Below are 144,179 nucleotides of genomic sequence, written 5' to 3'. Positions count from 1 at the left end.
TCACTAAAAAGCCAAAAACTTAGAACCTGAAACACATGTTCTAAAGGGAATCCAAGTATGGCCCCAAGCCAGTGGAACTGGTTTTCCATGGAAGGTTTCAACACCTGTAAATCATATGTGGTACATTGTATTTTTGTACAAAATATGTTCTGCTCTCTCCACCCCAACCTCAGGAAGATTACACTCATATCCTCGTGTTTCTATAGCCAAGAAGCAGGTCAAGAGAGCTTCTCAGCCCCCAAGGAGAACCAGTTCCCCAAGGTATGTATATGTAGTCAATGGGGAAGATAGAAAAGAAAGGACCTCCCAGAGATGGAACCAAGAGCCATGGAGAATATTGGACTGGGCATCTACTGCAGGGGCAGAACCAGGACTTGCTCAAGGAATATTTTCTAGTGCCATGGGTCAGGGTCCTGGCTAGCATGTTTAGTGGGCTTTCACCATTGTTATGGATGAATCAGTGGCTGCCGTGGACTTCCCACTCACTCCTTTTCCAAAAGGCTCTGCTTATTATGGTTATCCTGTCACTGATTCTTTTTTCGTTCATAATCTCCAGATCAGAAGAAGCCACATGCAGAACGGGGGTAGAGACTAGCACAAGAATTCTGGGGTTTTGAGTCTGATCCTTTGATTGGAGGAGACTTCCATGTTGTCTCCTTTAGGGAGTGACTGAGTGTATTTTGCATGCACAAGAGAAGGAAGAAAATATTTGTGACCAAGATAGAAGACCATGGTAAGATTGTATTATTGTTCAAAATATTTGCTGTCCTTTCCCGTGGTTGAATTACACATTCATGCTCTATTGAAGTCAGTTTCTGTCATGATACATGAGCAGAAGATCCATGCGCCACCACTGAACAGAACTTTTAAGAACCACTGCATGGCTTCGGCCATGCTCTCTTTTTCCTGTGCCATGATCCATCTCCTTAAGGTCTGCTTCACCATCTTGGAAATGGGAGTCAGGGCACAGACCTGCAGCCAACCCATGATGAGCATATACAATAATTTCAAAGTAAATCTCATTGGAAACCAATATGATTTTCTAGTCATAAAATGACAGATACAGGATACACATTATCTGATTAAAGTGAATGTTATCTGATTAAAGATATTTAGGGTCTCAGCGAACTTCCCTCGCCCTTGCATTAAACAGCTGTTTGTCTCTCTAAATTCCTTTTTATTTAAAAATGAAAATATATGAATTTTCCTCTGAGTATACCTTTGACCACAGTGCACAGTTACAAATACACAGTGTTGTCACCACTATTTTCTAAGTATTTTTGAAATTGTACTTTTTTTTTCCTCTTTAGCACAAAAGTTGTTTTTAAATTTTTTGAGTAGGTGGGGCTTTAAATTTTTAACTTCAATGAATTTCTATTTTCTCTGCATTGAAATTCAGAGCCTGTATAAGTTTGGCTTTTTAGAAGTAGTAAAGATCCTCTGATTCATATATTTTATATGTGTTCTATAGTTGCCTAAAGTAATTGTATTTTCTGAAAGGTCTAAAGATTAATGCATATATAACATTAACTCTATTCAATTATAGAATTTATATTGCATGGATCCCATACATCATTATTTACTTTTTACTTGCATTGTCCGTTTAAGGCTGAATGGGTTAAGTTGTTTGGTAAAATAATGTTTTGTATACTATTCCTTGAATTTCCAGAAACTTATCTCTATTTCTGTTGATGCACAGTTTTTCAATAATAATACTTCACACTAGTGATACCTAATATTTATTGGGCACTGAAAAAGTACTAAGGATCTTACATTTTTGTTTCCTGTTATTTATAATTTCTTTTTTATTCCTTTGTTTTCTGCATTTTTCTATATGAACTGGATTCTCTCTCTGTCGCTCCTCTTTTAAGAAAATATTCAACCTGATTTTAATTCAAGTAGAAATTCCCTTTACATTTTTAATTGAGATGTTTCTAATTTAAAATGCAATATTCATATTGAAAAACATGAAATCACCAGGGTCAAGAAAATCCAAGAAGAGGAAACATGGGAGAGGGGACTCACAGCAATTAAGCTTTATTATAATGAAATTATCATTTAGAAATAGCGATAATAATAACAAAAAGCACAATTCACAGAGCACTTTTAACTTGCTCAGCATTTTACATAATTATATTCCCTAATCATCATATCAACCCTCTAGTACCAATATGATTACCTGCAATTTCAGGTGAGGAAACTGAGGCTCAGAAAATTTAGGTAACTTTTTTCAAATCATACACTAGCAAGTGGCTGAGTCAGGATTTGTACCTAAGTCTGATTCATAGACATGTGATTTTAATGTACTGAGCATCTATATTGAATACACTGTTACTGGGGGAAAAATTAAGCAGCTTTGTTTTCCAAGTAGTACATGATTGATTTATCTATCTAAAATGCCTCTAGAAGAAAATGTACAGCATTATAATTCATCTTTATATAAAATGCATGTTTCATAAGAATTATAGACTTTTGTGAATTAGAACGAATACGTTTATAGTGCTCTCCATCATTTGCTAAATATAAACCTTAAACATTCTTTCCTGAATTCTTTATCCAGCATTTTACCACCTGGTGGAACCGTCAGCTCCTGAGTGAATATTCCAAGTTTTCACACGTGTAAGAATACGTTAAAATGTTTGTGCAGTATTCTTGTTGCTCATCCCCCGCCCCACCTGCACACACTTATTTTCCAGAAATACATCTGAATAAAAAAGATGGTTATTTTTTTTCCTTAATTTATTTGGTAAGCTGTTTTTGTACAAAGGTCCCACTTAAAACACATTGCCCCAAATCAATGTCCTCCAAGCTTCCCCCTAATGACTGAACTGCAACCTTATATGCATGTGTGTCTCCATCAACTTGACCTTGTTAACAGGATAAACTAAGAGTCATTCTTCTTGGATTTTGGGTCCAAGGATAATAAATGTGAATCTCTGCCTACTCAACATTTCAGTAGGAAAGAAGGCAAATCCCTTGTATTTTTTCATGTCGTGTTTGAAAAGAGGAAGGCAAATACAAGTCAGTCTGGCTGTATAAAGTACAATTGGTTCAACTTCTCTAAGAGAAACACCTCCCCCCCAAAAAATGTAGCTTAAATACTCTTGGAATTTTTTTAATGTATAATAGTTGGAGCTCTTGTAGCAGCTCTGCTTCATGAAGTTGTCCATGGTGTTCTTCATGTTTGTTCAACCTTCATCCCTAGGTATTGGCTTCATGAGAATGGCTTATGGTCCACATTAATTTCAAGTGGAAAAGAGGGGGAAAAAAAGGACACGTTCTTTCCTCTCAAGACTGCAACATTGAGGCTGCACAAGCCGCACCTTCTCACATCCCATTGGCCAGACCTAGCTGCAAGGGAGGCTGGGAAGGTAGATTGATTTGGAGTGGTCATGTACCACCAGTGGTACGTTGGAAAGCAACTTAGCCTAAGATGAAAAGGGTCCTGGTGATTGGTTCACAACAATGTGAATGTACTTAGCACTACTGAACTGTGCACTTAAAATTGATTAAGATGGTGAATTTTATGTGATGTGTATTTTACCACGATAAAACAAAATAAAACAAAAAACAGTGTCTTAGCCTGGAAGTTAAGAGACATGAATTCCATTTATGCCATAATTAACTCTGTGAACTTGGGTGATTCTAATATTACTGAATCTGAATCTATACAATGAAACTATTTTAGATTTTTTAGGCATAACCCATTTTAACTCTACATTAGCTATTTATCTTAAGTAAAAGTGAATTTACTGGAAAAATGAACAGGAAATTGCACAGTCAGGAGGGACAAGAGAACTGGGTAAAAGAATGACCACTATGTTCACATACCAGATACAGTCTTGTCCACACCACCATCATGATGTTAACTCTGACTGCTCCCTGTGTTCTTGTTGTTCACATTAAAAGTCGTAAGTCATGTATTTCTCCAAAGAAGACATGTGAAAAGATTCCCAACATTGCTAATTATTAGAGAAATGCAAATCAAAACTACAAGGAGGTAACACCTCAGTCAGAGGCAGTCAGAATGGCCATCATCAAAGTCTTCAAATAATAAATCCTGGAGAGGATGGGAGAAAAAGGAGCCCTCCTACACTGTTGGTGGGAATGTAAATTGGTATAGGACTGTAGAAAACAGTATAGAGTTTCCTCAAAAAACTTAAAATAAAGTTGCCATATGATCCAGCAATCCCACTCCTGGGCATATATCCAGAAAAAACTTTAATTCGAAAAGATACATGCACCCCTATGTTCATAGCAGAACTACTTACAATAGCCAAGGTATGGAAGCAGCCTAAATGTCCATTGACAGATGAACAGATAAACAAAATGTGGTACATATATACAATGGAATACTACTCAGCCATAAAAAAGAACAAAATAATGCCATTTGCAGTGACATGGATGGACCTAGAGATTGTCATATTAAGTGAAGTAAGTCAGAAAGAGAAAGACAAATATCGTATGATATCATTTATATGTGGAAGGTAAAATATGGCACAAATGAACATATCTATGAAACAGAAACAAACTCACAGACATAGAGAACAGACTTGTGGTTGCCAAGGGGGAGGGTGGATGGGGGAGAGATGAACTGTGAGTTTGGGACTACCAGATGTAAACTATTATATATAGAATGAATGAATAACAAGGTCCTACTGTATAGCACAGGGAACTATATTCAATATCCTGTGATAAACCATAATGGAAAAGAATATGAAAACCTGAATCACCTTGCTGTACACCAGAAACCAAGCAACACAATGTTGTAAATCAACTATACTTCAATAAAATAAATTTTTAAAAAATTGTAAGTCATGGAAGAGATTGTCCCCACTGGCCCAGCTAGATCTGTCTGCTCAGGACAAGAAGAGGATGCACCTGGCCCCTTTGGGCTCCTCATAGAAAACAGGCAATTCCTTTGACCCATACCACTCACCATGAAGGGAAAGGCACAGGGGGACCAGATGCTTAAGGGTCAAAATACCAATACCCACTCTTTCTTTGTTCTTGAAATTCTCTCTGTGAGCTTCTATCACACCAGGTTCTCCTAGCTTTTCTCCTGCTTCTGAAACATTCTTCCTTCTCTCAGGCTTTTCTTTCTCTCCCTGATTCTGAAAGCTCTGACTTCTTCAAGGCTCTTCTGTTAACCTCTTCTTTTCTTTATCAAGATACCCTCATATCCTTGCTCAATATTTCAACTCCTAATTCTGCCGATGGACCCCACAAATCTCTGTCAACTGTCTGACTTCTCTTGTAGTCCAGATGCACGTATATCACTGTCAACTGGACCTACGACATCTTAACTTCATGATGTCCAGAACCACTTCCTCAGCTTCCTCCCTCATGATCTTCCTCTTTTGGATTGTGTTTTGTTTGGGGGAAAATTATGCTCAGAGACTAAGACTGCCTTTGCCAATATTTTAGTTAACACAGGTTGACTGTGAGAATTGTAAGAATTCCACAAGCCAGTAGCATACAGGATAATGTCTCTTACTTAATAAACCAGTAAAGAAATAACACACTCCAAACCAATGAACCAATGATAGATTAATTACACGATTGCTCCAGGCAGAGGGGAGAGGACAGGAATAAAGTCCAAATTTAACTGAGGTGAAACTTTCCTTGAGTTGGTTCTCCAGAGAGTCAGTTTAGCCAATCAGGAGCTGACGTCCAGCTGCGGGTGAAATTTAAAGTCCCTGTTGCTAAAGCACGTTGCTAGGGAAGAAGGCTCCAGTGGTGGCTGGCAAGATGAGCTTTTCTTCCAGCCACTGCATGGTTCGCACCACTTGTCCACGCAGGAGCTAATGCCCCAAGGTCTTTGGAGAGCTATTTAGATGAGCCAAGAGTCACCTTGTCCAGATCGAACACCCTAGAGAGTTCTCACAATCTCTGGGTGTTTACAGGTTAACGGTCCCCTCCCACACTTGCTTCTTCATATGTTCTTATCCCCAAGCCCCCAGCAGCGGCCCCCAGCAGCTGAGCTCCTGAGTGTTGCTGGGCAATCACAGGTGCCATGAAAGTTGTTTTATATCAAAACAACTTTACAATCAGGGAACCGCTCAGAAAAGGAAGTTTGAGCCACAGCACCTGTGTTACAGACAATCTGGGGATAAAAGGCACTGTGGAAGCCACTAGAAAAAGATGGAAGAAATCAGACTTTCAGGTGAATCTAAACAATGCTTCTGGAAGCCAGAGCAGTCACTGATACGATGATAACACTCTCCCTCTCATTGACCGGAACCAGAAATCAGATAAGAAACCGGGTCGGAAAGAAATTCAGATGAGCAGTATGGGATCAAACATAAAATCATTAGATAACAACTATTCCACACGGAATGAGAGTGGGGACCACAATAGAACACTGGATTGATCTGGGATCTAGGCGAAATGGAGCCATTGAAGGGAACACCCCCGTTACAGAAGATTTAGCATCACTCTCTCTGCTACATCTGGGCTTATAATATATGTACTTTTGGTTTTTGGTGGTGAAAAAAAAAACTTTACAAGTTCATTTTTTGCTATAAACAAATGGATTTGAAGTCATTTCACACTCACTACACCCCAGGTTGCCTACCTTGGTAAATGGCAGTAAAACCCACCTTGCTTCCAAGGCATGGAAATTATGTTAACCTAGCTCTCTTCATGGTTACCCACGTCCAACCAACCACCATGTCTTGTGGATTGAACCTCTGAGATATTTCCTGCACCCTCACTTGCTCTTAACCCACACTGTCAAGCCCTTGTCCTCTTCATAAAGGTGACTGGAGTTGGTGTCCAAATCAAACCAGAGAAACTGACCATTATTGTTACTTATAAAACAGTATGTTTTAGAGCTGCAATCACAACATATGCTTATACTGAAGAAAATTCCCAATAAAAATTAAAATTATTTATTGTATTACATGGCTGTGTTTTAACTTTTTGTGTATTTCTTTTAGCATGGTAACTTCAAAAAATCAGAGCAAAAGTCACATTAGATGTCATAGTTATGTGGATACATTGATTTAATATGTGAAATCAGTTTTAGATTATTACAATTTTTTAATCTTGGAGATATTCCAGCTCCACTGATTGAAACTTCATAACTTATTTGATAGGCTGAATCATATCTGATTGTTTAAAGGAGATTTTTGGAATAGAATTTGACCAACATCATTCAAGTTTTCCCCTGACCATGGCTGTCAGCACTCAGTGTTTTCATTCTTTTATAGAATCCATTGTTTTAAAACTGGAAATATCAAAGGTCAGATTTTTCGTGGCAGCCCTAAGTCTGAAGGAATTATTCTGTGACTTAAATTACTGCCATTTAAAACAAAATTAAAAGATACCGATGCATTTTTTTTTCTATGTGGAGTTAAGAAGGAAGTCATTCTCAGTACAGATAGAACAGTCTATGTTGTCAACAGGCAATGCTTTCATTAAATATCCAAGAAACAGCTATTTCAATGTAAATGCTCCAGATGGCTTCATCACAGCCTTCCCACCCCTCCACACTCTCCCTTGTTACTTATGCAAGTCTTTTTATATAGACACCAATGTGCCCGTTTATCCCCCCAAGGGCTGATGCTTTTTAATAAGTGTAAAGGGGTATTTTTCTGATTTGACTTGGGATCCAGGTGGCAACTGGTGAGAACAACACTCACGCCCAAGGCACCATGAGTCTCAGGTGGCAGCCACTGAAATTCACGGGCATCTTCACTTTGTGACTAGTTGAGAAGGGAAAAATTTAGATGATGATAGAGTCCAGAAAATGCAGAGAGGAGATGGTGCTCTGGAAGAGGTGATGACGCATTTAAGACTTACCCTGCTCTCGGGTCTGGGAGTGGGTTGGTCAGGTGAAGTGTCTGAGAGCTACAATCAGATCTTCATGTACTTTCATGAGGGACTTGGTGAAGCTCTGGGAAGAAGCAAGTCTGCTTCAGGTGTAGGTGACAGCATGGCATGGAGTTCTCCATGGCAATGGCAAGAGCCGTTCTCCCTTCCTTTGCAGTCTGCTATGACACATCAAAGACCAGTAGCTCTGGGAGCACAAAAGACAGACTTTTTCAAGGTGTGAAAGAGTCACACCTTGGCAGGAGTGACATTTGGGAGTGGGTATTTGAGACACAGTTGTCCAGAGCACACTGCCTAGTTTGTCAGCACATACATGGGTATAAATACTTAACTTGACAGTAGCCAATTAGACCAGAAGCTTGCTGTAAATCACTGATGTACCAGTACCTGCCAGGTAAAGATCAGCCCTTTGGGGACTCCCGGAGATACTCAGAGGAGATTTTGAAAGAGGAAGAATGTTCCAGTCTGGGCAGACAGGGCAAGAACAAGAACTTTGGGTTCCTGAAATTTCATTGGCCTCTACAAACCGAGGAGGTCTTGGTTATATTAGCATTACAAAGGGATCCAGTTTTAGTGAAAAGAAATACAAATTTACCTTCGGAATGTCAGCTGCCACCCTGAGAATGGGGGCGGGGATGCTTTTTTTTTTTTTTTAACAAGCAGAAGTAAGCTTAACCATATGATTTAGGGAGCAGTGCTTTGAACTAAGCTATTACTAATAGAGTAGCCTTCAAATAACTTTAGTATGTGAGCGAATAGAATGTTTAATAAAGAACTCTATGTGATGCCAAGAATACATTCTTTCATAATATAGTGGGATTTCATCAATCAATTCTGGCAAGCAGACCGAGTATTGTGTAGAATTTCAGAATCAAAATTAAAGCATTACAGGGCTAAGAAAAACCTGTTCTTTCACTAAGACAGTTCCTTTCCTTGTGAACTATGGTCTAGTGCAGAAATTTTTAATAGTTTTATTTTAGGACATTTAGAAATAACATCAAAAAAAGAGAAACTTTTTGCTCAAAAATTTCCTGGTGTAATTTCTCAACGACATTCTTTTGTTTCCCAACGTGCAGGACTTATGAACAATTTGCTCGGTTCTGTATGTATTTAGGCATAGATTTGCTTAATCCATCACTAGGTTCTAGGGCCCTGGGACACTCCTTCAATATCTACCCCCCAGGCTTCAACACCTTGTTTTGTTCTAAGGTGAAAAGGAGGGCTTCCGTTTATACCAATGACCCAACAGGAGGACATTATGATAGAAAATATATTTGTGGAATTGTCAATAACTGAGAAACTTTGGTGGCAGTGTGGGAATATTTCAGTCAAAATAGTCAAGGAGATTTTGGTTGAAGTTTTATTTCTGGAAACTTATCTATAAATTCTGGTCTGGATTCTATCACAAATTAACTGCATAATGTAATTAATGTCTCTGGGCCTCAGTTTCCTGATAGAGAAATTGATTTAAATAATGTTTTGTAAAGAACAAATTATGGGAAACACAAATCCTATGAGTTGCTGCTTTTCAAAAGGGGCCTATAATCCACACAGGTTTAAAAATATGTCATATCAACAGCCATTTCTCAAGTCTATGTGGCCACCATCAGAAGTCAGCCAACTTATTTAATCATGGAATCCTTTTTCAGGTTACCACCTATTAAAATCCAGATAAAGCACATTAGGAAAGCCTAGATTAAATGATCCATATGCCTGTTTCCAGCTAAGAAAATCCTTTAAAAATAATATTTCTAGACTTCATGAAAATTATTGCTAAATGACAAAATCATAAAACAAAATTATAAGTACGCTAGACTTTAATAAAAGGAAGACATCTTCATTCTTATGGACCAATAGTAAGGAAATGCACAAAATTGATAACAGTCCTATTAAGGTGATAACATTAGGCTTTTATCTTTCAAAATCACTTTTTTTGTCAATATGTTTTTGTAATTAAAAAATAATTTTTGCACAAAAATGAAAATGTTCTCTCTTTTTCTAGGAAATAGTATCATGCTGCTAATGTCATCTGCTAGTGTCATTCTGTTCTTTTTAGGTCATTCTTTGATTATCAATCTTTTGGCTCTTCTTAGTGGGGTGTAGCTACCATAAATAAATGGACATTTCCAGTCACATTTCAGTGACTGTTGCTTCAAGAAGTAGTCATTAGCCTGTGAGAGCAGGAAACAATCGCACACACACTTGTATGTATCCCTTGTGCCTACTCCCTTGGGACGTTTAGCCAAACCATTCAACCACTGTGTGGCTTTGTCCACTGAACTAGAAAAGAACACTCCTGACCTTATCATCATGACCCACATTCATAACCAGTCCTGTCTGTCAAGGCCAAGTTGATTTGTGCATTCACCTGGATGTGCTGATACAATCTCACTGGTTCCTCTCTGCTACTGAACTTTAGATGGAGAAATGGGGTTTAGAATGTTCCTTCAAATAAAACTTGTTGAAAAATGGAAAAAGTTTACATTAGTTAAATTTCTGTTTTCAGTGATGCCAAAAAATTTCTTTGATTGCAGTTTTAGCTGTTCCATGTATTGTCCTTTGGAAGTGTCCTGATATCTATGGTTAAAAATAAATAAAGGAGGGCTATTATCCTAATGAACCAAGCAGAGGTTTTCTTCTCTCAAGGAACAATTCCTCATTGATCTAAATAAAATTCATGTTAAGATAGAAATTAGATTTCAAACATTGGAACCATATAAAGCAAAAGCTAAAAAGTCATACTTATGGCCTTAGTGTCCCGGAAGAGAAATTCTCCCTCTCGTTTCTTTTCATCCTGGTGGTGAGGCCAAATCTGATATTAAGAGGAAGTGCTATCTTTCTTAGTTTTTTCTATTAGGATGGTTCAATCAGTGTCATTGCCATAGGCAATAACTACCTTTGCTTCCAAAACATTCCTCTTCCCCTGCAGTCTTTGGATATTAAGAGCTTTGCCTTCTGCCAGCAGTATCACTGCTGGGAATCTCTCCACCATTTTTTAACTGAACTTGAGCTTGTTTTAGAAATACATGAACAGATCTGATTCATGCTTTCAACCAGCTGACTGCATATGTTTTCATCATACCTGACTCCAAATAGTTGCAGCCAGCTGTCAGATCCTTTTCATATTCCAGGTGGGGCTTGTTGACCAGAGGGTATTGGTTTCTTTATTATTGCAAGATGAGTGGAACCACCTGCAGTTTGAGGGGGTTTTGAGTTGAAAAAAAGAGAAAAGAAAAAAGAGATAGAGAAGAGGAAGGAAGGAAGGAAGGAGAGAAGGAAGGAAGGAAGGAAGGAAGGAAGGAAGGAAGGAAGGAAGGAAGAAAGAAAGAAAGAAAGAAAGAAAGAAAGAAAGAAAGAAAGAAAGAAAGAAAGAAAGAAAGATAGAAAGAAAGAAAGAAAGAAAGAAAGAAAGAAAGAAAGAAAGAAAGAAAGAAAGAAAGAAAGAAAGAAAGAAAGAAAGAAGGAAAGAAAGAAAGAAAGAAGGAAAGAAAGGAAGAAAACCCTAAGGCTGGTAGAAAACAGTAAAGAAAAGTGGTTGTCCATTTGCTTTTTAGTCAACAGTAATAAGATATAATTTACCTATGTTAAAAATCACCCATTTGAAGTAGATCAATTTCAATAAGTTTTGACAAATTTATTTACCTAGGAAGCACAGTTGATAGAACACATCCCTCACCCCTTATGCCCCATTATACTCAATCCCCCAAACCCGCTGCCTCAGGTAACCACTAATCTGTTTTCTGTTACTGTATATTGATTTTTCCTGTTGTAGAATTACATATAAATGGAATCAAACGATATATACTCTTTTGTGTCTGGCTTCTTTCATTCAGTATGTTTTTGCAATTCATTCACCCTGTAGTATATATCAGTAATTCATTCCTTCTTATTTCTGAGTAGTATTCCATAGTACGGATGTGCCACGATTTTTTTTGTCCGTTCACCAATTGACAGCCATTTAGGTTGTTTAAAGCTTAGGACAATTATGAATAAAACAGCTGTGAACATTTGTTCACAAGTCTTTATGTGAATAATGCTTTCATTTCTCTTGGGTGAATATCTAGGAGTGAGATAGCTGGACCATTTGGTACCAGCATTTTTTTTTTTTTTTTTTTTTTTTGCGGTACATGGGCCGCTCACTGCTGTGGCCTCTCCTGTTGCAGAGCGCAGGCTCTGGACACACAGGCTCAGCGGCCATGGCTCACGGGCCCAGCTGCTCCGTGGCATGTGGGATCTTCCTGGACCGGGGCACGAACCTGTGTCCCTGGTATCGGCAGGCGGACTCTCAACCACTGTACCACCAGGGAAGCCCTAGTACCAGCTTGTAAAAAGCCAGCGAAGGCTCTCTAAATCTTTGTTTCTTCTGTTTTACATTATTCACTGAGCTTTCTCAGCTCCCCCAAAAGTGTCTGCCTTCAAAGAACAGGTATAGACTGTCTGAAAAAAAGGAAAAAGGAAGCAAAGCAGAAGTTTATCCCATCAATGTCTTCTGTTCAGATTGTGTCTGACTGTACTGGCCAAGAGAAAGTCCCAGATCACCTCATCTATTTAACACTGCTGTAAATGATCTTGCTTTCTAAAATTTCTTTTTCCAATATTGGATTGCCTGTTTACAGAAATTGGATTTTTATTTGTTCACCTTAGTTCCTGTGGCCTTGCTAAACTCATTTATTATTTCTAGGAGGTTTTTGGTAGATTCCTTGGAATTTTCTACATTCAAATATTATGTTATTTGCAAGCAGGGACAGTTTAATCTCTCTTTTTCTAAATTCTATGGCTTTTATTTCTTTTTCTTGCCTTATTGCAAAAAATAAGGGTGATGAGAAAGGACATCCTTACCTTTTCCTGATAGTAGGGGGAAAGCATTCATCCTTTCAATATTAAGAATGATATTAGTTTTAGATTTTTTGGTAGAGGCCCCTTATCAAATTGTGGAAGTTACTTTCTATTAGTAGTTTGCTAAGAGTAGGATTTTTTCAAAATTTTTCTGCATATTGATAAGACCATGTGGGTTCCCTCTTTACTTTGTTAATGTAGTGGATTGCATTGATTGATTTCCACATTTTGAAGCAGTTTTGCAATCTCTGGATAAACTCTGCTTCTTCATGATACATTATTCTTTCTACATAATGCGGGGCTCAATTTGCTATTTTTTGAGGATTTTTTTGTCTATGTTCTTGGGAGATATTTGTGTGTAGTTTTCTTTTAATGTCTTTGTTTTGTATGAGATAAAGCTAGCTTCATAAATTGAGTTGAGAAGTATCTCCCCCTCTACTATTTTGTGGAAGTGATTGTGTAAATTTAGTATTATTTAATGCTTGGTTGAATTTATCAGTGAAATCACCTGGGCCTGCAGATTTCTTTTTATAATTTTTTTTAAACTCTGAATTCATTTTCTTTAATAATTATAGGACTGTTTATGTTATCTACTTCATCATGGGTGAGCTTTAGCAGTTTGTCAATTTTGAGGAATTGGTCCATTTCACCTTGGTTGTAGGATTTATGTGCACAGAGTTGTTCATAGTATTTCTTTATTATCCTTTTACCTGCTGTGTCTGTAGTGATATCATCTCCTTTATTCCTGATATGGGTAATTTGTGTCTTTTTTTCTTTGTCATTCTTGCTAGACTTAAAAATATTTTATTGATATTTTTAAAGATTCAGGTTTTGGTTTTATTTATTTCATCTATTGCTTTTCTGTTTTGCTTTCTGCTTCTTATTGTTTTCTTCCTTCTACTCAGTTGGGTTCATTTTTCTCTTCTTTTTTTAGTTTCTAAAGGTGGTAACTCAAGCTATTTCTTTCAGACTTTCTTTCTTTTAAAATATAAGCATTTCATGCTATAAATTTCCTTCTAAGCATTGCTTTAGCTGCTTCTACAAGTTTTGACATGTTATATTTGAATTTTTGGTCACTTCATAATATTTTCTAATATCCTTTGCTACTTCCTCATTGACCCATGGATTATTTAGAAGTATATTGTTTAATTTGTTAGTGTTTGGAGATTTTCCTATTATATTTCTGTTAGCTATTTCTAGTTTAATTCTATTACATCTGAAGATATACTTTGTATAATTTTGATTTTCTCAAATTTAGCTCTCCTTAGTTTCTTGCATTGTCATCTAATCAGCAATTTCTATTTGAGTGAAACAAATGTTCTAAATATGGAAATGTTCACTGGAATAGATTAAAATCAGATCAATATGATGCCTCAGTAACATTGGTAAAGATACTTTTCCAGCATATGTTTGTAATGAAAGTGAACTTCTTTTGTATATTTATCATCAGTTGAACAATTTGAAAGAAATATTTCATACATTAGAAGTTTATTGTTTGGGGAGTCATGCGGATAGTGTACTTTGGTTTGTGAATAGAATTTCCATTCCACCCTGCCTGTACCTTATCTATTCCAGCCAGTAGGAAAGGGAACGTCATATTTGGGTAAGATTTTACAAACAGTTAAGCAACCATGAAACATTCTCAGAAATAAAGGTTTGAGATGGGTTTCCTAGAGAGAAATATTTCTCTATGTTATGGTAGTATTTTCCTCATTTCAGGCTTTTCTATTCATGATTTTTTTTTCACAGGTAATAAGATGTCCTGGAAGATATAATGGTATGCAGGGTTGGGGCTTTGATATGCATATTAGTAGCCTCTAATATGGAGTTTTCAAGAACGAAAAAAAAAAATCTTTCTCGAATGTGCCATACTTTCCCTGTTAACAGAATCTCATGTCAGGAGCTGGGGTATCCCAATCCATTGCTCTTAAGTTTCACTGTGAATGACTCTCCTGAAAGCACTCAGAGCGGCATTCCTCTCTGGACCACGTTATGAAGGCCATGGCTGTAATCAATATGTGGTTTATTTATGTTCCCAGGTAAGTAGCTCTCTGGAATATGTTCAAGTTAGCCTGTTCCCCCCCAAACATGTTACTAGTAGTCCTGGAATTTCCTGCTGTGTTTGAAGACACTTTGCCAATAAAATTATGTTAAGAATAACTACCATAGTGATGGAGATTAAACAGACCCAAATGCAACTTAGCACCAGTGAGAGGTGGAAATCAGTGGATAACTACCTCAGCCTTCCCATCACTCAGGGGACAATCCTGAGCTTCATTCTACATGGTTCTTCTGAGTTTCTAATGGGACTCATTCCTAGTTGTTCTCCTTGTTAATCCACTGGTTAACACACACTCCACTGGGTTTTCCCCCTCCCGTGTCTCACTTTGACAGCTCCTTCTCCCAAAATACACTGCTGGAAACCAAGTCTAAGTCCTAGCGTCTGTTTTCGTGGGAATCCAAAATAAAACAGTAGTTATTCAATACATATTTGTTGGATAGATTTTAAAATGTAGTTTCATAAAAAGAAAACATGACAAATAGAACATTAAATAGAGAGAATGCACTAAGACTGCTTCCCTACTTGGCTTTTATTGACATCTGTATGTGTTCTCATCATCGAGGATGGGGAGTTCCAGCTCCCTAGTAGGACTCCAGGAATTTCTCCCTGGCTGGGAGAAGTAGGAGTACCTTGTTATTGTTCCTTAAGTGGCCTCCATGATGCGATTTTGGGGTGTGGAATGGTCTTGTCACCATTGGGCAGTGATGAAATTCTTGACTGTCCTCTTGACCAACTCTGACACCACCCCCCTGGGGAGGCTGGGGCAATTGTTACAGTCTCTTGAGAGTGGAAATCTAGACTCTCCATTCAGCTTTGCTGGCCTGGGTAGGGGTAGGGCACAGTGTTTTCTGTGTTGTATGTCTGGAGTAAGTCAGTTATTGCCTAAAAGTTTTCTGTCTTGCTAGACTGCCCCTTTTCTTTTTCTTTGTCTGGAGAAGGCAGGCTTTTAGGGATTTCTTTGGTTTGTGTCCATTGGCATTTCTGGGTTGCTGGCTTCTTCAACTCCAAGTTTGGGATGTACGAGGCAAAAAAGAAACTTGGGGAACTTGTCACTATGTTGTTCCTTGGATCGTGAGGTCTCTAGCTGATCTGCCTTCCTGCCATCTTTTGAAGTCTTTCAGTGTTTGTTTTATATATAATGTCCAGGGGTTTTAGTTGTACACAGCAGGAGGAATAAGAAAAAGTGTGTCTACTCTATTTTCATGGAAGTGGAAGTCTCAATAACTTTTACAAGTATAAAGAAATCCTGAGACCAAAAGATTTGAGAACTTCTGATTAAATTCAAAGGTTCTTAGGTTTTGGATTTCATGGATACGTAAAACAAAAGAAAATGAATTGGATTTTAAAACGTAGTCTCAATAAGATTGCTTTCTATTCATTGCATGACACCAAGATGGTAAAAATCAAAGACAGTAAAAAAAAGATGGGTCCTCTCATAATTTATCACCATTTTTTTCACCAAAGAGATGTTTTACCACCAAGAAACAAAACATCTCAGAAGTTGCAGTTCTTTAAAATGTATAATATAGCATTATAAAAAATTTTACCTCCATTTTCTTTTTTTTTTTTCATTTTTCTCAACTCCCTCTGGTCCAATGGAAACTCAATTTTACATAAGTACCCATGGAGAGACAAGCATGTGGAAACTCCTGCTCTAGGTTTCGTCTCTGGCAATGGTGATTTTATACTCACACTATCTGGCCCATAGTAAGGAGAGTATAAAATTTTGTTAAATGAAATTCTATTCAGATTTTTTCTGTTGGTTTGCAGAGAAAGGTGTCTTTTCACACTTGATCTGTGAAATCAAGTTGTTTGTTTCATTGTAGGACATTGAACTGCATATATGTAAGTTCTGGGATAAATGTCTAATATAGTGTTGCAATAAGGTTCATGAGGAGCACTGTAATGGCAGGAGCTTGTTGCTGTTTTTGGATAAATGTTTAAGTTTTTCTTTCTTAAATTCCTCCCCATTTTTTCTAACCCATAGGCTGTTGTGACAGGGTTTTTTTTTAGCAATAAATAAATAGATAAATAAATAGGTAAATAAATAAATAAATAAAATATTGGGTCCAGTCCAGACAGATTTGGACCTGAGGCTTCTTTCCTCTAGACACACCGACAGCATTACTCAGTCTCTGCAGGTTTCATGAGCCCAAGAGTTAAGAGGGATGAGGTCAGGGTGTGTTCTCCAGTGGTGAGTAGAACATTTCTCCAAGACCTGGTACCCAACCACCAGATCTATAGAAATATGGGAGCTTTTCTGAAATAGGGGGGGGGTTCTCTATGTAAGCAGAAGTCATTTAAACCCCTGTTGTATTGGTTTCCTTCCACAGAACTCTCTCTAGACAGAATGATTTCCCTAAGGGCCATCAAGCCAAGGGCAGTGCCAACTGAATCTCAGATTCCCAAAGGAAAAGTTAACGGTTGTCAGTGGTGTGGTTTTCTCAGGGTGGAAATAAGACAGGTCTAGCTTTCTGCGGGGCCAGGAAGCACGGACTGCAGGAGAGAGCAAATATTCTCACAGTCTAATACATCTCACAGAGCAGATGGATACGGTAATTAGCACAAAAACAATTTTGCCAAGAATATTAACACTTCTTGAGTTTATCAAGAAGGGGTGAAATTTCTAGTCAATAATTTTCTAAATTTATAGAACAGTTACTGGTGAGTAACAGGGTGTGGCATCTCTGGTCTTGTGTTCTTGTGTAGCCCAATGAGATAATTAGTAGAAGCAAAGAATTAGGTTCTTCATACACATCAAGTGAAATGTGGAATTGAGAAAAAAAGAGTTTTCTAGTTAATATAGCCTCCAACTCTTCTGAAAAACACTAAAACGATTATTTTGTTTTGACACAAGTTGTCCAGAAAGTTGCTTTAATTCCTGACCTTTGTAAACCTAGGCACAGCTTAATGTCCTAGGGCAGAGGGTGAGAAACATTGTCTACAAAGGGCCAGAGAGTAAATATTTTAGGCTTGGGAGCCATGTGGTCTCTTTCCCAACCACTCTAATTCTACTGTTGAGCACAAAAGCAGCCAGAGATAATACATAAAAGAATGGGCCTTGTTATGTTCCAATAAAACTTTATTTACAATACAGGTAGCAGGACAAACTTGACCCACGTATCATAGTTTGCCAAACACTGATCTAGGGCATTGATTCTGTTGTTTGATCCCCTCTGCTATTATATATAAAAATATTTTCTTTATCCAAAACTAGAGCACTTATTAGAAGCCCCAAACTTAAAAATAGGCAGTGTTTCTAGAATGACTAAAAGAGGTCAGTTTGCCATGTGTTTCCTGATTTTCTTTCTACTCATTACATGGAAATATGCAGAAGATATACTTTCCCTTTGAGTAATCTCACTTACCAGCCAAAGTCTTCCTATTTCCTCCCCAACATCTTTACCCTCCTCTTTCTGTGTTCCTCTTCCTTCTCCTAGATCTCCTTTTCTTCCCTTTGGGTTATTTTTTGGCATAGTCCTTCTCCTACTCTTGTTCCACATCTCAACTATACTTTGGTCAAATAGGATTTTGTGGGGCTTCCCTGGTGGCGCAGTGGTTGAGAGTCCGCCTGCCGATGCGGGGAACACGGGTTCGTGCCCCGGTCCGGGAGGATCCCACATGCCGCGGAACGGTCTAAGCCCATGAGCCATGGCCGCTGAGCCTGTGCGTCTGGAGCCTGTGCTCTGCAACGGGAGAGGCCACAACAGTGAGAGGCCCACATACCGCAAAAAAAAAAAAAAGGTATTTTGTGGCATAGCCTGACAACCTACTCAGGAGTTGAGTGTTGAAGCTGTCACCCTTGTGGTAAGTAAGGATAAAACAGTGAATGCCAAGGCAAAAACTACAGCTACTACTGTCTTTATTTGTAGACAATAGTATGGTCTATGTAGAAAATCTGACGGAATCTATTAAAAAGCTATTGAGTTTAGGCTAGGTTGCAGGATAAAAGATCAATATACAAAAAATCAATTGTGTTTCTCTATACCAGGAATAAATAATTGGAAGTCAAAACTTTAAAGAACATCATACGCAATGAAATAAAAAATATAAAATTATTTGGGATAAATCTGACAAATGTGCTAGAACTATACAATGAAAACTATAAACATTGCTGAGAGAAATAAAAGAAGACCTGCATAAATGAAGAGCTGTATCCTGTTTGTGGGTCTAAAGAGTCAATGTTGTTAAAATGCCAATTCTTCCCCAAATGATCTATAGAGCTAAAGCAATTCCAATCGAAATCCAGCATATGATTTTTTGTAGAAATTGACAAACTGAACCTAAAATTCACAGGAAAATGAAAAGACCTGGAATCATCAAATTGACTTTGAAGAAGAATAAAGTTAGAAGATGTAGATTACCTGTAGACTATTGTAGAGCTATAGTAATAGAGACAGTGTGGTCTTGGTGGAAAGTTTGATAGAGCAACAAAACAAAATAGAAAGTCCAGAAGTGACACACACATATATGGCCAACTGATTTTTGACAAAGATGTAAAGGCAATTCAATGGAGAAAGAATAGTCTTTTCAACAAATGGTACTGTTGCAATTGGAAATACATCTTTTAAAAAAAATAAAAAATAGTTTTGCTGCAAAAATTAATACTTTGTATCATATACAAAAATTAACTCAAAATAGATCATGGATTTAAATGTAAATCCTAAAACTACAAAACTTCTAAAAGAAAAGATAGGAGAAAAGTTTTGTGACCTTGTATTAGGCAAATATTACTTACATACAACACTGAAAGGAAGACCTACAAAAGAAAAAATTTGTTAAATTGGACTTCACCAAATTCAAGAACTTCTTTATGTTGTTTAAAGGACACTGTTAAGAGAATGAAAATATAAGCCATAGACTGACAGGAAATACTTGCAAATCATATATCTGACAAATGACTTGCAACCATAATATATAAAGGACCTTCAAAACTCAATAATAAGAAAACAAACAACCCAATAAGAATGGGTAAAAGAACAGACACTTCTTAAAGGAAGATATATGAATACCAAATCATATGAAAAGATATTCAATTAGAGAAATGCAATTCATTACAGAAATGCAATTTACAATCATGATAAGATATCACAACACACCTATGAGAATGTTTAAAATTAAAAACACTGACCATATCATGTGATGACAAGAATGTGAAGCAACAGGAACTCTCATGCACTGCTGTTGGGAATGTAAAACAGTAAAGTCCTTTGGAAAATAGTTTCTCAGTTTCTTATAAAGTTAAACTAATACCTATGATATGAGAAGTTACTTTACTCCTAGGAATTTCCCCAAGAGAAATGAAATATGTCTATACAAGGGTATGCATATAAATGCTCATAGCATCTTTATCCATAACAGTCAAAAACTGGCAACAACCCAAATATCCATCAAATGCTTAACGGATGAACAAACTGTGCTACAGCTGAAAAAGGTTATATTTCACAATAATAAATGGAATGAACATGGATGAATCTTCAAATAATCATGCTTAGTGAAAGAAGCCAGAAAAAAGTGAGTCCATTCTGAATTATCTTATTTGTGTAAAATTCTAGAATAGGCAAGCTGATCTATAGTGACAGAAAGCAAATCGGTGGTTTCATGGGGACAGTGACAGATGAGGATGGGAGGGGTGAGGGGGAGGGAATATTACAAAAGCACACAAGGAAACTACTGGAATGTTGGGTGTGTTATGTTCCCAGTTGTGTATCTGTGTCATATTTGTATTTGACATACATGTCAAAACTTATCAAATTGTACACTTTACATATGTATAGTTTATTGTATATCAATTATACCTCAATAAAGCTGTTACAATTTTAGTAGCCCACTCTAATAAATTGTATAGGCTCTCAGGATACGTATTTCAGTGTGTCAAACATACCTTTCATTTTGTGTTATTTTCTATCCAAATTTTGGATTAATTTTGTTCTCTTTTTTCTTTTTTATCTTATGTCAGTGTAGTATATATGAGAGTCTTAGCAAATTCTTTTTGTAATAAGATGGGGTATAAAAACACACACAAACAAATACAACAATGCCATATTTCAGCAGGACCATGAGATGTTAAAGGCTAACAAATCCTCTGTACAAACATCAATTTAAATAAAATGCACCACCAAGAAACAGACTCACGGACATAGGCGGCTGCAGAGCGGGAGTGGGTTGGGGAAGGGATGGAGTGGGAGGTTGGGTTTAGCAGATATAAGCTTTCATATATAGAAAGGATAAACAACAAGGTCCTACTGTATAGCACAGGGAGCTATATTCAATATCCTATGATAAACCATAAGGGAAAAGAATATATATATATAAAATAATGTGTATATATATGTATATATGTATAACTGAATCACTTTGCTGTAAAGCAGAAATTAACACATTGTAAATCAACTATACTTCAATTAAAAAATATATTAATTAATTTAAAAAACCCACCACCAAGAGGATTGTCCATGGGATACGGGTCTCATTCCATACCATACCCCAACACTTCTTCTAAATGGTCTGATCTCATTCATTCATTTATTTGCTCACAAGTGCATATTTCTTTGAGTAATATAAACAAAAAAATGTTGAATTTACTTGTTCATATATGGCTGACTGTAACTGTAGTTAAAGCATTGCACGAAAAACTGCCGATATTAGGTAGAAAGTTCTCCTGGTGCTAGATGCAGAGTTTCACCTCTATGTTATTTTTTTTCTTAGATGTTCAGTAGAATAATTTATTTTCAGAATCATCTTGACACATTCTGACATTTGAGTGGTTTGATTTTATTTGATGTATTACCCTTTTTTAAAAATAGGATACATGCCAAACGCCTCTATGAACTTCAGTGTTTCTAGCATAGAATTATTAATTAGATTCAGTTCTTCATTTGAAAAATAAGCTTACTGGACTGTATCAATTGGAGTGTGTGTTAATTTAATGTAGTTTGAAATATAGGAATTACCAAATGCAGTTAACTTCGTATGTTATTTCTATTTCTTGGAGCACATGCCCCTATTAAGAGAGTTTTTTTTTCTCCCCAGGCTAAGAAGATTTTTCTGTCCTTTTTAATTTTGCCTTCATGGGCACATTGCAAATACTCTACCTCACTCTGTTTTTCAGGTCCATTTTAGTAAAGCCAATTCTTTGTTTCTCTGCTTCTCACCTGTTTCTGTCTATTTATTTGTGTATAAGATGTCAAAGGAAAATGAAAAGTAACATCTCAAAATACCACCTTGAAAAAGAAAATGCCAACAAATTCTTTTCTGCACCTGAAGCTTTTAATTCTTTAATCCACCATGGAATGTTGCTTAATTACATATTTTACTATGCATAACTGAAAATTATATACTTTAGTTTCAACAGTGATATGAAAGCACGTATTGTTTATAAATAAAGAGCGGCTGGTTTGCCTCTCTGTTTTTGTTACAAATATTTGTGGAATTCTCAAAAGTTCTCTAAAACTGGCTTTTTGAAAATTCTCAGAGAGCTCCGAGGAAAACTTCATTTTAATATTTTCTTTAGAAACCAGAAAATTCATTACTTTGCAAAAGCAAGATGATGTCACGTCATTATGGGCAAAACCCATCGAATGGTTTCGATATTTTCATACGTTTCATCAAAATTTTAACAAGTTTCACAAAGTATTTATTAACGGCAAAATGTTACAATGGTTGAGCTGGGTGATGAATCCTTGCGGGTGCATTATAAATACTATTCTCTCTACTTTTTTGGGTGTATTCGGAAATTCCTATAATAAAATGTATGTTTAAAAAAATCGGTGTATATGGATTTCACAGCAGAGTTTTGGGGTTAATATTTCATACACTTGATTTCAATTACTTAGTGATGGACTTTTTCTTATTAGTAAAATACATTACACTCTATTTCTGACAATATCGAATTGCATTTAATTTTTTCTATATTTTCTGCATTTGAGAAAGCTCTTATTAAGCAGTAAACAGAGATAGAAATTTGTAGATAGAAGACTTGGGTTTGAAACAAATATAGCCACTTAACAGCTGAACAAATCAGTTACCCTATTTGACTTTCCCCTCCCTTGTGACTGCCTTAAGTACTCATAGTGGAACAGAGATGGTGTGGCAGTGCCTTGTAAAACGAAGCATTCTACCAATGTTGTTGCTATTATCATTTTAAGTATATTTGAGGGACATGCTAGGGAGGGGCCTCAGAAGGTAGAAAGCGTTGGTATGAGATCTGGTAGAACAAATATTTGGAAATTAAAATTGGAAACAAAGGTGGAGTAGGTGAAAGAGGCTGTTGGACAGGTTTGTGTGCTGAACAAATGCTTATTTTGTAGCACATTGCCACAGGCTCAGTGAATTAATGCACACACTTAAATAGTTGAACTTTCTCAGCGTTCTCATTTAACAGGTACTGATGGTTCTTCTGTGAGTGAAAAATCAAAGCAGCCCATGGGACATCCTTTCTTTGCGGGGGGGGGGGGCATAAGGGCATGAAAAGAGACTGTCACTGTCATGAAAACTTATTTGAATACCATAAAATGCAAATATTCAATAACAGTAAAAAAAATGCAACTAGGAGTAAAAAAATAATGGGCACCATTTAACTCAGTGCAAAATGTCACTTTAGAGTTTCTCTGTATTTTCTTTGCAAGGCAACAAAAATAATGTACTGCTCTGTTTTTCCTCACCCACCACCTCATCAACTAGTATCAGAGAGAACAGGGCCCTAGTCATGTGCTTTTGATCACAAGAGGGATATTAGCAGTTGAAATAGTTGACAGAAGAAGGTGACTTAATATACAACCTTAATACAGGGCAAGAAACCAAAATGGCATTTTTGTAGAATCATTTTGATAAAATTAAACTTGGAAATACGTATGATCCACATAAGAGGGGTAATGTAAGGAAGGCTTAAAATGTTGTTCATCATTTAAACATGGATTCCAAACTATTTTTACTTAACATGTGGTATTGTTAAGCAGGTAATAGTATACTGGACATATACTTTCTATCACATTTCTTAAATGAGGGTACTTCATATTTCATCAAGTATGTGCACGTTAACAGATGTAATTTAGCCTTTGTCGAAAGACATGCAAGTATTTAGTATTTACATTAAATGGATTGTCTCAGAAATGCTGAATCCATGATATGCTCCCTTAAAAAGTAAGAAGTATTAATTTGTAAGGTTAACTACAGTATCGGTATCTTCTGATATTTTAGATAGGATTAGTATTTTTGGACCTCTATTGGTTTTCACACTATCATGCAAATTCTGGCCTGCTTTAGCACAATAGTCCAATTTCCATTGGCTATATAATAGCGTAGGTATACACATTTTAATTGCTTTTTTTGAAAATATCACCAGGCAGTGCAGAATACCTTTTATTGATAATATCGTGACAGTCAAGGACCTTAATATCAGCCAATGATAACAATATGGAATAGGGCAGAATTGAATAATGGAATGTATGAGATTGTCGTTTTCATTCAATCTTGAACAAATGGAAAATGTTTTCTACTCAAGCTATATATTTTAGATAAGCACAGTTAGATATAGATATCACTAATGCAGAAAAAAACCACTTCTTTTAAGCTCAGAATTCCTTAGGACTAATTGTTAATCAATACACATTTTATATATAATATGTACAGGCTTTGTAACCTAGTGCCACGCAACTAGGGCACACGTATCAGTTACCTTGGTTTTCAAATGTTATGTGTCAACTCTGCATATTATGTGCCAAGGAGATACTATCAACATTATTTTTTGCATAATGTGCAAGTATTATATGGCCACAGAGTGTAATACAAATTAGTGGCAAAGTGCTGAGGGAAGGAATCCATGACAGATTCAGATGCACAAGGTTGAATATTACCCGTAAACTACCTGACTCTGCTAAGGTCTTAACAGCACGAAGCGCTATGTCATGCCCATCTTTTAAAAGTCTCTGAAATACATGGACACAGTGAAGTTTGTTCAAGGAATTTTACCATAGTCTCTGGCAACACTGGGGCTGGTATGAGCAGTATATGACGTTCGGGGAGCCATGTGGAAGGTTACCCCGACAAACCTCTTGCAAAACGTGCCATCTTCCCTGAAAACAATTTTGCTCACTCCATCATGACCGTCATTGTTTATACACGTGTTTTTCGTTTTTTTGGTTTAAAAAGTCATATTAGCAAGATCATGTTGCTTGAGTTAAGGGGCCTAAGTGAGAATTTTATTAGTATTGTCATGTCGATTTCTTATACACACTCAGCAACTCATTGAAAATGTATTTCCAAAGAAGTTAGGAGGTTACTGGGAATGAGAAAATCCTATTTGCAACCCAAATTCTCCTTCTAAATGTTATTAAATCTGTGACACCTTATATTAGGTGTTGTGCTGGTGTAGAAAAAAAAACAAAAAACTACCCTCTGCTCTAGGTTTTCCCTTTAAACTCAGAGAAAAGAAAGAAGATAGGTTGTCTTTCTTTAAGCTTCCTGGCATATTATTCTATTTAATTATTATTTTTAATACACACTATCTACTCTCTATTTTATCTCAAATTTCTTTTGCTTAAATGATTTTCTGAACCCTAGTAATAAGAATATTTAAAAGTTGTTCTCTCATTTAATGAAAAGAATTGAAAACTTTTCCAATATAATTTTAAGTTTACAGCAAACCAGGTGCCTTTAAAGTAGTTCAGCTGTGCTTCAAAAGTAAATAGTAACTTTGAAAGCTGAATTGGGAGTTTTCAGCCATCCCACTTTATTTTCTTAAATTCAGCATTAAAGCAGTCCAGTTGCCCACCGATGGGCTCATCAGGGCTCAGGGAAAAAGATAGGCAGGAAGAGAGTGGGTGATTTTAGAAGCAAAGGAAAACAGACACCTGCTAACAAGTAGGAAATCTTAAAAAGAAGCAAAAGATAATGTGAATGTGAAAAAAAAAAAATAACCAAAAACTGCAACACTGGCCCCAATCCTTTTCATGACCATTAGCACACCTCACTTTATATCTTGGAGTTTACTGAGTTTCATGTTGCAAGAATTTTGAAGTGCGTGTTTCAATTCCAGGCATGTTATTCTTATTTTCTTCACGGAGGTCTTATAGTTATGACATACACAACCAAATAAGCTCAGAGTTATTAAGTTATATTCCATTTACAACTTAAAAAAAAATACATTGCTTACTAAGGAGTTTTTAAACAGAAGGTCCATTTTTTTCCCCTACTTATGTTACTATTAATGGCCTTTAAAAATATTCATACATCAGCTTAAAAAAAGTGTCGCCATGATGGAAGTATTGTGAAGTAAATGCAGATGAATCCATTCTAAGCACCTATCTGCTAGAGACTGAATTGATGTCTTTGTTGGCGAGTCTTTTGACCATCCTCCTATCTCTGTTTAATATATTAACCAAAAACAGGCTATCGTCTTCATTGTTAAACTTAAAAAGTGAGCATGTGTTTGTGATTTAAATATACAGTGTTTCAAGTGACTTTTCAATTGCTCTTTTTCAGATCTGCAAAATATCAAGAAAGTATTAACATGCATTCTAACTTAGAGGGCCGTCTTGGACTCTGTAAGTTACTTCACATAAGCAGACAAACCCTACCATTGTCATACCATACAAACAATTTTAATTGTGTAGTTACAGTCAATAACCACTCCTAATCAGAACATTTCTGCATAAAGAAAATTGTGATACACTTATAAAAACAGCCAGCTGTAACAAAATAGCTGGTGTTTTCATAGCCATAAACTCATAAAAAAGAAATAACACCTTTATACAGAAATTTTATACAGATGTAGCTTTAAAATTGATTGTAAACCAAAGGAAGACACATTGCAAACATCAATTATTTTCACATTAATTGCATAATTTTCTAAGGTGATCTATTAGTTTTATTTACCTAAGCTTATTTGCATGATAGTAAAAATTGCATACAACAATAAGAGTGAAGCTTATAGTATGAATTGCTTGGATAACATAGAGCACTTTTTATAGGCAACTGTGTAAAGCACATTTTATCTATTTAAAACTTTTAAGACACTTTGTTTTACTGCCCATCAAAATACATTTATAAATAGAAAAGAATCAGTATGGTAACAAGAGAAGCAATTTTACATTTAACGGAAACTTCCAAAAAATTAATTACAACATGATGCTGCAGGATCTACAAATAAATAATGAGGACTAAACTGTGTTTCACATTTTCTTTTCATTTTTTAAAAAATCATGTAACAATGAGAATGAAAAAAAAATTACAGTGAACTTTTATTTCCAAAATAAAAACAAATTTGAATTACGGCAGTGCCATATAATACAAGGCATTTGTTGGCATATGTCATCTTTAAACTGCATTCCACAGTCTATAGTTCTTTTGTAACATACAATAGAGTAACAAACTCTTTTTTTCTTTTTTTTTTTTAAACGAGGGGCGAGTTTCCAAAGATCAGTGTGAAGTGTTACAGAAATAATTAAAGGAAGGAAATAATAATCACAGAAGTTATAATGCTTGTTTGAGGCTCCAGAATAATAATTAAAAAAAAAAAATCACTGGTATCATGCTTACGGAGTACACACCTGGGTGTGTTCCGTGAACACAAATTTTCATTTTTAATACCAAACAATCCGATGCTTCACCTGGGGCTGCCAAGCAGTTTGTAAAAGAGAGCAAAACGCTTAGTGCAGTCTGTATCATCCTTTCTCGACTTTCCTGTTTGTGCAAGTTTCTGAAGATTCATTGGCCAAACAATGGACAACAAGGTTTGCTGAGCGAGTACAGGGTGGACCTTCCGTGTCGTTAGTCAATTTCACTGGTGCTGATGGAGGAAAAGAAGACTTTCATCTCAGTCTTTGACGTCGGCGTTAATGTCTGTGTTCCCTTCCACCGCCAGCTCGTCTTCTAGTTTCACCGAGAAAAGGGTGTTGGCATTTTTGTCTTGGACACTCTCCTCCAAATCCTTAAGCAACTCCTCTTCCTTGTACTCGGCCACGTCCACCTCCAGGCCCGAGTTGTCCTTCAGCTTGCCGTGATGTTTGAGATAGTACCGCTGGTTCTGAAAGAATTTGATGATGGTGTACTTGGGCAGGTCCAGCTGAGCGGACAGAGTCTGGATGGCCTCCTCGTCCGGGTACAGGCCCACGTCCTGAATGAAACTCTGCAGGATGCCCAGCGCCTCCACCGAGATCTTGGTCCGTGGCCGCACCTTCTGCCGGCTCTCGTCCTCCGCCTCGGCGGGCGCGGCCACGGTGGGCTGCCGCGGGGGTAGCCGGGGCCCGGCCGGAGGCTGCTGCACCTGCGCCTGCGCGGGGGGCGGCGCCGGCTGCGGCTGCGCCTGCGGCTGCTGCAGGAAAGAAACAAGCACAGGGTCAGCGGCGTTCTTGGCCACTGCGCATGCGGCCTCCCAACGAGCGAGCACATGGTCAGGGATCCCACATGCACCTGGCCTGGACCGGGACGGGGACAGGGATCCTGGGCGGAAAGGCAAGCCAGCTAAATGGTCCACAGTACTAGGAAGAAAATCAAAATGATCACCAGAAAGGGTGGAATTAAGAGGGCTTGGGGGGGCTCCTGGGCTTCCTCATCAGAGGTTAGGCTAGCTCACGGTGGCCGGAACTCGGCGCTCTGAAAATGTGAGCCATAAACTTCACCAGAAGGATACGCATCAGAGGCGAAGACAGCAAAGCAAATTATGATATCAATAATTGACAAAGATTTTAAATGAAGATTGGGAAGTAAGGATTTCAAAGGCATTTTCGAAAGGTGAGCTGTGGAGACGTGGGGAAGGAAATGAGTGTTTTGTCCCATTTCATTGGATGGGTAAAACGTTGAGCAAGCATACGCATACAAAGTCTTATTTTCGTTGCAAATAAAATGGGTAAGCCTCTGGTCTTCTGCAGCACAGCCCTTGTGAATCCAAAGGGTTTTTGAGATTCTCACGTGTGAATGTCCTACTAGGCAGTTTCAATCTAACAGACACACAGATTTCTTACAAAATTGCACTGGGCTGACACTGCAAGTTTTTTTCTTACCAACAAATAAAGGTTCCATCCATCCCACAATGGCTAGCAAATTGTTTTATCTATACTAAACTCATATGTGATTAGGATTTAAATTTAGTGTATACACTTTTTCATAATTAGTATCTGTATATGTGCTGTAATTTCCATACACAATCATACATAACAAACGTGTGACACATGCACATAATATATACACTCCATATCCAAGATTCTTAGCAAAGCAAATCAACCCGAGGAAGCCCCAAATTCTAGAACATTTGTACTGTGCCCTAGGCATTTCCTTAATCCTCCTAAGAAGCAATTTTATTAAAAACAATTTACATTTTCAAACAAGTACTATTTTTTTAACTTAACACATATCTTTTTTGTTTTTGTTTTTGCTAAACAGTAAGTTTTTCAGGCTTTCACGATTATTTTAGTGCTTGATATCCTAAGGGATTCTCTTTTTCAATTTAACTTTTATAGTCAAAGGTTTTTTTCCCTTAGTGGATGCATAACGCTATTATTGTGTACATATGTGTATGTGTGTGTATTCCTCCCCTTCCCGCGGCCCCTCCCCCCCAATAGCAATACCAAGAAATAATATACAGGTGATTCAACAAAGAGAGCATAGAATTTTAGGACTATGGAAGGCAATGGCATTCTCCCTGAAAGGGGAAAGCTAAAAGCGTCCCCTTAGATTTAACACAAATAATTTGTACAGCTCAAGTTCAATTTCAACACACTTCCTAAGCAACGGAGGCCAACAACGACCTGGACCCAGAGCTTCCCAATCTGAATTCACTGGGGATGAATTTAGTGGATCCACTCAGTGGATGAGTGGAGACAGGTCGCGGGATGTGACAAGCTGAGCCCGAGGCTGACTCTGCCGGCACAGGGATCTTCGGCCAATGCCACGGTTAGCACGGCCTTTGCAAGGTTGAGCATCCTGACCAAGAGAGCAGGTCTTGGCACCACCCTCTCTGTGTGTCCCTCTCTTGCTGGCATAGGTTAACTTGTGCCTGGCTCACCTGCGGAGCAGCACTGCGCCACGGTGCAGGGGTTGGCAGGCCTGGCAAGAAAACGCCTCTAGACTCTCCTTTCCCAGGGGTCTTGGGAGAGGGGCTCTAAAGGAAAGACAGACAAACGTGACTCACCCCTAACCTGTGCTCCCTAAGGCTGTGAGGATAGAGCTACAAAGTGAAGGCAGGGCCAGGGAGTCAGAAGCCAGAAGCCAATTTTGTTTCCCTCCCCTCCTCTCTTTTGGACAGAATCCAAGGTATACAGTTGTGATCCAATTAACTTCCTGGACAGAAACAGCAGTCATGCCTTTCCTCGGGGACAGTATTGGTACTCATTAAAAAAGAGGTGGCGTTCTAAAAATTCTGATTTTTTCAAAAGCGACAACAAAATTCTTGAGCTCTCACACAACAAAACCACCCAATTCTAACAAAGACAGACTTGCCAAATAAGTGTAGAAGGGGGTTCCATCGCTTTGGGGGAGGGGAGATGAAAGGAGAGGAACACAATACACATGTTGGAAAACGTGTGTTCGTTTTCCTTTTCTCCCCCTGAGTGAGATGGCAGTGTATTGTTATCTCTTGCTCAGAAGCCTATGTTTAGACTGGTGGAAAGAAGAGAAATGCTCGTTTCCCTGCTAAGTTTAAACCTCTATTTACTGAGTGTTATATTGAATTGGCCAAGGTAAACGAACCTGAATCTGCTCTGCGGGCACGTGGATGATGTGGGGCGGCCGGTCGCCATGGTGATGCACCGCGTTGCTCTCCTGTTCATAAATGGCATCACGTTCAGGCTGAGGGAGACTGAGGAACCTTCGGATCATGGAGAGGTTCTCCCACAGGGTCCTGTTTTCTGGAGAAGGATCTTCTTTCCAGCGTAATAGCTCACACAGCCACCCCTTAGAGACAAGGGCATAACAGGTCAGTTCAGGCTGATGGCAGGGGGAGGTGAAGGGGGGTCGGCTGACATTTTCCATTAGGAGCTAAAAAGGAAGGACCCTGTGAAGTTAACTTTTTTCACAAGCTAAAAACACTCCAGGACTTTCCCTGGTGGCACAGTGGTTAAGAATCCGCCTGCCAATGCAGGGGACACGGGTTAGAGCCCTGGAAGATCTCACATGCCGCGGAGCAACTAAGCCCGTGCGCCACGACTACTGAAGCCCGCGCACCTAGAGCCCGTGCTCCACAAGAGAAGCCACCGTGATGAGAAGCCCGAGCACCGCAACAAAGAGTACCCGGCTCGCCGCAACTAGAGAAAGCCCACGTGCAGCAACGAAGACCCAACGCAAATAAAAATAATTAATAAAAATAAAATAAAATACAAACACCCCAATCTGTTAAAAAAATTTTTTTTTAACCTGTTCAGAGAGAATAGCCGTGGCTATCGCAGAAGCGGGCTCTGTTTCTAATACACGTTCAGATTTGCATCTTAAAGGAGGGTCCTATTTTTCAGACTCCAAGGGCAAGACCCATTTACCATGGAGTCTGCAGAATGTGTCAGAGGAGAAAAGCAAGGCTGAGTGTGCTTCCTGTCTGATGAGTGGCCATCTGAGGTTCTGAAGGTATTTAAGAAGGGCTAGGACAGGCTTTTAGAATAATTTTGTTTTCTAAAAGGACTCCCTAAGTTTATAATTTTTGTATTAGAAAGGCAACTCTGTGTGAACATGTGTGTGTGTGAGTGTGTAGGAAAGAGAGAGAACGGACGTGTGCAGTTATGTGAGCAAGAATGTCGTCCAAGGTAAGGCACTCTATTTAGAAAGAGCATTAGAAGAATTCTCCAAGACAGAACTTTCCAGAAAGACACCTCGGAGTCCTGCCTGCTGCTATGTACACACATGGTTCATCAAGTGAGCATTTTAATAGAATTCCTGGGCTAAGAGACAAGGAAATGCCCAACGAATGCCAAAACCTGAACCTCTCTGATGCCTCCTAAGGCCCAGTTTCTGATCCTCAGATTCTCAAGAACCGAGTGGTCCAAGAGAGTATGCTGTCTCACATTCTCATGTCTCACATTCTCTAATCATCATCTCAAACCTTCTTTATCTTGGCCGCCATGATGGACACTAAGCAATGGGGTGGATTGCAATGGGGTGGACAGAAAGAGGGAAGAGGTCCCACCCACACCCCCTTCACCAGCCAAGGCAACCAGCCCCAGCTGCCGTGCTGCCTGTTGTCGGCCTACAACCATACTCTTTTCTGGACAAATGTCTTGGAGCCATCACTCCTGGAGATGCCCGGATGCTTACTCCACCCCTCACTAGCCCCTTCACCCTGGGGTGGCCAGTGACTGGCTGACCCACCCTCTTGCCCCACAGTGATGACTCATTCTACCCTTTAGAGATGGCCAGAGATGGCCCTCCCCAACCTTCTTATTGCCTTTCCCCATCAATACGGACTTTACCTGAGACCACATTCTTTCCTGACCCCTTCCACTTTCTTGTCCTCCTGAATGCTGGCCGGGTCCCTCACCACCAAATCATGAGTCCCTGATTCCTTACCTTAGCCTCTGTTTTAGGGAACTCGACCTAAGACAAAGGGGTTTCTTGGAAATTCTAAGTAAATTAGTTGGATGGGAATAGAAAGAGTACAGTTTAGTAGCTGATTTTTAGAACTGGCCAAAGGGAGTTGCTTTTTTGTTGTTGTTACTTCTGGGTGACATCAGAAAATGGTGTGACTTTCCTTTCCTTCTCAAACTGAACCACTGGAGAAATTCTCTTCTAACTGTGGGAAGAAGCAAGGCCTATTCTCCCTTAAATGGCCTATTTGAAACATTTTAAAAGGAAAGATGGAGACTGATAACACTAGCTTCCCAAGGCACACCTACCACCCAGTCAAGGGTGACAGCTGCTAACCCTCATGACATCTACTAGCCTTAACCCTAACTAAGAGGCCTTTGATTCTCCATTCAACACGCTGTTTAATTAAACAAATAATTAACCTACAGACCGTCATGTAATCATGCACTCATTTGATGCTACTGAATGCATAATTCCAGGCTAAGAGAACAGACAGTAAACTGAAGATTTACCTGAAAGAATATTAGCTCAATAAAAAATAAAAGTAATTGTGATGACAGTGTCACTGAACGTGCTTCTCTTCTAACCATGGCACTTCTATGCTTCTTTCTGGAATCATATGGTGACATGTCACATTTTAGCTCTATTTATGTGAATAGAACATTAACTACAAAACTGTATTTGAGTATTTGAAATATTTGAGACCCACTTGCATATGGTGCCCCAGAGATATTTATTTAGCTCTTACTGACAAATATTTGCTCTCTCGATTCAGCCATGAAAATATTTTATATTTTCCTACATCTAAGCTATTTCTTTACACTTTACCTCTATGTTTTGATGCAGGGCAGGTTTTAGATCTGTCTTCCTGAAGGCTTGAATATTAACTATGGTTAAGATCACCCCCCCCAACCCCTGTCTCCATTCTTCAGCTATGGCAATTGACAGGCCGCCATGCCTAAACACAGCAAATTGCTACAATTTTATTTACCATTCAAGAGATGTTAGAAGGTTCATCAAGAACAGAACAGTTTTTTTTTTCCTTTACTTAGCTAGAATTATACTATTGCAATAAGTACTTAACATTGAGCATGTCTTTTTTTTTTTTTTTTAGCAATAAATGCTTGTAACTAAAAATTGCTAAAAGTTAAATTAAGAACGATTCATGTAAGAAAATCTTCTCAGAGAAAGCTGAAGAACTCCAATAATTTCTCGAATCCTTTTAGAAACTTTTAAAAGTAACACAGAGATCAGTTAGCACTTGCATATATGTGAACAAAAAACAAACATGTGGATCACAGATGTTCTTTGGAAAAGAAAATCATTAGTTCTTTTAAAACGGCTAATAATGATAGTTAATTCCTAAACAATCACACTCATGCTGGTTTCACAAATATTTCAGAAAAAGAGCCCTGACTCATTCAACAAATATTTTGCTCTTATTGTCACTTCTTTGTCTCTATACTTATGAGACGGATTCTTATTTTTATTAATTGCGCATGACTAACATAACATTTCCAGTAGTTTGCTATTAACCTCTGCCCTTAAATAATACTTCTAATTCCTTATCTAAAAATAATGTGATGAATTATAAATCTGAAGCATGTCTCCGCTAGCCTTTCAAGAGACGTGATGATTTTAAGAGACTGAAATCAGATGCTTCTTAGAAAAATATTTAACGGTGCATGCAGCTGGGAACTGTTAGTTCTACAAGGGTATTCCAAAAAATAAAAATGGGGGGAGGAGCGGTGTGCTGTGCGTCGCCCTCAACAAATAACGGAAAACAGATATTCTGACAGGCTAGTTCTTTGTCAGCAGAGAAATCAACTGGCTCACTCCCAATTCACACTGGCAAAAAGAAGATCAATTTATTATGATACCATTTAAACACGTCGGAATATTCTGACGCCCTCAAATCCTATCGATCGAGACTCTAATAATGATGACAGTAATCTGATCTATGTTTTGCAGAAAGTGACGAAAAAAACCAAATGCTTTCCAATTCCCCAATACCTTTTCCTAGGTCGCTTCTCCATAAGCCATATTGTTAGGGCAAATAAAGACAACGATATGTCAGAATACTGGTAATATGTAACAAATAAAAATAATGATTTCCCTATGTACTAGATTGGTTTTTTTAAATGATACATGCATAGATTTACTGGGTGGAGGAGGTGAATAAGGTGCTGCACTTTGTTGCAAAATGTGAACATAATTACCTTTTAAGCCAGGTCTCTGGGACTTAAAATATCATAAGACCCTAGGCGGGGGTAGGGAATTGCTCTGACAATTAAAATTAGATCACAACTGTTCTGAACAGTAGAAAAGACAGGAGACTAACAGCCTTAAAATAATAAGAATGATCTATTCTCAGAAAACTAAAATGGCACAAGGAACAACCTAAACTTTAAATGTAGTAAATTTGCCAAGCAACATTACGCTGAATATAAAGAGGGCAAAATATAAACAGTAGCCACATGTAAATAAATAAGTAAAACTTTCAGGATGTTCCTACTTTTCAAACTGACAAAGTTTAATTTGACACCTTCTGTTCTAAACCCTTTGTTTCTATTCAAAATCACGCCTTGAGCTGTTGCTATCAATCACAGCACTTCCCCTATTACTTAAAAAAACTGGCATGGACCCTGAACAAGCTGAAAATGCCATGCAGATGAATTCTGAGATAATATGTTCAAACCTGTTATATACAACACAAATCCTGTAAAGTTATGTATTGTAAACCTACATTTATTGAGAACTAAAAGTCTTGAATCCATCTGCCACAAAGGAAATACTGTTATGTACTTTATAGGAACCAAGAACCATCTGTAAATGTCTTGCCACTGTAAGCAAGAAAATGGTAAAGATGTTAAACCTCAGACTGTATGAAATCACTAACATTCTTTGGACTGGTTTTGGTTAGGGAATCTATGAAAGACATGGAAGATCAGAGGGGGAGAAAAAGGAAAAGAGAAAATGCAGAACGACTGCCAAACCAGTACTGAAAAAAAGCAAAACAAACTCAATGACAACACAATGGCAATTTATCATGGTCCATGAAACACATGACTGTATGCTCATTTTAAAGGAAAAATTAGCAGTTCTAAACTCAATATTCTAATGATGTGCTTTACCGACAGAATCTTGTTGTACCACATTGAAATAAAAATCCTGGCACCTTCATCTCTCAGCTGCTTAATTTCCACCCAAACTCAATCTCTGATTTCCACTCCACTCTTTTTAGAACAGTTAATTCAAGTCAATTTGCTGCTTCTATCATTTTAACAGATAAGGGGTGCACAGTGATTTTTAACTGAGTCAGGAAAGCAACCTCGTTTCACGAATGAATTTATTGTACCTAGGAAGCCTCACACACATAAGAGGAGAACCCTTACAAGGCCTGGTCTGTGACAGAGCTGGGAGCACGTAACACAACTAGTTTTCCAGGGGAAAAGAGACTTCAGTGTTCTTTGAGAGAAAAAACAGAGTCACTTAATACAATATACAGATATGTATATATGATTGTTACGTACATATACATTTTAAACCCAAGAGCTACAAAAAGAGAAAGAAAAATGACAAATAATTCTCCCTGCAACTAAGAAGGAAAAAACATTAAAAAAAAAAACAAACCAGAATGGGTAATTTGAGTTCTAAAAAGCGAAACATTTCAGAGTCTGTATTTATTCTCCCACCCCTTACCCTCATCTTTCATGTGTTATTTGCAGAAGTATTTTGTTCCAATCTCTGGGGCATATAGTATAATAATATATGATATTAAAAGAAATCAATCTGAATAGGGAGGTATTTGATACAAACATTCTAGTGGAAAGCATGAATTACAGTTTAGCAAGTAGTAGGAATAGGATTAAGTACATAATCCATTAAATAGTACTTCTCACACAAAAAAATTTCAGTATTGTAGACTAAACTACTACACCAGGCATTTTGAATGAGTACATTTTCAACAACGACTAACTAGAGAGCTAGCAATTTATCATTCAGCAAATAATTTTCTACTTTTAAAAGAATCTGTTACTTATGCTAATGAAGACAGTTTTCAATTTGCCCACAAACATGCTAAGAGAGGGCAATTTTTTTTTTTTAAATTTACAAAGTTATCTGTGCTCATGGGTAATTTCATATCAATGTTCTATAAGCTGGGGTGGGGGGGGAAATGGGTTCTAACTGTCAGAACTACTGAATCTTTTACCCCAACATAAAGGTTGAAAGATATCACAAAAGATGCAAAGTGACTAATGATGTTTTAAACCACCCCTTGAATGTTCCAGAAGGGTTCCATTTCCACCCTTTTTGTATTTTATATACACTCTGCCTCAAATATAGTATTAAAACATATTACTTCTTCCATGACCCTAATGCAGAGACACACAAGGCCTGATGGGGGTACAATCCCACTTCCGGGTGTGAGGTCTGCATCCTTCCTTCACACACCAACTTGAAACCTTTTTTTTCAAGAACAATCCTAACACTTTGAACAGTGAGAAACAAAACAGCGGCAAAGCACTACTGAAAGCATTTTCAATTATTTACTAGGTTAAAAGGGTGAAATGATACTTTAAATACATCAGATTTCATCGTCTGGGCCATTTTTTGGTGGCAAAGTGGTATTGATCTTTCCAAATGCTGAAAATTAACTATTTTCCAGAAGGTCATTATTTGATTAAAGGCATTAAAGTTGAGGGCAAAGAAGCGATGCACTTTTTTCTCCCCATTCAAATCATCATATAATTTAATAAAAACCATCCCATCATGTCCTGTAATAAAAACGCTTATCTTAAGATATTGTTCTTTACCTAACATATTAACCTTTAAATGTTATGAAGTTCTTGAGGAGAAAAACCTTTGCTAAAGCAGATTATTCTATAACATAATGAGAGGTCCCCACCATTAACATTAATAAAGATACATGTTCTCTATGGAATTAGCAGGAAATACATGGATCTTCCTTCCCAGTTTACTAATATCTACTTTGTGTAAAGAGAATTCCAGCAGGCACTACAAGTAACTTTCTCCTGCTAACATTGGTTGGATTCAAGAAAACATGGGAAATAAATTTGAACAGAGGCGCAGCAATAAATGCATCTGCCATTCAAAAAGTAGCACATTATACTCACTTTATTCAAAGATGGGCTTTAAAAAGAAACCTACTTAAATGGAACATATGTATACGGGTGTGTATTCTCAAATATATTTTATTTTCAAGGTGTGGTTTCTGATGCTTGTATTTTTGCTGGGGGGAAAAAACCCCATTCATACTAGTTTTTTAAATTATTACTATTTTAAATGTCTAAACTGTTACTGTTTTAAACTCTCTCCAGACTCTATAGTTTATTTAAGGGACTCAATATCTTAGCCAAAAATCCGCGGGTTTCCATACTGCGGTAGTAATAGGAAATAAAATGGCTGCCCATAAATTTCCCACTTGAGTAAATTTTTGCCACTTTGTCTTTAAGAGGTTAAGCGCATCTAGCAGAGTTTCTGGAGGTTTGGCATTTGCGAAAAGAAATGTTTCTACAATCTAGGGGACGCTCACATTAAAAGTCAGTGAATTTAGAAGGAATATTCAGAACCACTGGTAAATGATTTTTAGTTTTCAATTTTGCTTAAAATTTAACCAAGCCAAAAAAAAAAAAAAAAGACATCATTTGTTTTCTGTGGTTTGATTGTTCACCTCTTTTTTACCTTCTCAAAGCCACTGACTTGAGGGAACACGTAAATATGGTGTTTTGTTTCTTTTCCTATAGATTGTTTGGTGCGTAACAAGATTATCAGATGGCCAGGGTAGATAAAAACATAAAGATGGTTCTCACTTAAGACTGTCAGGAAAGTTTTAAAGAATATTTTCAAGAAGAATCTGAGGAGAAAAAGGAGGACTGAAGATAAAACTATGAAATTCTAGACAACATATTAAACTAGCTGGCAAGAAGATAATCTCTTAATTCGACTGAAACAGAGAATTTCCAAAGAAAGCCTTCATTTTACTTTAAAAAAAGTATATTTGGAAGATATCTAATTTAAAGATTATTTTTTCATAGGCTTCAAAGCTGCTTTCAGGATGGTTTCTTCGAAGTTTAAATGAAACAAATAAAAATCTGGCTTACCTGTCTGATACTTGAATACAGACTTTGAAAAAGAATGTTTTTCCCTCTCAATCCAGGATGTATTTTTGACATTACATAAGTTTCAGTGATATGGTTTGGCTCTTGTTTAACATTTATACTCTCTGTCTTAAAAATCTTAAGGGAGGGGAGGGGTAAATTAGGAGTTTGAGATTAACATGGACACACTACTATATACAAAATAGATAACCAACAAGGACCTACTGTATTGCACAGGGAACTATACTTAGTATCTTGTAATAACCTATAATGGAAACAAATCTGAAAAAAGAATAGATATATTGATATTAAACTGAACACTCTGCTGTACACTTGAAACACAACATTGTAAATTAACTATACTTCAGTTTAAAAAAATCCAAAAAAATAAAATACCGCATCTGTTTGTTTAAAAAAAAAATCTTAAGTTCTTATTCTCTCCTCATTCTTCATAGCAAGGTGTCATTAAAAGACAGAAAACACCATATCCCTAAGGTTCATGCTGTAATACTTGCATCAATTTTCACCTCTGTTTCTACCATAAAGAATCATCTTCTCCTTTCCATTCTGCCCACCACTGACTTGTCAGCGCTGGGGTACATTTTCCTTGAATGATGCTCTTAGGTACCAAACACTTTTTAATTATGTCCAATGGACAATTATCTTAATTTCTGAACAAAACAGCCTTTAAGTAATCACTCCTTTTCCTCTCTTAACTTAGGGGAAAGTGTATACCAATGATGACTAGAGCTTTGGGGAAGAATGAGAAAACAAGGGTTATCATAGAGAGTTGTGACCCCTACAAGAAGCAAATAAATACGATGCTTGACTTGGTCTGTGGAACTTCCTGATAGGTAAATACACAGGTTTAATTAAGCTTTCTTGAATCCCCTTAGTCCTCTTTGAGATGCCCTTGGAAAGGGAGGCTGGGATGAAAACCACTGCTCTGGTCTTTGCCTTCAAACTACCCAAGGTTATCCCACTGCTCAAAATGACCTTCAAAGCTTCCCAAGACAGAGAAAAAGGTCATCCTCCCTAGAGGTCACTGAAGGTTCCTTCAATCACACTTAGGTCCTAATTCATTGGACCATTTATTAACTGTTGCCCATTTCCCCACATTCTACTCTCATTCTCTATACTGTTCTCTCGAACAGGAAAGCGCTCTCCCCTTTTTTTCTGCCCACCCGAATACTAACGGTCCTTCCAGTTACTCTCAACTACCTCAGTATACCAGTTAAGGGTTACATCCTGTTATAGGCATTTACGTATGCAACCTTGAGCAAATTACCTCTCTGAGCGCCAGATCTTCCTCTACAAAGTGCAGATGATAATGGTACTCATCTCACAAGACTGTGGCTGGTACAAATGAAACAGGATATGTTTAGCCCAGTGCCTGGTCAGTGATAACTACAAAAAGGTGTGATGGACTTAACCAAAAGCATTTCCCTTAAATGGCTCACAGTACATTCGGGAAGAGGCGACATTCAAAAATAACTACTAGAGCAAAGCAGTATGCGGTGAAGGTCAGTGAGGGGCAGACATCCAGTGGGAACCAAGAGGATAGGAAGAAGAGATCCACTGGGGTGGTCAAGGAAGTCTTTGTTGATGTAGAGTCATGTTGGTTTGGCTTTTAAGAATGGGCAATATTTAGAGTGGGAAGAATAAAGAAAAAAAAAAAGATGAATTAGCAATATGCTAGGAAAAATAGGTAGACTACTTGCTTTGGAATCCATTCTTTCGTCATTGCTTTTTACCATACTTTCTTGAGGATGCAACTTAATTACTATGACTTCGTCTCGTCTTTATAATGTGCTTCTAAGATCTATATGTTAAGAAAGCCTGGATTTTCATTTTAACACCTATTCTACTACTGACTAGCCCTGTAACCTTGGTCAAGTTCCTTGAGTTCTCTACACCTCAATTTTCTCCTCTGTAAAATGGGGGTAATGTTACCACCACTCACAGTGTTGTAAGAATTAGTGAGATAATTCACGCAAGGGGCTTGGCGCACAGTAACAGTATGATGAATGTCAGCTGTTATTATTTTTATTATTTTGTCATTATCACAAAGATAATGCAAAGGAATGTGAGATATCTAGGGAGATAATGAAAATAATTCAGCTACCACATCCCAACCTGAACCCACTATCTTCCTCCCACAAACGAGGCTCTGCCTATATATACTCAATTAACAGCATCACCACTCACCCAGTCACCTGGGCTGAAAGGCTGTGATTTGAAGTATAAATTGGTATATACTTTCTGAAGCGCAAGGTGGAAATGTTTGAATGTAGAAATGACTAGCAATTTCCTTTAAAACACAAATGCCTTTTCTGATCCAATAATTCTACTTCTGAGAATTAATCATAAGGAAATAATAAAGATGTATACAAATATTTAACCATAATAATGTTCACATTAGCATTATCTGTGACAGCAAAAGTTGAATACAACTTGAATATACCTCAATAGGGAATTAACAGGTGGGTATAGCATATGAATGAATGAAAGGCATATATATACACACACATGTGCACGCACGTATACGTGTATACATATGTGATATGCATACATACATGCATACACACATACACGTATGTGTGTATGCAAAGAACATAAATCGGGTTATCGCTACTTAATTAGGATTATGGTTAGTTCTTTCCTCCTTTATGCTTGCATTAAATTTTTTTTTTCTAGTTTGGCTAGTACTGTTTTTTAATAATAAAAAAAAACATAGCAAATGGCTTCAATTTAAAAATATGACTTTTCTTCTTTGCTTCCTCCATAAGCGAACAATCATGAATTCCTGTCAGTTCTACTCCTTCAGAAGGCGTCTTGAATTTGTTCCTTCTTTTCCATTCCTACTGCTCTGGTTCAGGCCCTCAGCATTTCTTCCGCGAACTAAGGCTGATGGGTTTCTTTATTCCAATCCACCCCCATCTCTGTTACCTGAGTTACATTTATCATAAACAAATGTCAGTGCAAAGAGCCCCCTGAGCAGCATACTCCACACTTTCCTTCACCCAAGGGGCTTGGAGACGCTTTAAGGCTCACACTTGAATGAGTGAGTGTAAAAATATAGCAAAAGATTTCCTGCAACACTGAAGCAGCAGTAAGCTGGGGGATCAGAGGAAAATACAAAAACGGCACAGTCTGGGACATTTAGTTAGTGGCAAAAAACTGTATACACCTCTACAATTCCTGAGGGCATTGTGTATTGTAGCAAAGTCCAACAACTTACATTCATAATAACGTTGCATTTCAAAGGAATAAGATTCAAAGCGAGCTGAGCCTAGTAGGTGTAAGAGGCAGAGAAGCACTATTAAAGGCTTCTATCAAAGGCAAATACATTAGACTGTTTAAAGCAGAAGCTTCCTGGGAAACTTACCTTTTCCCAAATCCCCTGACCCAATAAATATGTGCTTATACTGTAATACTATGAAGCAAATTTCTTATCATGTTGCATTCTTAAGTCACTATGAAAAATTTACAATATTTATTCTTCTCTTCAAAGTTATGATGATCACTAAGAAAAACTGTTGCTGAATATCTGTATATGCCATGTGCAAAAAAAAAACTATAAAAATATGAACCTATAAAATGAATAATTTTTAGGTTATGATTGCCTCGATACACTGGTTTGTCTGCTGACAAAAATAATCTATTGTCAGTTTAATTTAAACAAATATTTCTGCCACTGCATTTTTAATTGATTTATATAAAACTTTTCAATATTGCAGATATCTCCTCAGATGAGCTATACTTTCCATTATGCATATTGAGGGGCTGGGAATTAAAAATTTAAATCTTCCCTCTATGATATTCTAGGAGAGATAACAAAAGAATTTTTAAAACCAGGGGAAGGCAATTCGGGATTGTAAAAGTTATGGGACTCATATCTTAGAAGAACAATCAAACGGGCAGGGTCATTACAAGCTCCCAAGTTGCTTATGATTTTGCTGATAAAGTAACACTCATTTTGTGGCCAAAAACCTCATCATTTTACCCATTATGCAAACCGACTCATCAGAAGTCGGCTTAATTGAGGGACTCAAATTTTGGGATTCACAAGTAGGCTTTAAAAAAAGAAAGCGTAAATATTTCTAGAAGCACCGTGGGGGTCCCAGTGATAATGGCCAGGTTAGACATTTACCAATGAAAGGAGACAAGGGAGGCTGGGTCACTCAGGCCAGCAGCTGCACCTCACAACCACTGGTCCTGTGTTACAGTGGGGAGAGCAAGTCCAGAGAGGGGCCCGGGGCAGAAGGACAGGGGTGGAGACTGGCCCTATCTTGTCTTTCTGAGAACAGGGTCCCCCACTGGGACTACCTGAGGAATGTGCCCACTTTTGTGAGGGCAAAATTGTGATCAGATGAATTTGCTTCTGAATCATTCCACCCTTCTACAAAAAACTAGAAAGCGCCATCTACGTGCCATCTACTGTGAGGCTAAGAGATGCGGGGACAGACGTAAGAGGGAATTATTTCTCCCAGCCACTGACTGTCCAGTGAGGTAAGAACAGATTGAACTTCATGTGTAAGCTGATAGCAAAGGTGTAGCTTGACTGGCAAAAAGTTTCCAGCCTAAGGGCAAAGGTACTCTCTCCTCGAATTCCAGCACTATATGCGGGGGCATCAGAACGCTGGAGCAAGGTTGCCTGTAAGGTTCTTGTTGTTGTTTGCAATGTCATTGCAATGATCTGATCATAAACCCCGCTTACATGCTCTGGAGTGAAGGGCACTTGAAAAATAAGCATCGAAAAAGTAATAAACAAATAACAATTCTTTCCCGGGCAAATTCAAGAATTCCTCAGCTAGCATGTTAAAAAAACATATAATTTTTTTCTTCCAACACACAACTTGTCTAATCATTGGTCTCATCTCTTTTGCGCCATGGACCCTCCTGGCAGTCTGGTAAAGCCCACTGTTTTCAGAACAATGTTTTTATGTGCCTGAAATAAAATGCATAAAATTACGAAGAAAACCAACTGTACTGAAATACAGTCATCCAAACTGTATCATACAGTAATATATGTGCTTCTTTATTAACGTACCAAATAGCAAGATCTAGGAAGAGATCTAATAACTACCGTAATTTCAGAGGGATGAGCAAAAATAGTATTTTGAGATACCTGCAATAAAAATGTGATATGAAAATATTTGTGATTTTTTTTTTTTTTTTTTGCGGTACGCGGGCCTCTCACTGTTGTGGCCTCTCCCGTTGCGGAGCACAGGCTCCGGACGCGCAGGCTCAGCGGCCGTGGCTCACGGACCCAGCCGCTCCGTGGCATGTGGGATCTTCCCGGACCGGGGCACGAACCCGTGTCCCCTGCACCGGCAGGCGGACCCCCAACCACTGCGCCACCAGGGAAGCCCAATATTTGTGATTTTTATTGGTGACAAATTCATAGGTATTGCTAATACTACTGTGACTTGTTGCCTATGTTGATAATTAAATAAAATGTCAAATTTCAGTAAGACATTAGTGAAAATAAAGTTTTTTTATTCTATTCCAGTTCATGCATGGACCCCCTGGGGGAAGATGGGACAGAGGTTAAGAACTCCTGAAGAGGGGTTCAATAACCCTCCAATATATATGTGTCTGTATACATTCATAGATACATACACGTATATATTTCAAATATTATTCCAGAACTATCTTATATAAGCTCCTAGTAGATTACAAAACCTTGGTATTTATAAGTTCTTGGAACAGATCTGCTTATCATGTTTGTTTGTTTGTTTGTTGCCACTAAAGGACCATGCCTCTTAGAGATGGGTTGGAGGGAAAGAGTTAATCACTAGTTAATGGTTCCTCCCGGACTGCGTCCTGAGGAGGCCCAGCTTTCCACCAGGGGTGTTTCAGCAGTGCTGTACGTAGGGTGGGGTGTTGATGAGAACACTCCGCCCCCAACCAATCCTCAAGTCAATCAGAACGGGGGAAGACTTTTATCCCATTTACGTATTTCAGTTCTGGATGAGCTTTTGTTCATAAAACAGTAGTTTTACAGTTTGAAATTTCTTGATTGACAATTGCACTAGCACATATATATACCTCACTGTTTTTCCCTGGTCCTGTTACAAACTCAGTAAATGGGTTTACCACCTCTGAATAAAGAAAGCATCCATACCCTGACTTAGTTAACCAACGTCCTACCACCCCAAGAACTATAAAGGTAAGCAAGATTAGTAGAGTATCCTTTGAGAAATGTCTGGATGTGCCAGGAGAGGAACACTATCAATTTTCCAAAGACACCTGGGTTTCCCAAATAGAAGAGGATAAAGTAGCAGGGCAGATACAGGATGGAGGCGGGGAAAGGAATGGAATTAAGGCAGGTCCTTGCTTGTGGAGGTAGAGGGGGGAAGGCTTACAAGTCAAACAATGGTTGTTCTTTCCTCTCATCACCTCTTCAAAGAGCAAACGGTCACAAAGGACACGCCTTTAAGATTTGAAAACAGGGCAGAAGGAAGCTAGTCAAAGGATTAAAGAAAGAAAAGAAAGTGAGTAGGAAAGAGGGTAAAGGAAGTGGGGATAGGTAGAAAATGAGCACATAGCCATCTCATCACTTTATATTATATATAACGCGATGCTAAGTTTATCCAAAAATATAAACACAATTTTCTGCCTAGAAATTAAGCTTGATGGATAAGGCTTTAGTCCTCATGGTTACCCAGGGTCCAAGTTATTTAGTCTCTTTAATCAAAATACTAAAATAAAATCATTACCCATTAGGCTATTACCCTTCCCCCAATCTCCAAACACACAAGCAAAAATTAATTGCAAGCCCGGAAGAAAGAAGGCAATTTAGACAGTAACAGCTTGGCATGGACTGAGCTGGATTTCCTAATAGCATTTGTCTGTTTGTGAATGTATATTTTATTTATAGCCTTCACTTTCTTGACCGTATTGAAAGTAATTTATTTTTACCTAATCTGCATTGCATTTAAACCACCAAATACTCCATCAATGAACCAGCCAAGTAACACCCTGACAAGTAGCCCAGTGTTGGTACCAGGAGTAAAATGGGTAAACATTTAAAGGACACACTTGGGGACGGGCACTCCTCAGCAGCTATTACACGCTTGCTACAGGTACCAAATGACAAACTGCAAATATGGGCTTCAAGATATTCCTTCACATCAGCAGCCATTCCCTGCTTCTTCCTCCTGGTTTACTCTCCATTTCACGAACCTCTTCCAAACCTGTGATTTCTCACGGACTGAGTCTATTTTTTCCTCTCTGATGTGCTATCCTGCCTCTGAAGAACTTGCATTAATCCCCCAAAATGAGAAGTTAAAGGTGGACTTTCAGGCATCAGTTAAAAACCCAAAAAAGACATGTTAAAGGGGGAAACTCTTTAGCTATCTCTAAGTCATGTGGTGTTGGCAACCACTACCTCACCACGTAGTAAGCCAAGCCCACGCCCAACTGAATGAAGCTCACCTCCTCTCTATAGTGTCCTGACTTTGCTACGTCCCTGATGAGAGAGGGGGATCTTCCAGTTTTCTAGCAACGAGTTGCAGATGAGATCATTATCAATCTTGAGCTCATCTCACACTGTGTAACATGGAGTTCATACCCTGGATTGCAAACAATCAGTTCTCCTCACTATATGCCACTCATAAATAACCCTTTTGGGCTACAGACCTCAAAATAGCACTTTGTCCCCACAAACTAAGCCCTTCCATTATTCAAAACCTTGCCTCCTTTGTGACTCATTCCCAGACTAACACACCTGTCAGCAGGACCTTCCGTCAAAATAGCATCCTTTTTCACACTTCTGCACCTGTTTCAGCAACAAACTCACAGAACCTGGAACTGCCTGGGACATTACAGAGTCCGACCCAATCTATGTCACCTTCCTGAAGGGAAAGTTAGAAGCCTGAAAGGTCAAGCAACTTGCCCAGGGAAATCCACAACATGGTAGACAGGAAATTGGGACCCCCACCCCCCACTCTTTGCCAATCCTCAATGCTTTCTCTGAAAGATGCAGTTTATGTACAAGTTCTTATATAAACCACGTGTGACTTTATGGACAATCCTATTTCTCATGTAGATAATCAGGAACCATGCCCTCCCCTTCCTTTCAGCTTGGAATAAAAATGTGAGCTACACTAACAGACGATATTGATGACTTCGACAATGCTGATGAAAAATGCAGTGGGTCCAAAAGAAAAGAGCAGAAAGTATTCAAAGAAACTAATTCTCCTTCCTGTACATTTTCCTAAGGATCTGAGAGCAGTGGAGAAGAGCGATTGCAGAGTGGCTGAAAAAGATGGACTGAGCTGAAAGGCAGGATCAAGTTTATAAATTCCTTTTCAACCGAATCTTCACCGGCACTTGCTAACAGATTACATGAAAACTGTCCTTTTGTTAGACGGGGACCCAGCAGGGTCCGTAAAGAAAATTACAATATTTTCCTTGAATAATGAGATTCTTGTAGTCTCATTAAATTTAATGGAAAGACATGCTCTTCCCTCATACTCAAAATATTGAATATTCTCAAACTTCACACATACCCCAGCATCCCTAAACAGCAATTCTTTTTTTTTTTTGGTTCTCTTTCATCTTTCCTTTTGTATCTACAGGTGTGCTTAGACACAAAGATAATCCTAACACATGAAAACTAAAGTTTGCAAATGTGGAAAGCTAGGGATGATTTTTCAGGTTATAAATGAAATCTTTCACTTGCAAAAAAAACAAGGCAAGTTTCCTTTAAGTGGCGAGTGTTACCAATGACTGCAAAATGTGATTCAATTTGCATGCTGACTAACCTATCTTGAAGTAGCTATGCAAAATCTTCAGGGTCATTAAAGCAAGGGCAGGAGCAATGAAGTCATAAGCTGTACTTTTTTTTAACCTCTACTTTTCTTATTTCTTGGACTCATTCCCATACAACTATATGTATCAAACCTCTTCTTGGGAATCCTAAATAAAAAGTGACAGCAAGCCATTGTGGGTGGATCTCACTGATTAGTAATGGGTGCTTTCACTTCTGTGCTAAGAAGGATTCTGAGGTTATATCTGTACGCAACAGTGATGTGACAGGTGATGTGAGGCTTGAATCAAATCTTCCACAATAACTGTATCTTGCAAAATGATTATAAAGGTAGATTAAGACTGTTCGAAGAAACTGACCTAATAATTTGGTATTAATCATGTAAACTGCTTAGCAGCTGAGATGAAAGAGGGATTCTAACTAAAAAGAAAATAACTTCTTTTCCGTTAAAGTGATATTAGGCCAGAAGAAAATATGAATAGGCAGAAAAATGCTAAATTTCAAAGTTGGAAGATATTATGGAGCAAACACTAAGCAAACAGGGAAAAATTGGGAAGTTTTTTTTTTAATGTGAGGAAATAAGGAAGAGGGAAAAATGGTTAAGGAAAGGAAATAAAGGGGAAAAATCTGCTATTCTATGGGGAATGGTACCTCTTATCAGTAACAGGAATCACCACAGAACTTTAGGAAGCTTCCAAACGAGGCTCATAACTTTAGTAGTAAAACAAAAATAAAGATAAAAAGAGAGAGTGTATTTTATTTGGCATTAAAAGACACTTAATTATCTTGATCTATGTTTTAAATGTTCTCTAAAGTGGATGGTTGCAAGCTTTCTTTAGAGGTACGATTCTAAATCACCAATGATCCTGTTCCTTTCTCCTCTCTTAATTTTAGTTTTCCACCAGCTTATTTGCCTTCTTATGGCTCCAATACTTTAATTTTCTTATGGCTGAATTCTTCTGAGACTGGTGATAACTTTGGCCTTATATGGTTACCCTGCACCTGCACTTTCTGCCAGGTTATCTCCACTATTTCTGCAGCAACAGAATTCACTGGTTTTCAACTCTACCTTTCAAACTGATTCTGCAAATTAACACAACTCTCTAGGAAATAAATTTTTTGATTGGGTCCATTTTTGTTTTGGGATTGTCTGGGATATGACCAGCACACCTAAACTAACAACTTTTCATTAACAAAAATAAGGGAAACCGTCCATTAAAAAACTGCATATGCCCACTGTAGAAATTCTTTCAAAATTTATGTTCAAATAAAAGGCTTAACACTGACAAAATAAAAAAGGCAGAGACTCCAAGGATATTATCCCTCCCATACAAAAAAAAAAAAAAAAAAAAAAAAAAGAGCGAGAGAGAGAGAGAAAAGAAAAATTGTACCAAAAAAAGGAAACGGAGAGTACCATCTTTTTCCCATTCGAGTTTTGGCAAAAGTGAAAACATGGAATTTGATGATGGTTTTGATAAAATCACCTGGAAAAAAACTAGGCAACTTCTCCATTTTTCTAGACACTTCATTCCATTGCATTTTATTTTTATTTAAGCACATCTCCAACACACACACATACAGACCCCAACTCTGAAAAAAAAAAAAAGGGCCTGAAATTTTAGTTACACCACATGTGGTTTTCATTTGTGAAAAATGAACAAGCTGTTTGTGGTTAAACTGTCTAATCGCCTGTTATCAATCTAGCGCTGCATTCAAGATTTACAGGACCCATCAGCTTCTGTGCTACATTAGCTGTAAATTGGGGGCGGGGGGGGGGGGGAGGAAGGAAAAGAGGAGGAGGAGAGAGTTTATCCTGAGGAATAATATTTCCAATGCAGCCACACTCGCACTACATCTGGTTGTGCTGGTAGCGGCAGTTAAATTGAAATATTTCACAGCGTGTGTCAGAAACATGCAGAATGGTAATTATGACAGATCTGATTAAGCCCGAGTGCCACAAGCTCCCTGGCCAGCGCCGGTTGTGCAGGTGTGACCTTGTGCGTGCCTGCGTGTGTAAATAAAATTAATTACAAGCGAGAGGGTGAAGGCTTCGGTGACATCACAAAGCGGAGGAACTCCCAAGGGGGAGACCTAATGGAATATTTTCCCTCAGTCTAATAATACAGTTCATATTGACTTGAGGTAATTAGTGGGATCATTAAAGCAGTTTTCCCGGCGTATTTGGCTGCCTGATCAGATTAGTGAAAATGTTCTTCAGAACAAGCCCTGTGTGGTCTGCCAGAGAAGAGGAAATAAAAAGCAACAAAGCATATTTTGGAATGATAAGCAGCGCTGGACTTGTACTCTAGCAAAAAAAAAAAAAAAAAAAAAAAATCTCCACTTCTCTCTGGAGCCTACAGATCTAACTTCCTGTCCATCTTCATTCTGCTATTCAACTTGTGTATTCCTAGACACACTCTCAACTATTCCTTTCGTTTCCCCTCTCTCTGCTAAATCTGACTGCTCCATCATGACGAGCCAGCCCAACTCCCTAACAAATCTCTTTTAAACAAGGCAATTTGAAAATTGGGGGAAAGGCTCTTCCAGGACTGCCTTACTGACTATATGGGGCCACTGGGAGAGGCCAAAAAAAAAAAAAGCCCAAGGGAAGGAACGCCACTTAAAATTCACCTGCTAAACAAAAGAGTCCTCTCTTTTGTAACATATAACAGAGGTTTAAATATTTCTTCCCCTTTGGATCTCAAAATGGGTTTTGGCGTAGGCTGAAGTTGGGGCAAACATTCTTGACTTGAACAGAACACAGAGCCCTCGTCAAGAAAAGGGCCATTTGTTTGAAACTAGTCTATTGAGCATGCTCTACCTTGCCACCGGAATACGCCAAGCGCTGTCACAGATGGCAGGCTCTGACAGTTCCCATCCGTAGCATCAAGACTCGACAGTTCAGCACAAGATCAGTGACATTCTGTCTCATTAGAACCACGCTAATTATCACAGCTAGTTTCAGGGGAAACCATGTGTTGCAATGGTCAATTTGAAGGAGCCTGTGCATCAACAAACTGGTAATAAGGATCAGACACCTTATTATACGACAGCATGCTGCCTATGATCTGATTTACAGAATCAGAGGCACCGAGGCAGCCGAGGAGGCTGGCGGTTTATGAAACAGTGTGTTTCCACCCAATTCCTGAGGCATACGGGTTGAAAAGGGGATTGTTTTAAAAAAAAAGAAAATTACACAAAAGGCCACTGGAATGGTTGAAGCAAGAAATCAGAGGAGAACAGATTCTCTATGACCAGACAACAGAAGTAGATTAGGTCTTAGAAAAGGGACAACTTCATCAATTTAGCAATTGTACGGCGACGCCATCAGCAGACTGGAGCTTATATTTTTTCAAGGTATTTAATGACAAATTATAAAGTGACTATATTTCTATTAATCTCTAAAATACATATATATTATATATATATAAAATATACATATATATCTTATATTTATATGATATATAAATATATTTATTTAATTTATTTATATTTATTTGTTTTATGTATTTATATTTATATAAATATATATATTTATAAATAAAACATTTTTAATATGTATATTTTATATATATAAATGGGTGGTCTATGATTTAGTTGTGTCATTTTGTCACGCAAAAGAACTGCATGTGCAAAAGCATAACAACTACAGTTATAAAAATGAATAATCTCAAAGGTTACTTTTTAAGGTGCAGGTCTTGCAAGGCCCAAAAATTCTACATCAGATTCCTATTACCAACATAAGTTCTTCCATCCCTCTTTTAGTACCTTTCACTGATGTGAAAGTTTAACAGTGCAGTTTCTTCCAGAGCTATTTTTCTACTGTCATTTTGCATAAATGCATTTTTAGAGCTCATTCATTTCACGGGGCTTTTATTTTCATTTCTCATACGAGGGAAAAAGAAGATAAAGCTAAAATAAAACCTACCTTTACTACCCAAACCATAAAAGACAACTGTTGAGACTTCTGAGAAACACTCTGTCTTTTCACTTGGTAGTTTGTGAAAGAACGAAATCAGTGTTATAATTATGTGTGAAGTTTAACTGAATGACATTCCGTTTTGAAATTCATTCCTACTTAAGAGTTAAAACCAGAAAGAGAAAGACAAATACCATATGCTAACACATATATATGGAATTTAAGGGAAAAAAAATGTTATAAAGAACCTAGGAGTAAGACAGGAATAAAGACACAGACCTACCAGAGAATGGACTTGAGGATATGGGGAGGGGGAAGGGTAAGCTGGGACAAAGCGAGAGAGTGGCATGGACATATATATACACTACCAAAGGCAAGGTAGATAGCTAGTGGGAAGCAGCCGCATAGCACAGGGAGATCAGCTCGGTGCTTATGACCACCTAGAGGGGTGGGATAGGGAGGGTGGGAGGGAGGGAGACGCAAGAGGGAAGAGATATGGGAACATATGTATATGTATAACTGATTCACTTTGTTATAAAGCAGAAACTAACACACCATTGTAAACCAATTATACTCCAATAAAGATGTAAAAGAAAACAAAAAACCCCATGGATTTGGTCTCTTCCCTACTCCCATTTTGTAGATACCGGATCCTGTCCTGAAGAACTTTAACTCTTCAATTGTCAAAGATGATTATAGAAGGGCTTCCAAAAAGAGGAACTTTCATAGGATATTATGAGTCCACAGTTTTCAACTTATACTACATTTTCGGACAAAAGGTGGCCTCAGATTAAAGCAGATTCTACGAATATGTACTTGCTATACTCATGCTTTAGAATGCATTAATTACACTGGTCTGCTTCTAAGTGGACCACTCCTGGGGTCACCTTCCCGGAACTTCCTCACGTGATAACCCTCTTTAGAGAGTTGGCTCAATATTCACAAACTGCTTCTTTTCAAATCTTGACTAATATTTTCCTATGACATTTTTTGAAAGATGGAGAAACTGGGCGTAATGAGTTATGACTCTACTTGTTACAGTGAACTTATTAAATGGGAGAATGAGGAAGATGCATTCATATCACTCTAGTTACCGAATTTCAAATTTTAGAGGAAAACAAATTTTTAAATAATTTGAAGGTGGCAATAAGATAACCAGGAAGTTTCGGTTCGACTTGCTGCAATAGACAATATCAAGTGCCTGGGGGAAAAACACCCCATTACGTGATTTTTTTTAGCCAAAGGTATGATCGGCAAGTACATGTTCTATTTAATAATTTTGAACCTCCTTGGTCAAACCCTAGATTAATTAAAACATATGCTTGTTTTTATAACATAGAAATGTGGAAAGGGCTCAGATTCACAAATTTAGTTCTTAAAACATCGTATAACACAATCATGTACCTTTAAACCGCTAGATTATGTCAATGTTTATGTATTTAAAGCCATTAATTTCAAAAGTCCTGTTGAGCAACCACTAGAGACATAAAGATAGGTCTACACTGCAGAAAACTAAATTCAACATGGATTCCCAATACTTAGACAGAAGGGATTTTTAGAGATAGCTCCCACAGAACACCTTAAATAGGAGATGGACGGGTCTCCACGTCTTTATCAAGAAGGCAGCACCGGGCCCTCCCCAAATGTAGGTAAACCTGAATACAGGCAGTCCTGAGATGCTACACGCTGGGCTGTCTTACTTCTCTTCTCCCTTCAAGCATTCCTTTGGCCTCTTCCTTCTTCCCGGAAGCTGATCCAGGGAAACCTAACCTGTATCTCCCCAGGATCTCCTCCCACCCAGTAAAAAGTAAATAAATAAATGGATAAAGTAAAATAAAATAAGGCACTAGATGGAAAATGTATGAAGAGGCAGTTCTCGCCTTAGATGCTGGCTGAAGGCAACTCTATTAGCCCAAGAGAAGGGGCTCTGAGGACGCGATGTAAAGATCTTCCCACAGGCTGCTAGAAAAGCATGTGACACCAGAAATAACCGGAACCGTGACTCGCAAATCTGCAGGGGCCTCCTGTGGATCTGAAACAGGAGGCTACACAGGTGAAATCGTGTTGCAGTGAAGTCTGTTATGTGAACATTCCAAAAAAATGAATCAGCACAGGGCTTCAAAGTGTAGTGTCCGTGAAGTGTAATTTGATGCTAACAAAATAAAAGATGGCTTCACTGACATGCTAGAATACAGAATGCAGTCATGGTGCCGTGATTTTTTTTTCCTGGATTTTATCACTGTAGATTCCTATAACCAGCAATGAAAATGACATTCTTAGCCCTATTTCTACCTCTAATGATTTGTGACATATCATGTCTTACTCGTATTTAAGGCATTCCCATCACCATCTAAGAATTACCGAATCTGAAGATGCTTTTTTCTTTTTTTTTACCTACAACCCCAAAGGGCACTAAAGCTTTCTTCTTTCTCCTTCACTCTCCCCTCTCTCTCCCATCCTAGAGGTCTTGAATCTCAATGACAGAAGTGTCTGAAAAGTAGATGGAAGAAAGCAAAAGGCTTCGAATTATTTGGTCTCTTCTACTGGTCGTGCTATCTTCACAGAGGCAGAAATTCTTTTTTTAGTGCAAAAAACCACACCTATCAAGCAGTCGAAGTTGTTGCAGCCAAAGAGACCAGTAACTACAGGACTGGTAGGTAGAGACTGCGAAAGATTCTATTGAAAAGCATGTTCAGTCAAATAGAATTTCCATCATCTAGCTGCTTTACCTAAAAGAAATACCCTGTTCAATAACGCACTAGAGAGAAATCATTTTCTAAACGCAAGTGGGGATGCAGCCGCTCTGGAAAAGCCCTTTATTCTGACTGCATTACTGTATCTGCGAGCTCCACCTCTGCAAACATGAAAATCAATGTAACAATTCGATGTACAAGGCAAGGCCTACGGCACTGCTAATGTCCCCTTGCTGGACATACACCTTAAGTCTCAGAGCTCTCAGGAGGTTTGTTGCGGAATAAAATTAGATTCCAACATCTGCCACCATTAAGGAAAAAATTCCATTTCCGTCTCCCATATGAAAACACTATAACCACTGAACAGTAACTGAACCTTGATACCGTAATGGCTATTACCCAAATCAACTATTTTTTTTTAAACAGTAAAATTAGTGAATTCTGCTCTCATAATTATTTGAATGTTATCAGACTAAATGTTTGATAAAATTCTAATATGATTCACTTGGAAAAAAGGTTGCTTGTGGGCCTCCCTGGTGGCGCAGTGGTTGAGAGTCCGCCTGCCGATGCAGGGGACGCGGGTTTGTGCCCCGGTCCGGGAGGATCCCACGTGCCGCAGAGCGGCTGGGCCCGTGAGCCATGGCCACTGAGCCTGCGCGTCCGCAACGGGAGAGGCCACAGCAGTGAGAGGCCCGCGTACCAAAAAAAAAAGAAAAAAAAAAAAAAAGGTTGCTTGTTTGAATACCCACAGTATACAGTGTATTCATTTGTAGCGATTCACATTATGTTTAAAGCATATCACCTTTTTAAAGTCTGCGTTAGCCTGCTTTCCTACCCAAGCACAAAAAGTAGCCTACCTTCTAAAGTTTGCAGTTGCATACTTTACCCAGACATTTCTATTAACGTTAAAAACAATTTCATTTCTATTACTCATCGAAGAGAAAGTATAATACATGTGAAATGGTGGGATCTGAAAAGTTGGTTTCTTTTCCTGAAAATACTTTGTGCATTAGTCATTGCAGACCACAGCTACACATGTCTGGTTCCACCACATTCTGGGGCTGTACTATCTTTTCAAAATAATCCTGCTCTCTGCCATTCAGGGATTTACCTAAAGCTTTACTTTGTAAAATAAAAAGTATTTGAGATACAAAAATAGATAATAAATAAGTCACTCTGTGTGCAGGTCCGAGTCTTTTGCTTAGCACATTGTAAGACATTATCTATTTGTGTTACAGTGCTGTAAATCTAAAAGCTCTTCTGCATGCATGACAGCATGGGAGCTCCTCCCATGTTAAAAGAAATCTTGGGGTCAAAAAGGTTAAATCATTTCCCAATACCAGAACAGCAGTGACTCAGCCTGGACCATAGCGTGTCCTTTGAGTCCTCCACCATGTACCCTTCCCTACACCCCAACCCCAAACAGACGTGAAAAAGCTTGGCTTCTAAGGGCCCTATGTTGGCAAGAACCCATATTCCATGAATATGTCAGTGAAGAAAGGAAAGCCCCTCCCATTCCACTATCAATTAGTCCAGCATTCTTAATTCCTCTTTCCTTTGGTCCTGATGCTGCCTGGAACCCTGAGGAGACACTAAAATAGTGATGCTGAGATGCAGAATTTGGGGTTGGCTCTCCTACTTTTCAGTCAAGTAACCCTCGTGTAAAATGAGGAAATCAATGTTACAGCCCACAGGGTTACTGAGAACTAAATGCAGATAATATATAATGCAGGACGGGGTCTAGCACAAAAAAGGTAGTGAATGTTAGGCCAACATAGAGAATCAGGGCGAGATACAGAAGCAGATGGGGCTGGACCAGTTGAGATAAAATGGCTCCAGCACACTGTACACGTGTTTCATTTGGGAGGACCTCTGCCCATGCTGACAAGCCTTGGCACCTATCTCCAAGGCATAAACAACTCTTGCGCAAGTTAAGAATTCTGACCATGAGAAAGGTACGTTGGATTTGAAGATTTTTTTTTTTTTTTGGTTTTGGTTTGTTTTCTAGTTTTTCTATTTCCTTCACAAAAAATCATGGCAGGTGAACAGAACTTAAGTCAATGGACTACCTGCCCTCGTTAAGTTAGATCTCTTCTCTTAGGGATATATACAGTTTTTGGACTTATTTTTCAGTAATCATCAACTTTTAGATTTTCATAAAGAGGGCAGTGCTAACATCTAAACTGAACAGCTAAGAGAAAGCTACAGAAACGCTTTTTAACGAAGTTCCAGTAAATTAGTAGTTAGGAATAACTATGTGAGGGAATGAAAGTTAATGGTCTGCTGGACCCCAGTAGTCTACAGTTGGCCCCCTGGAATCTCTTTCAACCAGTAATGAGGAGATGAGCTAGCAGCTTTGGGGGTTCTGGGGAACACACCATCATGGCAGATACACAGAAGTTGGCAACTGACATCTTTGAAAGTGACTCATGGGGAGCTTCGTAGGACAGGAGTCCAAAGAGCAAAGATGTTAAAAAAACCCTTAGAACATCACTCACATGACATTACCAACCCATTGCTACCACTGTCTGAATAGCTCCCAAATCAGTACTCAGCCCAGGAGGGGAGAATTGTGGATATCATTTAAAAGAAAGAAAGAATGAAGGTAGCAAAAACGCTGCTAGCCAGAAGGAGCTATGCGCTCGTCAGAAAGGAGAGGGAGGGTGGTGGTGATTATATGACAGATGCCAACTTACCCCAAAGTTTTAATATTCTATTTTTGTTTGTTGGTTTTAAGGCTGCCCCTTATCACAATAATGCATGTTTAGTTTCTCTGTTTATCTATTCTGGAGATTGGGGGAAAGTGTTTGGCCTTGTAAGAAGACAGTCTGTTATTCTTGATAATTTAATTGGAAAGGTCAGAAGAGATGCAGAATCAGAAAGAAAAGCAGGATAAACTATGTTGAAATATGAGATCCTCATCCTAATTAGACTAAATAGCCAAAAGAAGAAGGTGCAGGGTGGGTGGGTGAGGGGCGATGTGCGAACAGGACATTTCTCCTTAATGCCTAGTCTTGGCATGTAAATGAAGACATCTGAAGAAGCACACAGGTTTGAAGCGGCTCTGACATTCTATCATAATTAGAAACATTTCAAGAGCCCTGTAATTTCCAATCAAAATTACAGTAATTTCCGATATACAAGCCATGATTCATGACAGAATTTTACATTCCATGAGAGATTACGGTGGCCTGATGTATGACACGCCGAGTATGGCACTAACATAAACAATTCAGTTTAATGTTTAAACAGCACTTGATGTTTAGAATCTCACAATAAAAGAAACATATTATTGTAGAAATTATCACTTTGACAGTGATTGAAGGGTACGCAGGCATGTGGCCTATAAAGCTATAATTTTTACAGTCCACAGCTTGAGTTTAATCATTTTTATATAACATTTCCAAGATATCCCTTACGTATTTCCAGCCAGCCTATAACTTAAACGAGAACCACCTTTTCTCAAGCAAAACTCCCATCAAGGACCACTATGAATGTTGCTAGAGTGAAATTTCAGAAAAACCTAATAAGGAAAGTACTGTATTGTAAATACCTCACATTGTAAATAGTCTCAGGACTGTATAATTTTATCAGAGGCTGACAGCAGCCAGGCTGTTTTACAAAGGAGGGTTCATTAACGATAATGAAATATATGTGTCTAAAATTTCCCTGATTGCCTCTCAATCTCACTTTGATAGTGTTATCAAATCTTTCTGCAAAGGGGACAAGACTTATACTGGACAAGACCGGTATTCTTCTGGTCCTTTAAAAAGTATTCCCGGCCTTGAACAAGGGTTTGTAGATAACTGTGAGCTTGTTGATGTAGATGACTCTACTTTTGATGAACATAAATTATCAATATATGACAAAAAGACTGCATTATCTGTCCTTCGTTATGTCTTGTAGGGACCTGCCACTTTTTCCATTCAATTCGATTCATTTATAATTCAAAAGATATAGACAAGTTTTCTAATTGTAATTAAATTTGTGTGTCATATATACATATATATATAACTAAAATCATTATTTTACAAAGCTGTGTGTGTGTGTGTGTGTGTGTGTGTGTGTGTGTGTCACTTGGTTTTAATAAGCACACCTAACAGTTGTAGATGCCTGAGTTGGAACAGAAAAAAAATACAACGCTCGTAGTATTTTAGGATAGAAATCAAGGTCACCTAAGTACTAATGAAATAATAATAATTCAAGTTATTTGTTCCACTACAATAGACCAGATGGAGAAACCTCCTATACATTACAGTACTCTTCTGGAAACAACTATTAACTGACTCAGGGATTTCCTGAGAAATCTGTGGTCTGGACAGTAGCTGTTGGAGGAAACACAACCAAGCGTCTCTGTTCCCTGAATCTGAACACTCTGTTTCGTCATGAGCTCTGTCAATAATCCTGGAAACCGTGACCTCTCAGGGATGCAAGTTCAACTTGCAAATAGACACCCCTTCGAAGGAACTTTCACAGGCATCGCAGATAAACGTTCTCCAGGCCTAACAGAGGCTCTTACCTGGCTTTTGGTTGCTGCCACCTTTGCAAACAGAGCTTGGGAAACTTTAGCGCGCTTCATTTCCTGCTGAATCTCGTCGTAAATGGAAGCATTAATGTTCATGGTATTGTTCTCTGGTTTCCCATTCCTCTCAGTGGCAATGGTAGCTGTTTTCACCTACAAAACATTTTGAACATGCCTGTCATTTTCCACTGGCCAAACTGTTTTGAAGCTTCTCAGGCTCGGCATCCAAACTGGATACTGTTGCTCCTTTTACGATCAAGGTGATCAACAATGCGGTCATTCAACATGAGTTCTTAGCTGGATATCAGATTGCTTACGTTAAGGAAGTCATAGTGTCACAGGTGACTGCAGCTGTAATACGACAGCAACTGCCGGCTGACAACCAGGAATTATAATGCCATAAAGTAAGTTTTCTGGAAAATGCAATAGTTTCAAAGACTTGAAAACCCTAAACTAATTGTTTCCCAATTACCTTCCACGGCAATTCTAACAAAGGAAATTCACAATTAAAATCATAATGCACAGGGCTGTATCTTCTATCTTCGCTGGGTACCCGATGCCTAAGAGACAATTGCATCACTAATAGCTATTACATACTACGGCCTTTTTAATTTTAGACTCTTTTTTTTTTTAATGCCTTTTCCTCTTATGTTTCATTTAAAAAATCTTCTATAACAAAGCCATTTGCAGAGCTGCACATTTAAATCTTCTATCCATCCATGAAACAGGTAGAGTGCCTTGCTTAATTATCATAAAGGCTGGTTGCATTTTACACATGCATGTCCAAGCTGTTCTGTATAATTATTTCATCATTTCCTGGCACCGCTGTATATAACTCTTTCCTTTTGACTGGTGGAACCAGACAATAAGAAAAAGTTTCACAATATTTAATAGAACATGACTGCAAGTTACACAAAATATATAAACAGTGACTTACAGATATATTCAAAATGTATAATCTTGAGTGAGAAATTAATATAAATGCCTTTGGTAATAATGATAAGCAGACAGCTGCAGAAAAATGCCACAAAATTTAGGGGGAAAATCAACCTCAGAATTTATTGATACCATGATTAATCTTCAAAACTTAAAAACAATCTTTAAAACTTTAAATCTTTAAAATAAAAATTTGATCTTTATTGAGCATTTACAGGAACCAACCAGCCTGGGAAATTCACGTATGAACCATGTAGCTGCTTTTTACTGGGAAACTGATGAAAACATAAATGAAAAGTTGTCCAGATGCAGGACCACATTTCTCCTGGCAAAGTGATTCATCAAGGACCACGTTTCTTAGGGTCCTTTACAGAATCCAGGTTTTCATTCTCTAGAAACTTACCATCTTGGACCATTTCTCTCATCCACTAGGAACAACAGAAAATGAAGCTCATTTTAAGATAAACAAATGATTTGGGGGCACTAAATGACACACCTTCCTAGTCATACAGTAATTCTTCTAATGTTTATTTCACCCTGCCCCCAAATATTTGGTATCAAAAGAGGGGCAGAGGTTATCCTAAGCCATTTAATTCCCTGCACTTAGAGAGTAAAGCTGAGTCTCCTTTACAATGTGCTTTCTGACTCGTAACTTCTACCTGGTAAGCAAAATAACTCACCTCTGGAGGATGCAGCTAGACTCTCCCACCTGGACACTACCCTTGGGAGCACGGAAAGGATAATGCTGGGAAATGGTTGGACCACAGGCCCCCAGTGAGGACACAGAAGGTGAGGCAGGACAAGGGACCCACTGGCTGGCCTCACTGGCTTCTCCTAAAACATAATCCGCAGACAGAAACAGCAAGAGCAGAGGCTGGATTTCAGCCTTCCCCTGCCAGCTCTGCACTCCAGTAAGCAAGGGCACTAACTCACAGAGGCATCTTAAGGACTGGGGGCCACTAGGCACAGACACAGGGCTTTGAAGCAGTAATCTGCTAAACACCACTTTAGGAGCCAGAAGAGTTAATGCATTACCATAAATTGCCTACAAAGTTGCTTTGCTGAGATTTGCAACTTTGCTCTGGGGTGGTCTTGCTTTGAGGCCGAAGGATAGATTTGATCACCACATGGGGTCCCTTTTAATACCTATTTTTTTCACTGCTTAAATGAAAGAGAAAAGAAAAGCCATTTCAATCGCTTTGAACATTGAATGTTATGGAAATGGAGGCATGAAGTTCAGGGCATTGGAAGAAACAGTTCCTTGGTATCATCTGCTTAGCAACAGTTAAGAGGGCAGGCTTTGGAAACTTGGTGTTTCTGTGTGTTTTGAAAATCATTTTCATTCTTTTGTAAAAATGATGTTTAAGAATTTATCTTCGAGGTGGGTTATAATCATTTGTTTCAACCCTGTGATTTTGTTTCTAAAAATTTCTTTGGTTTAAGTTTTCTTTTTTTAATAAAGCAATTACAACTTGAACCAAAAAGCAAACACTTTAAATCATAAAAAAGAAAAATCTCCTAGTAGCCAACACAATCAAAAGTTGAAAAGTACTTTTTTCTTTTTTAAAGTACTTTTTAAAAGTTCTTTGTAAAAGTTCTTTCAAAAAAATAAAAAAAGTGAGAGGGCTTCCCTGGTGGCACAGTGGTTGAGAGTCCGCCTGACGTGGGTTCGTGCCCCGGTCCGGTCCGGGAAGATCCCACAGGCCGTGGAGCAGCTGGGCCTGTGAGCCATGGCCGCTGAGCCTGCGCGTCCGGAGCCTGTGCTCCGCAACGGGAGAGGCCACAACAGTGAGAGGCCCGCGTACCGCAAAAAAAAAAAAAAAAAAGGTGAGAGCAACAACTTTTAAAAATATTAAGAAACTGTATTACTCATTAAAAAATATTTAGAAAAGCTCTTCCTTATCATCTTGTTGGCTCAGATATGCATCTTATTAGAGATAAGCTATTAGAATTCTGGAACCACATTTTTCTCTAAACACAAGGTATTGCTTAAGGGGAACTGACTTGGACAGCTTTTCAAAAATATGAAAGCTGAAATTTTTCCCCAGGTAAAAATGGAAACAAAAATCTTTTATACCTCACTCTACTAAGTACTATTTTAGCTTAGCTCAAAAAAAATCTTCTTTAATCCTGGTTTAGCTTTTAATATTATATCACACATTAAAATTCATAAAGTAGTTCATTCCAGGCAAAACAAACTACTCTTCAGCTCTTCTCTGCAAATAGCACAGGAGGTAAAATAAATGCAGTTGCTTTCTGAATAGCATTTATCAAGGTAGCGTGTACCACTCCATCATTACGGTGGCGCCAGGGAAGTAGTTAAGAATTGGAGCTTCTGCTATTTACCCTCCCACATGGGGAGAGGGTGTAGCACTAGGGTGTGCTTTTTATTTCACTACAATTGTTCAGTAAACACAGATTTTCCATGAGAATTTTTTGCTCCTTTACCGCTGCTGAATTCATCAACCCATACTACAAAATGAACTATATACACTACATACGTACTATATATGTACTACATACAGGCTACACAAAATGGACTCTACTGTGGTCCTGACTGGCGTCTGTGCTCTTCCTTGATGCAAGTGGAACTGCCTGCAAGCTCACATGCCTGCACACATGCGTGAGGGCATGCCCATATGCAATTAAAGGTTGATGTAGTTTTAATAATAATTATGATAATAAGAGAGACTCACATTCATCAGTTGTTTATTATGAGCTGGGCCTTGTGTTAACATACATTAACCTGCATAATAGCCCTGAGTAGGTAATGTCACATTACTGCCCCATTTTTAAATTGAGAAGCTAACAAAGAGGTTAAGTAATTTGTCCACGGGGCAAGGCTGAGAACTGAACTTGAGTCTAACACCAATGCTTATCTTAGGAATCACTGCAATACACTGAGAGTATGATGTTATATAGGACTTCTTTATTTGGGAAAATCCTTATTATTTTTTAAGGCATGCTGCACCTGCTTTTTGGTGGCCCTTTGCTAAATCTAGCTCATGAATGTCTAATTTTTAGTAGGGAATGGTTTTATCATTAGTTTAAAAAGTCCGTGCTATTTTGAGGAATTCCTATTGGTGATAGAAAACAGTCCACATTTTCATACTTTTATATATTAATACTGTTTTGAGTATCATGGTTCTATCTTTTTACACTTTTCTTCCTTTTGTAGAAACCATATTAGTTATTTTCCAGATCTAGACTTTCAAAAGTCCTCTAGCTTTTAAAAGACCATTAATGAGAAGTATTTTCCAAGCACATATGTGATCTTAAAATAAAGCTGGTCAAGGGATTCATAACAAATAAAACTTTTATCAAGTGTGAAGTTCCTGCCCACAACTGAACCTATGTTTCATTATACTATAGAAGAATGTGTTGTAAAGAGACAGAAGTGTGCAACTACCAGATTAAATTAATTATATATCGCTTCTATTGACATAAACTTTGTACATTTTCTAAAACATTGTTATAAAATGTCCCATCTTCAGAAGAAACCAAAGAATGCCATAACGAGATGTTAAAAAAAGAAAAAATATTATATAATTCATGTAAAAGTTATAACTTGATAATTATAGGCTTTCAAATGGTCCTTATGAAGACAGAAATTGCTAATTTAACTCTAAAAGTCACACATCTTAAAACACACAGATAAATCCATAGTAAGTGCACACCTAGATAGAAACCATCAACTTAAAATGGATATGTTTAGTGCAATAGACAACTTCCAGAAAATAATAATTAATTACTATTAATAAGATTCATCTTGTAAACTCACCTGGAAAATTTGCTAAGCGATAGTCAGAAAAGAAATCTTTAAGGCCATGGAGATTTGCAGGGATTGGTTTCTCCCAGATACTCCTACCACCAAAGTTTGGAAAGGGCTCTTTTCTCTACAACCTCAGAAATGCCCAACTGTCTAAAGTCCTCCAAAGTGGACCATTTGTTAAATATTCAGTGTATTCTATCAGAAGAACATTTCACATGTGTTCCTCTTTCTAACCTAACAAGAAAACTTCTCATCCTCTCTGACAAACAGAAAGAGTCCCTGAGTTTCATTTTCTCCTTTCTAAAATGTCTGTCTTCTGAGGACGTGGCTTGAGGTAGGGGAAAGAGCATCCGACTGAATAGGGGATTTGAAAACTAAGTATCTGACTTTTCTCATTTTTCTCATACCAAAAGGTTGGTATAATGATTCTATGAATTCACGTATGTGAAGGTGCTGAGAAAACTGTGAATCATTGTCAAGTGCAAGGTATTCATATTTCTTGAATCAGAGCATGGACATTGTGAAAATATGCTTTCAACCAACAGCTCTGGCCCGGAGCCTACTGCCCCAGCCAGAAGACAAAGCTCCTGGCGTGGCTACCCCTACCGAAGCCTGAGGGACAGGAGTGCACAGGAGCCATCTCGCCAAGGCAGAGCCAGCCAAGAGCTTCCTGAGGCTGGCCTAGGTTTTCCCTGGTGAGGTTCTCCTAAGAATAACACCCAGGGCCTGAAGGAAGCCCCTTCTTGAAGATGATTTATAACCTGAGTTCCTCAATGGTTTACGTCCTTGGTCTGGCAGGACCCAGGGACATCCAATCGTCTTCCATATGACCTAAACTCTTCAGAGAAGCTGGAAGATAATCCAGTCTCTCAGGCCTAAAGGTGTCCTGGGTCTTCAGAGAGCCACAAGGGACCTCTGCCTTCAACAAGCATTAGAAAGAAATCCTGTTCCGGTCCAACCCAAGCCAAAGACTAGTCTCAAAACAGATTTCGAATATCTTCATTGTGGGGGGGCGGGGGGGGAATGAAATGCACAGTGATTTCACACAGATTCCTCTCTGGCAAAATATAAAAAGACAAAATCCTGCAGTCCTTTTCTATACCTGTGGTCTCCTCCTTTACTAAACCCCTTCCATTTTAGTCATCTGTAAATAAGCACATGAAAACCTTATGTGTGGTGTATTGGTTCCAGGTTAAGCACTGGATTTCAACTGCTGCAAAACAGTACTAACTCAACTGCTCTATAACCCGTTTTTCCAAATCCTAAGTACTCATTTTACATTGATAATACATTTAATACATTAAAAGTTCCCTAAAATTTAATTCATTGAATCGCTGTCCAAGGGTAAAAGGTGAACAAACCGGTTGTGAGCTCTGTTATGATAAAATTAAGGAATGCAAAGGGATTCTCTATGAAGCAGTGAAATAAAATTATTCACACATATCAGATAATCATTTCAGAATGTGGTTAGATGGCCAATAATACTGTGTTAATAGAAACTTTTTTTCTGTGAAAGACCTTCACTAAGAATCTACAGTATCTAAGTACATTCATCATTGGCTAAATATTCCAGCTAAAGGCTTGGTCTCAACCCCCTCTTGAGAACAAACACATACAGCTGAGGGTGGCTCAACCAGTTTATCAGTAATTCAGGCCAAAATAAATTACAGTTTCTATCCCAACTTATCAGCAGGTATAGTCTTTAGACATACATATAGGAAAGCAACCCAGAGTATCTTAATAGTATACAAAAATAAATATCACAATTAAGAATTAATGTGATTTTGGCTAAAAAAACAAAGAACGATGAGTAAGGAAAGCAGAATCATATCTGGAAAACAAATAAAAGCATTAAAGTCCTAGAAAAATTAGAAAACAAAAGCTATATTAAGGAACTACTAAGTCAAATATTTGGATAGATTAAAACAAAAAAAAAGAAGCAGCTCAACGCTTAAATTCACACTGGTCTTAAGTAAGCCCTTCTTTTGTTAGTATTGCAAGATTAAGTGATAAGTAAAACAACTCTGCCCAGAGGCCTTCCAATGATGACTGCAACAGCAAAATTAACTAATGATGGTACATATGATAACTCTAAACACCACAAACTCAGTGTTCAGTCAAGTCCAAGTATTTTTTGTTTAATCGCTCTTACAAAAGTCATATATGTATATAAAGAATTCCTCATTCTTTTTGGTAAGAAATATTGTATTGAAGGCTTAACAGATCAGATTCAGTAAGTGTGTGTGTCCGCAGATGGACATGTATGCATGTATTTGGGTGCCATTCTTTTCTGCTTAGAGAAACATATCTTTCTTAAAGTTACAGCAATGCCTTCTTTATCGTCTGCTCCTATAGACATTAAAACTTAATTGATTTTCATTGAATAATATGGAGAAAATGGACCTTTGGGATGGTTCTAAACAATAATCATTTCAGAACATTACAATATGCAGTTTAAGACCCTCCACAAGTGGCTGTGTATTATGTCTATTTCTTATTTATGGAGTATCTATGGCAGCTTCACTTTTAGCGTTGAGTGAGTTTTCTCTCTATACTTGGAAATGGATGACCATTTTTTACTATTGATGAAATTAACATTAAGAGATAATTTCATTGTGACATTATGTTACATAAGCACTTTTAATTAGTACTCCATATTTACTTTCCATCGTTTTAGCTGACCTCATTGTTAAGAGTTGCACAGGCCACAAATTAAATGTGTAAGAAATATATTTGCTTGTGGATCTTACATCTAATCCACTCTCAAATTTGTATCTAACAGTTGTACTGAAAATTAACTTCTCAATTCTCATAATAGTTTTGAGGCTACCTTTTAAACTTGATTAAAAAAAATACAGATGCGCATACACAAAATTACCTGGCAGGTGACTTCTGTCCTTTCTAAAAAGTGCAAAAATTTGGAAAATAGAAAATGTGCCCATTTCTGGGAATATGGATGGAATTCCTTATCAGCCCCATTTAAAGCTGCCTTCAAGGATTGTATTAAACTTAATTATGAAAGATTACAAACGAGATGATGTGTAATTGGTACCAGCTGCAGTTGGTATTGGAAAGCATAAATACAAATGGAATTATTTATTTTTATTTATTTACTATTCAAATGGTGGTTCTAAAACGTGCAGGGATAAAATGGACTTCATTACTTTTTTTTTCCCTATTGAGTTTAAAATACCTTTTTACTTAATAGTAGTAGGGCCAAATATCCCATTTCAAGATGACTTTTCACCCCCAAAGAACCCCCCAAATGAAGCAACACAAAGTAATTTTTTTTCCCTCTATCTAATTAGTAGCTACTTGTTTTTATATCAGAATTAGTGAGCTGGGACCAAATTCTCCTCAAGCAAGTCTATGAATTACTATTAAAAAAAATCCCTATCCATCTACCTTTCTCATGCTTGTTGAGATTCTTCCTTAGACTTCTTCTTTTTCTTAGACAAAAACAAAAAGCAGAAAGGTGAGGAGGAAAAAGAGAGTTCACCTGGGGAGGGCGGCTGGGCGGTGTGCTTATCAGGGGGGCAGGACCCATCGCTGAGGCTGCATTCAAGCTCCTTTCCCTTTCATCCTGGTAAATTCGATCTCTCTCAGCTTCCGGTAACTGCAAGAAATTCTGCATAGCCCGAAGGTTTACCAGCAAAGACTGGGATGCAGTCTTGGGGTCCTCTTCCTTTCGTAGGATTTCTGAAAGCAAGCCCTGCAGGGAATGAAAGGCACAGGGTGAGCTTGCCCCCATGCTCTGCCCAGCCCGCGGTGAACCTTTCCTTTTCTTCTCCACTCTGTTCAGAAAATGAACAGTCAGAAGCATTAATTCCACATAGGAATATATTAGTTACAATTGAAGTGGTAGAGAAGAGAGCCTCAATTGTATTCTTAATTTTATTAAGCGTCTGCTTTACATATAACATAAACTGCAACTGCCTAATTGGTCTCCTTCTTTTGAGTAGCTTAACTTGCCATGAAATCTTTCACAGAGACAGGATTGAGGCAAGTTAAGAATAAATGAAATGCTCATAATACGACAGCACTGAACTGTATAGTTCTCAAGCTGCCAAGACAAAGGCAGTGGAATGCCAACAGCCCAATATGTAAAGATACAAAGCCATTTCGAGAGAAGTAGGATTTACAAAGAAAATACTCGAAAATGAATTGTAACATACTAGGAAAAAGAATATCACTAAAGCATCATCTAAGATTTATGCTATGTTTTTGCAGGCAATATTTTACATTATTCCTTGGTTTTCAAATTATTGGAGTCAATGACAAGTGATTCTATTTACCGCTTAAGGAAACTATACTGCTTGCTATACAATATACCTCTGAGTAACAGGTTGAAAATTTGAACTTCAGAAACCATCCTTTAAATTTGAAATACATAACCCCTTTTCCACACTGCAAAATTCCATCGTAGCATGCCAAGAAAAAGAATACTATCAAATTCTGTAAAAATCAAATTTCTTGAGGAATAAACATTTTTAATAGTGCTAGAAGAAATTCACAACCCATTAGTAAACTTCTTTATGGTATTCCTCCCCAAATAACAGAGAATTGTTAACTACTTCTTTAATTTTTGGAAGAATGCATTTTAAAAATGGGTGTTTCTCCACAATTTTGTTTAAGGGCTTATATGAAATACAAGGATTAGAAACATTTTCTGCCCATTTGATAAGGACTGAGCAGGCCTTACCTCTTCAACCTCCTGCATGAAAAAATGCCTGGAATGCCAAGACGTGTTTGCTTTCTACATTTCAGTTTATCACAATATGGCTCAGAATAAAATGTTGTGGAGATCTCTATATCATTTGCAAATTTCACTTTCTAATAACCCTGCAGAAATGGCAACAGGGTACATTTGGGAAAGGGAGGTAAAGTGTCATGTCAAAACAACCAAGCCCCAACGTTGTAACATTGGGGTTTTTTCATGGTTTCCTAGAAGCGCAAACCTGGCTTTGTTCCCAATTCCTCAAGGAAAATGTAGCATATTGCCCCAAGATAACAGTTGGGTACAGACAATATAAAAGCAGTGTCCACTTCAAAAACGATCTATATAGGCTGCTATTAAAAAAGATCCTCCAATAGGCTCGGGGGCTTAAGAGTACATTTTAGTTTCTCATTTGGTCTATGCAAGGGAAGCCAGTTTCACCCTAAGAAATGTGACTGAAGAATGAAGGGTACTTGTCCTTTCATTTATAATACTGACAAGTAATGTTGCAACTGTGTTTATACATGAGCAAAACATCCAGTCAATTTAACTAAAATTCAGTCAAACAGGCAGTCAATCATCCAGCTATTTAATTTGCGCAAGGCCAACTAATTAGATTGACTGTGTTTTTGATGTGTCACGTTGAAACCAAGAAATACAGGTCTCAGAAACAATGTTTGAAAATAGGTGTAAAAAAAAACAGCCCTTGCTCTAAACTCTTCCCTACCAAATGGGGATAAAAAATCTTTAAAGATATTAAAAGATATATTTCACAAAGCAATATATCTTAACTCTACAGAAAGAGAAACATACAGTACACATAAATACATTATAAATCCTTGAGTACAATAGTCTAATATTCTTTTTTTGTCATCCCAGCACAATGCCTGCCACGTAAGTGTTTGATAAATATTTACTAAATGGATTATGTGTATTCGGACCATAGAAGGAAAAAATTCCAAATGGGTGACAGAAACTTAACAAGATATGTTCCCCACGGGAAAATTCTAATGGTAATTAATAATGTACTCAAGGTGAGCCTTCAGTGGAAAGTTATGTGGCACTTTGTAAGACGTTTATCTGCACTAATTGTTCAGTAATTAAAAAAATTTTTTTTGCAACATGGATGGACCTAGAGATTATCATACTAAGTGAAGTAAGTCTGACAGAGAAAGACAAGTATCATGTATCACTCATATTCGGAATCTAAGAAAAATGATACAAATGAACTTATTTACAAAACAGAAACAGACACACAGACACAGAAAACAAACTTACGGTTACCAAAAAGGAAGGGAGGAAGGATAAAACAGGAGTGTGGGATTAACACATACACACTACTATCAACATACGTAAAATAATCAACAAGGACCTACTGTATAGCACAGGGAACTATACTCAATATTTTGTAATAACCTATAAGGGAAAAGAATCTGAAAAAAATATATAAGAATATATAAACTGAATTACTGTGCTGCACACCTGAAGCTAACATAACATTGTAAATCAACTATTTACAAAACACTTTAGGTCAAAAGAGATCCTATAAACAGATGTTATTATATTTGGGAAATTTGAAATTAGACATTCAGAGATCTCAGATAACAAAATGTCATCTCTTTCCATTACAAATGTTTCCCGAGACAGCAGAGAACTACAGTGAGAAAGCCAACACATGAAAAAATACATAATGATATCAAGTCTTGCTAACATGAGACTGAGTCATTCCTGTATGGCTTAAAGTAACAGATAGAAGGTCACTTGGGAGAGAATTTAGCAATTTCTCTACTCATATTTTGACGTTAGCATGACGTCCCATTTGAGCATATGAAATGTTTTCCGGGCAAAGCATTTTATTTCCACTTAATTATTCTAACTAGAGCGAGTGCAGGTTTTCTGCCTGGGATGTGCTGAAGGTCTAGACTGATATTTCAAATCCTGGGACATTCACAGAGCTCGAAAGCAGACAGTGTAGACAGTCTCAGGTATTTTACAAACCTTCGGGTTTTTGTGTGGTTTTTTTTTTTTTTTTTTGGCCCAGGCTTTCAATGAGGGGAGTGCCCCCTGGTGGAAATGCTTGAAAATATTATTAGAAAATGTTTTGATTAGAATGTGTTAATTACTTTTTTAAAGAGAATGATGTCACTTGAGAAAATTCTGGATGCGAAATGACTGGCATTAGAATCCGGGTATGGGAATGCACGTTTTGGTCCTGTTTGGGTTGTTGTTATTTGAGTAGCTACATTTATGGATTCAAGATGTATGTGGCCCTTGTTTCCCATTTCCCATGACTGAAAATCCAGTTAAGACTTGCCAAGTTAGGTCAAGGTCATTTGTAGTAATGCCCCATGGTGGATAGTAAGAGAGACCTCTTACCAAAAACTTTTCTTCATGCTAAAAAATAACATGTCAAGGTCATCATGTACCATACTTGCTATCACTGAAATACCAGGACTAAAATATTTACCAATATTATGCCCCATAGGTGCTCAATAAATTTGCTGAATGAAATTAAACAAAATCATTAGTCATTTTTGTTTCCAAAAAGAACTTGCGATTTTGTATATTATGTAGTATGTTACCAGCACCTCATGGATATCAATTTTATGGGAAACGAGAAGCTGCTTTTCATGCACTTCACATCTTCAGATTGTTCAATATGTGCTCTATACATGAAAACGTAAGATTATTCTGCATCGCCATTCCATAGTGGTGGTGAGATTTCTAATGTTTTCAATTAAAGAGTGAACTTGCTGATGAATACCTAAACCTTTTTTACATTCCAGAAAGAGTTTACAAGTAAAATTCATTAGTATTGGAAAAGAAAGAAAAACCTTCAATAAATATTATCAGTACTTCCAAAAGCTAATTATGAATTCTTTAAAACAGCAGATAAGCGAAAGAGACTGCCAGTATGAACAAAAAGCCTGTCTGGCCTCCCGTTTGTCTCCTCTTTGAACATAATCACTGATTCAAATAGATTTTTATCAGCTTCGTGGAACTTCAAAGCCCTCAGAAGGAAAATATGATTTGATGAAACCTCCCTCTAAAAATAAAACATGTAGAAGATTCTTCAAGGCTACCTGCCTCTTGTTTGGTGAATTTTTAATCACATGTCCAGGTGAAAGACTACTTTCGAACTCCACCTCCTACCTTGGACTCAGGCCAAGCAAGTTATAAGCAGACACATTTATCTCTGTCGGTTGGGAGGCCAAACAAGAGCTGTCACGTCGGGGTAATAGCACCTTTTTACCTTTTATTCAATAGTGATATGGAGAGTGGACTTTTCTTAAATTACACTGTGAAGAATTATAGGAACACAGTAGCAATTTCTGTTATACTTAAGCAGGCAAATTTCTCTCCACCACATAATTTACAGAACTCAAATTCAATAAAACATTACATGATGGTCCATTACTGTTATCAGTTTTGAATAATCCATCTTCATTCTTTATTTTACTGGAAAATAAAGTGTGCCAAAGACAAGAGGAGGGGGGAGAAAAAAGGGGAAAAGCCACAGAATGGGATCAGAGTTAAACTATGGGATTTATTTTAAAAAGCGGGGGGAGCATTAAAGAATATATTTTCTTCTATCACGACCTTTAAGTAGCAGTAATACAGAGAAGTGAATGGAAAAGTATAAATCTAGAAGCTTCAGCAATTAATTTTAGCCATGGGTTTCCATTAAAAAGACATCAAGTAGGCATAACTGAATGAATGACAGATGCTAAAAGCTGGTACCTTCCGTAGCAATTAAAGAACATATGCCCATCAATTCAGAAGGGGGAAACATCCTTAAAACAAGGAATTATATAAATTTCATCACAAGCTTTCAGAAAAGGTAGACTTTTTTTCATCTTTTTGTTTTCTTTTGTTTTCGACTTTAAAAAATAGCGATACAGGAATGTCTTAAAAGAGAGGGGTATGTTTTAATTCAGGAGACCCAATTAAGCTGATGAGAAAATTCTCCAATGAAGAGTTGAAAGATGAGACCCAGGATTTTAAAGTTATACAGAGCTGTCGATATTCTCAACTCACAACAGCATCATCTATTACATGAATGTTTTAACATACTGTTTATAGGATGCCAGTGTCTTTATCCGATCACATCAGAGGACTTTGCATTTGTATGTACATATTTTTCATTAATTTTTTTAAAACCTGGAGCCGGAATTGCACACTGTAATAAGTACACACAAACGTGTCTGTGCGGTTTAACTCTGCAGAGCTCCTGCTCTATACATATGCATTAGCATGTGTATTTTCATCCTCCACACTCACACCATACACTCTCACGATGCACCTGCTTTTATTGAAATGCATACAGTTTGAAATAAACATACTACATACACTCATATGAATATATAATCATTAAAATAAATGCAGCTGTGTGTGTACGCGTGAGTGTGCGTGGTGTTTTGGTATGACCACCGAAAAGACACGCATGCTTGCGTGTTCCAAAGCGAATTCCCCAAAAGTGAACTCTTAAATATACATAGACAATGACTCTCATTGAAATCTAACAGCTTCAAACATGGCCCATCATCCACTTCGACGGAGGAGTCCCAATTACCTCTATACAGGTTTAAAACCAAACCCCTCTGTCATCCGGGGCTCCAGACAATTTTTCGGTAATGACTCTTTCTCAACTGGCTATTATTAATAAAGAGATGGATATCAAGCTGCACCCGGGTTTCATTCTCCTCTCTCCCTTGAAAACATTAAGTCACTGTTTTCAATGTTAACCACAGAGATAACCATCTTTTCGAAGAGATTGATAGGGTATAAAATAGAGAACTCTGTCTCTTTTCCAGTAACAAATCCTACTGATATCTGTGGAATCCGTCCACATGAAAACCCAAGGAGAACAAACGGTCACTCTCCAGGGTGATGATGCCTGGGACATTACAGCCCCACAGAAGAAAAAACACACTGATGGGTGGTGACCTTACCCTTTTCACCTTCAGCTAGACTCTCTTTACTACATAAAACACACTTTCCTTAGTCCTTTAAGAAATAACAATTTGCTCAATTTCCAAAATGCTTTCCACTGAATCTGTGAGTCATCTGTGTCCATGTCAGTGCTGTCTCTGTGGGCTTTCAATTCAGTTCAACAAGCAACTTTTAGGCAGAGACCTGCCTGGTTTTTGCCCAGTACTAAGAACTACTGGTAGTTACTGCTATTTACAAAAATAAAGGATGCTGCCAGAAACAGGAGTAGCTAGAAGGCTGACTTGATCCTTTCATCTATTCATTTTTAAACTTTTTTTTAAAATAATGACCCTCCAACTGAATAGAGGTGTCATATTAAATTTACCACCTAATAATGAACACATTTTTAAGTTGTAAAGATATATTAATAAAACTAGGTAAAACCATACAATTTTAACCTGAGAAATAACTTTGCAACCACCCTTTTAAACACAGACAGATGATGTACAAAAAACAGTTAAAGAAACTGAAAACAAACACTGAGTTAAAGGCTTTGTAAGGCCTCCTAAGTTTCAATCCAGTGAAGGCAAGCCAAACATAAGTCACAGCTGGGATTCTCCTAGGTATGGAAACTGCCAGCAAGGAATTAATACTAGATATTTTTGTACCCGGATTTTATTTTTTATTTTAATTTTTTTTGCGGTACGCGGGCCTCTCACTGTTGTGGCCTCTCCCGTTGCGGAGCACAGGCTCCGGACGCGCAGGCCCAGTGGCCATGGCTCCGCGGCATGTGGGATCCTCCCGGACCAGGACATGAACCCGTGTCCTCTGCATTGGCAGGCGTACTCTCAACCACTGCGCCACCAGGGAAGCCCCCGGATTTTATTCTTATAATCATGTAATAAACAAAATAAATACGAAAGGAAAGTATGAGTCAGGCCAAAAAAAAAAAAAATTGACGAAGGAACAGTGGCAAAACAAGAAAAGTTAAAAGGACATAATGTCCTCATTCTAATCAAAGTTACATGTTCTTCTGGGGTTTTTCTGGGGAGAGTGTGTGTGTGTGTAATAAACACCATGTATATATCATACTAGTTTCAAAAAAGAAGACATTTAAAAAAAATCCTCTCATTCAGTGTTTAATGGAATCAATTTTTTTTTTTTTTTTTTTTTTTTTGGTGGTACGTGGGCCTCTCACTGTTGTGGCCTCTCCCGTTGCGGAGCACAGGCTCTGGACGCGCACCGGGGAACAAACCCATGTCCCCTGCATCGGCAGGCGGACCCTCAACCACTGCACCACCAGGGAAGCTCAATGGAATCAATTTTTTTTAGGGCTTTTCAGATGTCTTTATCTTAGGTCTTCTCCTGTATATCACCCTTTCTCCACATCCTGCTAAACATCTTCCTTCCTGATAATATCTTCACAGGAATTTGCCCAGGAGGACAAAGGTGAGAACACAAGGGGTATATGCAAATCTCAATGAGAAGTCTCAAGCTAAGGCCTCCAAGGCCAAGCTTACCCCCAGGGCCTGTTTTGTAAATAGTTTTATGCATTTCTGTCCATGGCTGCTGTGGCCCTCAAAGACTAAAATACTTACTATCTGGCCTATTACCGAAAAGGTCTGCTGATCCCTGGTCTAGGAAAGGTGGATAGTGGGCTAGAAGCCTGGAGCCCTACCAATGAAATGGCCTTGACCAAGTCCTCAAACCTTTCTCAATCTGCTACCAACAGTCTATAATTCCATTACATAAAAGCATAGGTAATGTCAGTTTGAAATATTTTCGATATTTATTCTTTCAAGGCCCCTGAATCAGGATCGATTTGTACACAGCTTTCTCTTGGTAGAAGAGGTTTACGATAAGCAGAGAAATGATAAAATGTAGGCACCCCCAGGTACAGACAATATGACCACAGGGAGAGAAGGAAAAAAATGTTAGTACAAAGTAAAAGCATAAACATCAGTGTAGATGGGATTAAAGAAGGAAGAGAACAAGAGAGAGAGGAACCATTTACACATAAAACAAAACTGACCTGAGTTCTGTTAAAAGCCACACGTGCAAATACTGCTTGGGAGATTCCTGCCCGTTTCAGTTCATCACGTACCCACTGGTAGATTTCGGAAGACACCTCTGTGTTGGTGGAAACCTGTTGCTCCAAAGGCTTATTCATAGATCTACTAACAGGGGGAGGGTGGTTCAAGTACTGTTGGTTTAAGGACTGCTGGGCTAGAAGTCTGTTCACTGCATACTGCTGGTTCAGCAGCTGAGCCATCACCAGCTGCTGGTTGACCAACTGAGGACTGATGGGCGTTGACACGAGCCCAGGGTGCAGGTTGGGAAGAGGGGTCCGGACAGAGGGCTGGCTGCCGTGGGAGAGCTGCGCGGGGGACGGGGGTTGCTCCGCGGTGTTCCCTGGGACCGGCTGCTGGCCAAAGTTGACGTGGTTGGCACCTTGCTGGGATAGTTCAGAGAGACTATCCATTTCAACTGAAGTGGACAAGAAGGAAAATCACGTTGAGCCAACAATGATCTGCATTGATAAGGATCTCTGGTCATTCCCTAATACAGACAGAAGGCACAGGGCACACCCAAGGTCCAAGGAAACTAGGAACATCTCAAGATGGAATGCAACTGGCCATGCTTTTACTTTTGTCCTCTGCACCATGGCACAAACTCTGAAAGGGGGATAACGCTTTCTAGTTTTATAATGTGGTTTAGATTTAAGGCCAGAAATAAATTATTTTCAAAGTCTATGTGACTAGTCTGGGGGTCAAACGATTATTCACTCTTACTTCTTATAAGGCAACATTTATTTTAAAATAGCTTCTAGGGAATTCCCCGGCAGTCCAGTGGTTAGGACTTGGCGCTTTCACTGCTGAGGATCTGGGTTTGATCCCTGGTTGGGGACCTAAGATCCTGCAAGCCACATGCTGCATGCGGCCCCAAAAAAACCAAATAGCTTCTAGAAGAACACTCTTTCCTTAACGGCAACTAGAAAGAGTGAGTGGAGCTAGGAAAAGATCATATGCAACTGTAGAAAAAAGAAATATGCAAGTATTTTCTCATAATATATACATTAACTGTTACTACTCCAGGCAAAAAGTTTGCATGAAAAAATGTACACAAATGTTACTTATGTTCAATTTTAACCTAGCTGTTAATATAGAAAACTAATCAATATAATAAATAATAAAAGTGGTCATAATGATCAGTAATGATAACTGAGTGCATGCTGGACACTGGGCTGGGTATCTTACACGTCCTGTTTTGCTGAATTCTAACTATCATGTTAGATGATGGGTATAGCTGCAAATATTTCTTAGAATGAAGCAAAGGACTTAATGTATTGCAAGCCAGCATACCCAGTGTTGCTAAGACCCAAATGCTTCTTGAAGAAGCTGTGACCATCACCAGATGCTATGACAATCTTTCAAGGAAGGGGTAGGGAGTCACTCTGATGCAATGGTGATACCGTCACCATCTTGCAATTTATTACCACCCACACAGGACGAATGTTTCTCCCTTGGCTACATCCCTCACATGGACTGGCTGAGAGTGAATAGTGTGTCAACTGCTTTCCTGCTACAGGGAAGAGACTGCTTGGATGCTCTTGACCTGAAAGGCTGAGGACGGTCAGTAGGTGAGTCTTTCTAAATAGTACACCATGGGAATTCCCTGGCGGTCCAGTGGTTAAGACTCCGCACTTTCACTGCTGTGGGGTCCGGGTTTGATCCCTGGTTGGGGAACTAAGATCCCACAAGCTGTGCAGTGCGGCCAATAAATAAATAAATAGTACACCGTGCTTCCCATGTGTGGACTCTGGGTTGATTTTAATCATCATTTCTCTTTTTATTAAATATTCAGGCTTTATATTTAGAGGAACTTATCATACTGCTATAGTCACTGATATATGCAAAATATAACTAAGCATTGGGGAAGAAACCTTCCATTTCTACCAGTGATATCAGCCCAAGTGGGCCATTCATAGGGAATAGTAATTCAAGCAATTATTCCAAAAAATGATGCATTGTCTTCATTACAGCTCTAAGCTATAAACGGCAAAGAATCTGTTTTGGTAGATGGATGGTTTTGCTTCAAATATTAAACGCTAAAACAGGCTCAAAATTCAGGTTCTCTTGCCTCTTAAAATCTTCAGGAGAAGTTATTATTGTGTTACTGAATGAATGTAACGGAAGTAAACAGAAATAGACTTAAAACACAACGTAATGCGATGCATATCAAACATCCCATTCCTATATTATTTTAAAACATTTTATTTGGTAGGTACAAGAAAGAAAACCTTAATAGAAATTAAAACATTAACCTTAATCACAGTGTTTGCTTTAACGAACACTAGCAAACTCAACAGGGAGAAATGACATCATCTAAATGCTAGGTAGGGTACAACACACAACTTTTATCTGTCACTTCACACTGCAGATAATTTTAATGTATTTCCTGCGTAACAAATATTGACCTAAAGTTACATGTTAAGATAGGATGCCATGGCAGTGAGAGTCTAGAAATGATGCAATGGTTCTTTGGTTACGGATGGTAAAGCACTATGCTCACCAAAGTGCCTATCTGGGGGGGCTGGAGACTATAGCTGTAAATATCACTTGATCTCAACTGTGGAGACTATAAATACAATTGAATATCCTCAAAAATTGGGTGTAAAAATTGGCACTTTCCCTTTCTCTCAAAGAAAACTCAAAAAAACATAAAAGCATGATTTATCTCTGGGAGAACCCACAGCCAATATTACTTATTCAAGGCCTGGTTAGGTCTTCACTGAGATGTTAAAAAATGACAGCTCCCCCCCCCCCACCCCGCCTCGCCTCCATCTCCTGCATGTCTGACAACCAAGTCAGTTGGGCTGATTTAAACACAAACATTTATTGAATTTAATTATCTCATTATACTCAGACCCACTCCCCACCCTCCAAGAAACATTCTAAATTGATCTCTAATTGGGCAATCACAAGACCTGGCTTTACATGCAACTTGGATAAACCCCCAAATGACACGTAATGGTATGTAGCCACCGCTGCAACGGTTTTCTGCTTACCCATCATATCTTTTGTCTTCTTGAAATGTTTGTACCACCTTCCAAATTCTTGACATTTTGCTGCTGAGACATTTGCATAGTAAGTGCTGTTCACAATGGAAGAAATCATACTCTGCGTGAAGAGGGGGATGGAAACAGTTGTAATACACAGCGGCACAAGACAGAACACGGACATGATTTCAATTGTGGAAACTGTAACTTTTTTTCATCAACTGAGTACCAATACATTTTTGTTTCACACTGTAGCCTAAAGCCATGACTTCTTCAAAGTCAGTAAGTAGAGCATCAAATGCTTTATTTAAGTAGAAAGCAACAGTCCGCTGAGACTGGTATAAAATGATCACACCCACAGACTTTGCCCTAGTATGTATGGGACCTCCACCAATGTCATCTGTTCCTGGGCGGACAAACTTCAAACTTCCACCGATTCCAATAAATCCAAATACTTGGAGATGGCTTTCTGATTGTAATTCATAAATAAATGCCACTTTGTGGTTTGGTGACTAAATTCTCCATCCTTGCAACTCCCAGGATGGCCCAGGGACCATAATATCAGCATCATCTGGAAGCTTATTAGAAATGCAGACTATTGGGCCCTACTCCAGACCTGGTCAGGCAGCACCTGCATTTTCATCAGATCCCCGGGGATTTGCGTGCCCACTGAAGTTTGGGAAACACCCCTTGCACTTTCCACTCATAGTATTTGGGTTTCACCTGGAGGTAAATTAACACTGTTGCAAGGCTGACTGACCACATTTAAGAAGAGAAAAACTATTCACAAAGATCCTCTAACAGAAGAAAAACATATGCTGCAATCTTATTGCTAGCTTCATATATAGTAAAGCTTGGGTTTTGAATTTCAAACTAACCATATCATTTTTAAAAATATGCATTTCATGGTGACTCATCTCTCAAGGATACCACAAAAAAGAAAACGCCCTATTTTGTCACTTGTCTTCATCCTGCTTCTAATAACAAAAGCTTGGAAAATGGAGTCAACAGTTTAACATAGAAAAATGAAGAAAGACAATGATTTTGATGTATTACTAGTTTTGTCTTTATTTTTTTAAACTCATTTTCAACAAAGAAAAGTATTTTCTTCCCAGGAAATTTTGGTTCTGGTCATTTCAGTGGCTTGGTCATGGTTATTTCCAGCCACAACACTCATATTCTCTAGTAGTGGCTAAATTAATTTCCCATTGAGTCGTAGGAATAATTAGACTTTGCAGAGCCAATCTGTCCTCCACTCCTATGTGTAGAAACATGAGAACTTACATTTCAGACTTCAGGTGGTCTGTGGTGAAAACGGTTTACAGAAGGCGGGGAACAAGCAGAAAAGCCAGTTTGGGGACGAAAGTATTTTTACATCGTTACCTTCTTTAAGCTACTTCTAACGTAGAGCTCTTCTGATTATCATTGATTCTCCTGACATCCGTCATCAGTGTTAATTCTGTAGCATGCACACATTCCTGTAATATGTAAACCTTGGGGATCTTTGAAGAACTTCCAGTGAAGGATAAGCTGGGGTTACATTATTGATGTAAAACATGGCTATCCTTCCTAAGAGGCACTATGATATCTTTTTTTTTTTTTGACACTTTCTACTGGATAGTCATTTTTACATTTCTCTAAAAAGACATTCTTAATGTGCTCATGATACTCTGCCATTAATCCAGACTGAGAGTCCCTCAGTCCAAGGTACAAAAAGATACTTAGCAAGGTTGCCAAAACCGGACCCAGAAGATTACCTGATCCAGTTAACAATCCGTCAGCTTCAATCACATTTACTCTATTAACGATGGATCAATAAAGTCAGACACTAACAAAACTACTGAGATGGCTGATGGATCACTGTGATTCTGCAAATGGGTGAGAGCCCATGTTCTTCTACTTTGGTCCAATTTTTAAAAAATTATTACTCTTCAACTTAGACATGCTGGCAGATTCTTAAATGTTAACATAATAGTACATGTAAATTTTAGATGTAGCTTATGTCTTAGTTTTCAGAAAAGTCTGAAATATCAAAATTTTGCTGAGGTTTCTGACAAATGTCCAGGCTACCTGACTTTGCCAATGGTTCCATCTATGAGATTCGCTCTTTGCTGTGCACCTACTACGTCCCTGGCTGGTACTAGGGATACAAGGGCAGATAAGATACAGCCTCAGCCTACAAGAAGTTTACCGTCTATCAGGAAGAGACATGTAAACAGATCATTTCAATTTAATGTGATTCAGTAGCGCAAGAGTGGAAAATATATGGGGGTGGGGGAGGAAGAAAAATATACAATGTGTGGGAAAAAGAAAAAAAAACATCTGAAATATTTTTATAAAACTAGAGCCCATATGTAACAGTGCTATGTAGTTCATTATTACCCATATGTGGAAAATAATATCCATATGTGCGTGTTCATCAAAGCTTCCCCCTGCCCTCGTTTAACCCTAAATTGGTAGGCTCTGTCCTTAAGTGACTTTCTGGATGCTTTCTACTCTGTCAAGTGGTGCGGGCTTAGGGAAACTCTGAATAACATAAATATTAGCCTAAGTGAGACATAAGTCAAAAGGCTAATCCACAGGTTATGACGCATGCCAAAGCAACTTTCTAGATTCTCTATCTTTCTGTGCTTTTAGGGGGCCGGGAAATAGTCCATAATTCAGGTAACTTGGGGTCACCTCTATTTTTACTGGAACAATATGCAGTGATATGTCCAACTAAACTGCTCAGACAGCCACTGCATGAGACATTTTGTTTTCCCTGTGGTACAATCCCCACTGAAGGCTTAGGCATGGCATCTAACTAGGTCTATGAGTTTTAAAGGCAGGGAAGAGAGATTTCAGAATCTTGGGGGGGGGGGGCACATGGTATTTGAAAGATCACATTCAGTCCTGTGTCTTAAATTTGGAAAATCATAAAGAAACACCTCTTGTTTTGATAATACAAAGAAGAGAAAGTCAAGATTGATAATACTTCCCTATGGGCTGAGGATGGATAGGGGGTAGGTAAACGAAGATCCATGTTTCTGAGAAGGAGGCTTGGGATTCTTCTGTCAATCAAAAGAACGTAGTTTAAAAAGATCACTAACTAAAAAGATTACTCACTAAGCTATGAGTCCATGCAGGTCTGGGGCTCTGTATTCCTTTCCAGCCCAAATGCCTGGCACGTATTAAATACACACTAGATGTTCATTTGATGAAGCAGAATGAGCTAAACCTGCATTCAAGTCCAACATGTATCACACACTGGTAGTGTGACCTGGGTCAGATTAACTGACCACTACGACAATTCCCAGTACTCAACGGGAATGTCAGCAGCAGTCACCTCTTGGGGCTGTTCTGAGAACCTATTCATATGGACATTTTTTTTTTCATTCATCCAGCAACTATCTATGGAACTCCTGCTATGTGCCTAGAACTGAACAAGTCACTAGAAAAATAATGACTCGAAGAGACATACTATCTCCACTTGGACTGACGATAAATAAAACAATGAATGTGATACAATTAGCACAGAGCCTGGAACATACGGAGTATGGACTTAAGAGAAGTTAATTACTATGACAACCCTCTGCCTCCCTCTTCATTGGCTTTTATTATGTGATCACATTTCAGATCAGTCGAAAGACTATGCTTTAAATAACATATGAGTCTTAGATACAATTTTCAAATGATGTATTTTAAGTCAAAGAAATTTTCTTATGAAAGAACAAAGAGGATACAAATTAAATGATTCAATGACAAGTCGGATCAAGGGATAACAAGGGAAAACATCAATGAAAAAGAGCATTTCCATTTGTTTCAATATTCCAATTTGGTGGTATCTTCCAAAGCTGGCCAGTAGGTACCAGGTGGTAGCTGACATCAGGACGATACACACCACTCCTCTGACTTATTTGATCCATGCCCTCTTCCATCTCTAGCTAACAGCTGCTCACCTAGGATACAATTTCAGCGCGTACTCCTGCAGGGCTCTTCCTGATGGCCCAAACATCCCGTACATAGAACCTCCACCATGGCACCCATCACGCTGTTTATTTCCCACTAGGAGGGTGAGCCTTGGGGCTTATCTCCATATAGCCTGGACCTATCACAGGGCTGGGCAACCTATTTGGTGATCGATAAAAGGTCACTGAAATAAGTCATTACTGCAGGCTACCAGAAAGTCCTCTTCTCTCTTTGTTTTCTTAAAGGTCAAAGGTAATGTTAGATTAATTGTCACAGGGAATCTTTTCCATCCATCAGTTTTAGCTGTCAAGCTCGAGCTCAAAGAGTTTGAAGAACCTTTGTTCTTGAATTTGCAAGAGCTCCCTTCCAGGTTTTTGAAGCTACTTCCTCACAGATGTCTTGGAAGTCACTGAGCTCGGTGCTCGTGTTCTCCCAGATCTCTGGGTGTCTATTTATACGAGCTTCTCCAAAGCACTGGGAAAAGGGCACGGCTTGCCTGACAAGTCTTCTTATTTGGTGGCCAGTCTGTGGAAAGCATCCACGTTCAGGGACTAAAATAACCAGGCTGATAAAACTCCTTCGGTTTAAATCCCAAGTTCAAACACTACCCAGGAACACAAACCAAGGAAGAGGCCCCAGCTTCCAGCGTCAGGAAATACAGTTTGGAAGTCGGCAGAAATTGGCTGTGGGTCTCCTAACCCCAGTGTGACACAATATTCTCATCCTAGGAGCCAAGTTGTAAGCTTTTCTCAGATCCATAAAGCACATGTCTGCGCCCTATGAGGAGCTCCGGCTCTTTCTGAGAGTCTGCTCGAGTTCCGATCTGAAAGAATGCCATCTTCACAGAAACCCTGGTTCTCTAGAATGATACCATCTGCCACAGGCTGAGCTTCCTTTTCAGCCAAATACATTATTTATAACCTTTCTAATTGTGAAAAGGTAAGGGTGGAATTTTTCTACAGCCTGACTTCGATATGGTTAGAACATTCTGAACCTTTGCTCTCAAATACTGCAGGTCTCTGCATTTGAAAAACAAAAAACAACCCCCAAACCCATAAGGAATTGGTGGAAGTTACATAATTTTTTCAAAATATTCTATCCTGTCAACCCCCTGCTAGAATAGGACGTACACTGTTAAGTGTGTATTTATAACACATTTAGAAAACCGAAGGAAGAGAGTTTTTTATTTTTCTCCTTGGTCATCTTAGGAGCCAAGGAAGAGGTTGCGGGGAGAGGTGAGGCCTTCTGAAAAAACGGTTCATCAACTGGGGAAAGGCAGTGATCTGATTACCCTTAAAATTGCTTTGCTGTGCCTTTAACATCAACAAAAAAACCCACCCCCAAACAATGCTAATCAGGTTATTCAATCATTTAAACCAAAACTGTTCATGCTTTTCTGCCAAATCAACCAACCACAGCAAAATCTGTTATCTCTGATTGCTCAGCTTCCAGTCAAAAAACCAGTTAACCCCGACTATACCAAAAGTTTTCCAAAATACCCTCAAAGCGCTGCGTGCTCATGGAGGAGAAAGAGAAAGCCATGCCATCTTTAAAGGGTAATTGGAGCGCTGGACCCTATTTGCATATTACAGTTCACTCTAATAAACTACACAGCCTGTACCGGAAGCCAGCAGGTCCCTAGCATTCATGGGATCTCCGTACAGGCTTTCCGTGCACAATTTTTTTTTTTTTTTTTTAACAGGACTGTGATATCATGATCAAAACTTACTAAAGACTTGTGGATGGTCTGACTGAGGTGGGAAGAGGTGCCAGAGCCTCTACAAAATGGTGGTTCACCCAAGTTTAAAGCTTTCAGGCTCCATCAGCAGAGAGGGCAAAAGCTACCACATCTTATTTACACAATTATCTAAATACGATTAAACAGCTGATGGACAAATATTAAACTGGAAAATGTATAGTCATTTCAGCTTAATGTAATCCTCTTTCTGTAAACACCCAAGATGATTTTTTTTCAACCAGAACAGTCCTGACATCTCATAAGCCTAAGGGTGAATAGCAAGAGATTGTTTTTGATAGTTATAAATATTCAAAAGACATGCAGACCATCTGCTTTCATAATACAGGTAAAGCAAGACTGAAATGGGGACTGCTGTATAAAAATGATTCTTTTAACAAAGTCTTCCTCTCCTCGAAAACTATAAAGACAGATGTCAAAAACTGTTTACACAGAGCAATCAGGAACGTGCAAAATGTAATATTCCTTTTACACACAGTGCTTGCTAAAGAGATTTTTTTTTTCCTTTTTCTTCCCATCTGTGTGTTGCAACACATTTCTACAAGTTAAAAACATTTTTTTTTTCAAACAGAGATCTCATGAATACCCAAAAACATGCTATCTGGTTTCTGAATGCTAATTAATTTCAACTAAGGAATCTGAATATCTTGTTCTGTAGGAAGGAATGTATGTTTTGAATTGGAATACTCCAGAGACACAAGGGGAAATCATCTTGCACAGGTTTAATTCTGTAAGGCGATTTTTCATGGTTCTACCTTGTCTGTAATATATATCTGGTACATCCATGTCTTAAAATGAAAGCACATAACTGCTCATGTCTTTGGCATAAAGTCTAAAATAATTGTTTTCTGAAATAAATGTCCGTGCGTGCAGAACGTATATACAGAAACCTTTAACTTCTCAGGCGACACACAGTGATGCTTTGTAAAGCCCCGCAGTTAATTTTCAGGGCTGGAACACTAATCTTGACAGTAACCTTTTTATGTATTGTATTAATGGCACAGAGACATTAAGCACCTTTTTATAATTTTCAATAAAATGAGCATTTACTGAACAATCTGTCAAACTGCTGGCTCTCTATTATTTTACATTTTTATTTTTTGACAAGTGTAACTTCACACACTCGGCTGGCCCTCCCCTCTCTCTAGGTCCGGCCTGCCTATGGCCTGAATTTTCACAGCAGGTTTTTAGATGCGCGTGGGAAACTTAAAGGTCAAATTTTAACTTCAGATCAAATGGAATCAACTCCACATTCAAACACTGTTTTAATAGGGATTCTCAGTAAATGGGGTTTTCTTTTCATCCCAAAGGATATCAAATACTACAAACAAGGCATCATAGGAGATGGTGACATGGAACGAATTTGTTGAAAATTCACAGGTAGTCCCCATCTGGTATTGAGGGAGGGGAGGAAGGGAATCGGGTTTCGATTTATGGGAAGCAAATGGCAGGATTTCTAAGTGTCATATTCTCTTTGTGATGTTAGCTTATGTTCCCCAAATCTTTCCCTCTGGATCCTTTATTGCTTTCTAAGCTATTCTCTTGGGAGATACAACTGGGGCATACTTGGCATCTCAATTTGTTGAGAAGAGACTAATCACTTCTAAATTTTACTTAAACTCCAGTTGCCATCGTTAAGGCTCTTGCCATCTTGATCAATCCCGGTGCCTTGAAAATGGCATCGTCACACAGAGTCACCCTTGTATCGTGCTAAAAATAGAAACTCGGTACAAAGCTCCAAAGGAGTACAAAGGGAAGCACAAAGAGAACCTGGGCGATTCTGTTTTAATTCTCTTACTACATTTCCTAAAGATGAAAATGTGACCGTTTCGAAGCACAGGAATTTTATGTAATGGTTTAAATAGCCAATTCATCATGTTTAAAGGAAATGCTGGCTCACAGTTCGTACGGCTTTTCCGCATAATTAAAGTAATTTTACATAAGGCCCAGATAATATCTTCTGACCAGATTCTCTATTCTATCTTTTTGTATAAGTATCATCTAGATCGTTCTTAATGCTACTGAAACCTTCTTATTCAAACGAATTGAATACATTGGTAAAGAGCTTAAATTAGAAAATATTTGCTAAAAAGCGTACTGTTACTAAGGGCATGTAATATTTCAAACTAACTGCAGGCTTAGGTTTGCTCATCTGCAATATGAAGGGAAATGAACTAGATAATCTGCAAGGTCCCTTCTAACAACTTGAAGATTCTATGAGATCTATAGGCATTCCCAGACACAGGTCCTACAGGGTCTTCTTTAATGACTAAAGAAGATGCGATTGTTATACCCATCAACCGTTCACTGTGCAGACATTACCAACTACAGTTTTATTTTTTAGGAAGGTTGGAGTCCCTCGGTATCTTGCTTATAATATGATTATTAAAAACATACTATCATTAAACATTACGCTACTCCAAATAGAATTTTCATAAGTTTTTCATTAGATAAATCTAGTGAGTTTTATTTGATTTTATAGCAAAAATCATTTCCTAAAATTCTAAATCCTGAGCACTGGGAATGCTTGCTCCTTCTTTCTCTGATGGCCCTTGTGTGGTTAAATCTCCCATTCTCTATGGAGATTAAAATTTCTCATATCTGTACTTAGAAATAGCAGAGAAAGATACCAAATTTGTATTAAATTCCAGAGGTCCTAAATAAAGCATTTTGAGAAACTTCAAGCCACAGAGTGAAAAAAAAAACTAGTCTGAACAATCCATTTTTCCAAAAGTAAATACTAGAATCAGACTCTGTAACTCTTCACAGATTTTATATCCCTTCCTTCCTTGTATGAACGCTATTAGATTTTTAAGCCACACTGCCTAAAAACTGGGGAGAAAAGTAAGACTGCTTTTTAGCTTTTTATGGGGCCAAAGACTTTCTTTGGGAGTCTCATGAATCCGACGGAAGCTCTCCCCACATATATACTCCCCAAAAGAGGCTTGGAACTTCTGGGTCTGCACAAACCCTTGGGAGCCCACTGCGTGGGCAGTGGATCACACCCAGATCTGATCCAAGATTTCACAGGAGACTGAGGGCTAGGTCATGTCCTTGATTTCTGTGTTTTATTAGTTGTTAGTTGTTAGCCAAGACTTCCCACGTCTACTAAATAAATAGAAACCAATGTCACCTCTGGATGAGGTCACAGAGAAAAATCAAATTAACCTAGCTCACCTCTATCAGTATTATGAAAATGCTTTACAGTTTAGGAAAATGCCATATACTGGTAATCACCTCTTTGGGAGTTATGGTGAAATGGTAAAAAAAAAATGTGCTGGACGGGCTGTCCGTCATGAAGTAAGGAGCTCAGTCCATCACCAGGTGCGTGAAGAGCCAGGCTGAGCTGGTGCCTCCTGCAGAAGGGTGGACAGACCAAGCCCCTGAGGCCTGTTCCGCAATGGCTCAACACTTATCTCCACTTGCAGCTCTCTCTAAATTCAGGTGATTCTGGACGTTCACACCGCTGACTTTTACACACTAGATGTTTATAGCCCAAACGGAGTCTCCAATGCCAAATGTGGCCTCTGGAACCTCAGCTGAGGGACAGACATTGTGAGCTAACACGGGGTGCTACTTAACTGCTGGCATTTCCAGCTTGGCAGTGTCAGCAGCTTGGCAGTGTCAGCGTCTTGGTCTATAAATCATTTGATTCTGCTATTGGTATTCCCCCCCGCTTCATTTATTTTTTTTAATATGAGAAATAGACAAACATAAATAAATAGAGTAATAGTAGAAAAGCATGGATCTCAAATATAACGCAATTGAGACAAAATGAAACCTACTAGCCAAGCTGAAATACGTAGTTGATTATAAAAGAAAAATTTTAAATGTGCACGGAAATATGTTGTTAAAGAGTGTGCTTAACAGTGACGTATAATTAGGTCTTTTATAGCAGTTTTTAGATCTCTGGGTCCCTTGTACCTCCCAAGACTATTGTTCTGCTTACAAACATAGAGGTTTTGTACATATACTCAAGAACAGTGACAATATAAGCAAAAATATGGGACAGCTTGGAATATCAGTAGGTTTTCTTAGAGGAAAATGTAGAAGTAATTTGCTCTTGGTAAGGTAAATTAAAAATTCAGAATTAAGTGTAATAGGAAATATATTTTGTAAAGTAGGATATTATAGATAAGACTACATATAAAATACTAGTAATAAAACTACTTGACATAGTTTATAGGCTCATGAAATAAACATGATGAAAATTCTATGAGTCTGTTTAGGTTTGACAAATATTCCTGAGATCCTACTATGTGTCAGATCTCTGAATGTGATGATGAATAAAACTTAGTCCCTTTGTGACCATCAATTACAGTGTACTCAGAGAACGGAGTTAGTCCACAGATAATTACAAAACAAAGTGGAAAGTGCTATTGGGGGGGGCATAAAGGAGGGACAGAGACTTGGATGTAGGGAGTGGGGGGTGGAGGGTAGTTAAAGGAAGGAACACTGGGAAAACTCACATCCAGAGGACAGTCCACACCAGGCATCTTTGACACTGTCCAGTCTAAGATACCACATCTGCTTAACTTTCAAATGTGCTTATTTAAAGCATCATGTTTGAGTTTTCCCCCCACTTGCATTTTAAGATGCATCAGACCTTTATACTGATTCTAAGGAGGGCGCTAAAAGCATTCCTTAAAGGTGAGAATGAGTTAGTTATAAAACGGCCCTTTAATTATTTCACAAACGAAAAGTTCTTGGTTGTTTCCATAAAAAGTGACACTTGTACCAAAATCTTCTATGTTAGCAACGAAGTTTCTTAGACCCACAAGTGCCCTTTCAAACTCTCAATCCCCAGGCTGTAGAAAAACAAGTATACTGTACTTTAGAACTGAGCGCTGTTCCAAATGCTTTACAAGTATTAACTCATGTAATTCTCCTAACAATCCTGAAACATTGGTACTATTATCTTGCTACTTTACAGATTTAAAAAATGAGGCATGGAGAGTCACCTGCCTGAATTTACAGAGGGGTAACGACAGAGCTCACATTCTTGACTCCCATGGAACGAATGCTATTAGCTTACTAATTATGTGATGGCAAGGAGCAGTGGCTGATGAAATATATCACTTCCAAAGATAGTTCCATTAAGAAATAAAAAGAAAATGAGATCGAGCTCTGCCCTACGTTAACATAATCGAGGAGATTCAACACATTTAGCGAAATATTTATTGTGACGTTTCATAAAGATAATACTCGTTTTGGTTTGCTCCACGTTTTTCAGTTGCATAGGAATAAGCGCTGGATTGATAGTAAAACGGGACAAGCCTAGGACAGTCGGGTGGTATCCAGTGAGGAAATACCCTGTCTTGTCATCTAGATAAGAATGTGATTTCAAACGGTGCTAACAATTAAAGCTTTAATCGTTCTTAACTTTCAACATCATTTGCCTCTTTAACCTCTTTGAGTAAACTAAATTAGATTAGCATTTTCGTGGGGAAATATTGCCGTACAAGAGAATAGTCTTTTGAAAAGGAGAAAGAAAAAGATGACTAAAGAGGATGAAGTTTTAGAGTAAGGATGAGAGAAAAGAAAAAGTTTCTTAAGTCAGCCACCTTCTCTACAATGCGGAATTCTGCAGCCTCCTGAATTGTCCCTAATGGAACTCCAGCACCCCATAATAATACTGCATATTAGAACCCACTACAATCTTACATTTCTGTAGCGCCCTTCATGCAAGGATCCCAGGGTGCTTTACAATCATTATGAGTTAAAATTAAAACTAAAGCACATACAATTCCTAACAGAACCATTTTAAAAATGCTAAGCAGAACAAATAACTTTTAAGTCTAGATTTAAAAGTCCCAACAGCAAGAGCGTTCCTTATTTCAATTGGCAATGAACTGCGGAGCCTGGCTGACGCTCTCTCCTGTTACGTTAAAGGCTCTGTTATGTTTTTTAATACTCAGAGCACCTTACAATCAAGCAGTTTCCAAAGAAAGAGGAAAAAATCTGGTGCGTGTAGTATCTGTTTTGATTATTCTGAATTTAGGGTTTTCTGTTTGTTTGTTTATGAGTTTGTTGGGGACCAAAATCTGACATGAAATAAAACAGGTTTAAAAAGCAAATCCAGAGAAAGCCCAACTTGAAATTTACGTAGTCATTCTGACAAAAGACACTCCAAAAGCACTTTAAAACTAGCTGTTTGAGCAAGAAAATCTGATTGATTAGCATGATTTGGTTAACTTTTTAAAAAAATTAGAAACTAGCATTTAATAGGCTTTCTCTCAGGCCATGTCTACTCCTAAGCCTTGGCAGTATTTATTATTCTGTAAATCAGAAAAAAATAGGGGAAATGCACTCATGATATGGTAATTTTCCTTGCATTAGTGATTTTGAGGTCAGAGGAAACCTGTTCAGATCTAAAACAAAGCGTGGGTAAAAATCTATTAAGTGAAAATGAAGTGCTTACTTCTGTCAAAGCACCCTCTAAATTGGCATGGCTTAAACTCTTTTATGTTTTATTCTTGTGAAAAGATAGTGGCCATAAAATATCTGAGATCAATCCATTTGAAGTCAGATGCTTTATTAAGTTTGGCTTTTTTGAAAGGTTACGGGGAACTAATATCAAGCTACAGTAAAACCCTTATGTATATAAACCGGCTAAAAATGAGCCTGGTAGATGAGACACAAAAAAGCAAATTTGCAATTTGGAGGACACGTCTATTATAGATGCTACGTATTACATTATTAACACAGAACAGATATCTCACTAATTTGAAAGAGGTACTAGAGTGAAGTAATAACTGGTTCAAAAAAGGAGACAGAAAAAGTAATCTGATGTAAGTTTAGCAATTCACACAACTGCCCATTTAAGACTGGTTTGCCATTTCCTTTATGGATCTCGCCATTAATTGCTGAAAGTAGTAATAAAATCCAATTAGTATCTAGTACTTCCATGCCTGGCAAAGCAGATATTCATAACCTCGGACTCCCTTGGGCAGTAAGGTAAAAACTGGGAAAAGTTTTGCCATTTAAAAGAGGAAAGAAAAGCTCCTACGTGGAGCTTTTCCTCAAAATATATGATATTTAATGACAAGATTTACAATAGATTTACAATATTATGCTAGGAAGGGGCAGGTACAAAATCCTACAAGCAGATCTCAAAAAGGAAACTTTAAATAGAGCTGCCAGTTATACCCTTGGTCATCACATTGAGCCAGTGAATGACTAAGGTCTATATTTTCACATAGACTCGAGAAATTGCCCACTGTTTCCCATGCAAATATCTAACGTTGTCTTGGGCTATTAGTGCAATTATACCTACTGATCCGGACAGGATGTAAGGACGGGGAGAAGTGACTGCCAACAGAGTTCTTACAGTCAAACTTTTTGGAACCTCCCAAATACCAGACTATCCCAGGAATCAGTCCCCGTGCTCTAAATCACCCTCGAATACTCTAAATTAGGGGCATGACGGTATTTTTAAAGTGAGTCAATGTAAGAATGACAAAATCAAAGGTACAAAAACAAAACATACGTTAAAGAAAAATTTCAGCAGTAAGAATAAATACAGTTGGAAAACTGTAAGTAGTTATCAGTACTACAGAGAAATGTATTTTATAAAACATCAAATTAGTTGGAGAAAGGTTTTTTAAAAAGGCCTCTGTCTCTATCTATCTATCTATCTATCTATCTATCTATCTATCTATCTTTCCTTCCATCCATCCATCCATCCATCCATCCATCCATCCATCCGAGAATACTTGATTAAGCTCACAGGGTCTGGGTATGAATTCTCGCCCCTCTGCTTCACCTGCTCCGTAATCATGGGACTTGCTTAAACATTCCATGGCTCGGATTCCTTAACTGAAAATGGGGATATAAAACCATATACCACTTAGGGTGACAGATACACTCTTGATACTGTAAAAGTACTAAATGAAAGTTACTATTATTTCAACTACTAAGATGTGTCACCCTTATTACTCCATAGGAAATAGAATGCCTGTCACACAGCAGACTGTCAATACCTATTTCTGAATGAATAAATATATGAATATGTGAATAAATTTCATAGGTTAGACTCTCATGTGAAATACAATATTTGAATACTGATGTTGGATATTCTCTGGAGAAAATGTGATTATTAATGTTTACTGGAATTTTTTTAGAGACGTCATTTTGGCCCCAAAATTATGAAAAAAATAATATAAAGTGCAGTTAAAAATATATATATATCTCTACAGCCTAACAGATAGGGATTTTTTAAATTGGTGCTTTGTATAATACAGACTGAAAACCAGCTGAACACAGGGGTTTATTAATGTCTATGGAAATGACTGTCAAGTTTCAGAGAATGGGCAGGGTTAAGCGCCAAGCTTCAGCAGGGCAAGGTGGCTTCTTTTTTCGCCTGTTTTGCCAGTACCTAATGAAAAGTCTGACACATTCTACACCCCTAGATGCTGTCAGAAAAAGGAAAACCAAAATATCATTTTTCTCCACGTTACTTCTAAATGGAACGTTCGAATTTAAATTCATTTTATATATCTTTTGCTACTTGAAAATAAAAATGACAGTTCTCACTGTATGGAGGACTCGGGCTTGGAGCTACTTTTCCCAGGTAAGAAATGAAACAGAAAGAACCGGCACCTTAAAAATATGAAAGTGGTGATGTGTGAGCGTGTGTGTGTTTGTGTACACAAATGTGAATGTGTGTGTGGTGGGCAAGGGTGGTAAAAATGCACATATATCAGATTAAAATCCCTTAGGAATATGTGACCTAAACTTTTTAGAAGGAAGATGCTAGTCTGGCAGAAGTAATAACTGACCTTTTACTTATGATACTTTTAACAAAACGAATCTATCCTTGTACTGAATGTATACATATTTATCTAATGTTCAATTTCTAAAACTTCAGGGGAAACTTAAAATGAAATCTATTTTTATTGTACATCAAAATATTTACTTTTTCAAATCCCAACTTACCTTCCAAATCCATACCCTCCAAGTTCCCATGACCATAAGCTTTCCTATCCCCACGTCAGACTTTATTCTCCCTTCCTTACTTGCAGGTCAGAATACAACACCCACCTTACCTAACCACATCCACTGAAAAAAGCAAGAGTAACAACACAGAGCCCAACCTCAGATCCATAATGAGCTAAGGGTTTCTTATGCCTTAGAACAGTTTACAAAAATAAACAAACACGTGGTAGAAAAAACAATAAATGGATGTCAATCTATTTGGGCAGATTTATGATAGGAAATCAGTCACAGAAATAAAGGTCTGAGTTATAAGTCAAACCCCACGCACACTTAATGGAATTTCTGCGGCTAGAGAAAACCTTGCAAAGATTATCCAAGAAAACATTACTGCAGGAAAACCTAAGTCTTCATTTTAAAATCAACACACTAAAACGCATCCTTGGGAAAGGACTTTGGGGGTCAGTCACTAACCAGCATTTTGACTTTAATCTCTGGGAAAGATAACATCTTCTAGTTCTAAGATTGGAAGTGCAAACTGGACTTGCTCTTTGCAAGTAGGGGACAATCCTCCTGGGAGCACTGGAGGCATGGCCTGCCGGACACCCCAGGCAAATTCCTGGGGCTGCCCCTCCCCTTCCCTCCTGGCCGCTCCTCAGTAAAGGGAATCTCCTTGCCCACAGGGTGGACATTCTGCTCAGCATATCATTAGGGACCCAATGGCCATATTCAAGACTGGGCTATTTTACCATATTAAACAAAACCAAATCCTTAATGTACAGCAAAATGGGCATGCTGAATTGTATGCTAAGAGTCCTCACGTGAATGAATCAGAACTCCACAGGAGGGGAAAAAGTCTTAAGCTGTAGCATTTCTTGGCGTTAGGTCCCATTTTGTACAAGACTGAGGCCGTATTTATTATTTGCTAGGCATTTTGCACCACAGCATCTTCATCACCAAATCTCACCAGGGAGGAAAAAAAGAGCAGTTTTACCAAGCTCAGCATATATTTGGGGCTGAGGCCTTAGAGTGCCTGCATTTCCTCTAACTAATAACTTCTGACAGAAGAGAAAATAAAGAAGCAAATGGAAAACAGTCCATAATTAAAACATTCCGAATTGAGTATCAGATTCACGAATTCATTCTAGAGAAATAGAAGATGATGCAGCAGAATATAAAATAACCCCCTCATTTAGAGAACAAGTTGCACTTTTTCAAAATATTAAATATTAATTTCAAATATTTGCTGCCACTGCTGAACGATGTATACTTTTACAAATTTTTTTTTTTTTTTTTTAAAGAAAGGAAGATTGTAATTACAACTGATGTTGAAGTTACAGCCTAGTTTCACCACTTAAGGATGACAGCAGGGTCCCCAGCTACCCAGGCCCACATGTTCCTCTCGAGGCCTCTATAGAAATTCACCCATGTCTGACTCCAAAACCAAGTCCTGAATTTCATTTTGTCAATTCTGTTTAACATTATAATAGTTTGTATTTAATTCATTTCCCATGATAACATTAAGTAAACTCACAATTGTATTTATAAGCTATAGTGAGGTAGAGTTTATTGGCTGAATGTTGATGTCATTTAACAATTAGTTCTCACTGCCTGTTTCAATAAATACTTATACTAGCATCCTCTTCTCCGGCTCACAGTAAATGCCTTAAATCTCTGCCTTCCCAAATCAATGGGACACTTAGTAACATGAAGATACATGAGATTCCTATAGTGGGTATTTATATGTATTTTAACGCTGAGTTAACAAACAAACAAGTAAACCAGCCTTTAATTCTAGGACATTTCAAATTTTCAAATGCTGAAACTAAGTGACAAACTATCTGGAGTTGTCTGCAAAATCCAAAGCCCCAGAGGTAAGTCACCTGCTTCATTATATCATCCTATTGATTTAACTGTGTTTAATTAATTTAAATTACTTTTATTCGACGGTTATAAATTCACATCCTGCCTACTCCAAGGGTGAGAGAGAGAGAAAGAGAAGATCAGCTAAAATGACAAAAAGACTTTGCTCTGATTTTCAAGAAACGGACACTTAACACCAGAGAATATTTTACCTGTGGCCACAGCTTACCTTAAAAGAATATAAAAAGCCATCATTAACTGTAAACTTAATTCATTTGCTTCATTCCTAGAATTGCTAACAAATAACAAAGTAAAGCTGATGGACTGTAACGCAGCAAACCTGCAATACATGGAGGTTCCATGAAACGGCAGCACAAAAGGCCACAACCTTCCTTCCAAAGGTACCCATGTATCTTCACGGCCATCACATTAGAAACACATTTTGAGAATATCTCAGTTGCAGAAATGTTTACAGCACTCATTCAGTTCAAGTCCAAATGACTGACAGACTAACATTCACACTTACATTTTAAACTTGCATTGAAAGAAAAACTTTAAAAATTTAGTAAAAATCTAGTTAGACCAGCACTTCAACTATACTCTATGGTGGCATGACCTTCACTGGTGTGGGCACTGAGAGATGACATTACGACACAGTTACGTCGTGACCACACGAGCAGCCCATGAAGAGCGGGTTCACAGCATCCTTTCTTTTTTATTTGAAATCAGCTCTGCATCATCAAAAGTGATGTTTGGCTTTACATTTAGAAACAGAGGCAATCTCTCAGTAGAGTTTTAATTGCCCCTCTACCAAAATTCACTCTAAAAACTCGAATACAATAATAATAAATCTTTGTCTGATTTCAAAAATCCCTGATGGTATGACAGGCGTCTCAGAGGAAAACATATGATCTCACTAAAAAATAAAAAGCTGGGGTGTGTAAACCAATGCCATAAAACTGGTGACAAAATCCTGATAAATAATAACTATTTAATCTTTAGTTACAGGGAAGAGATTTCTGTTTTCTGTTCTTACTTAAAAAATTTTTTTTTTACTAAATGCTATTTCTTCTTTTTTTTTTTTTTTTTTGGTAATGAACAAAGTATCCAAAAACTATACTATACTCTTGTTTTATTGAGGTAGCATGGTGCAGTTTTGAACATTAACACTTCCAATGCCCTTCCCACTCACCTAGGGGTGCCTGGAAGTTATACCACCTTTATTCCCTTAAACAAAGGCTCTCAGGACAATGTAGCTTCCAAGCTCAGAGCACTCAAGAGGAGGAATCTACAATCGAGCTAGTGTAGAGTTCTGCTGAGCTGTTTTTCCTCCGCTCTTTTCCCCAAGGGGGAAAAAGTGTAAAGGCTCTGGTTCAGGACGAATAGGGCATATTTTTGAAAGTCACCAGCGGTCAAGTCACTTTGCCTTTTGGGGAGATTCTTGCTTCCGATGCCAGTTGCTTTAGACTAGGGAACCCTATTACACCTCCAACTAGGGCTGCCCACAATGTCCTATCATTTAGGACAGGCAATGCCAAGTACCTGTGAGAGGGGGCACTCCTTGGCCAAGGAACTCTGATTCATATCCTTCAGTAAGTCCTTCAGCGCATTCCTGACGGTGGTGTGGGACCACTGTTCTGGAGGCAGGTCTTCTAGTTTGGGGCAACTATTGGAGACACAGATTAGAAAGGGGATTATGACCAGATCGCATCCTGCTGCAGAACGTTCCTTTAAGACAGACAGATTTCATTTTGCGCATCAAACAGATGCATCTGGAGATTGCTCTCGGTCTCCTGATTGTTCCGATTAGTTAATTACTTTATACAACACATCTGCTGTATCGATGCATGAATTATACATCAGCTGCCTGTGGTGGCTATTTTTTCACGTTACTTCTACCTTCCTGCTCTGATGTGCTTGGGAAGACAATTTAAGGTGTGCTGCTTTCTCACGAGCCATGGTGAAAAACGGGAACGTGGGAACACTTTCCTTTCAGGACTCGAGTTAAAATGGTAAAAAATATATATATACATAAATGAAGAAGAGCTCGGCAATAGCGAATAAGGCATTCTTTCACAAAATGTACACAGATGGCACTGTTCATGATATGCAAAAATATTTTTCTCTTAAGTAAACTTTATGTAAAATGCCTTCTTGTAATGCATCATTTAATCCACTGCACATACAAAGTCTCGTCGTCTGATAACCTGCACAGATCGATGCATTTGGGGGGAAGGTTGCTTTTTAATGACAGATTGAAGTTAGGAAAATAAAGCAGAAGGGGTAAAGTAACAAAATCAATTTGGGTTAACCTTTCTGAAACACAGAGTAAATCACAACTGAAGGGTGACCAGAGATGCTTTATTTCAGATGATCAGGTAAGTAGAATGTTCTGCCCTAGAGTTGCTGTCCTGACTCACCTGTGTAACTGAATTTTCAATGTGACCACATGATACACGTCTTGAAGCATATCTGCTACCGTAGCATCAGGGGCATCAGTCACATAAGACAGTGGGACTGGATTCCACTTTCCAACCTGGATTAGTCCTATTCCAGATAAAGAGAATATGTCACTAACTATTTTACCCTTCAGATAACGTATCTAGTAGAAGGTTTGTTCTTTTTCTTTTTTAATTGCCCCCCACCACAAGCAATATTGTTATTTTTTTGAATGATTCCCTTCCCTCTAAAAGGCAGGTCAATGAAAATATTCACAGCTCAGCTTTCTAAATTGTGAAATTATGTAAATGACGGTGGGGTTGTTTATTATTTTGGAAATAAAACCCCATCAATAAAACCTAGGCAGAGGCCACATTTTCCTAACTTGCAGGAAGTTCTAATAAGACATAGCTGAACCAGTTCTAAATGGCTTTACGATTTAGATAAGATTCTCTACTGCAATGGGAATCAGCATTGAAAAATACTTTACAGCCCATAAAACCATCAGAAACAGAATAAAAGAAACAGAACTAGATATTCAGTCATAAATGCAAATTGACTCTCAACAGTCCATCTGCTCAAATACGTTCCTCACTTCCTTGTGGGTCCTCAGTGGAGCAGATTATTAAGGTCAATAAGCATACTAATGATTCAGCTGAAGTAATTTAAAAAAAAAAATCTACCTCGACATTCCACATGAGCAAAATGTGTGTTAACTAAACCAAACTGAATTAAGCCAATTTTTTAAAGCCACAGTCTAGAAGGAACCCATGTAACACACAGGCTACAGTTTTTTGAATGGAAATATTCAGTTGCTTTCTCTGCAAGGTAAACAAAGGATGCCAAGCAATTTTTCCAACCCCACGTCTGCATTATTTACCTTTGGCCTGGGCAGCAGAGCTATGCGAATAACCCAGAGACAGCAAGGCCATTTCAATCAGCTGGTTGAAAAGCATATCCTTCCTCACCAACACAAATTCTGCATGTTCCTCCTTGCAATCATACTCAATGGCATTTTCATAATGTTCCACCACGCAGAAAACCGGTAGCATGGTTCCTATCAAGGACACAGAGGAAAAAGAGACGCAAACCAACGATCTTCAGAAATACAGTCTGGGGGGAGGAAAAACGAAGCCGTGAAAATAAATCTTCAACACAGTGAGAGAAGGGGCGGCTGTGTTTCCAAGGCAGACAGGGCACAGAGATCCAGGCGCACACACACACACACACATACACCTGCCTTTATTTTTATTTTTTTAAGTTGTAAGAGAAATACTGAAACAGAATGTGAACTTGGCCCTGAGGTAACTTGGGCTCTGCTTTAATTTTAACAGTGCGTTTCCCCACATCAATTAATGCAGAACTACCTTTTTGATCAAATCATAAGGCTGATGAGAGAGGAGCCAGGGTCTCGTCTGATCTGCTGTGAGTGGTACCCAGTGTGCAAACGCAATTCGCTACACTTGTCCTCGAAAGAACCCACCTTTGGGCTTCCTACACACTTTTGTTAACATTAAACGTTCATTGTCTGTATCCAAACAAATTATATTTGATGATAAAATCATTAGCATTTTCCTCCTTTTTTAAGACCTTGACTTTAACGAGTCCATAGAAGAAACACAAAACTTAACCAAACTGATGTTCAAAATACATGATTTCAATATGTGCAAACTGTAGATGAATAAGGTTTTACTCTGATGGCTACTCATTTAATCTATCTGCCTAAAAAGATATCACAGTAACCACATGTCTTTAAAATGAACAATCTTTGCCATTGCAAATGGGATAAAAATGAGAGGAAAGGAAACTGGCCTCATCAGGGCATCTTAGGATACAGGAATCTGCATAGACTTGAGGTGTTCTCTCTTTATTTACTGTAATCCCACGTAATAACGCAGTAGCCAGATGATTAACACACACAGGCCACACCACTGTTAGCAAAGAGGTTTCTAGAAACAGAAATCACGGAACGTGGTAGTACTCGAGGTGTTTACGCAGCGCACTGTCAGACTTCCAGAGATAAACGGAAAAGGGTTAAAAGCAGATGCATCTGAACTATACTGTGGCAAGCTGCCAGGAGGGTATCATCTTTAGCATAAATGATGACTAGGGTTACTTTAACAGGGCACCCAGGATCCCCAATTAGTCCTATCACATTAATGCCTCTATAAGCTCTGCCCTCTGGACTCACAGAATCCAACCAACTTCTGAAGGTGTCGAGTGCCTGCCAAGCACAGATAAAAATCAGGATTTCCTCCTGACACTAGGGATGCCCTTTAAAAACGCCCTCTTTGCTTGTTGCTGCTGAACAAAGCCGGCAGTAAAAGCGGCTACATTTTTCTACGTGTGCATCTACCCCACAGCTTCAGTGAACTGTTCACAAGAGATTCTAGCTCTGACAAATAAACCCCTTTAGGTTTACTTAGAAAGGCTCGCAAACTCATTTGGAGGGACCCAACAGGCTAGCGATGAAAAACAAGCTGCGGAGCTTGCCAATATTCATGTCACTCATTCGGCTGTTTTATACCAGAGAGAGAACCCATCAGGGATCAGAAAGAGACTGGGGGAGACCACAGCAAAAACAGCAGTATGCAAAGGGGTGATTTCTTCCTTGGCTGGAAGGTACTTTGGCAAAACCTTCTAAACAAATAAACAAAAACCTCCAACCCCTTTTCTTAAGGTGTGCTTTCTCATCCCAGCCCCACTTTTTATCTAGCGCCTGTCAAACAGAAACCCTGCACTGGAAAAAGAAGATTAAAAAAAATACTACCACCACCACCAAAAGGCTGTAGGAATTTTGTTGCTTGAAGTAAGCAGAAACTTCTACAATTAAACTGCATTTTTAAAATGTCACTATGAATGCAATGCTTAAAAAAAAAAGCACTTGAGCAGGAAGTGAAATGACTGTACTTTGGTTTCTCCTCCCCCTGTCCTGAGGTCTTCAAAGAATTGGGTTACTAATACAACAAAAACATACACATTGATTTCTCCTCTTATAGAATGATACAGACCTGTTCTGCTCTTTGCTTCTCCTGAGACCTATGAAATAACTGTAGGTTTTTCAAACTGTTGAAATATATGAGAGTTGTTTTGGACTTTATTTAGAGGGACCCTGTAAGATCATTAAGGTGGCTACTGATAAAGCGACAACAGTAGCCTTTAATTCCCAATCTAGCTTCTAAACCTTCCAGCAAACTGTCACATTGTCCTCCGGATGCTGGGAGTCAAGCTGAACAGGGGACTTCTCTGAACTGTCTGATTATTTGTGTAAGCGCTGGACAAGGCTTCCAACTCCACCAACTTCATAACCTTCCAGCATGGAAAGGGGAGTGCGCTGGTCACTGCTGACTGCTAAAAATACCCCATGATTTAAACCTGAAGGCAGTCTTAGGAGCTTTTGCTGAAGGTTTATGAGCCTGTGTAAACAGCACGTCTGCCATAAGGAGCAGTGAAGTCTGTAGAATCCTTGTCTAAAACTGTCCTGGCATTAAAGTTTGCTGTGCAAATATCACATAATACCAGAGACAGCTGAAATCTCCTATTTAGGAATTTATGGAACTTACATGTTTGCAGGCGTCAGAAAGTCTTTTTTATAGAGCCCCAGTGCTTCGCAGTACAATATTAATGCACTCTGTTTGAAAAAGCCGTAATAAATTATATTTTTAATGCTCTTACCCTGGCTTTCTTAAGATGCATACATTCTTGGCAAACAATCAATAAATAGGGTAATCATGAGGAGAGGCCAAAGAATTTGCTGAAGTGCTGTTTTTCCATTTTTAATAGATAAAGATCTAACAATACGGACTGCTGTGTCTGTTCATTTCAGGATCAATATATTCTTTGTTTTCGCCAAACCAAGGAAAAAATAAATGATTGTATGATAAATGTTATGCATCAAACACAATGAAATTCCTCTGCTTGCTAACTTTATCTACTTAATATTCTTGGTCGCTACAAGATGGCATTTTTATCCTCTGCTTTAGCAAATGTAAGGAAAATCTGAATCCTATACACAGTTATTCGGAGACAAATAAAGACCTTCTAAGGCCCACACATTATGCCCAGGATAGGCAATGATTTATAGAAACAACAGTGCTGAACGCAAAGTTATTCAACTGCATCAATGGAATATAAAATTGGTAGAAAGGAATCACAGTTACATACCCTCTCCTTATAAACTTGCCTAGATCTGCCCTTCTTTTATCAAAAATACCCAATTACAGCAAAAGGGAGACACTAGAATCTTCAGGTTTTTCGCTACTAAATAATGAGTTTGCTCTGAAGAAAACAAACCACCAAAAAAAACCAACATCACAAAACTTTTATATCATATTGCAGAAGACTTCCATTATCTGTGAAACTGCCTTACAACCAGTAATTCTATGAAAAAGCTAGGTTGGTTCTCAAACAATGGAAATGTCTTATTCTTTTTTTTTTTTTAGTATTTATTTATTTATTTAGCTGTGTCGGGTGTTAGTTGCAGCATGTGGGATCTAGCTCCCTGACCAGGGATCGAACCTGGGCCCCCTGCACTGGGAGCGTGAGTCTTAGCCACTGGACCACTAGGGAAGTCCCACATGTCGTCTTCTTACTCAGGGTTAGTTTCAGCAATAGCCACCTCTGTATGCCCTACTACAATAACATCTTCTCGACGGAAGCCTCGTGTAACTGAGACAATGACATTTAATTCAGTTCTTATTGTCCACAACATCCAAAGACTCCAGTCTATAGGGGAGTAAGATGCTCTGCTCAGGCATGGAGCCTACACTTTCAAACGTGGCTGAACCTACAGCCAGAAATGTAACTAACTTCAGATCAGAATCAAGGAAAAGAACGTAACAAAGAAGCCTTCTGCCTCTCCACACGGACACCAAGTGGCCTTGGGTGAACACAGGGCTTGCAGCCTTCCAGGATTTGTATAGAAAGTATTTACCTTTCCTAAGGTTGCTTTTCATCAGATGGCCCGAGTGTTTTAAAGGTACTCCCTGCATTTTTGCACCTGTGCTCCCAAGCCTTCCTCTTCCTAGTGGGCTCCCGTTCTGCTCCAGGCGGGCAATCTTGGCTGGTGGACCCTTCGGATCGCTCACATTGTTAGACATTTCTGAATGTTCTTTCCCCTGAGTTGCTTCGTTCAAATGATCCATACTCAGTTACTCTCTAAAGATCACCTGCCAGAATTTAAAAAGAAGACATGTTATAATTGGGTGGGGGTCTCCACATCTCTCTCTCTCTCTGTATATGTAACACCATGTATATGTTTTATCCTGGATGCTTCTCTCTTATTTGTAAAATTGCTTAACTGGACATATAATATAATGCAGACGTTACTCTATTTCTAGATCACAGCATTGTATTTCCATTCAAGGTAACAGAATAATTTGCGGAAATTGTACCAACACACATGAACGAAAAGGTAATTTGTCACCTACCAGCAAAACTAACTGGGGAGGTGGGTGCAGGGGGAATGGGCTTACTTTTAGAACAAGAATTTACAAGTATAGCTAAAGAGAAAATAAATTGTATTTATGTAGTCCCAATTTTTAAAAATTAGAAACTTAATACAGAACACAATAACAACACTTTAATCAAAGATGGAAAGATTATCACAGTCCAAAATATTAGTTAGATCTGATGTCTTTGCTTATATTTTTATATGCAGTTTAATTCTCATTAAGAAAATATATCTACATACGTATACACCACCTCAAAAGGTAGCAAACTTCTGCTTTTGAAACTCTCTATTGGCTTTACAGTTAATTTGTAGAAAAACTTTTCTACTGTCAAAGTATCAAGAGTTACATGACCTGTTTTAAAGATTTAGTCAAGTCTTGTCTCAAACATGTGACTGAATCATTCCACCCCTAAGCAAATGGATAGAAGTGGAGGATTTCTTCAAATAGCCCCGGTACTGAAGTGTTACAACTCACATGTCTTCGGGTTAATATTTCGGGGTCCTTTAGTAATAGAATGCTGTTAACAATTTAAATAGCAAAAATTTTGAAAATATTTCATAATACACACATTAGATTGAAGCGCTAAACTCGCTTTGAAAAAAATCTTGATAATTTCGGTAAAACACAATTGCCAGTGTTCAAAAATAATCTCAGCATGCAAAGAAGTCAACATCTCAATTAACTTCAGAAAAAATTAACAGATAATTATTTTCAGTTATATTATACATGGGACATCAATTTTCACACTGTTTATAATAAAGTAGTACATTATCAAACTCCCTTCTAAAATACAGTTTTAACTAGCATTAATACGAACAGATGAGTAGAATTCTTTTATGAACTTTCATGGTACGTGAAGTACTGAGTTCACTGACACTAAGGGAGAGGGGAGCACATATAGAAAAACCAGAGACAATATGAGAATTATCACTTTTCTCCAGCTGTCTGGTAATTCGACATATCTTTCCCTTAAAAAAAATATACATATACATACACACACACACACACACACTATACCGAAGAAGCTACTCAGATCCAGATTTGAAAGCGAGCTTGTGTTATTAGCATGGTCTTTCTGTAAGCATTTATTTTTCCCCCTCTGTTTAACTGTAGATTACTTTGTCCATTATAATCAAGGAAAGAGGTGATGGGGAGGGGAGAGCAATGATAATCTGTAGGTTTAAAAGCAACCTTAAGAATGTCAATTGAAGAACTAGAAAGTTAGAGAAATAATGGCTATTTATCCTTGTACTCCAGGGTGGCACACTGAGACCAAAGGTCTACCGTTGATCGAGGTCCCATCTGTTTTTGGTTATGAGGTTCATTAACAATAAATGTGCCTCTTTTAACCACTTTTTATCAAGATTACTCTTTTCCACTAATATTAAACTGTAGTCTAAAGCCAAAATTAGTGGTGATTATTAACTGATTCAAAACACGCTTTATAATGCTTCATATGGGTTACAGTACAGAGCTGCTTCTCCTGAAATTGGCTGCCTTACCCTAGAGCGGAAGATGAATTTTAAAACATATGACTTGAAAAGAAAATACTTAACCCATGGGGCAATTTAAGAGCAAAAAAAAAAAAAAAAAAGAGGGGGGAGTAGATAAAAGCATCAAAGTTAATGCTACAAAACATATTAAGTAGTCATGAGGCTTAACAGCGTTATAAACTGTACAGTAAAGTGTTAGATGATAATTTAATGTATTGACAATCAAAACGTCATATAGGTCATGCAAAATTGTCCTTCGAATGAATACCCACCTATAAGCAGCTATCAAACTCAGTCATCTTGTAAAAAGCTCTACATTATAAAGCAAAATTACATGCACATAAAACGCCCAATTTACTCATTTAAACTCTACGCCCAAGGCTAAAGTTCACCAAACCTGAGTTTGGAATTGCAAAGAGCAACCTCCACGGGGCCCGCTGGACTGACAGCACCGGAACTAACTACAGTCTCAACAGATGCCAGGCTGAAGAGTTTCTTTTAAGTTACACATTTAAACAACCCATTTTACTGCAACGTCTGGCTGGCGCATTGAAAGCAGGCTACTTTCTCAAAACCCCATTTCCCTGTCCATAAACGAAGTCCATATACGATAATCAACGAAATAAACAGTGAACTCAGACACAGCAATTATTTCCTTTGAAAAGAGAAAGCCAAGCCCGAAATTCCGGTTTCAAGAACCTATTTTTTGCTGCGTGGGAGCCTTTTCAATGAGTTCCGTGCTGGATCGCCTCCCTCGGCCCACAGAACCTCATAATCACATTTTAAGAGATTGTGCCCTTATCCATTCCATATGGCCGGCACGATCCAGGCCAAGCTTTCACTGTGACCTTTTAAAGAGACAAAGAAGCAAAGTACTATCTAGAAACAGAAACACTGCAGTTTTACTGAGTGAAATTAGCAAAACCGACCTGAAACTCACCACTTCAAAACTTGACAGCATATAAATAACAAAAACAAAGGAGGTTTCCTTTGCAGCCTGGGTTCTTGAAGAGAAGTTCAAGAATGATGTTTTCTACGTCCTTTTTTTTTTTAATTAAAAAAAAAAAAAAGCAGCAGACCTGAAGGCGACTTCCCCTGAAATTGTATTATTTTCTCTTCCCTTACCCCCGCCCCCCTAAGCGGGGGAAGGGCCGATAAACGTCTGGAAGAGTAGCCATGGGAGAGAGGGGTTAAAAAAAAAAAAAATCACAATTCGAAAAACAACATATATGGTTTGTAAAATGTCTAACCTCAGAGAACAGGGTTTTCGATGGGGGAGGAGGGGAGAGTGGGAGGAGAGAGAAGATAAAATTGATCTGACAAGTGATTCGTTCGGTGGTGGGGGGGGGGGGGGAATCGTAAAAACAAAGCAAAACCCCTTAAGAGCAGTACACTGTGGCGGTGCTGGGGAGACAAGGTGGTGACTGAGGATTCTCTTATTAAAAAAAAAAAAAAATCACTGCGGACAAGGTCTCCAGAAAGGCAAGAAAGGTTCCCTTCGCTTCCCTCCCTCCCGCTCGCTGGGGTTCTTCGGTGTGAGGACAGAAAGTCTACTTCTGGCTGTCACTTGTAATCTTATTCTCCAGGCACCCCGGAGAACGCAGGGAGGGGAAGGCCGGCTCGCCTCCCCTCCGATCGCCCCCCGCCCCTCCCCCTCCCCAACAATTGCGCCTGATAGTAACAAACCTTCAACTTTCTTCCCACAGCCTCGCGCCCCCGACCAGGGCATCTACCGGGGGGCCGCGAGGGTGGGGGGCAGGAGGTCGCGGAAAAAGCCCCGGCAAGGCATTAAAATGCCACTTTTGATTCGGCCCTCGCTGACGACAGCCTCGAGGACCCCCTCCCTGCCCATGGACGCGGGGCTGCGAGCGTCTGGGGAGCCGAGAGAGTGAGGCCGAGGAAGAGGGCTGGGGGGAGGGGACGGGGGATCGGAAGGCACCCCAGCCGCCTCCGCCGCCACCGACTCCCCACCCCCTTCCCCCAAAAAGTCGCCGAGCTCTCACTCAGCCGGAGTCCGAGGTAAATAAACAACGAGCTCCACAATGGCTCTAGGACTTGGGGGAAAAGGAAGCCAGAAACCCCGACACAACTGAGCAGGAGTTTCCCGAAAGCGGAGGGGTGGTTGGGGGTGGGTGGGAGGCGCCCCCCCGGAGTCGCCTGGGCGCCCGGGCGGGCTAGAGGGCGGCCACGGCTAATGCGGTGGCGACGAGGCCGGCGGTCGCCTGGTGGCCCCGGGAGCGGCGCGCGCGCGGCGGTGTGTGTGCATGCGGGCGGGCGCGGGTCCCCGGACGGGGCCGCTCCGCTCTCCCCCTCGCCGCCGGCGCTGCCCCCATCAAATTCGGAACGGACTCCTCCCGGGCGCGGTGGCCGCCGCCGCGCCCCGCTCGGCTCCGCGCGTCCGGCCGCGCTGCAGCCCTCCGCGCCGCTGCTGCCGCCGCCGCTGCTGCTGCTGCCGCCGCCGCCGCCGCTGTGGCTGCCTCTTCTTCCTCCTCCTCATTTTAATACACAGTCACCCCGCTCGCAGCCCCAGCCCCGAGCACGCAGCCTCCTCCGGGCCGCCCGCCGCCGCCGCCCAGAGCCCTTCCCCAGCGGGGCCGGCTCCGCCGCCGCCGCCGCCGCGTCCGGGGAGCGGGAGCGAGCGAGCGAGCGAGTGGCGGCGGCGGCGGCGGCGGCGGGGGAGGGGGCGGGAGAGGAGGAGGAAGGCGGCGCGGGGGGGGGGCAGGGTGCACGGAGCAGGCGGAAAAGGGATGGGGATTAAAACCCGGGCTGGAGGGCCGGGATTGGGGGAGGGGGCGGGGGCGGCGAGTTAAAAAAGCAGCGAGACAAGTAACTAGTGAATGAGTGCGGGGAGGGGGGAGCGCACGATTTCCGGCCCCGGGCGCGCAAGAATTTGTAATGAGCTTGATTAGAGTGAGGCGGCCCGACGTTTATTACACACAATACCCAGAATAACAGGGCGCCGCGCGCGGGCCGGCGCCGGCCGCCGGGCGCGCGGGGAGGGCGCGCGGGGAGGAGGAGCGGGGGGCGGGGAGCGCTGCCCGGGCTGCGGCCGCCGGGCGCGCAGGCGGCGGGGGCAGGTGTGCGCGGGTGCGGGGCGGGAGGAGGGACAGGGCCGGCGGGGGGTGTCGGGGGAGGAAAGTGATGGGGAGAAGAGGGCTAGGGCCGGGGGAAACTAACCACCCCACCCGCGCGCCACAAAAGCCACCGAAAGGAATACGTCGGGAGCGTAGCGGGCGGGCACCCGGGGGACTGGCGAGGCGGGGAGGGCGCACCGGCCCGCGGGAGAGCGGCCCGGGCGGGCAGGTGACGGGCGCCGAGCGCCGAGGCAGGGGGACTTCAAGGAAGTGGCCGAAGGGGACCGTCGGGAGGTGCAGCTCTCCGGAGAAGCACGGAGGGTGCATAAGGCGTTTGCAGAGACATAAAGGCCAGGGTCCCTGAAACGCTCTGGCGACTATTTATCCTCAAAGGCGGGGGAACCCTAAACTATTAAGAGACAGTGATCAAAAAAGATGAGTAAGAGCCTTTCTATACTAGTCAGAGGTAGATTCAAAACTCCGTCCCTTCTGAGCCAGGGAACACGTCGGAGGAAGAAGTACGTGGCCCACGGTGGCCGAGTGAAACAAAATTTGGGTCACTTGAAAGAGACCTGACCAGTTAGTTATTACAAAAGAAAACATGCCACCATTCTTAATTTACCTCGGGTGAAAGACAAGAAAGTTGGGGTGGGTAGGAACCTCTGTTGTAGCAATAAATACTTCTGTAATCTACGGTGAATTACCCAGGTAGGTAAATGGTCATTAGCACATAAGTATGATCCTCTTATTTAGATAATCTATTAAATCTAGTTCCTAAAAAAATGAAGAACATTACAGTCATGCCCAAAATAGAGAGGTTTTAGTACTAACATCTTAGAACCCTGAAGGCAGTTAATCATTAAAAACAAAAATGTTATAAGAATCATTTTTCAGAATAGACTAGGAGGGAAAAGAGAAAAAGAGAAACATTTTGTTACACATAAAAAAAGCAACAAGTTAGCACAAGTACCGAGATAAGAGGAAAATATGCAAATGAAGCTCTTTAAAACTACCAATACACTCTTAGTGTGTACATGAGAAATCTAAGAAAAGCAGAAGGTAAAGCAGAAGATAAAGTATAGGAAATAATGGCCTCCCAGGGAGGATAAGTTAAGGAGAAACACAATGAAAATATATCACTCTAATGGCACCCACGTTTCACCCACAAAACCAGAAAGGTTAGTGAAAATTGAGGAAGGCAACAGTGAAATCTTGGCGCATAGAAACCCAAGCCTAGGGCAAAAGAATGTGATAATAAAACACAAAACCCAGCATCCTAAACAAGAAAATAAACATAAGGCAATCGTTACTAAAAAGCTCAAATGATAACATATTTTCAAAAGTTGAAATGTGGGGAAGTATGGAGGCGGGTATTTTAATTAAAGTATAAGAAATACAGTCAGTAAGGAAATATATAAACATGGCAAAACACAGCACTGCTGTCAGAGTTGGTATTGTGGATGGATGGATGTAAACTTATTTTTTTTAATGTTTGATATTCAAAAAGAAAAACATGGATAACACTCAATTATCCTTAGAATGACAATGATTTTTGCAATACGGTAGGTCAAATTAGGAATTTCCAAGATGTATATTTTAATAGTTGCTTCAAACTGGTGATGCCTGACATGTTTCCCTGAAACCTGCCTGATTTTCTTTCAGTAGGGACAGTGCATTCTAGCATCACAAGTGTACAAATTTACAAACAATAGCAAAATTTAAAAATAGAGAAAAAGTATAGTGGGCTGCAAAAAATCATTTATCCATGCAAATGCAACTCAAGTTGAACGTTTAAAAAAAGAAAGAAAGAAAAGGAAGACAGCTGTTGGGCAAAACAAAATTTGAGCAAAGAGAAAAGGAGACTAAAAAAGGGTGACTGAAAATATCAATATTAAGAGACATTGGCATAAAATATTGTAAATGATGGTTATCCCATTATTTACACAAATAAACAAGACAAAAACTTTCCTGATTGCCTTAGCCTCCTAATGATGTGGGGATTCATATATTAATCTTTAAATTTGAATAGCACCTTCTATCCAGGAATTATAAGCTAATTCTCAAACACAAAACATAAAAATGTGTAGTAAGGATGGACGTGGCCTTGGAAAATGATAAACAGAATAAATGAGGATAAAGACATCTAATAATGACTTGACTATTTTTAAAAAAACAATATAGTACAATTACAAATCTGTTAATCACATATACATAACTAATTTCCCCCAAGCAATAATTTCTTTATTTAGGAACTATATAAGAAATGACACAAGTAAAATGGCACCGAGGTTTATGTCCTCCAAGTGATACAGTACACTGATGAACTTCCTATATATTATCTACCCCTTTGGAATACTCATTCTAAAATAAAGAAGAAGGAAAGAAAGGTAATTAGGAAAATACCACCTTTCCAGGCATACGTGAAAATAAACTATCATAATAGGGGGGCATCAATTTTATTCTACACAGGCATCTTAAATTTGGCAACAAAGATGCAAGAGAGTATTGAATAAAGTTAAACTTAATAAATCTAGCTATGAAAATAGAAAACCTCAGGAACATGAAATATTGCAAGTCAAATACATGAAGTATTTAACATGTGGGTGTACAGTTAAAACAGTGCATCAGTTTTTTATCACAGAAGGCGGCACTCAGACTGGCTACACAAAGGTAGCAGAGATAAAATATTTTAACAGATGACAAGATTTTTTTTTAAGTTGAATAATAAAAGGACTACAGCATGTTTCAGATGGCAACATATTAAGATAAATATACAGGCAGATATCCGAAAGCATTAAAACACATTCGGAGTTCTGAATAGCACATACGTTTGTAATAAACAGAGAAAGTATTTAGAATTTGAACGTTTTTAAGATATGACAGCTCCGCCAGTGACTGTGTTAGCAAAGCAGTGCTTACCACCATTAGCACTTTCTAAGGACATGGTGGGTTTTTTTTTTTTCAAATTTTTAAATTCAAATACTGTTGGCTATCTCTCCACACTCTTAAAACAGCACATTTTACGTGGCATATTGCTCTTTTTGTCGTGTCAACTCTTTGTTTTTTGGCTTTAGCTGCAGGTGGTGTTTTCCATATATGAATTTCTGGGAATACGGTCTGTGTTGGCCATATAAGGATGTCTCTTTGAGCCATATGTTCTGCTGTCATGTGTCTCATTTTGTCTGTCTGGGATGTCAGGACTGATTTCCACATCGTTTCTTGAATGGACCAAATATAAATTTGTAAGAGCAGAGAGGAAAAAAGAACTGGGGCTGGAGCCCAAACAACTTTGTCAAAACATATATAGGAGAGGAAATGCAATATCCTGTAAACATCTGCACCCTTCTTCTCACATCTTATCTGTGACTGACATCATCACAACTGCATAGCTTGGGGAGAGGATCTATTTGATCAAGTTCAGAAGTTTGCAGTGTGTGTGTGTGTGTGTGTGTGTATGCAGCTGAATCAGATAGACCCCGCATCTCTGGAGGTCATGGCATGGCACATGGTAGCTGCCCTACTCTGAGAGCTCTGGGTCCTGCAGTCAGCCTGACCTAGCCTTGAACTTGGGGAAGGGAAGCCGGCTCACGCGTTTAGTGAATAAACAGAACCCTTGATTAAACTTTCTGACTAATTTTACAAGAAGGTCTGGTCCCCATTTTACACTCTCATAGCCTCTGGCAATTCTCCTTTGTCACAGTTATCATCAATGAACAATGTGGATAATTACTGGCTTAATAAATATCTCCCACACTAGACTGTAAACCCTATGAGAGCAGTGGCTGCGTCTTGCTCACTGCCCTATCACCAGGGATTTGTACAGCGTCCTTGCAGTATTTACATTCTGAATAAATAAATGAGAGCCAAACGCTCACAGTGTCACTTGCAACCAAATTCCACTGCTAATTGCAAGGACAATTCCTTTTAGAGATTGCGGAAGTGAGATGGAGTTAGCAGAGGGAAAAGTGGCTATATCATTGAAATGTGAATTAACTGAAATTACGTAACATTTACAATTTAGTTCCTCAGTCACATATCAAGTGTCCAATAGCCCCATGTGACTAGTGGCTATCCTATGGGACAGTGTAGATTATAGAACACTTCCACCATCGCACAAAGTTCTATCGGACAGCATTTATCTGGAGAACTTCTATCAAAGATGACTAAGTAAATCCAGGACCTAGCCAGGAGGAGTCTTAGAGGTGCTGAATGGCTTTCAGACATTCTAATCATGTCCAAATTGAAGCCATTTTCCATTTTATTTTTGTTTTTGTTTTTATTTTGCGGTACGCGGGCCTCTCACTGTTGTGGCCTCTCCCGTTGTGGAGCACAGGCTCCGGACGCGCAGGCTCAGCGGCCATGGCTCACGGGCCCAGCCGCTCCGCGGCATGTGGGATCTTCCCGGACCGGGGCACGAACCCGTGTCCCCTGCATCGGCAGGCGGACTCTCAACCACTGCGCCACCAGGGAAGCCCCATTTTCCACTTTAGAATGAGCCCATAGATCTGTAAGGTTGCATGGAATAAGAATAGGGTACCGCTGCACACAGATTTAAGACAACTTTCTAGACCTGTATGTATGTGAAAGGGTCCTAGAGTACATTTGGAATAATATGCAGTTACCCCAAATGCTGCTTTCCATGAACATTTAAATAGCTCATAGCTGAAGCTAAAAACCACAGAATCACTTGCCATCCTCTCTCCCACCCCCACGTTAAATAAGCATAGTTGCCATTAGAAATGGCTTTTTTGGAAGCTTTGATGTAGATACCTACGCAAACCGGGTGGGCATCCAAACACCAAACAAATAATGGTGTACTGCAGAAAATCATAGCAAAAGGCTTGAATATATTTCCGGAGAGATAAAGGAGAAATAATAAAGAACTCTAACTAGGGGGCCTAAGGTTTTTTGTTTTTGTTTTTTCCCTAATACATGGGGTTTCAGTTATAGTCAGACTGAGAGTGATCAAAAGTTGTTTTCCTAATTACTTTAAGGTGGATGTAAACACCCACTCGTCATTTGGATTATGGTTTTAATAGACAAAGGTCAGCATTAAAGCTAAGCAAAGAAAGGCCAATGTTTAAGCTAGTTTGGAGAGAGTGGGCTAAGGGAAGTGAGCAGCCATTATAGTTGGATTCTAGAACCTGATGGGCTATCGGGTCCTTTCACCCAGAAATATTACCTTTTTTAAAGCAAGAATTGATTGGACAAATTTTTTAAAAAGCTACCTTTCCTTCCATAGATGTCAGTGTGGAGCATAACCTTGACAAGGTACAGTGGTAAACATTCCATGAAAACTGGCATCTCTATCTAGAACTAGCTCCAAAATTGAGTAGGGAGGGGGCCAGGTTCCAAAAGCAATGCTCTTGAGACCTTCCCATAGTTATGTAGCTATCGCCAAATTACCAAATCACTTAAGAGTTTCAGGTTGCCTTGTCTTCTCCCCATTACTTCTGAGTGCCCGCCCTGCCGCTTCTCCCTCTGCCACATCCTTTAACATGCAGCTGGATTGTACCTCTTCTGTCCAAAGTCTCCTCCAGCTATTAGCTACTTCCTTCTCGATGCCCCATCCCAGCCCCTGTCCTCCAGTGTGGCATTTCAGATTTACATGTCTGCCCCTCCCAAGTGTAAGTCTGTCAACATCTTGAGGGTGGACTCCTGTCTGTATTCCAGGAGTGTCTCACGGTGCCTGCCCTCTCAGGGAAAGGAATCCAGGAACTGCTCTTACAAGTGCATGCTGGTGAGAATCTTAGAAAGATTCTTGCAATCTTGGGTGGTAAAGCCAGGTGCAAGATCAGAAGTTAGTCCGGTGGCTCCTCAAATCTGCTGCATGTTATCACCTGCGAGCTACTTCAACAACCCAGATGTCCAGGCTGCACCCCACTGCCACGGGTAGGAGCCAGGTATGCGGTGGTTGCGAGTTACCAAGGCGATTCCAGTGTACAGCCAAGTTTGGCATCTATTGGATTAGGTAATGTTTTGAAGACAGGAAATCCAATATACCTGCTGGGACATCCTCAAGTGAGATGAAGATCCTGGGGTCACTTGGAAAAGTTAAGGCTTTTCTAGGAACCAGCACTCACGCCCAAACTTAAGAAATATATGTGCAGGCAAGCTACTTGCTTCAAACAAAAAAAAAGGTAGGGGGCAAGCTATGAGATCATTGATTTGGTGAATAAAAGTCTGCTGTTTGAGGAACCATGACAAATTAGCATTTGCGCACTTGCGTGAGGCTTAACGGGGATGCCAGAAATTCTATGCAAGTATATGATTTATCATCACAGACATAAGCGACTAAACACAAAATTACACGTGGAAGTAAAGTTCCAAAATCAGTCTATTATTTACTGCAGCCAGAACCATCCCAGTTTTCTCTAATTCTTTTTTTTTTTTTTCCTTCAACATAGTCCAGCAGGCTTTTTCTCCCAGAAAATTTCAACCTGGAGTGGGACTCCCTTTGCAACAGTTGAAAACTGTTAACTCATTTCTAGACTTAGTCATTGCACTTAAACAGAAGTGAAGTGTTCACGTTGTCCGTGCCCAAGAGCTAGTGGCAGGGCACCTAGCTGCTGTGTGGTACTCTCAGGAAGCTCAGGGGATTTGAATTCCAATGAAGTCAAACAGGAACTGTTCCCAATCAACATTTAGCCAAGACATATCAACCAAATCTTAGTGATGTGAATGCTATTTTAATCTTTCTCGGCTTACTTAAAGGGAAAAAGAGTTTGAGGTTAAAATAGACCTGAATCCGGGTTCAGATTGTTTTGGGGGAGAGTACCAGCCACGAGCAACATCTGATTTTGTACCGCTGTGCCCATCGCCACAAAGCAGTGGACAGGGGTTGTTCATTGGGAAGAAAAGCCACCACCAGAAACAAGTGCAACACACCTGGACAGTGATTAAATACCCCTATAATGCTTGAAATTTGTTGAGGCGAAGGAGAAGTGTAATTCAAAACTAAAGCGCATTCTCTTTGGGATGATGGCAAAGATTTGGAAGAGACTGTGGCACTGGGTGCACAACAGTGTGAATGTAATTAAGGCCACTGAACTGTCCACTTACAAACTGCCCAAGTGGCATATGTTATGGTATATATCTTTTACCTCAATTAAAAAAATGTAAAAACAACAAAACTAAGCAAAACAATCTTTCATCTATTCCTAAGATTGGCAGACGTATATTAATCATGCCACACAGAAAAACAATAAGCTACAACACACTGACAACTGCCTCCTTGATGCCAACCCGCCACTGCTTTGTCCTTACCCGCCGACAGCACAGTCCAGTCTATGCTGGATAATTAATTCACATGATGATTACCTGACCCAAGGATAAGTAACATAGATTGATAATGAGAGACCAAGATCTCACCCAAAGTAGGTAATCTGATGGTCCTCTGAGGCAAGAAAATGGTTCTCTTTTCAGATGTTCTTCTATATTCTTGTATCTTAGCAAAAGAGGAAGGACAGACAAAAACCAAACACTCCAAATATCCAACATTCAAATATACAAACATTCTTTCTGGATATTTTTCAAATGGGTAAAAATTAACTATACTCATGAAACAGTAGACCGTCCCAGGGGAACATTTGCAGGACGCTTTTATGCAGTCCAGCCACAGAGGTAAAACAACTGTATAAATGTAGTCAATGTAATAATTTATAAACTATCTCTACATAAAGATTCTAGATCCTATTTATTAATAAAAGAGTACCTTTTTTGTTATGAAAAGTCCAAAAGGCTTTCAGATTTATTTTTATCAGTCACTTTTTTGTGATAGTAATTACGATTGAAGTATTTATTTCTGCATGCAATAATTTGTAATATCATCTTTCTTTTTTTCCAGTATATTGTCTGATATTCTGTTTCCTATCATCTATTCTTACTGATTTTATATTAGGGACTTTTATATTAATGATGGAGTTTTATTTTTAATGTAGTGGAAATTCATATATAAATTGTATCTCATTGAAGTTCATTCCTATAGATATGTATTTTTCTGATGCATGACTAAGGAATATGATTACATAGTAAAGCCAAAGTAAAATTACATCCTTATTGGGTATAAAAGCCTAAATAAAATACTAAAAAATAGTTTCACAGCATAACTGTAGCTAGAGCATATCCAGTTACCTATTTTGCAGGTGTGGCCTTCTTTATTAGTGTGTTTATTGTGGAATCTAATTCATTAGATAACTAACGTGGACTATAAATACACGTGCAACTTTCCAGCTGATATGAAGCAAAAAGTTGATAAATAATGCTGCAGTATAATTTTAAAAACAGAACTAGTGAGCCTTCAGGCTATTTTTTAATCATTTATTTTTGTTTATTCTGTAAAGACTATTTTCATTTTTATTTTTTTATCTATATATAAATACACTTGGAAGAGAAACAAACAGCATATTTATAAAAATTTTTGATGGGGACCAGCTTGTAACTGTTTTGAGACTGTAATTGCTCTAAAGATGGACAATACCCACTGTTTCATTACTTCTGCAACTGAAAAAACTACTACACATTCATATCATATTTAATGAAAATTAAACTTATCTCTCTGTGGAGGTAACAAGACTCCCAAAACTAACTTTTAGGTTCACTTTGCACAAAGGGGTTTTGTCACTAAGAATTTACAACACCGCAAGCTAGGGTAAAGGCATCTTTGTGGCTGGCATATGCTGTAGTTTCAGATATAAGCCAAGTCTTGGGGCATTCTCAATAGATTTGAAAAATCCAACTGTTTGGCCAACAACCTAGTATGAATACATGTACGTATGATATACATATAGCATAACATGATATACATGTTCACAGATACTATCTGCATGTCATACAAGAGAATGTCACACAACTTAAAACTAGACAACCACAATTTTCATCAGAAATTCTTTAAAACCCAGAGTTAGTGTAATAGTGTTCTATCATTAGGCAACTCCTACGAAAAAGGATAAATGACATAGTGGGAAAAGAAGTGGAGAAAAGGTAGGAACACTAGATTCAGGTCTTGCTTCTTCCTCTACCAAGTAGAAGAGTTACCCTTCATAAGCCAAGCAGAACCCAGTTCTGTACCTACAAAGTGTTGGAAAAGAATCTGATCATCTTTAAGACCACAAAAAAAAAAAAAAAGAAATTCTCTGCCCTTAAATTCAATTTTAAAAATCAAGTTCACTTTAAAGAGAATATACAGATATATAAGGAAATTTCTCACATGCTACATTAGATGTTTATCTATATAGGAGACAGGTGTCAAACAAACAAATTAAAAAAAAAAAAAACCACTAAGGCAAAGGGAAACTTTAACTCACCAGATTCCATCTGTTACATCTGAATTCATGCATAATTGATTATCCATGACTGGTAAGTTCTTTTCTCACTAGCCGACCACAATTTTCTAAACATTATGTATTAAATCACCAGTAAAGTAGACTACATTTCAGAAACAGCAAGGGCAGAATAAGAATATTTTAAATGAAAAATTACATGCCAGTTAATAATAATACAGCTGACCTATGTTTAAGGGAGAGAAATTTTAATCATGTGCATATTAAATATTAATAACCTATTCTGTTATTGTTATAATAAGGTTAAGTAGGCTTCTCCATGCTTAAGGAAAGAGGGACAACTAGGAATGCACAATAGTGCAAAAAGATACAGAGACGGGAGACAGACATAAGGAAAATGTGTCAACAATAAACAAGAGGAAATGAAAAAGAAGGAAAAGATGAAGGTGGAAACTAATCTCTATGTGTCATTATGACTGCCAGAGTACTGGCAAAGAAGCAGCATCCTTTTATTTCAATTTTAATCATTTCTGAATTTTAATACCCGGCTCCTTTTGTAATTCTCCTGGCATTCCCCATATGCCTCCATCCCAGCCAAAACACCAGTGTAAATGAAATGGCAGGCAACCACACCACTGATGTAGCCTCCCCAAAGAACCTACCAGGTGACCAAAAGCAGAAAAAGGTATGTCTACCTTACATCCCTGAGGACGTCCAGCCAATTAACTGGCTGAATGTTCTCTATGTTCTTTAATTTTGCAAAGAAGGACAGTAGTTAGGTAATCTACAGATAGAGAATCATTAAAAAAAATAAAACAAGCTGGTAGTAATACAATAATCAGTGACCATCAGGGCCTGGAAAAATGAGTTTGCTCTCACTGGCACTAAAGGAGCATCACATGATTATTTAATTACAGCTCTAATTTTTGTCTCGTGGATGGCAACATATCAACAATTAATAGGGCAAATAGAGGAGACTGTTTTTAAAGAGACAGAATGTGCATGATAATGGAATAGGTCACACAGCAGTGTACTTACTGCTTCAGGAATACTTTTCTTTGTGTAACTAACACTGTCTTGTAAAGCGCCACACACATGAAAATCAATTTAAAGAGGAAGCGTCTTTTTTAAAGATAACTTGCATAGAATGGCCAGAACTTTTCAGACTGTTTTAGATGCACCTAACACAACCCTTAAGGAATGGAGTGAAATCTTCATTAATATAAATATCCTAACTCTCAAAACATTTTAAAATAATGGCTACAGCTACAATTTAAAAAATATCTATTTATGCAATTAATCATGGCTGATATTTATCCAGTGGGGTCCTGAAAAAAATCATTATTGTAGAAAAGAACAGATAGAGGTCAATCAGACTTGGGCCACATGGTATTTTTGGCCCCAGCATATCAGAAAAACCATTACATGGTAGCCTAACTGCAAGGACCTCCAGGGAGTGCTCTGTGCTTATACCAGAATAGGTTGTTACCACAACTGAACACCAAAGGACCATGAACCTAATCAGACAGACTTTGCCTCATCCTCAAGGTCAGTGAGGATAAAACAAACCCCAGTGCTACTGTCCAAAATGACAGAGCACAGAGAGAAAAAAACACTCAATTATCCAGAACACGGGCATGTGTAGATTAAGTGTGCAGATAACCCGAGTAAAAACAGAAAATTAGAGAGGAAAGTCTTTTCCCATTAAACCAGATCAGCACAAGCTAAATTCACTACTTTATTATTAATTTAGCAAATCTTTAACGAGTGCTCTCCACGCAAGACAGAACGCTAACTGCGAAGCTTCTACTGTTTTCTATAACACAGACATGTACCTTACGTTGAATTTTTTTCTCGTAGTTGAAAACCTTGTAGAAATAAATAAGGGCAGCACCTAAAAATTTGTAAAGTGGGAATCCTAGTGCATTTTTAAGTGCTGTATTACAAGGTCACCATATCCAGATTCACCAAGGGAGTTCAAAGAGTTAACCAATTTGATAGAACTGTCTAAGGCAGGCTCAGTCCAGCTTTAAACCTCACTCGTTTCAGTCACGCGTTGTTCTGCCACACCAGAAGCCAAAGCAAAAACCTAGGCTTTAGATTTGGAAAATAAAATATTCTTAGAACTACTGCTATGATCAATTGCTCAAACGTATCTTAAAGATCAGGTTACAGAGAATTGTAAGAAAACATAGCTTGGCTCAAGAAACAGTGACTAAAACGATTCCACAAAGAGTAGTACTAAGAGGTGCTAAATCAACTCAATAAGCTTTTAATGGCTTATGTTGGCCAAAGTCATCACAAAATAAAAATGTAGGCATCTCAAAATACAATGTGGGAAGGCTAAAACTACTGAGGGACTCTGATTTCTAAAGCCACTGGCAAAAGTGATCAAGCCAATGCTAATTACAAAGAAAGAAAGGAAGAGAAAAAAAAAAAAGAAGAAAATTGAAAAGCTTACATCCCAGTGAAAAGTTTTAAAATAAAGTTGCTTTAGCAGAAAACATTCTGATAATTCTGGACCCCAAATCTGACTCCATACATTCTAAAAGACTATTTTGAAAAGAGTCTAGCAAGCAGCAGCTTGTATGTAAGAGTATACATCATTCTTTTTTAACATGACTGTTAATATACAGTTAACATGTCTCAGAAAAGGCTGTAATTAACTGTCTACTGCGCCAATAACACTAATATGTGTACAGTATTATTAAAATACAATGACTCCTTACAAAGTAAGACTGTCATTTTTAAACTTTTAAGATAATGTTCTAAATTGTTTTTGAGTCCTCTTAAACCACCCCAAAGAGAGCCCACCTCTAAGAAAAAAATTTTAAAGCACAGTTATTAAAATATTGTGCCAACCTCTCAGAGCCTGGAGAAATCTGTCTACTATTAGAACATCTAGGTATCATTTATTTCAGTTGGTGAAAATATAGTGAGAAACACTTGGATTATTTTATTAATTCTAGATATTCTTTTAAAATTTAAAACTGTAAGCATTTGAACTGAGTGTTTTCTTTACTGATAAAATATTTTTATCAGTGAACAGGAAAAAAAGGTCTGCTATATCAAGAATGATCACATAGCCCTGTTGTTAATCCCCAGTGATTTCCATTGTCTGGTTCACTGGAACAGGAAAACTCAATTGCATTCAACATCAAACAGCTAATTATGGACACACTACATTCAAGACTATCTCAAGTTTAAAAGATATCTGCATATACTAGGTTCTATTTTTATTTATAGTATTTATTACAATAAAATATTTACAACAGAAAACCTCTTTTACCTTAAAGTCCTTAACATTATAAACATTAAAAGGCCAAATTGTCTTTTGCATGCTCTTAACAGCATATCAGAAACCACGGAGTAAGACTAGAAAAGAACCTCTAGCAATCAACTCCACTATATGCCCAGCTTCCTGGAAAACTGCATCTAAAGAGTTCCCCCTCTCACAGATTACTGACTACCTTTTCTTTAAATATCTCAGGGAAAGAAGATCTAGTAATTTCTCCTGGGAGCTTTCTACCACATTTCACCACCCAGAGTAGAATTCACACTGCAGAATTTCTGTTGGTATCTGGTCCCAAATCATCTCTCGCTGAGAAAAAGCAACATCCCAACACAGAAACCTCCCCTGGACACTAAATGCTGGTCTCTCCCTGTGGCTATAGCCCTGATTCCCCATATGGAACTTTTCTGCCACTTACCCTCCAAATATCAGAGGCTGCTCTCCGAATCTAGCCCTACTAGAGAGCTCTCAAGAAGTAGTCTTTGACGAGGTGACAATGACGAAGTTCTCTCTGGCACTGCTAGCAAGGCAGAAGCATCCCCAAATGAGGTGGTTACCAGTTGCCTGTGAAGCAGCTGGACCATTACTGCAGTTCTGAGGGTACGTCACAAATCAGGTCATAGCTCTGGGTAGAGTCCACCCACTTCACCGGGTACAACGCCCTCCATTTCCTGCACACCTGGGGGGAAGGGGTGCCAAGGAAGGGGTGGAGGGAAATGCAGGTCCACAGACATCCGAGCAAAGGCAGGACCAAGTGCAGCCTGACATCTGCTTCTTCTGCAAGCATCTCCGCTTCATGTGGGGGACCTGCACCCCTAAGGTGCAGCCACAACTCGTGCCACAATACGCAGGCTCTCCAAGGAGTGATGAGTGTAATAAAATATTGCACAGTTAAACGTTGTATCCAGCAAGATCGTTTCTCCACTGGAAACTGAACCAACCCTTAATGTTTGATTACAAGACACTTCGCTACCAAACATCAAATAACTGGACTGAATAAATTGCAGCTGAATCTAGGGACATAAATGCTGGGGTACCGGTTAACTAATTTTCATCTCTCATAACTAAACTGGATCACCACATAAGCTAAATTACATCCTTGAGAGTCCATTGAAAGAGGTGATGAGAATTTCTATTTACGAACCTTCAGACAGCAACAACTGTGGAAGTGATACAGAATAACTTGAAAGAATAAAAATAGGCCAATATGCTGGAGAAATGCTACGCTACTAAATCTCACCCTGAATATATATACACACAATCTGTATCTATTTACTCTGAAATGAAATATCTGATCTTAAAAAAGACTTAAAAAAAAGTAAACAGCAAAAGGTACCGTTGGCATAAGTTCAAAAGTACTAAATAATGTGTGTTAATGTGTTGATCACACTCTATGAAGACATCAAGTTGAAATAGACTTACCATTGAGAATAACACTTAGGAATGATATATAAATTACCACAGTAGACACTTTTTCTTTGGGAGAGAAAGAGAAGAACCTTGTGTAACAGATTTGATTTACATGCTGTATTAAGACCACATTCTGCTCTGATGTCAATGGAACATGTGATTAGAGATTAACAACCGTGTGTACAGGATGAGCGTAAGAGCTACTTACAGAGCATACTCGAAAACGAGCACTTTCTCAAGTTAATAATAAGTTTTGGAATTCAACGTTAACAGTATTTTGAAGTTTCTAGGGGTCTCCAAAGAGAATGGGCTTTCAACTTAAGAAGAAAAACAACAAATGCATTTAGTATTGTCAAAAATTTGAAATTCACGGTTGGCAGATTAAACAAAAAGACAAAGGAGGCAAGAATATTTTCAGAGGAAAGTTAACAGTATTAATCAATCAATCAATGTGTCCCACTTTATACTCATATTTGCAGACCTCCATTAAAACCCGAAGCATTCCATCTATGGCTTGGAATAGAAGACACTTTATCAAAGTTATTATCTAAGATATCAAATAGTTGAAGTTATCTCTTTGGAATTCTGTAGAGAGTTTAATTTAGCAAACGTACACTTGAATGTGTCTGAACATATTTGTCTTGAGGTTGCTCTACGATGACTATTTTAAGTGGCATGTGGAGTCTTTGGGGATTTGGATATTATAGTTGAAGTATGCAAAGGAAAAATGTATAATATTTCTTTCAACTCATTCTCGCAGGACAAAACATGAGAAGATAAAACGACTCTTTTTAAAACTTCAGCCACTGGGAAATGATAAGAAAACTCCTCTCGACCCCTACCCCCAACCAGGAAGAGTCTAAAGCCCTGGATTATAGTACAGGTAGATGTTAAAGTGGAGACAGAGCCGTTATTTAGTGGTGACAGGAATATAAATACGTGCACTAACCTATAAGCTGGTATTTACTTCAGGAAGGTAAGTAATATTTTTCCTCTGATTGCTGAGCTGTCAGTTTAATGCAGCGTAAATAAACAGTAGGTGCCTGCTAGCTTGAAGTAGGAAGTGTTCATTCCACACGAGGAACAGATTACTGAAGCCTGATGCTCATCGTGCTGAAACACAACTTTCATTTTACCAGAAAATACACCCTACCGTGGAGGATTTTCGTGCCTGATCTATTAATTAACTTAACTCTGTTCTGTCAAAATGTAAACCAATTTGTTAAAAGCATCCCAGAGTTTTGGAGTTTGAAAACCAACTGGAAACGCAAGAAGGATGACTGTTCTGTAATCTGATCACAAATGCTAAAAATGACTACTTAGTATAATAAGCAGAAAGTATACCAAACCAAAAGAGACAAAGAACATATTTAAATAGAGAATTCAATCATCTCAGTTACCGAATTTACTCAAAATCCTCCTCCTTTGCTAATTAAAAGCAACTGGCACCTTTCATATTTTGCAACCTTGTGCTACCTAGGCCTGTTCAATATGTATGCTTCTTCTGCTCTCTGAAATATCTAAAGGTAAACCATTCATAAAAATCCGATCACATTCTTTAATTCTAATCAAAAGATTACTGAACTCCCCTGAGAGAAGTGGCAAGTATGAAGAGCAAATGATGATACCCTTCCTAACAGCATTCATGTAAAATGTGGTTTTCTTCCCATTTTCTACATACCACAAAGCTCTGACAGTATAGAGCAACTCAGGTTCTCCTTATACATAAGCACAAAGCAAAATATCTCCTGGCATCATTTAAGATGAGAACTTACCTTATCTAAAAAGTATAAAAGGTAATTTGGGGAGGTTTCTATTTAAAACCTGAACAAATTCTGATCATTAATCAGTGGACTGTAAAAGTCAAATGCAAAAAAAACCAATATTTTTGCATCTGACTACAACAGGTCCAGACAGAGTCTGAAGATCGATTCCGTCATATGCATTTATTTTATATACTTCATCAGTCCCAGGTACGAATATGACACAAGAGTCATCCGAGACAACACGTCTTAGAAGAAAAGATGTGTTTGTGTAAAGGGCATATCTGTGTATGGCCCTTTTGGAAATTTACAGAGCAGATGAAAACCCACCAGAGTGCTTTATAGAGTCCCTGCTGTATATCCATGTTGTATTTAGCTTAACAGTGTTTGTAACCAAAAGGTTTTAACAATAATGAGGAACAGGTGCCTGTCACCTGACCTTTTAGGCCTAATTTACAATCCGCAACCTGTCACATGAAAAAAATCATTGAAAATCTCTCCCAGATATTTCAGTCTTTGCTAATTTAATGCAGACTTGCCTAACCATCATTTAGCACATCATCTTATTCAATCGCAGGTTCATATAGCTTGGCAACAGACTTCTTTGCAGAAATAAACCATTATTCATTTTGTTGTTGTTCTTGTTTAAGATGCTGAGAGACAAAAGAACTCCTTTTGTAGATTATCAACCAAAGAATATATTAATTTATTACAACAACTGAACAAAAGGCATTCCTTTGGAATACTTTTACATACAAAGAACTATTATTTATTACATATTTCAGCTTGTGGGAAAATGAAGAATGCATTGATTCTGGAAATAACTATTCAGACTTTTGGAAGTTCTTTAAGTCTTCTTTCTCTGCTGATATTTTTTTTTTTCTGCTTCCTCCCTTCATTCCCCCCCCGCCTTGTCCCCCCATACCCACACCCCCCACATTTTAGGGCACTAGTACTTTAGGAAGGAAATCTCTATTTGTTCTTTTTTCATCCATCATTTGTATTCATTATTTAGAAAGGAATATAAAATTGGGCAGTGATTCTTATTTCTCTTGTATAATCTTGTTACATGCAGCCATACTCAAATTTAACAATGCTTTGTATTTTATAGCTACTGTTTACATATTATGTGTTACATATGACTGAACGACTCTACATTTAAAATATTGTTTCCATTAGGAAAAATATGAAGTAATAAGTGTCAAATGGAGATGAAGAATAAACATGCCCGGTATATTTATAAAATGTATAGTCATTTAAAATGTGCACAAATAGGATACATATTTTGCTACTGTTACATTTTATATAGAATACACATTGTCTAAAGTGTATTTAATAATGTGCCTAACCGAGTTAGTTAAAGTATTTATGTCTGGTGATTGTGTTAAACACTTGGAGAGGTAGTGAAAGATACAGCCAGTTACTCCTGCTAACTAAAGTTGAGATTATGCGCTTATTATAACCTTTTCTAACAATGTGAGAAAAACAGAGTAAATATATTAAAATTGTTTCACAACAGATGCTTAGGTTGTTAATATTTAAGATGCCTATTCATGCTATTCCTGTCTGCACATTTGTCAAAAATGTAAGCCTGAATGCTAATGTTTGCCAGCAGACTGGAGCAGGCGGTATACGAATGTACTACTGTTCTACTAAAATAATATGCAATAGAAATGAAGGACCGCTGCTAAATCATAGCACGAGTACCACACAGCAGAGTAAAGGTCTTTAGAGCAAACACCTCAACCTTGGCTTTCTCCAGTCTTAGTTTCCCCCCCCCCCCCAGCTACTTTTGACGACAGAATAAATCTTAATTCCTGACATCTCAGAAAAATCCACTTTAGATTGGGTGTAAATTTCAAGAAAGTTTCAGCGGGATGAGTTACTCTGTCAGCAGTACAAACACTGTAGATTTCAGGGACTGCTTAGGACAAATCCTGACACCCAGCAAGTCGCATTTTACTCATTCTTACCCCCTCTTCTGTCCTCTTGGGAAACTCAGGTCCCCTGGCCTCCCAGGATGGACCCCCAGCCAGTCGGGGCAGAAAGGTTCTCTCCTGAGAACAGGACGTCTTTAGCTTTTCTGTCTCTTTAGAACCATGTGGAGTCCAAGTCTTAACAGCATTTGCCTGGAAATCCGGAATGCTGCTGAGAAAGTTCGCCCAGGAAAGGCGCAGAGGTCCAAGCTGCCAACCAGGGCACTTTTGAGACGCGATCCGGTGGTTGACGCTTGTAAGTGAAATTTGCTACGCTCTAATTAAGGTCAGGGCCAAAATCTCCAGCAAGAGCCCTAAGCCCTTCTCCGTCTTCTGGGGTCGCCCCCAAGAGTCCAGCTCGGTGGATTTCCCCGGTACGCGCCTGTCACTCCCCGGACCTGCCACCCGCCTGCTTTGTCCTTCTCATCGTGGTGGTCCAAACCCACGCTCTGCCGCCTCGGGAGCCTCGGTAGTGGAGCGCTCAGAGAAGGCCGCCACGCTCGGGTCGGGGCCGCAGGAGGGAGACACGGCGCGGACCCCGAGGCCGCACCTGTGATGTCTCTGTCCCTGCAAAGAGGGCAGCACCTCTTCCGGCCTCCAGCCCAACTCCAAACCCACATTCCCTCCAGCAGCGCCTTCAGGACCGACCTCACTACAACCGGCGAGGGCTCGAAACGCGGACTGCCGCCCCTTTCAAACTCCCGGCTCCAACTTGAACACCCCGGGGCCCGAGTGGCTCCCGGGATGGAGGAGTTGCCACAAACTTCCCAGGCCCCTCTCTCCGCCACTGCTCCCAACCAGCCGCGCCGGCGGGGGGCGGAGGAAGGCGCAGATGGACCGGGGAAGGATGCTGAGCTTAACTTGCGATCCGGCGGGGGAACGTTTCTACTCCCCAGCCTACTCCGCCCGGCCCCGGGGCGCACGGAGAGGGTCTCCCTTTCCCCGTGTGCTTCCTTCGGTCTTTTCGATCCCCCTTTTCTCTTCCCAAAGGGGTTCTACCGATGACCTGAAGGAGTTTGTTCAGCCAGGGTCTGTCGGGCAGGTGTGTGTGAGGGTGTCCACACCCCGAGAAAGAACGAATGGCATCTTCAAGTCCCCCGTCCCGGGTGCTCTCCCTCACTCTCCTGGCCACCCCTCCGGATCCGGCCGCGCGCGAGAGAAGGAGCTCGGAAGACCCCTGTCCCCGGGCGCCCACGAGAGAGGAGCCGAGTCGCCCCAACGACGGGCACCGCGGGTGGGTGGGCGCTACGGTGAAGTTTAGATCGACTCCGAAAAAAGAAAGACAGAGATAAAAGGTTAAGAGTAGGGGCCAAAAAGAAAAAAGAGAGAGAGAGAGGCAAAGGAGCAGAACTCACTCAGGCATGGGCGTTGGGGGCGGCGGTGGCTGTCGAGCACGGCCCGAGACCAGGCGCAGCTTCCCGGGCGGGCGCGGCGGCGTCGGACTTCCGAGGCGGCGGCTTCTGCCTCTGGTGCCGCCGCCGCCGGAGCTGCGGCTGCCGCGGAAGTTAATTGCAACTTGACTTTAAGTTGTCTTCTTTTCCCATCCGAAGTGGGCGTTTAAAGGGGAGAGAGAGGCGAGGAGCGAGCTAGCGAGCGCGCGGGGCCGAGGGAAGGAAGGGGGGGGAGGGAGGAGATGTTAACGGGGGGAGGGAGGGGGCGGCGGCGGGGGCGGGAGGGGGAAGGGGCCGGCGGGAGTCGCTCTCTGCTAGGCGGTCTCGGCGCCCGCAGTCTGGAGGCGCACCGGGGCGGCCGGGGCGGCCGGGGCGCCCCCCGCGGGAGCCCGCAGCAACCCGGGCGCGCATCCAGCCACAGCTCTCGGGCCGGGCACGCGGCGCCCGGGGGCTCAGCGGACCCCGCGTAGCCGCCGCCGCCGCCCGCCGCCGCCGAGGAACGTGTGCGGCGCGGGCTGGCCGGCGGGGCGGCGAGGGCCCGGCCCGCCTCCCCAGCACCCACCCCGGCTTCTCCCCCTGGCGGTGGAGCCTCGGCGACCGCCGGCGACACTGAGCGCGCTGGAGCCCGAGCCGAGCCGAGCCCGAGTCGCCGCCGCCGCCGCCGCCGCCGCTCCCAGGCTCCCTCCCAGCGCGCCGGCCCGGGTGTGGGGGGCAGCGGGCCGGAGGGGCGCGGGCGGACGAGGGGCGCGCGCTACGATCGGCGCCGGAGACCGGACCCTCGGCCGCGAGGGTAAGTGTGGGCGCCTGGGGGAGCGCTTGGCTGTGCGCGGCGCGGTTCTTGACGCCCGCCAACCACCCCCCCTCACCTCTCCCGGGCCCCCAGCGCGCGCACCCCTCCTCCAGCCGCCTGCGGCTTCCTCTTGTTGTTCGTTGTTTGGCTGGGCTTTTTTTTTTTGGCTGGGGGGGGGGTGGGGAGCGGGAAGGGGATGATTGTAGCTGTGTGCCAGCGGAGGAGGAAGTCAGGTGAGAGGCCCCGACGCACCCCCCGCCCCAAGCCAGCCTCCGTGGGGTGGATCGCTCCCCACTAGGGGCATGTGGGCCAGCTTTTTTCTCTCGTCAGTGTTCGGTCGAGACGATCTTTCCTAGAGGGCCTCCTTCCCTTCCAACCTGCTCGGTGCACCTCTCTTCACCCCACCCTCGCCCCGCTCAGCACCCCATCCAGGAGCGCTGCACCCCAACTGCGGAGCACGTGGCGGAAAGAGGAGGAGGGGACCCTCTTGCAGACCCCCCCATGCCGCGCCCCTGCTCATTTATTTAATATCCTCCCGTCGGCAGCTGTACTTCTTTTCAACCCATTGGCAAAAGACGCCTAAACTGAGGTCCAATTTCTCCAAAAAGCGGGAAGCAAAAAGGGCAAGTGAGGATTAAATGACAGCGGACTCGGAGAGGAGAAGGGGCGAGGAAACCTTTCCAAAAGGGGAGTGAAACTCCAAACACCTCTGCAAGATCTAGGTGACTGGAGATTCAGGACCCAGGCTAAGGAGAAACTGGAACTCGGTCAACTTTGCTTTCTTTTCCTGCCGTTCTTACCCCCAGCTCTAAGGGAGCTAACAGGTCTTTTGTGTTGTGTTGTCTTTGGGAAATGCGCACTGAGTATGACAATAGAAAATGACTACTGTTTACTCAAAGTTAAGAGAATCGCAGAAAGAAAAAACACAGTGTTTACTTTCTCTCTTCGTGTGTGTGTGTGTGTGTGTGTGTATGTGTGTGTGTAGTCGTTAAGCTCGAACTGCAAAACGTCAGTTTGTAACAATAAGGACGGTAGAGGCGCCTCGGTGTATTTTTAGAAGCTGCACTTTGAGTTCCTTTCACACAAGGCTCGTTCTCTTATGAAGACCCCATAAATAATTGTATTTAGAGAGCAGGAAACTATGGGAGCAGGACGAAGATTGCTAAGATCTCCATCCCGCCAGCGCAGAGCACTGTTTTGCAGTGAAGTTCCTGGAAAGTGGCAGTGGGCTGAGAATTCAGTTTTTCCTCAAAGCTCTGTTAGGTCCTCTTCTGTCAGATGTCTATGAATAAAGCACGCTGGGAAAATCCTGATATCTGTGCCCTCTTATTTTACCTTTTACACAGTGGTTGATTCTGCTTTCAAGTCCTGGTGACGGTACATCAACTGTGCTGTATTTTTGTGTGGTTTTTCTAAATAAAGGATAATACTGCCTGTATTCACACTGGTTTCTGATATGCCTGTTCTTTTCTATCAATGGGTATTGAATTCACTGGAATTTATCCATCTTTTTCAGTTGATTGTCATTTTATGCAGAGTTGACAATTCTAAAGACATAAGAATGTAGAAAGTTTATGAATTAGCGTTCTTTAAGAGAACTAGCCCCTCGTTTTTTTTTAAGACACAGGTGCCCACCTCAGCTTCTGGTTCTAAAGCAAAAAGGTATAAATGATTGCAATGGGCAAAACAAAATAAAACCCAAGTTTTCCTTTCTGGACCACTTTCTGTCTCCACAGGGTCCAAGAGACACCAAATCCTCCTGCCTTCATTTACCAAAATGCTGAATTGCCTAACTAGTACCAATATCTCCATCTGGGAATGACATCAGGTTTGGAATGGAAAGAATAAATTCTCGGTCTTTAATTACCCTTATTAGCAATTTCTTGAAGCAGGAAGCTGATTCTCCAATTCTGAAAGCCTGAACTGAAGCTTAGCAGAAATCGAAATATAAAAAAAGGATTGTTTCTCCTCCCTTACACACTCTTACGTACTCATCTACTCCTCCAAATTATCAACCAAGCCCCCAGAATTTAAGGTGTGATATGGTCCTCTGCATTAAACCAAGGGAACATTTTGCCCCAACCTTTTGAATTTGCTTTCCCCTGGGGAAATAGTCTTATACAGAGAACTCATAGTCACTGTTATAATGTAGAATGATGTAATGATGGGTACAGTGCATGAAATAACATATCTTGGTAAACGCAATGTAAACCCTGTCCCCTGGCACATAGTAGGAATACATTAAATACTTACTGGATTAATAAGTTAATGAAATATTGTAATTGGCCACAAATTCAATGGTATAGGGCTAAGGCTTTTTTTCAGAAGGAAAAATCATCTTGCCTGAAAGTTATTAGGGTAATACGTTTGTGCTGCTAGTTTTTTTTTTTAACAAGTCCAAACCTAATTTAAATGGTTGAAAGACAACTAAATCTGAAGCCTATCAATTGGTCAATAATAATAGCTAGTGTCAAAAGCTCATTATCTTCCTAGGAGAACAGACAGTAAAATATTACCTACTAAATAGTATGAGAAAGATGCAAAGGAAGAATAAAACAGTCTTGGCCTGCAAGGCACTTACTTGCTGGGAAAATGACATTATAATGTGAAAAGACAACTCAGCAGATCAGTAAATGGTTTGAGTCAAAGGAATATTTTTTTTAAATAGTTTTTTTTTTCCTTTTTAAACTGGAGGAAATAGACATCCTGAAGTTCCAGGTTGGAAGGCATTTTTAAAGTTGATTTGTTGAGTGAAAACTTTAGGGACCATCAATACAAACATCTTGAGTGAAGGGAAACTCACCACTTACCTCCATAGAGGCAAGGATTTTATCTAAAGAATACTTATCACAGAGTAGAGTTCAGTGTACACTGTGTGAATGAATAACATCCTAAGTAGTTCTGTCTTTGTACACTTTATGACATCTTTGTCTTAAATTGCACAGAATCGGTCTTCCTAATACTTCCAGCCATTAGTTCTGCCACCTGCTGCAAAACAGAGCAAATCTATTGTATTTGTCAGGATAGGCTATGTTATGCCAGAGTAACAAACAATTCCAATTTTTAGTGACCTATAATGGCAAAGGTTGTCTTCTTGGTTATGCGATGAGTCCACTGCAGGTCTACTGGTCTGTTCCACGTCTCCTCATTTAGGGTCGCAGGCAGATGGAACAGTTGCCACCTTGAATGTTTCATGTTGCTATGGTAAAAATAAAGATCACTCTGGAGAGTCTCGTACTGGTATTTAAGTGCTGCGGCCAGAAGTGACACACATCATTTGGGCACACAACTCATTGTCCAAGAGTGATGACATGGCTCCATGGAATCATCACAACAAGGCCCAACAGAGCAGCCTACCTTGTGCCCCAAAGTGGAGAACTATGGTACACAGCTCTAAAAACTGATATATTCATGGTGACTTGTGTCCACATGATCGCCTCCAGCTAACTGATTTCTTCCTGCCACTTTGTGGCCCAAATGTTCCCCTCCTCAGGGTAAACGCTGCCAGAGAGTCCACCAGCTTAAAGGGAGACATGCTGTGGTTTCTTTCACCATCCACTCTCTGAATGCAGCCCTATAACCCACCCCTCCCCCACCAAAATGTGGCACCCTATCAGTTTTAAGTCACTCTTTATCCATTTATTAATATTATATACACTGTATTTTCTCAAGACTTGTTTTCCTGGAAAGGGTACAATGAACAGGAACTTTTAAGAACTGTTATCAGAAGATGTCATGATCATTATCAAACTTTGAAATTTGGTCTCGAGTCATTACTTCCCTTATTTTAAATGTCACAATCTTGTGACACACACACAAAAATTCTCTTGGAAGTATTCATTCATGTATTCATTCATTCATTCATTCATCCATATTTTTGTTCATTCAGTAACCATTCATCGTGTACCTACTAGATGCCAGGCACCCTATTAAGGGTTGGGGATATAGAGGTGGGTAGAGTCCTCCTTTTCAAGAAATACATTTTCCAATTGGATAGATGCAGAAAGAATTTTGAATTTTGAATTCTATTAGAATTGCAATGCTAGTAGAGGCACAAAGTGCTATGGGAACACTTGGGTAGAAGCAAATAACTCTCCAGCAGGATTGAGGAAAGTTCCATAGAGGAGTTGAACTAAGTCTTGAGGATATATGAGATTCCTTTAGGCAAAAAAGGAAGATGGAGGGAAGATATTTCAAGCAGAGTCCAGCAGGAGTCAGGGCACTGAGGATAACAAAGCTTGTCATTTAGGGGACTACAGGGAATTCAGTGTGGCTGGAACATGGGGTCTTTGCAAAGGATGAAACCAAAGAGCTTCAAATTGTGAAGGACCTTGAAGACATACTCTATAGAGTTTAGGCATCAAGGGATTGCAAACTCTTACATTACCTTGGTCCAAGCACGAATGTAAATGAGCAAAGCAGACGGAGTTGAAGACCATAAGCATTGGTAGCGACAATGGCAAGCAGGAGAGAGATTCTCTGCCTAAGTGGAATGGTGAAGGCCAATCATACCAAGTGTCAGATCTTCCAGCTTTTAAAGAGAAGCTACTGATTCAGATTGCTATGAAAAATTGAAATCTTAAATGTTGAGGACTTATCCACATTTTAAAGAACACATGTGGAGCTACTGATTCAGATTGCTATGAAAAATTGCAATCTTAAATGTTGAGGACTTATCCACATTTTAAAGAACCCATGTGGAGGGAAAACGTCTACAGGTCAAAATCAGCTTAAGGACCCCCAGTCAGTCGCCTGTTTCCTACTTCATGAGATAGGGAGTCATTAAAGCTTGTAAGGATGGGGTAACACCATCAGATCTCTTTAGAAAGGTCACTCTGGTGGCAGAGTGGATAGGAAAAGGCTGGAGCCGGGAGGGTCTAGTTGATACCGCATAACCATCTGAGCGATGATGCAAAGCCCTCTATAACACTGCCCATTTTATAGGACACAACTTCCCATGTATATAGGGGGTACCCAATAAATATTTGCAGAGCTAATAAATGAAAGAGAAGAAAACTGAAGTTTTAGAAGGGGGGCACATATTTTGAGTACTCCTTATGTTATACACTTCCTTTGCTAGACTGTTTATTTTTCAAGAGCAAAACAGTCCTTTTTTTTAATGACTTTTTGAAAAGTTTATTGGAGTATAGTTGATTTACAATGTTGTGTTAATTTCAGGTGTACAGCATAGTGATTCAGTTATACATATACTCATTCTTTTTCAGATTCGTTTCCCATATACGTTATTACAGAATACTGAGTAGAGCTCCCTGTGCTATGCAGTAGGCCCTTGTTGTTCATCTATTTTGTATATAGTAGTGTGTATACATTAATCCCAAGCTCCTAATTTATCCCTCCCTGCCACATTCCCCCTTTGGTAACCATACATTTGTTTTCAAAATCTGTGAGTCTGTTTCTGTTTTGTACATAAGTTCATTTATACAATTTTTTAAAATTAGATTCCACATATGAGTGACATCATAAGATATGTCTTTCTCTGTCTGACTTACTTCACTTAATTTCCATTGGCAGATGAATGGATAAAGAAGATGTGGCACATATATACAATAGAATATTACTCAGCCATAAAAAAGAACGAAATAATGCCACTTGCAGCAACGTGGATGCACAATGATCTTTTCTTGATCAGATGTAATTTTTCTGTGTCATTCTCTGATACATATTATTGGATTTTTAAAATGCATAAATCATTCAGTGCGGGACACAAAGATCAGCAGGCATCAGAATATGTGTTGTCTGGGACTAAACTTCCTGATCTTTCCACCTTATTGAGGAATGCCATCTAAACAGTTGGATTTTGTACTGGGCCCTAAAACTATCCTCAGGCTCTGTGGAACTACAGAGGCCCATTTGTATAGCTTATGTATGTTTCTAGTGAAAGCCAAATTCTTTATTACTGTCCTTCAGAGTATATTATAACTCAGTCTGTCCTATATCCATGTGCCCAAGACCGTCTCAATGATGTTAATTTTTCAATTAAAAAAATTGAGGACACCAAACCCTCCTTTTTCCCAGCTCCTTTCCTGCTTTGAAACCATACTTGCCTGCCATTCCACAGTCAGCAATCTGCAAGAACACCCCACACTCTCCCATAAACACCTGTATAACTTTAGAAACGCTAGATATTCTCTCATAAGGTATGTGATTGGTTTCTTGTAGGTTCTGTTCCCATGGGCACATCCAGATTCTTAAAGCCACTCAATTCACCGGGCAATCAAATCTTTAAATTCTCAACAGCTCGCTCTACAAATTGTCATTTTTTTACTCAGCTTTCTTGAGGTATAATTTCTATACAATAAAGTTCACCCGTTTTATATGTTCCATGAGTTTTGAAGACAAAGGAGCAGCATGAGCAAATCATAATATTTTACATGAATTTCAGAGTAAATTAACAGATATAGGCAAAGCAGCCTTGGGCGTCTGACTGCCTGGATTCTAATCCTGGTTCAGCTGCTTGTTTGACCTTGAACAAATTTCCTAATTTTCTGCCTCAACTTCCTCATCCTTATGATGGGGATAATAATTGTACCCACCTCCTCTAGAGAGTAAATGCCCAGGGTTTCAAAACAGCTAGTACTCAATAAAGGCTAACAATGGCTTCTTTTGTTAATGTTGTTGCTGTCATTATGATTCTAGTAGAAAAGAAATCCTGGGATCTAAACAAGAATAGAAAATGAATTGACTGGAATGTAAGTGGGGTAGAAGCAAGTCCCTCCTGGGTGATTTGCTGCTGTGCCAGGGACACACAAAGCCAGAGAATAATGATGGCCTCTATTTCTGGAGTACTTATTTTTTTACTTAAAGATGTTGGAAGAAATTCTTTTCCTATTAAAACAGTTATACATACACTAGAATTGAATGCAACGTTTTGGTTTTTTTTTTAATAAATTTATTAATTTTTAGCTGCGTTGGGTCTTCGTTGCTGTGCGTGGGCTTTCTCTAGTTGCAGCGAGTGGGAGGGCTGCTCTTCGCTGAGGTGTGCTGGCTTCTCATTGCGGTGGCTTCTCTTGTTGCAGAGCACGGGCTGTAGGCGCACGGGCTCAGTAGTTGTGGCTCGCGGGCTCAGTAGTTGCGGCTCGCGGGCTCTAGAGCGCAGGCTCGGTAGTTGTGGCGCACGGGCTTAGTTGTTCTGAGGCATGTGGGATCTTCCCGGACCAGGGCTCGAACCCGTGTCCCCTGCATTGGCAGGCGGATTTCTAACCACTACGCCAACAGGGAAGTCCCCTTGCATGCATTTTTAACAAAAACAGGAATCTTTGAGACTTGGAAGGGGAGGGGGGAGGACTGCCTGGAGACAGCATTTGCTTAGTTCTGCTGCCTCTTCTCCTCCTTCGCTTTGGTGGAAATGTTTCCAAATTCCAGACCATCCACACTAGTAACACTGACCTAAGATTGTTAAAGTACCTCCTATTTTGATATACTGTGAATGCTACCCAATGTTCCTATTTTAGGTGAAAAATATGTTGGAATAGGGAAGAAAGGTATTAGAGCAGAAGCTTGGGAAGATCAAAGTCACCAGGAAGACAAGAGCGTAACTGAATTCTAGTTTTGATTCTGTAACTAATCAGCTAGTTTGTTATGTCTTCCCACCCACCTAGAATAAATATATGTTGTTGAATGATCTTGGGAAAGACACCTAGTCTTTATTAGTCTCAGTTTCCTAACCCATCAAATTGGAACAGTAGATCTCAAACTTTAGTGTGTTTCGGAATTAAATAGAATGCTTATTTAAAATGCAGATTCCTTGGCTCCAAATCTATAAATTCAGATTCGGTAGAAAAAATACGCTGCGATCCAGCAATCCACATTGATTTGAGAAACTTGGGCTGTTAAGGGGCAGAAATCCAACTCAAAAAGGAAAGTTTGTTTCATTGCTTATTCTCCCTGCTACATACATATTCTCACACATACTCACATAAATTGGAAAATACAGTGTAAGGACTGCTTTAGGCATAATTAAATCTAGCTGCTCAAATAATGTCACCATCTCTCTCTTGGTCCTCTTTTCTTCTGTTTTCACTTTATCCTCAGGCTGGTTGTCCCTTTACTAGAGTAAGCTACTCCCTCCAGGCTTCCATTCTTCTGACGTAGAAACCCCAGCACAAAGAGCGTTCCTCTTTCTCAAAGTTTCCAGAAATTACACCTGGTTGTGACTGGATCAAATTGCATCCTGTACCCAGACCTCACCCTGGTCAGGGGCTGCAGTTCTTTAACTCACCAGCCTTGGGTCACATGCCCATCTTGGATTTGAGAGTGTTAGCCACACTACCCAAATCAGGTAGTCTGGGAGTTCTCCAAGACACATTGGGGATAATTTCCCAGAAATAGGGAAAGTGGATGCTTATTGGCCAAAACTGTAGATTTCCATCCACTACTGTACATTTCCTAGAAGTACTTAGATGAGAATAAGCCAACTGCTCTGTTACAAACGGATGACCAGTGTACCAAGATATTGAGGCCTTCAACCTTTCAGGTGACCCGACAGCGCCTGGGAAGGGCTATGATGGTCAGAGTCCCTGAGCCAGTTGCCTCAACCATTTACCCCAGCGTTCTTGGCCAATATTAAGCACTTTCTATGTGCACCATGAAGATGATTTATATGCAGCTCACCTGTGACTTGCACGTTGCGAATCAATGGATTTTGAGAATCATTCACACTTTGGGGTCATCTCAAACACAATAATATTGTTATTCTAAGATCTTCCTGAGATAACTTGGAAGTTGGCTTACGCAAATGAAAGGACAATAAAAGCTCCCCTTCTGGTGCAAAAAAGTAGGACAGACAAACAAGCAGGGCCAACAGTTATATCCTACTTTGAATTGGTTTTCAGTTTGGTTTTATTTAATATTCTTGGGCAAATGTAGTCTGTTCCATCTAATGGATACAGTCCTAGTCTAAATCTCAGTTAATGTCTGGAACACGAATGGATGCACATTATACAGACAGTGTAAAGGGTTAAGCTGGCAACAGCATAGAACAGAAAACTGAGTTAACTATTGGTCATCAGTTATGTTTTAGGTGCATTATGTGCAAGTTCGTGGAAAAAGTGACTTCTAATAAATGGACCGTCAGCCCATTCTTTTGTTAAGTGAAGAGGCTACTACGTTTTGTTAAACTCATTAATAAGATTAGCAAAATAAAATGTCTACCTCTTCATTTTACTATTAAGTCATTAGTTTAGTTTCAGATGGCCTCTCCATGCCCTCCCTCCCCATTTTCATCTCCTCCAAAGCAACCCAATGTACCAAAGAAAGTATTTTCAACACATGGTGCTAGAATGACTAGACATCCATAGAGAAAACAAACAAACAAAAAGCCCTTGATCCCTCCCTCACATCATACACAACAATTCATTGGCAACAGATTATAGCTATAAATGTAGAAGCTAAAGCCCTAAAGCTTGTAGAGCTTTATGTTTTAAAACATAAGTTGGAGATAGACAAAGGTTTCTTAGAGAAGCCAAAAAAAATCAATAATCATAAAAGAAAAAAATAGATAAATTACATGTTAAAATAAAAAGTTTCTCCTCATCTAAAGGAAAGAGGGGGAGGAATAAAGCCTGGGAATCCATGATCAAACAGTCATTGCCATCAGGAGGATTTCCTCTCTTGTGCATTAGTTCAAGTCGTTTTGACTTGTAAGTGATTGAAGCTGACTCTGAGCTCAAGCAAAAAAGGAAAAGCAGACTGGGGCTTTTCATGGAATCCAAAGTCAGGGGTGCAGTGCGGCCTCCCAGAACAGAAGTCCTGAAGCGCTAGAGGGAACCCAGTCCATCTTCTTTCTCCATCTCTCTTCTTTGGCTTTCTTCCTTATGACTGTCCAGCTGCTCCTCTCCTCAGTTACGTAGCAGAACATGGTTGCAGGTTGTTCTCATGCCATGGATGTTCCAGTGGAGCCATCCAGAGACAGGACCATCTTTCTGTCTTTCACAATTCTCAAGGAAGAGTCTGATCGGTCCACTTGGGTCCATGACCGCCCTTAATCCAATAAACTGACCAGAGGAAGGACAATGTTTAAAGAACACAGCAGTTCCTTTCATCTATGAGAATGTAGGGTGAAAAGAAATTGCATTCTAGTTGATATTAACTCCACGTTTCCTCTTTATTAGACAAGAGACAGAGTTGATGAAAATTTTGTACTTGGTCAGTTTTTAATGGCTACAAATTTTGATGTATTGATGTACTATATCTTTGGTTATCTAACCTCAGCATCTCTGCATTTCTGCAAGTTGACTGATATATATTAAGGACCATAAACAAAATTAGTCCATTTTTTAAATGGGCAAATTTATTTGTGAATTATTAGCCAAGATCTATCCAAATGCAGACATGCCTTGTTCTAGTCTGAATATACAATAAAATTAATTTAAATAACTTTAATCAGCTTCAAAAACAGCAAATTTCAAGACAATTAGGTTAACTTTAAGAACTCATATTTATTGAGTTAACAGATGGTAAATTAAAAAACAATGAAGTTAATTTTTTAAACCATTCATTGAATTAGAAAAACAGACATTTAACAAAACTGTTTTTAAGCTGGGTTTTTTCTTTCATCCCAATATGCATATGTTAAGATTCCAATTTGGGGGACTTCTGCAAAGACACTGAATGAGCTGCAATATATGAATACACTCTTCCACCGAATTACTTTTTTAAAGGCTTTAAAACCGTCTGTAGAAGAATTTTATGCATCAACAGTAAAAATATGCGAAATAAGCATATTCCAGATATTGGAAGGAATGAAGAGTCTACTTTGTCACATTCATACCGTAACATGTTTCTGTGGCCTTCAGTGTTGCTGGCCCTGACATACCTTGGGAGTTTCCTATGCTATAGCAGAGTAAAAGTTACTCCTGGGCAGAATTGCATTACTGCATTTTAATGGTCAAACATAAGACTTCCCTTTGATGGCTTCTTGGGCCTGTGCACCAATGACTTGAAATATATAAGCATCACAAAATGTTCTCCTTTGTTCCTTTTTTGTTCTCTCCTTTGCTTTCTTGGTAAGTGCTAGAAGCTGGCTCCGTAAGCTTATAAGGAAAGGGGAATTTCATGGAAGTACATTGAAGGCATGGGAGCTTTTCCTCTGTAGATGGAATTGGAGATAACACCACTGATAAATTAAGATATATCGTTTGCATTTTACTGGCTATTGTTAATTTTAACATGATGGCCTGTCTAGAACTAGAGTTATACATGTGGAAGCAAAATTATTCCATAAAAATAATTGGAATAGATTTGTTTGAATGGCTGGCTGCTCAGTTGGTGTTGTAGTCCTTTCCTTACCTTAGACAGTTACAAACTGTAATATAATTTATTTCATGGTCCTAAGAACTCGTTGTCTAAAATGTGGTCTTACTTTACATTGTAAGTCTAACATTACTTGGTCAGTAATGTTGAGAACTATATTTATTGATTTTGAAATAAAAATTTATTAGTTGTAATTTGAGTTAAAAACAGATTTAAAAGCACACTTATTAAAATTACTGTAGTAAACATTATTTTATTATTGTGCATTTCAAACTGTTTAGCCCCTAGCCCCTTTTCTCCTTGAAATAATTGTTTTTTGTAATAACCTTTTGATAATATGAGGTGTCTTAGGAATGCAATTATAACAATATAGCAGGACAGACTCTTTTGTTTTTAATTTAACAAGAACAGGTAAAAATAAGAATAGATTGTGACTGAATAAAAAATTCAGTAAGTGAAATTTCTGTTTTGCAGAAGTAGAAATGAGGGATACAGAAGATAAGCCTCATAACTAGTCTAACTATCCAAAGAAAATGAATAAAAGTTAAAAGGATAAGAGGAAAATGGGCAAGTTATGGAGTTCTAGCTTAGATTGTAAGCTCTTTGAGAACAGTAAACATCTTATTGTAATCCTACCCCAACAGAGTGCTTAACACAGTATATACTGTTAGTGTTAGATAACTATTTCTTGAATTTATGAACAAAATAATGAAAATAATTCATTTATTTATGAATAAAATAAAATTTATGAGTCAAATGATCCACCTGAAAATAGAGCAGGTGGATCAGAAGTAAAAATCAAAGTCGTACCAGAAGAAGACTTTCTACATGTAAAAGCCACAGTGACACTGTAAGGTTTCTTTTGGGCAAAACTAAGGAATAGAGATAAATGTCTGGTCATAGGCTGGTAAATTTTTAAATTTCTAAGACAAACAAAATTCCTGCAAGTATCTAGGAAAACATATATGTGCTCTTGTAGATTGCCTTCATATTTCTAATATAGAACAAGAACTTTTTTAAGACCATAGTTCAATTTCTACACAATTTTAAGAGAAACAAGTTTGATTCTGCAAGTTTTATGCCTACCCAATTATTGGCTTATATGTATAAACAACAGAAGAACATTTTTAAATCTGCAAGGTGTCAGATTATTTTCTGTAAAAATTGCAAAGAGATAGCTTCCAGATCACTAAGAGGTGAGACAGTACAAAAATTCAAGAATAGGAAATTTCAGGGAAAAAGATTAGTGCTAATTTAGCATAGAAGGTAAATACAAAGTAATAAATGAATAAAGTATAGTGAACATTGAAGTGAATTAAGACTTGATGCTGATGGCTAGAATTTTTTTTTTTACTAAAGAAACAATGTTTTCAATAAAATAATCCTGAAAAGGAGGTTTTAAAATTTTTAATAAAGAGTCTAACTTACGATCACAATGTGAAAAGAGAACATGGAGAAAACTAAAAAAGCATTAGAAGTTTTGCTTTTCTTTTTAAATCATTAGGTAAGAATGCACTTAAGGTTAATTGTGAACAATTTAATATAGGTACGAGTTGAATGAGAAACAGAATATCTGTTTTATAAATAATCGTGGAAGATAAAAGTAAACAAAACATAGTCCATACAAAAGACAAGATGGAAAGGAAACAACGAGGAATTATTGAAAAAAAGAAAGTATAAAGTCCAATTATGTGAGGTTAGTAGCACTATTCTTCCATTTCTTTTCTTCCATTTCTCATGTTCTCAAATTTTTAATAATATGTGTTCCTTATGTTCCATTATTAATAATATGTGTTCCTTATATTCAAAAGTATATACCATTGTTTATATATAAAAATCTGATAGAGTTTATTGTGTAAGAGCCTGGGCTCTGGAGCCAGGCTGCCTGTGTCACCACTTATTAGATGTGAGACCGTGGGCAAGTTGTTGAACTTTTGTTTCTAAGTTTATCCTGTAAAATGATGATAATTATAGTACTTACCTCACTGGGTGATTAGGAAGATTAAATTAAATGTATTTAGATTAAATTAAATGTATTTAGAACACTGTGTGGAACTTAAATATGTAAGTATCATCTAGTATTGTTACTGTTATTTTACAAACAAACCTCATTGTTTTACAGCTCCTTAGTGACCAAACAAAATGACATTTCCGTGTAACTGGTCCTTAGATAGCACACCCATTAGCAACAAGTTTCATTTCTATATATAGGTTGTACTCTGTCCTTACTATGAATTCCCCAATGCAGAGATTTCTAGAAACCTACCTACTATTGGTTGAAGAGGCACTTCTGAATTCTTTCCAAGAAGCACTGACAAAAATCAAACGTCTATGTTCTTTATTTTCAAGAAGCTCAGTTTCCGCTTGTGTCATATCTCTGAGGACAGGTACAAGAGCGATTGAAACTGCCCATTGAAGCCACTATTACATTAATTTCACCAGCCCTGAATTAGAAAAAATATTTATCTACTTCCCCAATTTTCACCTTCTCGATGCATGACCTTTTCCAGCTCCCTGATCTGACAATAGAAAGCTGTATAAGAAAGAAGACATTTGTTGTGACTTGATTTTTCTGAACTGAACACCCCAGGAGGCCTGAAGATTTGGAAGATTTTGGTAGAATTTTTTCATGACCTGAAACAGTTTCAGTGAAATAAAAACAAAAACAGAACAAAAAACAAAGCAAAAAACCCAAACAACTGTTAAGATACTGGGATTTATTGTTAGCTGTCTTAATGGCTAATGAAATGACAAGATCTTTTAATAACCCCTGCCAATTATACCGACAGGTGTTTACCAGGTAAAATATTGCAGTACCTGTAAGAGGAAAGGATGCAAATTGGTATTTATACATTTGGAAGAACAGTCACCTTTGATGTGCCTATTTGGTTTTCAGGATGTTGCTGGCCTCTGCTCTTCTAAGACTTCAGCTGCAGAACCCACTTGTGAACCCTCCTAGGTGAGTTAGCTGTCTCCTTAATGCCATCTGTCTCTTACCTGCCTCTCTCCAGGCCCTATGACATTCATTAATAATGTCCTTTGGTTAAACTCCCTAATAATTCTCATTTCTATAAAATGGTAAATGTCTAACAAATTGTTTTAATGTCTGAGTTTTTCATTTTTGCTAAAGTTATTATTCCTTTGGGGGTGATTCATGAAAGCATCTCTAGGTTTATCCACCCCCACCCCATCTTTGTTCCAGGATTTGCCCCAAATTTTTACACTCTCTTGTCTAGGAGTCATGTTCCATTAGAACACAGTACCACTGGTTAAGACAGATTTACTAAGTCAGAAGGCAGCATTTTCACAATTAGTGATGACGGACCACATGAAGAATAAGAAAATAGCAATAGCAACGGTAGTAGTGAAATTCCTTTCCTCTTTTGGAAAAACGGATCAAAGGATTCACCCAACAAATGGTGAATCAAGGATGAGTCAATAATACTGTGAGAGACTATGTTACTAAAAGGTGATCTCAAGATTATTACTACAATTTGAACTAATTTCTTATGTAGATAAATGCTGGACAATTTCTTATTGTTATAGTAAAATTGGAGGTGATTTCATGTGTTCATGTTACCACATGAGGTGAAAAGGAATTGAGTTTGGTCACCTCTCTAACAAGCCATCAATGTCTGAACTTGGGGAAAATTTCTAAACAATTCGAGGCTTCAGTATGTCCACTTGAAAATAGGAACGATGTTTTTTATCTGTTAGGTTATGAGAGCAAAATGTCATAACATAAATCACCTGGCATCCAGCAGTCACTTAATTAATTATGGAGATAATAGACAACTCTGCTTTCATCTTCAAATATATTCTTCATTGATTATCCTATGAATATAACTACTGACTCAGAAAATAGGTGAAATTTTCATCTCCCCAAACTTCATTCCTTTATTCATTTCTCAGTGCTTTAATGAGCATCTACTATAAGATAAGAACTGACTGCATTGGGAGACCAAAAGGAGAGTGAAGTATTAATCCTATTCCCGAGGAGATTGGGGTCTATCTAGAAAGGGAAGTTTTATATATATATATTTTTAATGCCAGTAGAGACACAAAATAAAGTACTATCTTACTTTATGAGAAGGAGAAATTATTATTTTTTTTTATCAAAGTATACTTGATTCACAATGTTGTGTTAGTTTCTGGTGTACAGCAAAGTGATTCAGTTACACATATACATATATATTCTTTTTCATGTTCTTTTCTATTGTAGGTTATTACAGGGTATTGAATATAGTTTCCTGTGCTATACAGTAGGTCCTTGTTGGTTATCTATTTTATAGTACTGTGTTTCTGTTAATCCCAACCTCCTAATTTATTCCTCCCCTCCCATTTCCCCTTTGGTAACCATAAGTTTGTTTTCTATGTCTGTGAGTCTGTTTTTGTTTTGTAAATAAGTTCACTTGTATCATTTTTTTTTAGATTCCTCATATAAGCGGTATCATATGATATTTGTCTTTCTCTGTCTGACTTACTTCACTTAGTATGATAATCTCTAGGTCCATCCATGTTGCTGCAAATGGCATTCTTTCATTCCTTTTATGGCTGAGTAATATTCCATTGTGTATACACACAACATCTTCTTTATCCATTCATCTGTCGATGGAAACTTACGTTGCTTCCATCTCTTGGCTATTGTAAATAGTGCTGCTATGAACACAGGGGTGAATGTATGTTTTTGAATTCGAATTTTCTAGAAGGAGAAATTATTTTAACTAGGGTTATCAGGGAAGGCTTCGTGGAGGAGGTAGTGTCAGATTGGGCTTTAAAGAAGGGGTACAGTTTGGACAGTAGGGAGTGAGAGGGTACAGTGAGCCAAGACTGAAGCTGTGGAACTGAGTGGAAAAATGCTGGCCTGGGACTGGGGAGACCTGCGTTGACATTACCTTGGATGAGCCGCTTCCCCTTCAATTTCTTCATTTGTGAAATGTGTAAAACGATCTGTGCCCGTTGGTCTTTCAGGGCTCTGGAGAAGATCTAATGGGAGATTGAGTGTGGAAACTCTTTGGAAACCATGAAGCACTCCGTAAAAGGGTAAAATTTCTCTTCTCTTGTACCATAAACTTCATGAGGGCACTGGACAGGGTCAGTCATGTTGGTCTTTAAAAAATGTTTGATGAAAAAGTTTTAAAAATAAAGAAATAAATTGGCAAATGCTAAAAAAGATGTTTGAAGAAGTTTATCAAAAAATCATGTTGTAAACGTTAAGTATTTACAACTTTGTTCAATTATACCTCAATAAAACTGGGAAAAAAAGTTTGATGAAATAATGAACCACCGATTGAATGAACGAATCCATGAGTGTTCTGGACTGAATGTGTGTCCCTCCCCAAGTTCCTGTGTTGAAATTCCAACCCTCAACACAGTGGTATTAGGAAGTGGGGCCTTTGGGGGGTAATTAGGTTTAGATGAGGTCATGAAAGTGGAGAGTCTTAGAAGATGGGGAAGAGACACAAGGATACAGCGAAAAAGTGGCTGTCGGCAAGCCAAGAAGAGTGCCCTCACCAAGAAACAAACCTACAGGCACCTTGATCTTGGACTTCCAGCCTCCAGAACCATGAGAAATAAATGTCTGTTGTTTAAGGCACCCAGTCTCTGGTATTCTGTTATAGCATCCTGAGGAGACTAAGACAATGAATGAGTGAATACATGAATGAAACAAAACAAAGGCACAGAGTAGGAAAGCATACAGTATGCACAGGGCTATCTTAGAAAACATGTACTGTAGCTGGGTGTTAGGAAAGCAATCTGTGGCCGGATGGAAGGGGTCCACTAGCCTGGTGGTTCTCAGAGTGTGTTCTGTGAGCCAGCAGCATCCGAATCTCCTGGAAACTTGTTAGAAATGCAAGTTTCTGGGTCCCCACCCAGGCCAACTGAATCTGAAACTCAGGGATGAGGCCAGCAATCAGTGTTTTAGCAATCTCTCTAGGTCATTCTGATGCATCCTAAAGTTTTGAGAACCACTGCTTTGTTCTAACATGGGGAGTCTGGAAATGATTCTGCTGGAAATTCAGTGTTAATGAAGGTGTTTAGCTGTGGATGGACATAATCAGAGCTGTATTTCTATGATGATGAAGCATGAAGTTGTGCGTAAAAGAATTCATGGCTTCAACGTAGAAAGGACAATTGGAAATACTGGAAAACATGTATTTGCCAAACCTCAGAGTTGAAGATTTTTGTTTTTGCTAATTCCAGTTAACATCCATTTCATCACCTAAGAAGCAAAGCAGAATATGCATTGCTCCCAGGCACTGGGCAATCCTGCTTGGTCTGCAGAGACCAGGAGGGAGGAGAATGTTTATGTGAAAGCACAGGAGTGAACTGTCAAATAGGGGCCCAGCCAATC

At 39.1% G+C, this 144,179-nt stretch overlaps 1 protein-coding gene across 5 annotated transcripts; it reads right to left on the bottom strand.

Annotated features, from left to right (window-relative positions):
* Nucleotides 1–26,348: 26,348 nt before the first annotated feature.
* On the bottom strand, nt 26,349–125,934 carry SATB1 (SATB homeobox 1). 5 transcript variants are annotated; one of them, XM_079921789.1, is made up of 12 exons: nt 104,517–106,196; nt 101,564–101,798; nt 97,511–97,687; nt 96,612–96,738; nt 95,734–95,857; nt 77,700–77,811; nt 74,664–75,118; nt 66,482–66,694; nt 58,272–58,427; nt 30,419–30,622; nt 29,736–29,831; nt 26,349–28,046 (listed from the first exon to the last, which is right to left on the bottom strand). In XM_079921789.1, the coding sequence occupies exons 2-12, from the start codon at nt 101,772–101,774 to the stop codon at nt 27,549–27,551; spliced, it is 2,373 nt and encodes a 790-aa protein (XP_079777915.1). In that variant the 5' UTR covers nt 101,775–101,798; nt 104,517–106,196; the 3' UTR covers nt 26,349–27,548. The 5 variants fall into 5 exon arrangements, with proteins under 5 accessions (XP_079777915.1, XP_079777914.1, XP_079777911.1 ...); XM_079921788.1 differs by lacking the exons at nt 29,736–29,831; nt 104,517–106,196 and adding an exon at nt 125,728–125,934; XM_079921785.1 differs by lacking the exon at nt 29,736–29,831.
* Nucleotides 125,935–144,179: the final 18,245 nt, after the last annotated feature.

This window comes from Stenella coeruleoalba (genome assembly GCF_951394435.1).
Source record: "Stenella coeruleoalba genome assembly, chromosome: 5".
NCBI lineage: Eukaryota > Metazoa > Chordata > Mammalia > Artiodactyla > Delphinidae > Stenella > Stenella coeruleoalba.
This window is presented reverse-complemented; position numbering and strand designations above follow the sequence as displayed.

Coding starts and splice junctions, on each gene's coding strand:
- SATB1 (XM_079921789.1), bottom strand. CDS start 101,774: ATGGATCATTTGAACGAAGCAACTCAGGGGAAAGAACATTCAGAAATG. Junction 97,688..101,563: donor GAAAAGCAACCTTAGGAAAG/GTAAATACTTTC, acceptor TGTCCTTGATAG/GAACCATGCTACCGGTTTTC. Junction 96,739..97,510: donor CTCTGCTGCCCAGGCCAAAG/GTAAATAATGCA, acceptor TATCTGGAATAG/GACTAATCCAGGTTGGAAAG.